Source organism: Vicugna pacos, unplaced genomic scaffold (assembly GCF_048564905.1).
Source record: "Vicugna pacos unplaced genomic scaffold, VicPac4 scaffold_19, whole genome shotgun sequence".
Taxonomy (NCBI): Eukaryota; Metazoa; Chordata; class Mammalia; order Artiodactyla; family Camelidae; genus Vicugna; species Vicugna pacos.
The window spans coordinates 25,651,061-25,754,927 of NW_027328740.1; the positions used below are offsets into that span (position 1 = coordinate 25,651,061).

The 103,867-nt window shown below is 42.8% G+C and overlaps 1 long non-coding RNA gene across 2 annotated transcripts; it reads right to left on the minus strand.

Annotated features, from left to right (window-relative positions):
- Positions 1 to 52,477: 52,477 nt before the first annotated feature.
- On the minus strand, positions 52,478 to 102,946 carry LOC140693351 (uncharacterized). Of its 2 annotated transcripts, XR_012069108.1 has the most exons (6): positions 102,853 to 102,946; positions 100,198 to 100,312; positions 95,168 to 95,252; positions 66,376 to 66,550; positions 66,103 to 66,199; positions 52,478 to 52,710 (listed from the first exon to the last, which is right to left on the minus strand). It is a non-coding gene; the product is annotated as an uncharacterized lncRNA (long non-coding RNA). The 2 variants fall into 2 exon arrangements; XR_012069107.1 differs by lacking the exons at positions 52,478 to 52,710; positions 66,103 to 66,199; positions 66,376 to 66,550 and adding an exon at positions 72,098 to 72,173.
- Between the last annotated feature and the right edge of the window lie 921 nt (positions 102,947 to 103,867).

Genomic DNA, 103,867 nt, shown 5'->3' on the forward strand with positions numbered 1-103,867 from the left:
TCATCCAGCACAAAGGGAACGGGTTGCAGGAGAAACCCTTACTGTGGTTTCTCAGTCTGTTTCCTAGTGCCGGTTTGAAGTGCCTGCCGTTTTCACTGTAAAACCGAGTTGGAGCTTGTACCTCCCCATATATATGTATGGAGTGGAGTTGGCAACTGAAAAGAAACTTTGTGTACCCTTCAAGCTAGGTGAAGGACGGCTTTCACACACACTTATCTCTCAGAACTGAGCATGTGGAGAGACGTTCGTTCATCCAGCACAAAGGGAACGGGTTGCAGGAGAAACCCTTACTCTGGTTTCTCAGTCTGTTTCCTAGTGCCGGTTTGAAGTGCCTGCCGTTTTCACTGTAAAACCGAGTTGGAGGTTGTACCTCCCCATATATATGTATGGAGTGGAGTTGGCAACTGAAAAGCAACTTTGTGTTCCCTTCAAGCTAGGTGAAGGACGGCTTTCACACACACTTATCTCTCAGAACTGAGCATGTGGAGAGACGTTCGTTCATCCAGCACAAAGGGAACGGGTTGCAGGAGAAACCCTTACTCTGGATTCTCAGTCGGTTTCCTAGTGCCGGTTTGAAGTGCCTGCCGTTTTCACTGTAAAACCGAGTTGGAGCTTGTACCTCCCCATATATATTTATGGAGCGGAGTTGGCAACTGAAAAGAAACTTTGTGTTCCCTTCAAGCTAGGTGAAGGACGGCTTTCACACACACTTATCTCTCAGAACTGAGCATGTGGAGAGACGTTCGTTCATCCAGCACAAAGGGAACGGTTTGTAGGAGTAACCCTTACTCTGGATTATCAGTCGGTTTCCTAGTGCCAGTTTGAAGTGCCTGCCGTTTTCACTGTAAAACCGAGTTGGAGCTTGTACCTCCCCATATATATGTATGGAGTGGAGTTGGCAACTGAAAAGAAACTTTGTGTTCCCTTCAAGCTAGGTGAAGGACGGCTTTCACACACACTTATCTCTCAGAACTGAGCATGTGGAGAGACGTTCGTTCATCCAGCACAAAGGGAACGGGTTGCAGGAGAAACCCTTACTCTGGATTCTGGGTCGGTTTCCTAGTGCCGGTTTTAAGTGCCTGCCGTTTTCACTGTAAACCCGAGTTGGAGCTTGTACCTCCCCATATATATGTATGGAGTGGAGTTGGCAACTGAAAAGAAACTTTGTGTTCCCTTCAAGCTAGGTGAAGGACGGCTTTCACACACACTTATCTCTCAGAACTGAGCATGTGGAGAGACGTTCGGTCATCCAGCACAAAGGGACCGGGTTGCAGGAGAAACCCTTACTCTGGTTTCTCAGTCTGTTTCCTAGTGCCGGTTTGAAGTGCCTGCCGTTTTCACTGTAAAACCGAGTTGGAGCTTGTACCTCCCCATATATATGTATAGAGTGGAGTTGGCAAGTGAAAAGAAACTTTGTGTTCCCTTCAAGCTAGGTGAAGGACGGCTTTCACACACACTTATTTCTCAGAACTGAGCATGTGGAGAGACGTTCGTTCATCCAGCACAACGGGAACGGGTTGCAGGTGAAACCCTTACTCTGGTTTCTCAGTCTGTTTCCTAGTGCCGGTTTGAAGTGCCTGCCGTTTTCACTGTAAAACCGAGTTGGAGCTTGTACCTCCCCATATATATGTATGGAGTGGAGTTGGCAACTGAAAAGAAACTTTGTGTTCCCTTCAAGCTAGGTGAAGGACGGCTTTCACACACACTTATCTCTCAGAACTGAGCATGTGGAGAGACGTTCGTTCATCCAGCACAAAGGGAACGGGTTGCAGGAGAAACCCTTACTCTGGTTTCTCAGTCTGTTTCCTAGTGCCGGTTTGAAGTGCCTGCCGTTTTCACTGTAAAACCGAGTTGGAGCTTGTACCTCCCCATATATATGTATGGAGTGGAGTTGGCAACTGAAAAGAAACTTTGTGTTCCCTTCAAGCAAGGTGAAGGACGGCTTTCACACACACTTATCTCTCAGAACTGAGCATGTGGAGAGACGTTCGTTCATCCAGCACAAAGGGAACGGGTTGCAGGAGAAACCCTTACTCTGGATTCTGGGTCGGTTTCCTAGTGCCGGTTTGAAGTGCCTGCCGTTTTCACTGTAAAACCGAGTTGGAGCTTGTACCTCCCCATATATATGTATGGAGTGGAGTTGGCAACTGAAAAGAAACTTTGTGTTCCCTTCAAGCTAGGTGAAGGACGGCTTTCACACACACTTATCTCTCAGAACTGAGCATGTGGAGAGACGTTCGTTCATCCAGCACAAAGGGAACGGGTTGCAGGAGAAACCCTTACTCTGGATTCTGGGTCGGTTTCCTAGTGCCGGTTTTAAGTGCCTGCCGTTTTCACTGTAAAACCGAGTTGGAGCTTGTACCTCCCCATATATATGTATGGAGTGGAGTTGGCAACTGAAAAGAAACTTTGTGTTCCCTTCAAGCTAGGTGAAGGACGGCTTTCACACACACTTATCTCTCAGAACTGAGCATGTGGAGAGACGTTCGTTCATCCAGCACAAAGGGAACGGGTTGCAGGAGAAACCCTTACTCTGGATTCTGGGTCGGTTTCCTAGTGCCGGTTTTAAGTGCCTGCCGTTTTCACTGTAAAACCGAGTTGGAGCTTGTACCTCCCCATATATATGTATGGAGTGGAGTTGGCAACTGAAAAGAAACTTTGTGTTCCCTTCAAGCTAGTTGAAGGACGGCTTTCACACACACTTATCTCTCAGAACTGAGCATGTGGAGAGACGTTCGTTCATCCAGCACAAAGGGAACGGGTTGCAGGAGAAACCCTTACTCTGGTTTCTCAGTCTGTTTCCTAGTGCCGGTTTGAAGTGCCTGCCGTTTTCACTGTAAAACCGAGTTGGAGCTTGTACCTCCCCATATATATGTATGGAGTGGAGTTGGCAACTGAAAAGAAACTTTGTGTTCCCTTCAAGCTAGGTGAAGGACGGCTTTCACACACACTTATCTCTCAGAACTGAGCATGTGGAGAGACGTTCGTTCATCCAGCACAACGGGAACGGGTTGCAGGAGAAACCCTTACTCTGGTTTCTCAGTCTGTTTCCTAGTGCCGGTTTGAAGTGCCTGCCGTTTTCACTGTAAAACCGAGTTGGAGCTTGTACCTCCCCATATATATGTATGGAGTGGAGTTGGCAACTGAAAAGAAACTTTGTGTTCCCTTCAAGCTAGGTGAAGGACGGCTTTCACACACACTTATCTCTCAGAACTGAGCATGTGGAGAGACGTTCGTTCATCCAGCACAAAGGGAGCGGGTTGCAGGAGAAACCCTTACTCTGGTTTCTCAGTCTGTTTCCTAGTGCCGGTTTGAAGTGCCTGCCGTTTTCACTGTAAAAGCGAGTTGGATCTTGTACCTCCCCATATATATGTATGGAGTGGAGTTGGCAACTGAAAAGAAACTTTGTGTTCCCTTCAAGCTAGGTGAAGGACGGCTTTCACACACACTTATCTCTCAGAACTGAGCATGTGGAGAGACGATCGTTCATCCAGCACAAAGGGAACGGGTTGCAGGAGAAACCCTTACTCTGGTTTCTCAGTCTGTTTCCTAGTGCCGGTTTGAAGTGCCTGCCGTTTTCACTGTAAAACCGAGTTGGAACTTGTACCTCCCCATATATATGTATGGAGTGGAGTTTGCAACTGAAAAGAAACTTTGTGTTCCCTTCAAGCTAGGTGAAGGACGGCTTTCACACACACTTATCTCTCAGAACTGAGCATGTGGAGAGACGTTCGTTCATCCAGCACAAAGGGACCGGGTTGCAGGAGAAACCCTTACTCTGGTTTCTCAGTCTGTTTCCTAGTGCCGGTTTGAAGTGCCTGCCGTTTTCACTGTAAAACCGAGTTGGAGCTTGTACCTCCCCATATATATGTATAGAGTGGAGTTAGCAAGTGAAAAGAAACTTTGTGTTCCCTTCAAGCTAGGTGAAGGACGGCTTTCACACACACTTATCTCTCAGAACTGAGCATGTGGAGAGACGTTCGTTCATCCAGCAAAACGGGAACGGGTTGCAGGTGAAACCCTTACTCTGGTTTCTCAGTCTGTTTCCTAGTGCCGGTTTGAAGTGCCTGCCGTTTTCACTGTAAAACCGAGTTGGAGCTTGTACCTCCCCATATATATGTATGGAGTGGAGTTGGCAACTGAAAAGAAAGTTTGTGTTCCCTTCAAGCTAGGTGAAGGACGGCTTTCACACACACTTATCTCTCAGAACTGAGCATGTGGAGAGACGTTCGTTCATCCAGCACAAAGGGAACGGGTTGCAGGAGAAACCCTTACTCTGGATTCTGGGTCGGTTTCCTAGTGTCGGTTTGAAGTGCCTGCCGTTTTCACTGTAAAACCGAGTTGGAGCTTGTACCTCCCCATATATATGTATGGAGTGGAGTTGGCAACTGAAAAGAAACTTTGTGTTCCCTTCAAGCTAGGTGAAGGACGGCTTTCACACACACTTATCTCTCAGAACTGAGCATGTGGAGAGACGTTCGTTCATCCAGCACAAAGGGAACGGGTTGCAGGAGAAACCCTTACTCTGGATTCTGGGTCGGTTTCCTAGTGCCGGTTTTAAGTGCCTGCCGTTTTCACTGTAAACCCGAGTTGGAGCTTGTACCTCCCCATATATATGTATGGAGTGGAGTTGGCAACTGAAAAGAAACTTTGTGTTCCCTTCAAGCTAGGTGAAGGACGACTTTCACACACACTTATCTCTCAGAACTGAGCATGTGGAGAGACGTTCGTTCATCCAGCACAAAGGGACCGGGTTGCAGGAGAAACCCTTACTCTGGTTTCTCAGTCTGTTTCCTAGTGCCGGTTTGAAGTGCCTGCCGTTTTCACTGTAAAACCGAGTTGGAGCTTGTACCTCCCCATATATATGTATAGAGTGGAGTTGGCAAGTGAAAAGAAACTTTGTGTTCCCTTCAAGCTAGGTGAAGGACGGCTTTCACACACACTTATCTCTCAGAACTGAGCATGTGGAGAGACGTTCGTTCATCCAGCACAACGGGAACGGGTTGCAGGTGAAACCCTTACTCTGGTTTCTCAGTCTGTTTCCTAGTGCCGGTTTGAAGTGCCTGCCGTTTTCACTGTAAAACCGAGTTGGAGCTTGTACCTCCCCATATATATGTATGGAGTGGAGTTGGCAACTGAAAAGAAACTTTGTGTTCCCTTCAAGCTAGGTGAAGGACGGCTTTCACACACACTTATCTCTCACAACTGAGCATGTGGAGAGACGTTCGTTCATCCAGCACAAAGGGAACGGGTTGCAGGAGAAACCCTTACTCTGGTTTCTCAGTCTGTTTCCTAGTGCCGGTTTGAAGTGCCTGCCGTTTTCACTGTAAAACCGAGTTGGAGCTTGTACCTCCCCATATATATGTATGGAGTGGAGTTGGCAACTGAAAAGAAACTTTGTGTTCCCTTCAAGCAAGGTGAAGGACGGCTTTCACACACACTTATCTCTCAGAACTGAGCATGTGGAGAGACGTTCGTTCATCCAGCACAAAGGGAACGGGATGCAGGAGAAACCCTTACTCTGGTTTCTCAGTCTGTTTCCTAGTGCCGGTTTGAAGTGCCTGCCGTTTTCACTGTAAAACCGAGTTGGAGCTTGTACCTCCCCATATATATGTATGGAGTGGAGTTGGCAACTGAAAAGAAAGTTTGTGTTCCCTTCAAGCTAGGTGAAGGACGGCTTTCACACACACTTATCTCTCAGAACTGAGCATGTGGAGAGACGTTCGTTCATCCAGCACAAAGGGAACGGGTTGCAGGAGAAACCCTTACTCTGGATTCTGGGTCGGTTTCCTAGTGCCGGTTTTAAGTGCCTGCCGTTTTCACTGTAAAACCGAGTTGGAGCTTGTACCTCCCCATATATATGTATGGAGTGGAGTTGGCAACTGAAAAGAAACTTTGTGTTCCCTTCAAGCTAGTTGAAGGACGGCTTTCACACACACTTATCTCTCAGAACTGAGCATGTGGAGAGACGTTCGTTCATCCAGCACAAAGGGAACGGGTTGCAGGAGAAACCCTTACTCTGGATTCTCAGTCTGTTTCCTAGTGCCGGTTTGAAGTGCCTGCCGTTTTCACTGTAAAACCGAGTTGGAGCTTGTACCTCCCCATATATATGTATGGAGTGGAGTTGGCAACTGAAAAGAAACTTTGTGTTCCCTTCAAGTTAGGTGAAGGACGGCTTTCACACACACTTATCTCTCAGAACTGAGCATGTGGAGAGACGTTCGTTCATCCAGCACAACGGGAACGGGTTGCAGGAGAAACCCTTACTCTGGTTTCTCAGTCTGTTTCCTAGTGCCGGTTTGAAGTGCCTGCCGTTTTCACTGTAAAACCGAGTTGGAGCTTGTACCTCCCCATATATATGTATGGAGTGGAGTTGGCAACTGAAAAGAAACTTTGTGTTCCCTTCAAGCTAGGTGAAGGACGGCTTTCACACACACTTATCTCTCAGAACTGAGCATGTGGAGAGACGTTCGTTCATCCAGCACAAAGGGAACGGGTTGCAGGAGAAACCCTTACTCTGGTTTCTCAGTCTGTTTCCTAGTGCCGGTTTGAAGTGCCTGCCGTTTTCACTGTAAAAGCGAGTTGGATCTTGTACCTCCCCATATATATGTATGGAGTGGAGTTGGCAACTGAAAAGAAACTTTGTGTTCCCTTCAAGCTAGGTGAAGGACGGCTTTCACACACACTTATCTCTCAGAACTGAGCATGTGGAGAGACGATCGTTCATCCAGCACAAAGGGAACGGTTTGCAGGAGAAACCCTTACTCTGGTTTCTCAGTCTGTTTCCTAGTGCCGGTTTGAAGTGCCTGCCGTTTTCACTGTAAAACCGAGTTGGAGCTTGTACCTCCCCATATATATGTATGGAGTGGAGTTGGCAACTGAAAAGAAACTTTGTGTTCCCTTCAAGCTAGGTGAAGGACGGCTTTCACACACACTTATCTCTCAGAACTGAGCATGTGGAGAGACGTTCGTTCATCCAGCACAACGGGAACGGGTTGCAGGAGAAACCCTTACTCTGGTTTCTCAGTCTGTTTCCTAGTGCCGGTTTGAAGTGCCTGCCGTTTTCACTGTAAAACCGAGTTGGAGCTTGTACCTCCCCATATATATGTATGGAGTGGAGTTGGCAACTGAAAAGAAACTTTGTGTTCCCTTCAAGCTAGGTGAAGGACGGCTTTCACACACACTTATCTCTCAGAACTGAGCATGTGGAGAGACGTTCGTTCATCCAGCACAAAGGGAACGGGTTGCAGGAGAAACCCTTACTGTGGTTTCTCAGTCTGTTTCCTAGTGCCGGTTTGAAGTGCCTGCCGTTTTCACTGTAAAACCGAGTTGGAGCTTGTACCACCCCATATATATGTATGGAGTGGAGTTGGCAACTGAAAAGAAACTTTGTGTTCCCTTCAAGCTAGGTGAAGGACGGCTTTCACACACACTTATCTCTCAGAACTGAGCATGTGGAGAGACGTTCGTTCATCCAGCACAAAGGGAACGGGTTGCAGGAGAAACCCTTACTCTGGTTTCTCAGTCTGTTTCCTAGTGCCGGTTTGAAGTGCCTGCCGTTTTCACTGTAAAACCGAGTTGGAGCTTGTACCTCCCCATATATATGTATGGAGTGGAGTTGGCAACTGAAAAGCAACTTTGTGTTCCCTTCAAGCTAGGTGAAGGACGGCTTTCACACACACTTATCTCTCAGAACTGAGCATGTGGAGAGACGTTCGTTCATCCAGCACAAAGGGAACGGGTTGCAGGAGAAACCCTTACTCTGGATTCTCAGTCGGTTTCCTAGTGCCGGTTTGAAGTGCCTGCCGTTTTCACTGTAAAACCGAGTTGGAGCTTGTACCTCCCCATATATATTTATGGAGCGGAGTTGGCAACTGAAAAGAAACTTTGTGTTCCCTTCAAGCTAGGTGAAGGACGGCTTTCACACACACTTATCTCTCAGAACTGAGCATGTGGAGAGACGTTCGTTCATCCAGCACAAAGGGAACGGTTTGTAGGAGTAACCCTTACTCTGGATTATCAGTCGGTTTCCTAGTGCCAGTTTGAAGTGCCTGCCGTTTTCACTGTAAAACCGAGTTGGAGCTTGTACCTCCCCATATATATGTATGGAGTGGAGTTGGCAACTGAAAAGAAACTTTGTGTTCCCTTCAAGCTAGGTGAAGGACGGCTTTCACACACACTTATCTCTCAGAACTGAGCATGTGGAGAGACGTTCGTTCATCCAGCACAAAGGGAACGGGTTGCAGGAGAAACCCTTACTCTGGATTCTGGGTCGGTTTCCTAGTGCCGGTTTTAAGTGCCTGCCGTTTTCACTGTAAACCCGAGTTGGAGCTTGTACCTCCCCATATATATGTATGGAGTGGAGTTGGCAACTGAAAAGAAACTTTGTGTTCCCTTCAAGCTAGGTGAAGGACGGCTTTCACACACACTTATCTCTCAGAACTGAGCATGTGGAGAGACGTTCGTTCATCCAGCACAAAGGGACCGGGTTGCAGGAGAAACCCTTACTCTGGTTTCTCAGTCTGTTTCCTAGTGCCGGTTTGAAGTGCCTGCCGTTTTCACTTTAAAACCGAGTTGGAGCTTGTACCTCCCCATATATATGTATAGAGTGGAGTTGGCAAGTGAAAAGAAACTTTGTGTTCCCTTCAAGCTAGGTGAAGGACGGCTTTCACACACACTTATTTCTCAGAACTGAGCATGTGGAGAGACGTTCGTTCATCCAGCACAACGGGAACGGGTTGCAGGTGAAACCCTTACTCTGGTTTCTCAGTCTGTTTCCTAGTGCCGGTTTGAAGTGCCTGCCGTTTTCACTGTAAAACCGAGTTGGAGCTTGTACCTCCCCATATATATGTATGGAGTGGAGTTGGCAACTGAAAAGAAACTTTGTGTTCCCTTCAAGCTAGGTGAAGGACGGCTTTCACACACACTTATCTCTCAGAACTGAGCATGTGGAGAGACGTTCGTTCATCCAGCACAAAGGGAACGGGTTGCAGGAGAAACCCTTACTCTGGTTTCTCAGTCTGTTTCCTAGTGCCGGTTTGAAGTGCCTGCCGTTTTCACTGTAAAACCGAGTTGGAGCTTGTACCTCCCCATATATATGTATGGAGTGGAGTTGGCAACTGAAAAGAAACTTTGTGTTCCCTTCAAGCAAGGTGAAGGACGGCTTTCACACACACTTATCTCTCAGAACTGAGCATGTGGAGAGACGTTCGTTCATCCAGCACAAAGGGAACGGGTTGCAGGAGAAACCCATACTCTGGATTCTGGGTCGGTTTCCTAGTGCCGGTTTGAAGTGCCTGCCGTTTTCACTGTAAAACCGAGTTGGAGCTTGTACCTCCCCATATATATGTATGGAGTGGAGTTGGCAACTGAAAAGAAACTTTGTGTTCCCTTCAAGCTAGGTGAAGGACGGCTTTCACACACACTTATCTCTCAGAACTGAGCATGTGGAGAGACGTTCGTTCATCCAGCACAAAGGGAACGGGTTGCAGGAGAAACCCTTACTCTGGATTCTGGGTCGGTTTCCTAGTGCCGGTTTTAAGTGCCTGCCGTTTTCACTGTAAACCCGAGTTGGAGCTTGTACCTCCCCATATATATGTATGGAGTGGAGTTGGCAACTGAAAAGAAACTTTGTGTTCCCTTCAAGCTAGGTGAAGGACGGCTTTCACACACACTTATCTCTCAGAACTGAGCATGTGGAGAGACGTTCGTTCATCCAGCACAAAGGGACCGGGTTGCAGGAGAAACCCTTACTCTGGTTTCTCAGTCTGTTTCCTAGTGCCGGTTTGAAGTGCCTGCCGTTTTCACTGTAAAACCGAGTTGGAGCTTGTACCTCCCCATATATATGTATAGAGTGGAGTTGGCAAGTGAAAAGAAACTTTGTGTTCCCTTCAAGCTAGGTGAAGGACGGCTTTCACACACACTTATTTCTCAGAACTGAGCATGTGGAGAGACGTTCGTTCATCCAGCACAACGGGAACGGGTTGCAGGTGAAACCCTTACTCTGGTTTCTCAGTCTGTTTCCTAGTGCCGGTTTGAAGTGCCTGCCGTTTTCACTGTAAAACCGAGTTGGAGCTTGTACCTCCCCATATATATGTATGGAGTGGAGTTGGCAACTGAAAAGAAACTTTGTGTTCCCTTCAAGCTAGGTGAAGGACGGCTTTCACACACACTTATCTCTCAGAACTGAGCATGTGGAGAGACGTTCGTTCATCCAGCACAAAGGGAACGGGTTGCAGGAGAAACCCTTACTCTGGTTTCTCAGTCTGTTTCCTAGTGCCGGTTTGAAGTGCCTGCCGTTTTCACTGTAAAACCGAGTTGGAGCTTGTACCTCCCCATATATATGTATGGAGTGGAGTTGGCAACTGAAAAGAAACTTTGTGTTCCCTTCAAGCAAGGTGAAGGACGGCTTTCACACACACTTATCTCTCAGAACTGAGCATGTGGAGAGACGTTCGTTCATCCAGCACAAAGGGAACGGGTTGCAGGAGAAACCAATACTCTGGATTCTGGGTCGGTTTCCCAGTGCCGGTTTGAAGTGCCTGCCGTTTTCACTGTAAAACCGAGTTGGAGCTTGTACCTCCCCATATATATGTATGGAGTGGAGTTGGCAACTGAAAAGAAACTTTGTGTTCCCTTCAAGCTAGGTGAAGGACGGCTTTCACACACACTTATCTCTCAGAACTGAGCATGTGGAGAGACGTTCGTTCATCCAGCACAAAGGGAACGGGTTGCAGGAGAAACCCTTACTCTGGATTCTGGGTCGGTTTCCTAGTGCCGGTTTTAAGTGCCTGCCGTTTTCACTGTAAAACCGAGTTGGAGCTTGTACCTCCCCATATATATGTATGGAGTGGAGTTGGCAACTGAAAAGAAACTTTGTGTTCCCTTCAAGCTAGTTGAAGGACGGCTTTCACACACACTTATCTCTCAGAACTGAGCATGTGGAGAGACGTTCGTTCATCCAGCACAAAGGGAACGGGTTGCAGGAGAAACCCTTACTCTGGATTCTCAGTCTGTTTCCTAGTGCCGGTTTGAAGTGCCTGCCGTTTTCACTGTAAAACCGAGTTGGAGCTTGTACCTCCCCATATATATGTATGGAGTGGAGTTGGCAACTGAAAAGAAACTTTGTGTTCCCTTCAAGCTAGGTGAAGGACGGCTTTCACACACACTTATCTCTCAGAACTGAGCATGTGGAGAGACGTTCGTTCATCCAGCACAACGGGAACGGGTTGCAGGAGAAACCCTTACTCTGGTTTCTCAGTCTGTTTCCTAGTGCCGGTTTGAAGTGCCTGCCGTTTTCACTGTAAAACCGAGTTGGAGCTTGTACCTCCCCATATATATGTATGGAGTGGAGTTGGCAACTGAAAAGAAACTTTGTGTTCCCTTCAAGCTAGGTGAAGGACGGCTTTCACACACACTTATCTCTCAGAACTGAGCATGTGGAGAGACGTTCGTTCATCCAGCACAAAGGGAGCGGGTTGCAGGAGAAACCCTTACTCTGGTTTCTCAGTCTGTTTCCTAGTGCCGGTTTGAAGTGCCTGCCGTTTTCACTGTAAAAGCGAGTTGGATCTTGTACCTCCCCATATATATGTATGGAGTGGAGTTGGCAACTGAAAAGAAACTTTGTGTTCCCTTCAAGCTAGGTGAAGGACGGCTTTCACACACACTTATCTCTCAGAACTGAGCATGTGGAGAGACGATCGTTCATCCAGCACAAAGGGAACGGTTTGCAGGAGAAACCCTTACTCTGGTTTCTCAGTCTGTTTCCTAGTGCCGGTTTGAAGTGCCTGCCGTTTTCACTGTAAAACCGAGTTGGAGCTTGTACCTCCCCATATATATGTATGGAGTGGAGTTGGCAACTGAAAAGAAACTTTGTGTTCCCTTCAAGCTAGGTGAAGGACGGCTTTCACACACACTTATCTCTCAGAACTGAGCATGTGGAGAGACGTTCGTTCATCCAGCACAAAGGGACCGGGTTGCAGGAGAAACCCTTACTCTGGTTTCTCAGTCTGTTTCCTAGTGCCGGTTTGAAGTGCCTGCCGTTTTCACTGTAAAACCGAGTTGGAGCTTGTACCTCCCCATATATATGTATAGAGTGGAGTTAGCAAGTGAAAAGAAACTTTGTGTTCCCTTCAAGCGAGGTGAAGGACGGCTTTCACACACACTTATCTCTCAGAACTGAGCATGTGGAGAGACGTTCGTTCATCCAGCAAAACGGGAACGGGTTGCAGGTGAAACCCTTACTCTGGTTTCTCAGTCTGTTTCCTAGTGCCGGTTTGAAGTGCCTGCCGTTTTCACTGTAAAACCGAGTTGGAGCTTGTACCTCCCCATATATATGTATGGAGTGGAGTTGGCAACTGAAAAGAAACTTTGTGTTCCCTTCAAGCTAGGGGAAGGACGGCTTTCACACACAATTATCTCTCAGAACTGAGCATGTGGAGAGACGTTCGTTCATCCAGCACAAAGGGAACGGGTTGCAGGAGAAACCCTTACTCTGGTTTCTCAGTCTGTTTCCTAGTGCCGGTTTGAAGTGCCTGCCGTTTTCACTGTAAAACCGAGTTGGAGCTTGTACCTCCCCATATATATGTATGGAGTGGAGTTGGCAACTGAAAAGAAACTTTGTGTTCCCTTCAAGCAAGGTGAAGGACGGCTTTCACACACACTTATCTCTCAGAACTGAGCATGTGGAGAGACGTTCGTTCATCCAGCACAAAGGGAACGGGTTGCAGGAGAAACCCTTACTCTGGATTCTGGGTCGGTTTCCTAGTGCCGGTTTGAAGTGCCTGCCGTTTTCACTGTAAAACCGAGTTGGAGCTTGTACCTCCCCATATATATGTATGGAGTGGAGTTGGCAACTGAAAAGAAACTTTGTGTTCCCTTCAAGCTAGGTGAAGGACGGCTTTCACACACACTTATCTCTCAGAACTGAGCATGTGGAGAGACGTTCGTTCATCCAGCACAAAGGGAACGGGTTGCAGGAGAAACCCTTACTCTGGATTCTCGGTCGGTTTCCTAGTGCCGGTTTGAAGTGCCTGCCGTTTTCACTGTAAAACCGAGTTGGAGCTTGTACCTCCCCATATATATGTATGGAGTGGAGTTGGCAACTGAAAAGAAACTTTGTGTTCCCTTCAAGCTAGGTGAAGGACGGCTTTCACACACACTTATCTCTCAGAACTGAGCATGTGGAGAGACGTTCGTTCATCCAGCACAAAGGGAACGGGTTGCAGGAGAAACCCTTACTCTGGTTTCTCAGTCTGTTTCCTAGTGCCGGTTTGAAGTGCCTGCCGTTTTCACTGTAAAACCGAGTTGGAGCTTGTACCTCCCCATATATATGTATGGAGTGGAGTTGGCAACTGAAAAGAAACTTTGTGTTCCCTTCAAGCAAGGTGAAGGACGGCTTTCACACACACTTATCTCTCAGAACTGAGCATGTGGAGAGACGTTCGTTCATCCAGCACAAAGGGAACGGGTTGCAGGAGAAACCCTTACTCTGGATTCTGGGTCGGTTTCCTAGTGCCGGTTTGAAGTGCCTGCCGTTTTCACTGTAAAACCGAGTTGGAGCTTGTACCTCCCCATATATATGTATGGAGTGGAGTTGGCAACTGAAAAGAAACTTTGTGTTCCCTTCAAGCTAGGTGAAGGACGGCTTTCACACACACTTATCTCTCAGAACTGAGCATGTGGAGAGACGTTCGTTCATCCAGCACAAAGGGAACGGGTTGCAGGAGAAACCCTTACTCTGGATTCTGGGTCGGTTTCCTAGTGCCGGTTTTAAGTGCCTGCCGTTTTCACTGTAAAACCGAGTTGGAGCTTGTACCTCCCCATATATATGTATGGAGTGGAGTTGGCAACTGAAAAGAAACTTTGTGTTCCCTTCAAGCTAGTTGAAGGACGGCTTTCACACACACTTATCTCTCAGAACTGAGCATGTGGAGAGACGTTCGTTCATCCAGCACAAAGGGAACGGGTTGCAGGAGAAACCCTTACTCTGGATTCTCAGTCTGTTTCCTAGTGCCGGTTTGAAGTGCCTGCCGTTTTCACTGTAAAACCGAGTTGGAGCTTGTACCTCCCCATATATATGTATGGAGTGGAGTTGGCAACTGAAAAGAAACTTTGTGTTCCCTTCAAGCTAGGTGAAGGACGGCTTTCACACACACTTATCTCTCAGAACTGAGCATGTGGAGAGACGTTCGTTCATCCAGCACAACGGGAACGGGTTGCAGGAGAAACCCTTACTCTGGTTTCTCAGTCTGTTTCCTAGTGCCGGTTTGAAGTGCCTGCCGTTTTCACTGTAAAACCGAGTTGGAGCTTGTACCTCCCCATATATATGTATGGAGTGGAGTTGGCAACTGAAAAGAAACTTTGTGTTCCCTTCAAGCTAGGTGAAGGACGGCTTTCACACACACTTATCTCTCAGAACTGAGCATGTGGAGAGACGTTCGTTCATCCAGCACAAAGGGAGCGGGTTGCAGGAGAAACCCTTACTCTGGTTTCTCAGTCTGTTTCCTAGTGCCGGTTTGAAGTGCCTGCCGTTTTCACTGTAAAAGCGAGTTGGATCTTGTACCTCCCCATATATATGTATGGAGTGGAGTTGGCAACTGAAAAGAAACTTTGTGTTCCCTTCAAGCTAGGTGAAGGACGGCTTTCACACACACTTATCTCTCAGAACTGAGCATGTGGAGAGACGATCGTTCATCCAGCACAAAGGGAACGGTTTGCAGGAGAAACCCTTACTCTGGTTTCTCAGTCTGTTTCCTAGTGCCGGTTTGAAGTGCCTGCCGTTTTCACTGTAAAACCGAGTTGGAGCTTGTACCTCCCCATATATATGTATGGAGTGGAGTTGGCAACTGAAAAGAAACTTTGTGTTCCCTTCAAGCTAGGTGAAGGACGGCTTTCACACACACTTATCTCTCAGAACTGAGCATGTGGAGAGACGTTCGTTCATCCAGCACAAAGGGACCGGGTTGCAGGAGAAACCCTTACTCTGGTTTCTCAGTCTGTTTCCTAGTGCCGGTTTGAAGTGCCTGCCGTTTTCACTGTAAAACCGAGTTGGAGCTTGTACCTCCCCATATATATGTATAGAGTGGAGTTAGCAAGTGAAAAGAAACTTTGTGTTCCCTTCAAGCTAGGTGAAGGACGGCTTTCACACACACTTATCTCTCAGAACTGAGCATGTGGAGAGACGTTCGTTCATCCAGCAAAACGGGAACGGGTTGCAGGTGAAACCCTTACTCTGGTTTCTCAGTCTGTTTCCTAGTGCCGGTTTGAAGTGCCTGCCGTTTTCACTGTAAAACCGAGTTGGAGCTTGTACCTCCCCATATATATGTATGGAGTGGAGTTGGCAACTGAAAAGAAACTTTGTGTTCCCTTCAAGCTAGGGGAAGGACGGCTTTCACACACAATTATCTCTCAGAACTGAGCATGTGGAGAGACGTTCGTTCATCCAGCACAAAGGGAACGGGTTGCAGGAGAAACCCTTACTCTGGTTTCTCAGTCTGTTTCCTAGTGCCGGTTTGAAGTGCCTGCCGTTTTCACTGTAAAACCGAGTTGGAGCTTGTACCTCCCCATATATATGTATGGAGTGGAGTTGGCAACTGAAAAGAAACTTTGTGTTCCCTTCAAGCAAGGTGAAGGACGGCTTTCACACACACTTATCTCTCAGAACTGAGCATGTGGAGAGACGTTCGTTCATCCAGCACAAAGGGAACGGGTTGCAGGAGAAACCCTTACTCTGGATTCTGGGTCGGTTTCCTAGTGCCGGTTTGAAGTGCCTGCCGTTTTCACTGTAAAACCGTGTTGGAGCTTGTACCTCCCCATATATATGTATGGAGTGGAGTTGGCAACTGAAAAGAAACTTTGTGTTCCCTTCAAGCTAGGTGAAGGACGGCTTTCACACACACTTATCTCTCAGAACTGAGCATGTGGAGAGACGTTCGTTCATCCAGCACAAAGGGAACGGGTTGCAGGAGAAACCCTTACTCTGGATTCTCGGTCGGTTTCCTAGTGCCGGTTTTAAGTGCCTGCCGTTTTCACTGTAAAACCGAGTTGGAGCTTGTACCTCCCCATATATATGTATGGAGTGGAGTTGGCAACTGAAAAGAAACTTTGTGTTCCCTTCAAGCTAGGTGAAGGACGGCTTTCACACACACTTATCTCTCAGAACTGAGCATGTGGAGAGACGTTCGTTCATCCAGCACAAAGGGAACGGGTTGCAGGAGAAACCCTTACTCTGGATTCTCAGTCTGTTTCCTAGTGCCGGTTTGAAGTGCCTGCCGTTTTCACTGTAAAACCGAGTTGGAGCTTGTACCTCCCCATATATATGTATGGAGTGGAGTTGGCAACTGAAAAGAAACTTTGTGTTCCCTTCAAGCTAGGTGAAGGACGGCTTTCACACACACTTATCTCTCAGAACTGAGCATGTGGAGAGACGTTCGTTCATCCAGCACAAAGGGAACGGGTTGGAGGAGAAACCCTTACTCTGGATTATCAGTCGGTTTCCTAGTGCCAGTTTGAAGTGCCTGCCGTTTTCACTGTAAAACCATGTAGGAGATTGTACCTCCCCATATATATGTATGGAGTGGAGTTGGCAACTGAAAAGAAACTTTGTGTTCCCTTCAAGCTAGGTGAAGGACGGCTTTCACACACACTTATCTCTCAGAACTGAGCATGTGGAGAGACGTTCGTTCATCCAGCACAAAGGGAACTGGTTGCAGGAGAAACCTTTACTTTGGTTTCTCAGTCGGTTTTCTAGTGCCGGTATGAAGTGCCTGCCGTTTTCACTGTAAAACCGAGTTGGAGCTTGTACCTCCCCATATATATATATGGAGTGGAGTTGGCAACTGAAAAGAAAGTTTGTGTTCCCTTCAAGCTAGGTGAAGGACGGCTTTCACACACACTTATCTCTCAGAACTGAGCATGTGGAGAGACGTTCGTTCATCCAGCACAAAGGGAACGGGTTGCAGGAGAAACCCTTACTCTGGATTCTGGGTCGGTTTCCTAGTGCCGGGTTTAAGTGCCTGCCGTTTTCACTGTAAACCCGAGTTGGAGCTTGTACCTCCCCATATATATGTATGGAGTGGAGTTGGCAACTGAAAAGAAACTTTGCGTTCCCTTCAAGCTAGGTGAAGGACGGCTTTCACACACACTTATTTCTCAGAACTGAGCATGTGGAGAGACGTTCGTTCATCCAGCACAAAGGGACCGGGTTGCAGGAGAAACCCTTACTCTGGTTTCTCAGTCTGTTTCCTAGTGCCGGTTTGACGTGCCTGCCGTTTTCACTGTAAAACCGAGTTGGAGCTTGTACCTCCCCATATATATGTATGGAGTGGAGTTGGCAACTGAAAAGAAACTTTGTGTTCCCTTCAAGCTAGGTGAAGGACGGCTTTCACACACACTTATCTCTCAGAACTGAGCATGTGGAGAGACGTTCGTTCATCCAGCACAACGGGAACGGGTTGCAGGAGAAACCCTTACTCTGGTTTCTCAGTCTGTTTCCTAGTGCCGGTTTGAAGTGCCTGCCGTTTTCACTGTAAAACCGAGTTGGAGCTTGTACCTCCCCATATATATGTATGGAGTGGAGTTGGCAACTGAAAAGAAACTTTGTGTTCCCTTCAAGCTAGGTGAAGGACGGCTTTCACACACACTTATCTCTCAGAACTGAGCATGTGGAGAGACGTTCGTTCATCCAGCACAAAGGGAACGGGTTGCAGGAGAAACCCTTACTCTGGTTTCTCAGTCTGTTTCCTAGTGCCGGTTTGAAGTGCCTGCCGTTTTCACTGTAAAACCGAGTTGGAGCTTGTACCTCCCCATATATATGTATGGAGTGGAGTTGGCAACTGAAAAGAAACTTTGTGTTCCCTTCAAGCTAGGTGAAGGACGGCTTTCACACACACTTATCTCTCAGAACTGAGCATGTGGAGAGACGTTCGTTCATCCAGCACAAAGGGAACGGGTTGCAGGAGAAACCCTTACTCTGGATTCTGGGTCGGTTTCCTAGTGCCGGTTTTAAGTGCCTGCCGTTTTCACTGTAAACCCGAGTTGGAGCTTGTACCTCCCCATATATATGTATGGAGTGGAGTTGGCAACTGAAAAGCAACTTTGTGTTCCCTTCAAGCTAGGTGAAGGACGGCTTTCACACACACTTATCTCTCAGAACTGAGCATGTGGAGAGACGTTCGTTCATCCAGCACAAAGGGAACGGGTTGCAGGAGAAACCCTTACTCTGGATTCTCAGTCGGTTTCCTAGTGCCGGTTTGAAGTGCCTGCCGTTTTCACTATTAAACCGAGTTGGAGCTTGTACCTCCCCATATATATGTATGGAGCGGAGTTGGCAACTGAAAAGAAACTTTGTGTTCCCTTCAAGCTAGGTGATGGACGGCTTTCACACACACTTATCTCTCAGAACTGAGCATGTGGAGAGACGTTCGTTCATCCAGCACAAATGGAACGGGTTGTAGGAGAAACCCTTACTCTGGATTATCAGTCGGTTTCCTACTGCCAGTTTGAAGTGCCTGCCGTTTTCACTGTAAAACCATGTAGGAGCTTGTACCACCCCATATATATGTATGGAGTGGAGTTGGCAACTGAAAAGAAACTTTGTGTTCCCTTCAAGCTAGGTGAAGGACGGCTTTCACACACACTTATCTCTCAGAACTGAGCATGTGGAGAGACGTTCGTTCATCCAGCACAACGGGAACGGGTTGCAGGAGAAACCCTTACTCTGGTTTCTCAGTCTGTTTCCTAGTGCCGGTTTGAAGTGCCTGCCGTTTTCACTGTAAAACCGAGTTGGAGCTTGTACCTCCCCATATATATGTATGGAGTGGAGTTGGCAACTGAAAAGAAAGTTTGTGTTCCCTTCAAGCTAGGTGAAGGACGGCTTTCACACACACTTATCTCTCAGAACTGAGCATGTGGAGAGACGTTCGTTCATCCAGCACAAAGGGAACGGGTTGCAGGAGAAACCCTTACTCTGGTTTCTCAGTCTGTTTCCTAGTGCCGGTTTGAAGTGCCTGCCGTTTTCACTGTAAAACCGAGTTGGAGCTTGTACCTCCCCATATATATGTATGGAGTGGAGTTGGCAACTGAAAAGAAACTTTGTGTTCCCTTCAAGCTAGGTGAAGGACGGCTTTCACACACACTTATCTCTCAGAACTGAGCATGTGGAGAGACGTTCGTTCATCCAGCACAAAGGGAACGGGTTGCAGGAGAAACCCTTACTCTGGATTCTGGGTCGGTTTCCTAGTGCCGGTTTTAAGTGCCTGCCGTTTTCACTGTAAACCCGAGTTGGAGCTTGTACCTCCCCATATATATGTATGGAGTGGAGTTGGCAACTGAAAAGAAACTTTGTGTTCCCTTCAAGCTAGGTGAAGGACGGCTTTCACACACACTTATCTCTCAGAACTGAGCATGTGGAGAGACGTTCGTTCATCCAGCACAAAGGGACCGGGTTGCAGGAGAAACCCTTACTCTGGTTTCTCAGTCTGTTTCCTAGTGCCGGTTTGAAGTGCCTGCCGTTTTCACTGTAAAACCGAGTTGGAGCTTGTACCTCCCCATATATATGTATAGAGTGGAGTTGGCAAGTGAAAAGAAACTTTGTGTTCCCTTCAAGCTAGGTGAAGGACGGCTTTCACACACACTTATCTCTCAGAACTGAGCATGTGGAGAGACGTTCGTTCATCCAGCACAACGGGAACGGGTTGCAGGAGAAACACTTACTCTGGTTTCTCAGTCTGTTTCCTAGTGCCGGTTTGAAGTGCCTGCCGTTTTCACTGTAAAACCGAGTTGGAGCTTGTACCTCCCCATATATATGTATGGAGTGGAGTTGGCAACTGAAAAGAAACTTTGTGTTCCCTTCAAGCTAGGTGAAGGACGGCTTTCACACACACTTATCTCTCAGAACTGAGCATGTGGAGAGACGTTCGTTCATCCAGCACAAAGGGAACGGGTTGCAGGAGAAACCCTTACTCTGGTTTCTCAGTCTGTTTCCTAGTGCCGGTTTGAAGTGCCTGCCGTTTTCACTGTAAAACCGAGTTGGAGCTTGTACCTCCCCATATATATGTATGGAGTGGAGTTGGCAACTGAAAAGAAACTTTGTGTTCCCTTCAAGCAAGGTGAAGGACGGCTTTCACACACACTTATCTCTCAGAACTGAGCATGTGGAGAGACGTTCGTTCATCCAGCACAAAGGGAACGGGTTGCAGGAGAAACCCTTACTCTGGATTCTGGGTCGGTTTCCTAGTGCCGGTTTGAAGTGCCTGCCGTTTTCACTGTAAAACCGAGTTGGAGCTTGTACCTCCCCATATATATGTATGGAGTGGAGTTGGCAACTGAAAAGAAACTTTGTGTTCCCTTCAAGCTAGGTGAAGGACGGCTTTCACACACACTTATCTCTCAGAACTGAGCATGTGGAGAGACGTTCGTTCATCCAGCACAAAGGGAACGGGTTGCAGGAGAAACCCTTACTCTGGATTCTGGGTCGGTTTCCTAGTGCCGGTTTTAAGTGCCTGCCGTTTTCACTGTAAAACCGAGTTGGAGCTTGTACCTCCCCATATATATGTATGGAGTGGAGTTGGCAACTGAAAAGAAACTTTGTGTTCCCTTCAAGCTAGTTGAAGGACGGCTTTCACACACACTTATCTCTCAGAACTGAGCATGTGGAGAGACGTTCGTTCATCCAGCACAAAGGGAACGGGTTGCAGGAGAAACCCTTACTCTGGATTCTCAGTCTGTTTCCTAGTGCCGGTTTGAAGTGCCTGCCGTTTTCACTGTAAAACCGAGTTGGAGCTTGTACCTCCCCATATATATGTATGGAGTGGAGTTGGCAACTGAAAAGAAACTTTGTGTTCCCTTCAAGCTAGGTGAAGGACGGCTTTCACACACACTTATCTCTCAGAACTGAGCATGTGGAGAGACGTTCGTTCATCCAGCACAACGGGAACGGGTTGCAGGAGAAACCCTTACTCTGGTTTCTCAGTCTGTTTCCTAGTGCCGGTTTGAAGTGCCTGCCGTTTTCACTGTAAAACCGAGTTGGAGCTTGTACCTCCCCATATATATGTATGGAGTGGAGTTGGCAACTGAAAAGAAACTTTGTGTTCCCTTCAAGCTAGGTGAAGGACGGCTTTCACACACACTTATCTCTCAGAACTGAGCATGTGGAGAGACGTTCGTTCATCCAGCACAAAGGGAGCGGGTTGCAGGAGAAACCCTTACTCTGGTTTCTCAGTCTGTTTCCTAGTGCCGGTTTGAAGTGCCTGCCGTTTTCACTGTAAAAGCGAGTTGGATCTTGTACCTCCCCATATATATGTATGGAGTGGAGTTGGCAACTGAAAAGAAACTTTGTGTTCCCTTCAAGCTAGGTGAAGGACGGCTTTCACACACACTTATCTCTCAGAACTGAGCATGTGGAGAGACGATCGTTCATCCAGCACAAAGGGAACGGTTTGCAGGAGAAACCCTTACTCTGGTTTCTCAGTCTGTTTCCTAGTGCCGGTTTGAAGTGCCTGCCGTTTTCACTGTAAAACCGAGTTGGAGCTTGTACCTCCCCATATATATGTATGGAGTGGAGTTGGCAACTGAAAAGAAACTTTGTGTTCCCTTCAAGCTAGGTGAAGGACGGCTTTCACACACACTTATCTCTCAGAACTGAGCATGTGGAGAGACATTCGTTCATCTAGCACGAAGGGACCGGGTTGCAGGAGAAACCCTTACTCTGGATTCTCATTCGGTTTCCTAGTGCCGGTTTGAAGTGCCTGCCGTTTTCACTGTAAAACCGAGTTGGAGCTTGTACCTCCCCATATATATGTATGGAGTGGAGTTGGCAACTGAAAAGAAACTTTGTGTTCCCTTCAAGCTAGGTGAAGGACGGCTTTCACACACACTTATCTCTCAGAACTGAGCATGTGGAGAGACGTTCGTTCATCCAGCACAAAGGGAACGGGTTGCAGGAGAAACCCTTTCTCTGGATTCTCAGTCTGTTTCCTAGTGCCGGTTTGAAGTGCCTGCCGTTTTCACTGTAAAACCGAGTTGGAGCTTGTACCTCCCCATATATATGTATGGAGCGGAGTTGGCAACTGAAAAGAAACTTTGTGTTCCCTTCAAGCTAGGTGAAGGACGGCTTTCACACACACTTATCTCTCAGAACTGAGCATGTGGAGAGACGTTCGTTCATCCAGCACAAAGGGAACGGGTTGGAGGAGAAACCCTTACTCTGGATTATCAGTCGGTTTCCTAGTGCCAGTTTGAAGTGCCTGCCGTTTTCACTGTAAAACCATGTAGGAGATTGTACCTCCCCATATATATGTATGGAGTGGAGTTGGCAACTGAAAAGAAACTTTGTGTTCCCTTCAAGCTAGGTGAAGGACGGCTTTCACACACACTTATCTCTAAGAACTGAGCATGTGGAGAGACGTTCGTTCATCCAGCACAAAGGGAACTGGTTGCAGGAGAAACCTTTACTTTGGTTTCTCAGTCGGTTTTCTAGTGCCGGTATGAAGTGCCTGCCGTTTTCACTGTAAAACCGAGTTGGAGCTTGTACCTCCCCATATATATGTATGGAGTGGAGTTGGCAACTGAAAAGAAAGTTTGTGTTCCCTTCAAGCTAGGTGAAGGACGGCTTTCACACACACTTATCTCTCAGAACTGAGCATGTGGATAGACGTTCTTTCATCCAGCACAAAGGGAACGGGTTGCAGGAGAATCCCTTACTCTGGTTTCTCAGTCTGTTTCCTAGTGCCGGTTTGAAGTGCCTGCCGTTTTCACTGTAAAACCGAGTTGGAGCTTGTACCTCCCCATATATATGTATGGAGTGGAGTTGGCAACTGAAAAGAAACTTTGTGTTCCCTTCAAGCTAGGTGAAGGACGGCTTTCACACACACTTATCTCTCAGAACTGAGCATGTGGAGAGACGTTCGTTCATCCAGCACAAAGGGAACGGGTTGCAGGAGAAACCCTTACTCTGGATTCTGGGTCGGTTTCCTAGTGCCGGTTTTAAGTGCCTGCCGTTTTCACTGTAAACCCGAGTTGGAGCTTGTACCTCCCCATATATATGTATGGAGTGGAGTTGGCAACTGAAAAGAAACTTTGTGTTCCCTTCAAGCTAGGTGAAGGACGGCTTTCACACACACTTATCTCTCAGAACTGAGCATGTGGAGAGACGTTCGTTCATCCAGCACAAAGGGACCGGGTTGCAGGAGAAACCCTTACTCTGGTTTCTCAGTCTGTTTCCTAGTGCCGGTTTGAAGTGCCTGCCGTTTTCACTGTAAAACCGAGTTGGAGCTTGTACCTCCCCATATATATGTATGGAGTGGAGTTGGCAACTGAAAAGAAACTTTGTGTTCCCTTCAAGCTAGGTGAAGGACGGCTTTCACACACACTTATCTCTCAGAACTGAGTATGTGGAGAGACGTTCGTTCATCCAGCACAACGGGAACGGGTTGCAGGAGAAACCCTTACTCTGGTTTCTCAGTCTGTTTCCTAGTGCCGGTTTGAAGTGCCTGCCGTTTTCACTGTAAAACCGAGTTGGAGCTTGTACCTCCGCATATATATGTATGGAGTGGAGTTGGCAACTGAAAAGAAACTTTGTGTTCCCTTCAAGCTAGGTGAAGGACGGCTTTCACACACACTTATCTCTCAGAACTGAGCATGTGGAGAGACGTTCGTTCATCCAGCACAAACGGAACGGGTTGCAGGAGAAACCCTTACTCTGGTTTCTCAGTCTGTTTCCTAGTGCAGGTTTGAAGTGCCTGCCGTTTTCACTGTAAAACCGGGTTGGGGCTTATACCTCCCCATATATATGTATGGAGTGGAGTTGGCAACTGAAAAGAAACTTTGTGTTCCCTTCAAGCTAGGTGAAGCACGGCTTTCACACACACTTATCTCTCAGAACTGAGCATGTGGAGAGACGTTCGTTCATCCAGCACAAAGGGAACGGGTTGCAGGAGAAACCCTTACTCTGGATTCTGGGTCGGTTTCCTAGTGCCGGTTTGAAGTGCCTGCCGTTTTCACTGTAAAACCGAGTTGGAGCTTGTACCTCCCCATATATATGTATGGAGTGGAGTTGACAACTGAAAAGAAACTTTGTGTTCCCTTCAAGCTAGGTGAAGGACGGCTTTCACACACACTTATCTCTCAGAACTGAGCATGTGGAGAGACGTTCGTTCATCCAGCACAAAGGGAACGGGTTGCAGGAGAAACCCTTACTCTGGATTCTGGGTCGGTTTCCTAGTGCCGGTTTTAAGTGCCTGCCGTTTTCACTGTAAACCGAGTTGGAGCTTGTACCTCCCCATATATATGTATGGAGTGGAGTTGGCAACTGAAAAGAAACTTTGTGTTCCCTTCAAGCTAGGTGAAGGGCGGCTTTCACACACACTTATCTCTCAGAACTGAGCATGTGGAGAGACGTTCGTTCATCCAGCACAACGGGAACGGGTTGCAGGAGAAACCCTTACTCTGGTTTCTCAGTCTGTTTCCTAGTGCCGGTTTGAAGTGCCTGCCGTTTTCACTGTAAAACCGAGTTGGAGCTTGTACCTCCCCATATATATGTATGGAGTGGAGTTGGCAACTGAAAAGAAACTTTGTGTTCCCTTCAAGCTAGGTGAAGGACGGCATTCACACACACTTATCTCTCAGAACTGAGCATGTGGAGAGACGTTCGTTCATCCAGCACAAAGGGAACGGTTTGCAGGAGAAACCCTTACTCTGGTTTCTCAGTGTGTTTCCTAGTGCCGGTTTCAAGTGCCTGCCGTTTTCACTGTAAAACCGAGTTGGAGCTTGTACCTCCCCTTATATATGTATGGAGTGGAGTTGGCAACTGAAAAGAAACTTTGTGTTCCCTTCAAGCTAGGTGAAGGACGGCTTTCACACACACTTATCTCTCAGAACTGAGCATGTGGAGAGACGTTCGTTCATCCAGCACAAATGGAACGGGTTGCAGGAGAAACCCTTACTCTGGTTTCTCAGTCTGTTTCCTAGTGCCGGTTTGAAGTGCCTGCCGTTTTCACTGTAAAACCGAGTTGGGGCTTATACCTCCCCATATATATGTATGGAGTGGAGTTGGCAACTGAAAAGAAACTTTGTGTTCCCTTCAAGCAAGGTGAAAGACGGCTTTCACACACACTTATCTCTCAGAACTGAGCATGTGGAGAGACGTTCGTTCATCCAGCACAAAGGGAACGGGTTGCAGGAGAAACCCTTACTCTGGATTCTCAGTCTGTTTCCTAGTGCCGGTTTGAAGTGCCTGCCGTTTTCACTGTAAAACCGAGTTGGAGCTTGTACCTCCCCATATATATGTATGGAGTGGAGTTGGCAACTGAAAAGAAACTTTGTGTTCCCTTCAAGCTAGGTGAAGGACGGCTTTCACACACACTTATCTCTCAGAACTGAGCATGTGGAGAGACGTTCGTTCATCCAGCACAAAGGGAACGGGTTGCAGGAGAAACCCTTACTCTGGATTCTGGGTCGGTTTCCTAGTGCCGGTTTTAAGTGCCTGCCGTTTTCACTGTAAACCCGAGTTGGAGCTTGTACCTCCCCATATATATGTATGGAGTGGAGTTGGCAACTGAAAAGAAACTTTGTGTTCCCTTCAAGCTAGGTGAAGGACGGCTTTCACACACACTTATCTCTCAGAACTGAGCATGTGGAGAGACGTTCGTTCATCCAGCACAAAGGGACCGGGTTGCAGGAGAAACCCTTACTCTGGTTTCTCAGTCTGTTTCCTAGTGCCGGTTTGACGTGCCTGCCGTTTTCACTGTATAACCGAGTTGGAGCTTGTACCTCCCCATATATATGTATGGAGTGGAGTTGGCAAGTGAAAAGAAACTTTGTGTTCCCTTCAAGCAAGGTGAAGGACGGCTTTCACACACACTTATCTCTCAGAACTGAGCATGTGGAGAGACGTTCGTTCATCCAGCACAACGGGAACGGGTTGCAGGAGAAACCCTTACTCTGGTTTCTCAGTCTGTTTCCTAGTGCCGGTTTGAAGTGCCTGCCGTTTTCACTGTAAAACCGAGTTGGAGCTTGTACCTCCCCATATATATGTATGGAGTGGAGTTGGCAACTGAAAAGAAACTTTGTGTTCCCTTCAAGCTAGGTGAAGGACGGCTTTCACACACACTTATCTCTCAGAACTGAGCATGTGGAGAGACGTTCGTTCATCCAGCACAAAGGGAACGGGTTGCAGGAGAAACCCTTACTCTGGTTTCTCAGTCTGTTTCCTAGTGCCGGTTTGAAGTGCCTGCCGTTTTCACTGTAAAACCGAGTTGGAGCTTGTACCTCCCCATATATATGTATGAAGTGGAGTTGGCAACTGAAAAGAAACTTTGTGTTCCCTTCAAGCTAGGTGAAGGACGGCTTTCACACACACTTATCTCTCAGAACTGAGCATGTGGAGAGACGTTCGTTCATCCAGCACAAAGGGAACGGGTTGCAGGAGAAACCCTTACTCTGGTTTCTCAGTCTGTTTCCTAGTGCCGGTTTGAAGTGCCTGCCGTTTTCACTGTAAAACCGGGTAGGGGCTTATACCTCCCCATATATATGTATGGAGTGGAGTTGGCAACTGAAAAGAAACTTTGTGTTCCCTTCAAGCAAGGTGAAGGACGGCTTTCACACACACTTATCTCTCAGAACTGAGCATGTGGAGAGACGTTCGTTCATCCAGCACAAAGGGAACGGGTTGCAGGAGAAACCCTTACTCTGGATTCTGGGTCGGTTTCCTAGTGCCGGTTTGAAGTGCCTGCCGTTTTCACTGTAAAACCGAGTTGGAGCTTGTACCTCCCCATATATATGTATGGAGTGGAGTTGGCAACTGAAAAGAAACTTTGTGTTCCCTTCAAGCTAGGTGAAGGACGGCTTTCACACACACTTATCTCTCAGAACTGAGCATGTGGAGAGACGTTCGTTCATCCAGCACAAAGGGAACGGGTTGCAGGAGAAACCCTTACTCTGGTTTCTCAGTCGGTTTCCTAGTGCCGGTTTGAAGTGCCTGCCGTTTTCACTGTAAAACCGAGTTGGAGCTTGTACCTCCCCATATATATGTATGGAGTGGAGTTGGCAACTGAAAAGAAACTTTGTGTTCCCTTCAAGCTAGGTGAAGGACGGCTTTCACACACACTTATCTCTCAGAACTGAGCATGTGGAGAGACGTTCGTTCATCCAGCACAAAGGGAACGGGTTGCAGGAGAAACCCTTACTCTGGATTCTGGGTCGGTTTCCTAGTGCCGGTTTGAAGTGCCTGCCGTTTTCACTGTAAAACCGAGTTGGAGCTTGTACCTCCCCATATATATGTATGGAGTGGAGTTGGCAACTGAAAAGAAACTTTGTGTTCCCTTCAAGCTAGGTGAAGGACGGCTTTCACACACACTTATCTCTCAGAACTGAGTATGTGGAGAGACGTTCGTTCATCCAGCACAACAGGAACGGGTTGCAGGAGAAACCCTTACTCTGGTTTCTCAGTCTGTTTCCTAGTGCCGGTTTGAAGTGCCTGCCGTTTTCACTGTAAAACCGAGTTGGAGCTTGTACCTCCCCATATATATGTATGGAGTGGAGTTGGCAACTGAAAAGAAACTTTGTGTTCCCTTCAAGCTAGGTGAAGGACGGCTTTCACACACACTTATCTCTCAGAACTGAGCATGTGGAGAGACGTTCGTTCATCCAGCACAAAGGGAACGGGTTGCAGGAGAAACCCTTACTCTGGTTTCTCAGTCTGTTTCCTAGTGCCGGTTTGAAGTGCCTGCCTTTTTCACTGTAAAACCGAGTTGGAGCTTGTACCTCCCCATATATATGTATGGAGTGGAGTTGGCAACTGAAAAGAAACTTTGTGTTCCCTTCAAGCTAGGTGAAGGACGGCTTTCACACACACTTATCTCTCAGAACTGAGCATGTGGAGAGACGTTCGTTCATCCAGCACAAAGGGAACGGGTTGCAGGAGAAACCCTTACTCTGGTTTCTCAGTCGGTTTCCTAGTGCCGGTTTGAAGTGCCTGCCGTTTTCACTGTAAAACCGAGTTGGAGCTTGTACCTCCCCATATATATGTATGGAGTGGAGTTGGCAACTGAAAAGAAACTTTGTGTTCCCTTCAAGCTAGGTGAAGGACGGCTTTCACACACACTTATCTCTCAGAACTGAGCATGTGGAGAGACGTTCGTTCATCCAGCACAAAGGGAACGGGTTGCAGGAGAAACCCTTACTCTGGATTCTGGGTCGGTTTCCTAGTGCCGGTTTGAAGTGCCTGCCGTTTTCACTGTAAAACCGAGTTGGAGCTTGTACCTCCCCATATATATGTATGGAGTGGAGTTGGCAACTGAAAAGAAACTTTGTGTTCCCTTCAAGCTAGGTGAAGGACGGCTTTCACACACACTTATCTCTCAGAACTGAGTATGTGGAGAGACGTTCGTTCATCCAGCACAACAGGAACGGGTTGCAGGAGAAACCCTTACTCTGGTTTCTCAGTCTGTTTCCTAGTGCCGGTTTGAAGTGCCTGCCGTTTTCACTGTAAAACCGAGTTGGAGCTTGTACCTCCCCATATATATGTATGGAGTGGAGTTGGCAACTGAAAAGAAACTTTGTGTTCCCTTCAAGCTAGGTGAAGGACGGCTTTCACACACACTTATCTCTCAGAACTGAGCATGTGGAGAGACGTTCGTTCTTCCAGCACAAAGGGAACGGGTTGCAGGAGAAACCCTTACTCTGGTTTCTCAGTCTGTTTCCTAGTGCCGGTTTGAAGTGCCTGCCTTTTTCACTGTAAAACCGAGTTGGAGCTTGTACCTCCCCATATATATGTATGGAGTGGAGTTGGCAACTGAAAAGAAACTTTGTGTTCCCTTCAAGCTAGGTGAAGGACGGCTTTCACACACACTTATCTCTCAGAACTGAGCATGTGGAGAGACGTTCGTTCATCCAGCACAAAGGGAACGGGTTGCAGGAGAAACCCTTACTCTGGATTCTGGGTCGGTTTCCTAGTGCCGGTTTGAAGTGCCTGCCGTTTTCACTGTAAAACCGAGTTGGAGCTTGTACCTACCCATATATATGTATGGAGTGGAGTTGGCAACTGAAAAGAAACTTTGTGTTCCCTTCAAGCTAGGTGAAGGACGGCTTTCACACACACTTATCTCTCAGAACTGAGCATGTGGAGAGACGTTCGTTCATCCAGCACAAAGGGAACGGTTTGCAGGAGAAACCCTTACTCTGGTTTCTCAGTCTGTTTCCTAGTGCCGGTTTGACGTGCCTGCCGTTTTCAGTGTAAAACCGAGTTGGAGCTTGTACCTCCCCATATATATGTATGGAGTGGAGTTGGCAACTGAAAAGAAACTTTGTGTTCCCTTCAAGCTAGGTGAAGGGCGGCTTTCACACACACTTATCTCTCAGAACTGAGCATGTGGAGAGACGTTCGTTCATCCAGCACAAAGGGAACGGGTTGCAGGAGAAACCCTTACTCTGGATTCTGGGTCGGTTTCCTAGTGCCGGTTTTAAGTGCCTGCCATTTTCACTGTAAAACCGAGTTGGAGCTTGTACCTCCCCATATATATGTATGGAGTGGAGTTGGCAACTGAAAAGAAACTTTGTGTTCCCTTCAAGCTAGGTGAAGGACGGCTTTCACACACACTTATCTCTCAGAACTGAGCATGTGGAGAGACGTTCGTTCATCCAGCACAAAGGGAACGGTTTGCAGGAGAAACCCTTACTCTGGTTTCTCAGTCTGTTTCCTAGTGCCGGTTTGACGTGCCTGCCGTTTTCTGTGTAAAACCGAGTTGGAGCTTGTACCTCCCCATATATATGTATGGAGTGGAGTTGGCAACTGAAAAGAAACTTTGTGTTCCCTTCAAGCTAGGTGAAGGGCGGCTTTCACACACACTTATCTCTCAGAACTGAGCATGTGGAGAGACGTTCGTTCATCCAGCACAACGGGAACGGGTTGCAGGAGAAACCCTTACTCTGGTTTCTCAGTCTGTTTCCTAGTGCCGGTTTGAAGTGCCTGCCGTTTTCACTGTAAAACCGAGTTGGAGCTTGTACCTCCCCATATATATGTATGGACTGGAGTTGGCAACTGAAAAGAAACTTTGTGTTCCCTTCAAGCTAGGTGAAGGACGGCATTCACACACACTTATCTCTCAGAACTGAGCATGTGGAGAGACGTTCGTTCATCCAGCACAAAGGGAACGGATTGCAGGAGAAACCCTTACTCTGGTTTCTCAGTCTGTTTCCTAGTGCCGGTTTGAAGTGCCTGCCGTTTTCACTGTAAAACCGAGTTGGAGCTTGTACCTCCCCTTATATATGTATGGAGTGGAGTTGGCAACTGAAAAGAAACTTTGTGTTCCCTTCAAGCTAGGTGAAGGACGGCTTTCACACACACTTATCTCTCAGAACTGAGCATGTGGAGAGACGTTCGTTCATCCAGCACAAATGGAACGGGTTGCAGGAGAAACCCTTACTCTGGTTTCTCAGTCTGTTTCCTAGTGCCGGTTTGAAGTGCCTGCCGTTTTCACTGTAAAACCGAGTTGGGGCTTATACCTCCCCATATATATGTATGGAGTGGAGTTGGCAACTGAAAAGAAACTTTGTGTTCCCTTCAAGCAAGGTGAAAGACGGCTTTCACACACACTTATCTCTCAGAACTGAGCATGTGGAGAGACGTTCGTTCATCCAGCACAAAGGGAACGGGTTGCAGGAGAAACCCTTACTCTGGATTCTGGGTCGGTTTCCTAGTGCCGGTTTGAAGTGCCTGCCGTTTTCACTGTAAAACCGAGTTGGAGCTTGTACCTCCCCATATATATGTATGGAGTGGAGTTGGCAACTGAAAAGAAACTTTGTGTTCCCTTCAAGCTAGGTGAAGGACGGCTTTCACACACACTTATCTCTCAGAACTGAGCATGTGGAGAGACGTTCGTTCATCCAGCACAAAGGGAGCGGGTTGCAGGAGAAACCCTTACTCTGGTTTCTCAGTCTGTTTCCTAGTGCCGGTTTGAAGTGCCTGCCGTTTTCACTGTAAAACCGAGTTGGAGCTTGTACCTCCCCATATATATGTATGGAGTGGAGTTGGCAACTGAAAAGAAACTTTGTGTTCCCTTCAAGCTAGGTGAAGGACGGCTTTCACACACAATTATCTCTCAGAACTGAGCATGTGGAGAGACGTTCGTTCATCCAGCACAAAGGGAACGGGTTGCAGGAGAAACCCTTACTCTGGATTCTGGGTCGGTTTCCTAGTGCCGGTTTGAAGTGCCTGCCGTTTTCACTGTAAAACCGAGTTGGAGCTTGTACCTCCCCATATATATGTATGGAGTGGAGTTGGCAACTGAAAAGAAACTTTGTGTTCCCTTCAAGCTAGGTGAAGGACGGCTTTCACACACACTTATCTCTCAGAACTGAGCATGTGGAGAGACGTTCGTTCATCCAGCACAAAGGGAACGGTTTGCAGGAGAAACCCTTACTCTGGTTTCTCACTCTGTTTCCTAGTGCCGGTTTGACGTGCCAGCCGTTTTCACTGTAAAACCGAGTTGGAGCTTGTACCTCCCCATATATATGTATGGAGTGGAGTTGGCAACTGAAAAGAAACTTTGTGTTCCCTTCAAGCTAGGTGAAGGACGGCTTTCACACACACTTATCTCTCAGAACTGAGCATGTGGAGAGACGTTCGTTCATCCAGCACAAAGGGAACGGGTTGCAGGAGAAACCCTTACTCTGGTTTCTCAGTCTGTTTCCTAGTGCCGGTTTGAAGTGCCTGCCTTTTTCACTGTAAAACCGAGTTGGAGCTTGTACCTCCCCATATATATGTATGGAGTGGAGTTGGCAACTGAAAAGAAACTTTGTGTTCCCTTCAAGCTAGGTGAAGGGCGGCTTTCACACACACTTATCTCTCAGAACTGAGCATGTGGAGAGACGTTCGTTCATCCAGCACAACGGGAACGGGTTGCAGGAGAAACCCTTACTCTGGTTTCTCAGTCTGTTTCCTAGTGCCGGTTTGAAGTGCCTGCCGTTTTCACTGTAAAACCGAGTTGGAGCTTGTACCTCCCCATATATATGTATGGAGTGGAGTTGGCAACTGAAAAGAAACTTTGTGTTCCCTTCAAGCTAGGTGAAGGACGGCATTCACACACACTTATCTCTCAGAACTGAGCATGTGGAGAGACGTTCGTTCATCCAGCACAAAGGGAACGGGTTGCAGGAGAAACCCTTACTCTGGTTTCTCAGTCTGTTTCCTAGTGCCGGTTTGAAGTGCCTGCCGTTTTCACTGTAAAACCGAGTTGGAGCTTGTACCTCCCCTTATATATGTATGGAGTGGAGTTGGCAACTGAAAAGAAACTTTGTGTTCCCTTCAAGCTAGGTGAAGGACGGCTTTCACACACACTTATCTCTCAGAACTGAGCATGTGGAGAGACGTTCGTTCATCCAGCACAAATGGAACGGGTTGCAGGAGAAACCCTTACTCTGGTTTCTCAGTCTGTTTCCTAGTGCCGGTTTGAAGTGCCTGCCGTTTTCACTGTAAAACCGAGTTGGGGCTTATACCTCCCCATATATATGTATGGAGTGGAGTTGGCAACTGAAAAGAAACTTTGTGTTCCCTTCAAGCAAGGTGAAAGACGGCTTTCACACACACTTATCTCTCAGAACTGAGCATGTGGAGAGACGTTCGTTCATCCAGCACAAAGGGAACGGGTTGCAGGAGAAACCCTTACTCTGGATTCTGGGTCGGTTTCCTAGTGCCGGTTTGAAGTGCCTGCCGTTTTCACTGTAAAACCGAGTTGGAGCTTGTACCTCCCCATATATATGTATGGAGTGGAGTTGGCAACTGAAAAGAAACTTTGTGTTCCCTTCAAGCTAGGTGAAGGACGGCTTTCACACACACTTATCTCTCAGAACTGAGCATGTGGAGAGACGTTCGTTCATCCAGCACAAAGGGAGCGGGTTGCAGGAGAAACCCTTACTCTGGTTTCTCAGTCTGTTTCCTAGTGCCGGTTTGAAGTGCCTGCCGTTTTCACTGTAAAACCGAGTTGGAGCTTGTACCTCCCCATATATATGTATGGAGTGGAGTTGGCAACTGAAAAGAAACTTTGTGTTCCCTTCAAGCTAGGTGAAGGACGGCTTTCACACACAATTATCTCTCAGAACTGAGCATGTGGAGAGACGTTCGTTCATCCAGCACAAAGGGAACGGGTTGCAGGAGAAACCCTTACTCTGGATTCTGGGTCGGTTTCCTAGTGCCGGTTTGAAGTGCCTGCCGTTTTCACTGTAAAACCGAGTTGGAGCTTGTACCTCCCCATATATATGTATGGAGTGGAGTTGGCAACTGAAAAGAAACTTTGTGTTCCCTTCAAGCTAGGTGAAGGACGGCTTTCACACACACTTATCTCTCAGAACTGAGCATGTGGAGAGACGTTCGTTCATCCAGCACAAAGGGAACGGTTTGCAGGAGAAACCCTTACTCTGGTTTCTCAGTCTGTTTCCTAGTGCCGGTTTGACGTGCCAGCCGTTTTCACTGTAAAACCGAGTTGGAGCTTGTACCTCCCCATATATATGTATGGAGTGGAGTTGGCAACTGAAAAGAAACTTTGTGTTCCCTTCAAGCTAGGTGAAGGACGGCTTTCACACACACTTATCTCTCAGAACTGAGCATGTGGAGAGACGTTCGTTCATCCAGCACAAAGGGAACGGGTTGCAGGAGAAACCCTTACTCTGGTTTCTCAGTCTGTTTCCTAGTGCCGGTTTGAAGTGCCTGCCTTTTTCACTGTAAAACCGAGTTGGAGCTTGTACCTCCCCATATATATGTATGGAGTGGAGTTGGCAACTGAAAAGAAACTTTGTGTTCCCTTCAAGCTAGGTGAAGGACGGCTTTCACACACACTTATCTCTCAGAACTGAGCATGTGGAGAGACGTTCGTTCATCCAGCACAAAGGGAACGGGTTGCAGGAGAAACCCTTACTCTGGATTCTGGGTCGGTTTCCTAGTGCCGGTTTGAAGTGCCTGCCGTTTTCACTGTAAAACCGAGTTGGAGCTTGTACCTCCCCATATATATGTATGGAGTGGAGTTGGCAACTGAAAAGAAACTTTGTGTTCCCTTCAAGCTAGGTGAAGGACGGCTTTCACACACACTTATCTCTCAGAACTGAGCATGTGGAGAGACGTTCATTCATCCAGCACAAAGGGAACGGGTTGCAGGAGAAACCCTTACTCTGGATTCTGGGTCGGTTTCCTAGTGCCGGTTTGAAGTGCCTGCCGTTTTCACTGTAAAACCGAGTTGGAGCTTGTACCTCCCCATATATATGTATGGAGTGGAGTTGGCAACTGAAAAGAAACTTTGTGTTCCCTTCAAGCTAGGTGAAGGACGGCTTTCACACACACTTATCTCTCAGAACTGAGCATGTGGAGAGACGTTCGTTCATCCAGCACAAAGGGAACGGTTTGCAGGAGAAACCCTTACTCTGGCTTCTCAGTCTGTTTCCTAGTGCCGGTTTGACGTGCCTGCCGTTTTCAGTGTAAAACCGAGTTGGAGCTTGTACCTCCCCATATATATGTATGGAGTGGAGTTGGCAACTGAAAAGAAACTTTGTGTTCCCTTCAAGCTAGGTGAAGGGCGGCTTTCACACACACTTATCTCTCAGAACTGAGCATGTGGAGAGACGTTCGTTCATCCAGCACAACGGGAACGGGTTGCAGGAGAAACCCTTACTCTGGTTTCTCAGTCTGTTTCCTAGTGCCGGTTTGAAGTGCCTGCCGTTTTCACTGTAAAACCGAGTTGGAGCTTGTACCTCCCCATATATATGTATGGAGTGGAGTTGGCAACTGAAAAGAAACTTTGTGTTCCCTTCAAGCTAGGTGAAGGACGGCATTCACACACACTTATCTCTCAGAACTGAGCATGTGGAGAGACGTTCGTTCATCCAGCACAAAGGGAACGGGTTGCAGGAGAAACCCTTACTCTGGTTTCTCAGTCTGTTTCCTAGTGCCGGTTTGAAGTGCCTGCCGTTTTCACTGTAAAACCGAGTTGGAGCTTGTACCTCCCCTTATATATGTATGGAGTGGAGTTGGCAACTGAAAAGAAACTTTGTGTTCCCTTCAAGCTAGGTGAAGGACGGCTTTCACACACACTTATCTCTCAGAACTGAGCATGTGGAGAGACGTTCGTTCATCCAGCACAAATGGAACGGGTTGCAGGAGAAACCCTTACTCTGGTTTCTCAGTCTGTTTCCTAGTGCCGGTTTGAAGTGCCTGCCGTTTTCACTGTAAAACCGAGTTGGGGCTTATACCTCCCCATATATATGTATGGAGTGGAGTTGGCAACTGAAAAGAAACTTTGTGTTCCCTTCAAGCAAGGTGAAAGACGGCTTTCACACACACTTATCTCTCAGAACTGAGCATGTGGAGAGACGTTCGTTCATCCAGCACAAAGGGAACGGGTTGCAGGAGAAACCCTTACTCTGGATTCTGGGTCGGTTTCCTAGTGCCGGTTTGAAGTGCCTGACGTTTTCACTGTAAAACCGAGTTGGAGCTTGTACCTCCCCATATATATGTATGGAGTGGAGTTGGCAACTGAAAAGAAACTTTGTGTTCCCTTCAAGCTAGGTGAAGGACGGCTTTCACACACACTTATCTCTCAGAACTGAGCATGTGGAGAGACGTTCGTTCATCCAGCACAAAGGGAGCGGGTTGCAGGAGAAACCCTTACTCTGGTTTCTCAGTCTGTTTCCTAGTGCCGGTTTGAAGTGCCTGCCGTTTTCACTGTAAAACCGAGTTGGAGCTTGTACCTCCCCATATATATGTATGGAGTGGAGTTGGCAACTGAAAAGAAACTTTGTGTTCCCTTCAAGCTAGGTGAAGGACGGCTTTCACACACAATTATCTCTCAGAACTGAGCATGTGGAGAGACGTTCGTTCATCCAGCACAAAGGGAACGGGTTGCAGGAGAAACCCTTACTCTGGATTCTGGGTCGGTTTCCTAGTGCCGGTTTGAAGTGCCTGCCGTTTTCACTGTAAAACCGAGTTGGAGCTTGTACCTCCCCATATATATGTATGGAGTGGAGTTGGCAACTGAAAAGAAACTTTGTGTTCCCTTCAAGCTAGGTGAAGGACGGCTTTCACACACACTTATCTCTCAGAACTGAGCATGTGGAGAGACATTCGTTCATCCAGCACAAAGGGAACGGGTTGCAGGAGAAACCCTTACTCTGGATTCTGGGTCGGTTTCCTAGTGCCGGTTTGAAGTGCCTGCCGTTTTCACTGTAAAACCGAGTTGGAGCTTGTACCTCCCCATATATATGTATGGAGTGGAGTTGGCAACTGAAAAGAAACTTTGTGTTCCCTTCAAGCTAGGTGAAGGACGGCTTTCACACACACTTATCTCTCAGAACTGAGCATGTGGAGAGACGTTCGTTCATCCAGCACAAAGGGAACGGTTTGCAGGAGAAACCCTTACTCTGGTTTCTCAGTCTGTTTCCTAGTGCCGGTTTGACGTGCCAGCCGTTTTCACTGTAAAACCGAGTTGGAGCTTGTACCTCCCCATATATATGTATGGAGTGGAGTTGGCAACTGAAAAGAAACTTTGTGTTCCCTTCAACCTAGGTGAAGGACGGCTTTCACACACACTTATCTCTCAGAACTGAGCATGTGGAGAGACGTTCGTTTATCCAGCACAACGGGAACGGGTTGCAGGAGAAACCCTTACTCTGGTTTCTCAGTCTGTTTCCTAGTGCCGGTTTGAAGTGCCTGCCGTTTTCACTGTAAAACCGAGTTGGAGCCTGTACCTCCCCATATATATGTATGGAGTGGAGTTGGCAACTGAAAAGAAACTTTGTGTTCCCTTCAAGCTAGGTGAAGGACGGCTTTCACACACACTTATCTCTCAGAACTGAGCATGTGGAGAGACGTTCGTTCATCCAGCACAAAGGGAACGGGTTGCAGGAGAAACCCTTACTCTGGTTTCTCAGTCTGTTTCCTAGTGCCGGTTTGAAGTGCCTGCCGTTTTCACTGTAAAACCGAGTTGGAGCTTGTACCTCCCCTTATATATGTATGGAGTGGAGTTGGCAACTGAAAAGAAACTTTGTGTTCCCTTCAAGCTAGGTGAAGGACGGCTTTCACACACACTTATCTCTCAGAACTGAGCATGTGGAGAGACGTTCGTTCATCCAGCACAAATGGAACGGGTTGCAGGAGAAACCCTTACTCTGGTTTCTCAGTCTGTTTCCTAGTGCCGGTTTGAAGTGCCTGCCGTTTTCACTGTAAAACCGAGTTGGGGCTTATACCTCCCCATATATATGTATGGAGTGGAGTTGGCAACTGAAAAGAAACTTTGTGTTCCCTTCAAGCAAGGTGAAGGACGGCTTCCACACACACTTATCTCTCAGAACTGAGCATGTGGAGAGACGTTCGTTCATCCAGCACAAAGGGAACGGGTTGCAGGAGAAACCCTTACTCTGGATTCTGGGTCGGTTTCCTAGTGCCGGTTAGAAGTGCCTGCCGTTTTCACTGTAAAACCGAGTTGGAGCTTGTACCTCCCCATATATATGTATGGAGTGGAGTTGGCAACTGAAAAGAAACTTTGTGTTCCCTTCAAGCTAGGTGAAGGACGGCTTTCACACACACTTATCTCTCAGAACTGAGCATGTGGAGAGACGTTCGTTCATCCAGCACAAAGGGAGCGGGTTGCAGGAGAAACCCTTACTCTGGTTTCTCAGTCTGTTTCCTAGTGCCGGTTTGAAGTGCCTGCCGTTTTCACTGTAAAACCGATTTGGAGCTTGTACCTCCCCATATATATGTATGGAGTGGAGTTGGCAACTGAAAAGAAACTTTGTGTTCCCTTCAAGCTAGGTGAAGGACGGCTTTCACACACACTTATCTCTCAGAACTGAGCATGTGGAGAGACGTTCGTTCATCCAGCACAAAGGGAACGGGTTGCAGGAGAAACCCTTACTCTGGTTTCTCAGTCTGTTTCCTAGTGCCGGTTTGAAGTGCCTGCCGTTTTCACTGTAAAACCGAGTTGGAGCTTGTACCTCCCCATATATATGTATGGAGTGGAGTTGGCAACTGAAAAGAAACTTTGTGTTCCCTTCAAGCTAGGTGAAGGACGGCTTTCACACACACTTATCTCTCAGAACTGAGCATGTGGAGAGACGTTCGTTCATCCAGCACAAAGGGAACGGTTTGCAGGAGAAACCCTTACTCTGGTTTCTCAGTCTGTTTCCTAGTGCCGGTTTGAAGTGCCTGCCGTTTTCACTGTAAAACCGAGTTGGAGCTTGTACCTCCCCATATATATGTATGGAGTGGAGTTTGCAACTGAAAAGAAACTTTGTGTTCCCTTCAAGCAAGGTGAAGGACGGCTTTCAAACACACTTATCTCTCAGAACTGAGCATGTGGAGAGACGTTCGTTCATCCAGCACAAAGTGAACGGGTTGCATTTGCAAACTCAACTCCAGAAATATATATGGTTAGGAATAAGCTCCAACGCGGTTTTACAGTGCAAACCGCTGGAACTTCAAACCGGCACTAGGAATTAGACTGAGAAACCAGAGTAAGTGTTTCTCCTTCAACACGTTCCTTTTGGGCTGGTTGAACGAACTACTTTCCACTTGCTCAGTTCTGTAAGATAAGTGTGTGTGAAAGCCGTCCTTCACCTAGCTTGAAGGGAACACAAAGTTTCTTTAATTTGAAATCCCGCTCCATATATATATATGGAGAGGTACAAGCTCCAACTCGGTTTTACAGTTCAAACCGCAGGAACTTTAAACCTGCATCGGGAAACAGACTGAGAAACCATAGTAAGTGTTTTTCCTGCAACCCGTTCCGTTTGTGCTGCATGAACGAACGTCTCTCCACATGCTAAGGTCTGAGAGATATGTGTGTGTGAAATCCGTCCTTCACCCAGCTTGTAGGGAACCCAAAATTTTTTTTCAGTTGCCAACCCCACACCATACATATATATGGGGAAGAATAAGCACCAACTCAGGTTTACAGTGAAATAGGCAGGCACTTCAAACCAGCACAAGGAAACAGACTGACAAACCAGAGTAATTGTCTTTCATGCAAACCGTTCCCTTTGTACTGGATGAACGAACGTCTCTCCACATGCTCAGTTCTGAGAGAGAAGTGTGTGTGAAAGCCATCGATCAACTAGATTTATGGGAACACATAGTTTCTTTTCGTTGCAAATCCCACTCCTTACATATATATGGGGAGGTACAAGCTACAACTCGGTTTTACAGTGAAAACGGCTGGCACATAAAACTGGCACTAAGAAACAGACTGAGAAAAAAGAGTAAGTGTTTCACCTGCAACCCATTCCCTTTGTGCTGGATGAACGAACGTCTTTCCACATGCTCAGTTCTCAGAGATAAGTGTGTGTGAAAGCCGTCCATCAACTAGATTTATGGGAACACAAAATTTCTTTTCGTTGCAAACCCCTCTCCATACATATGTAGGGGAGGAAGAAGCTCCAACTCTGTTTTACAGTGAAAAAACCGGCACTTCAAACCGGCACTAGGAAACAGACTTAGAAAAGTTAGATAAGGTTTCTCCAGCAACACGTTCCCATTGTGCTGGATGGACGAACGTCTCTCCACATACTCAGTTCGGAGAGATAATTGTGTGTGAATGCCGCCCTTCAACTTGCTTGAAGGGAACCCAAAATTTCTTTTAGTTTCAAAACCCAATCTATACACATATGTTTGGATGTACAAGCCCCAACTCGGATTTACAGTGAAAACGGCAGGCAGTTCAAATCGGCACCAGGAAACAGGCTGAGAATCCAGAGAAATTGGTTCTACTGGAAACCATTCCCTTTGTGCTGGATGAACGAACGTCTTTCCACATGCTCAGTTCTGAGAGATAAGTGTGTGTGAAAGCCGTTCTTCACCTAGCTGGAAGGGAACACAAAGTTTCTTTCCAGTTGCCAACTCCTCTCCATAAACATATATGGAGATGTACAAGCTCCAACTCGGGTTTACAGTGAAAACGGCAGGCACTTCAAACCGGCACTAGGAAACAGACTGAGAAACCAGAGTAAGGGTTTCTCCTGCAACCCGTTCACTTTGTGCTGGATGAACGAAGGTCACTCCACATGCTAGGTTCTGAGAGATAATTGTGTGTGAAGCCATCCTTCTACTAGCTTGAAGGGAACACAAAGTTTATTTTCATTTGCAAACCCACTCCATAATTATATATTGGAGGTACAAGCTCCATCTCTGTTTTTCAGTGAAAACGGCAGGCACTTCAAACCGGCACTAGGAAACAGACTGAGAAACCAGAGTAAGTGTTTCTCCTGCAACCCGTTCCCTTCGTGCTAGATGAACGAATGTCTCTCCACATGCTCAGTTCTGAGAGATAAGTGTGTGTGAAAGCCGTCCTTCACCTAGCTTGAAGGGAACACAAAGTTTCTTTTCAGTTGCCAACTCCACTCCATACATATATATGGGGAGGTACAAGCTCCAACTCGGTTTTACAGTGAAAACGGCAGGCACTTCAAACCGGCACTAGGAAACAGACTGAGAAACCAGAGTAAGGGTTTCTCCTGCAAACCGTTCCCTTTGTGCTGGATGAACGAACGTCTCTCCACATGCTCAGTTCTGAGAGATAAGTGTGTGTGAAAGCCGTCCTTCACCTAGCTTGAAGGGAACACAAAGTTTCTTTTCAGTTGCCAACTCCACTCCATACATATATATGGGGAGGTACAAGCTCCAACTCGGTTTTACAGTGAAAACGGCAGGCACTTCAAACCGGCACTAGGAAACAGAATGAGAAACCAGAGTAAGGGTTTCTCCTGCAACCCGCTCCCTTTGTGCTGGATGAACGAACGTCTCTCCACATGCTCAGTTCTGAGAGATAAGTGTGTGTGAAAGTCGTCCTTCACCTAGCTTGAAGGGAACACAAAGTTTCTTTTCAGTTGCCAACTCCACTCCATACATATATATGGGGAGGTACAAGCTCCAACTCGGTTTTACAGTGAAAACGGCAGGCACTTCAAACCCGCACTAGGAAACCGTCCCAGAATCCAGAGTAAGGGTTTCTCCTGCAACCCGTTCCCTTTGTGCTGGATGAACGAACGTCTCTCCACATGCTCAGTTCTGAGAGATAATTGTGTGTGAAAGCCGACCTTCACCTAGCTTGAAGGGAACACAATGTTTCTTTTCAGTAGCAAACTCCAATCCATAAATATATATGGGGAAGTACAAGCTCCAAATGTGTATCACAGTGAAAACGGCAGGCACTTCAAACCGGCACCAGGAAACAGGCTGAGAATCCAGAGTAATTGGTTCTCATGGAAACCATTCCCTTTGTGCTGGATGAAAGAACGTCTCTCCACATGCTGAGTTCTGAGAGACATCTGTGTGTGAAAGTCGTCCTTCAGCTAGCTTGAGTGGAACACAAAGTTTCTTTTCATTTGACAACTCCCATCCATACATATATATGGGGAGGTACAAGCTCCAACTCGTGTTTACAGTGAAAACGGCAGGCATTTCAAACAGGCACTAGGAAACAGACTGAGAAACCAAAGTAATTGTTTCTCCTGCAACCCGTTCCCTTTGTGCTGGATGAACCAACGTCTCTCCACATGCTCATTTCTGAGAGATAAGTGTGTGTGAAACCGTCCTTCACCTAGCTTGAAGGGAACACAAAGTTTCTTTTCAGTTGCAAGCTCCACTTCATACATATATATGGGGAGGTAGAAGCTCCAACTCAGTTTTACAGTGAAAAAAGCAGGCACTTCAAACCGGCACTAGGAAACACACTGAGAAACTAGAGAAAATGTTTCTCTTGCAACCCGTTCCCATTGTGCTGGACGAACGAACGTCTCTCCACATGCTAAATTCCGAGAGATAAGTGTGTGTGAAAGCCGTCCTTCACCTAGCTTGAAGGGAGCACAAAGTTTCTTGTCAGTGGCAAACTCCACTCCAGAAATATATATGGGGAGGTATAAGCTCCAACTCGATTTTACAGTGCAAACCGCAGGCACTTCAAACCGGCACTAGGAATCAGACTGAGAAACCAGAGTAAGTGTTTCTCCTGCAATCCGTTCCCTTTGTGCTGGATGAATTAACGTCTCTCCTCGTGGTCTGTTCTGAGAGATAAGTGTGTGTGAAAGCCTTCCTTCATCTTGCTTGTTTGGATCACAAAGTTTCTTTTTAGATGCATACTCCAATGCATACTTATATATCGGGAGGTTCAAGCTCTAACTGTATTTTACAGTGAAATCTCCAGCAAGTTCAATTTGGCACTGGAAACATACTGGAAAACCAGAGTAATTATTTCTCCTGTAACCCGTTCCCTTGTGCTAGATGAACGAACATCTCTCCACATACTCAATTCTGAGAGATAAGTGTATTTGAAACTCATCCTTCATCCAGCTTGTTGGAAACACAGGGTTTCTTTTCACTATCAATCCCCACTGCATACATATTTATTGCTAGGTAGAATCTCTAACCCTTTTTTACACTGTATATTGCAGGAACTTATAAACGGCATTAGGAAACTGACTGAGAAACCTGAGTATGTGTCTCTCCTGCAACCCTTTCCCTTGGTGCTTGATGAATTAACGTCTATCCACGTGCCCATTTCTGAGAGATAATGTGTGTAGGCGGTCCTTCACCTAGCTTGTTGGGAACGCAATATTCATTTTCAGTTGCAAACTCCACTGCATATCTATTTATGGGGAAGTACATGTTCCAACTCTGGTTTACTGTGAAATGTTCAGGTATTTCTAACTGGCACTAGGAAACAGACTAAGAAACCAGAGTAAGTGTTTCTCCTAACCCATTTCCTTGTTCTTTGAGAGCGAACGTCTCTCCACATGCTCAGTTCTGAGATATAAGTGTGTGTGATAGCTTCCTTCAACTAACTTTTTGGGAATGCAATCTTTCTTTTCAGTTTGAAGCTTCACATTTGGAGAGACTTTTTTTCATCTAGCACAATTGAAACTCGTTTCTGTTAGAAACCTCAACCTGGTTTCTCAGTCTGTTTCCTATTTCCGATTTTAATTTCCTGCGATTTTGAATATAAACATTTTTGTAGCTTATACCTCCCCACATATATTTTTGTAGTGTGGTTTCCAAATGAAAAGAATCTTTGTGTTCCCAAAATGCTTGGTGATTGTTGGTTTTCACACACACTTCTCTGTCATATTTGAGCATGTGTAGTGTCGTTCGTCTATGTATCATTAAGTGAATGTGTGTCAGTTATAACACTTACTCTTGTTTCTCATTATGTTTCCTAGAGCTGCTTATACTTTCCTGCAGTTTTCAGTGTTAAATCGAGTTCGAGCTATTACCTCCCCATATATATGTATATAGTTTTTTTCCAGTAGAAACAACTATGTGTTCCCAACAAGCTAGGTGATCACGGATTTCACAGAAACTTTATTGTCAGAGTTCAGTATGTGAACAGTCGTCCATTCATCTAACCGAAAGTGAATGTGTTGCAGTAGATTCATTTACTCTGTTTTCTCAGTATGTTATTTAGTGTCAACTTGAAGTTCATGCAATTTTCACTGTAAAACCGAGTTGAGCTATTACCCCCCTATTTATGTATGTAGATTGTTTTCCCACTGAATGAAAGTCTGTGTTCCCTTCATGCTATTTTTTTGATGGCTTCCACACCGTCTGAACTCTCAGTACTTAGCAAGTGGAGAGACATTTGTTCATATAGCATAAATAGAGTAGGTGCCACTAGAAACTCATACTCTGGTTTCGCTGTATTTTTAATATTTTCGGTTTGAACTTCATGATGTTTTCACTGTAAAACCTAGTTGGAAAACGTACCTGCCAATGTATATTTATGTAGTGTGTTCCTCACTGTAAACAAACTATGTGATCCCGATAAGATTTTTGATTTTCGGCTTTCACACACATTCAATTTTTGAAACTGACTATATGAGGAGGGATTCGTTCATCTACACTAAACAGAATGGATTGCTGTATATACACTTACTGTGGGGTCTGAGTATGTTTCCTAATTCTGGTTTCAAATTGATGCATTTTTCACTGTAAAACCGAGTTGGAGCTAGTATGATCCCATATATATATATATATATATATACAGTGTAGTTTCCCACTCAATAAAACTTTGTTTTCCCAAAAAGCTAGGTAATTGATGACTTTTACACTGACCTAAATCTCAGAATTTAGCATGTGGAGAGAGTTTGGTTCATCTAACCTAAAGGGAATGGTTTGTAGTAGAAACGCTAACTTGGTTTCTCAGTATGTTTCCTAGTGACGGTTTGAATTTCATGCAGTTTTCACTGTAAAACCGAGTTGGAAATATTACCTCCCCATATATATTTATATGGTGTAGTTTTCCAGTGTAAAGGAAGTGTGTGTTCCAAACAAGATAGTTGGTTGACGGCTTTCACACACTCTTAAATCTCAGAATTGAGCTTGAGTTGTGACGTTTTTTCATCTAACATGAAGGGAATGTGTTGCAGTTGAAACATTTACTCTGGTTTCTCAGTATGTTTCCTATTGCCGTTTTGAAGTTTATACACTTTTCACTTTAGACACGAGTTGGAGCTTGTACCTCCCTATATATATATATATATATATATATATATAGAAAGAGAGTAGTTTCCCACTGGATAGAATGTGTGTGTTCCCAAGTTGCTAAGATGATTGACGGCTTTCACACACAATTAATTCTCAGAATTGAGCATGTGAAGAGACGTTCGTTCTTTTAGCCAAAAGATAATGATTTGCAGTAGAAAGAACTTCCCTGGTTTGTCAGGATGTTTCTTAGTGTCCGTTTAAAGTTCATGTATTTTTCAGTGTAAACCCGAGTTGGAGGTATTACCCCAATACATATATATATATGTAGTGTTGTTCTGCACTCTTTAGAAACTATGTTTTCCCTACAAGCTAAGCTATGTTTTACATATGCACACATTCATCCCTCATAACTGAGCATGTGTAGAGGCTTTCGTTCAATTAGGATAAAGGGAATTGTTTGCTGTTGAAACACTTACACGGGTTTCTCAGTCTGTTTCCTCGTGCCGGTTTGAAGTTCATGCAGTTCTCACCGTAAAACCGTGTTGAGGCTAGTACCTCCCCATATAAAATCATGTCATGTATTTTCCCCATGAAAAAGATTGTGTTTCCCTAACAAGCTAGGTGTTTGATGGCTTTCACACTCACTTACTCTCAGAATTGAGCATGTTAAGATACGTTCTTTCATCTAGCATAAAGAGAAGAGGTAACACTTGAAATAACTACTCTGATTTCTCAGTATGTTTCCTAGTGGCGGTTTGAAATTCATGCAGTTTTCAGTGTAAAAACGACTTGGAGCTATTACCTTCCAATATAGATATATGTAGTGTATTTCCCCACTCAAAGGAAACTATGTTTTCCCTACAAGCTAAGTTATAGTTTACATTCGAACATATTCAACACTCAGAACTGAGCATGTGGAGAGGCATTCTTTCAACTAGCTTAAAGGGAATGATTTGCAGTAGAAACATTTTCTCTGTTTTCTCAGTATGTTTCCTATTTTGGGTTTGAAATTCATGCAGTTTTAACTGTAAAACCGATTTGGAACTAGTACCTCCCCATATATAGGTATTTAGTGTTGTTTCCCACTGAAAAGAATTTGTGTGTTCCCAAAAAGTTAGCTTACTAACGGGTTTTATACTCATTTAACTCTCAGAATTGAGCATGTGTAGAGACATTCATTCATATAGCATAAAGGGAATAGTTAGCAATAGAAACACTTACTCTGGTTTCTCAGTATATTAACTAGTGCCGGTCTGAACTTCATGCATTTTTCACTTTTGAACCGACTTGGAACTAGTACCTCCTCATTTATACGTATGTAGTGTATTTCCCCAATCAAAAGTAACTGTGTGTTCCCTACAAGCTAAGTGATAGATGGCTTTCACACAGAGTTAGCTCTCAGAACTGAGCATGGGGTGAAGCGTTAGTTCATCTAGGATGAAGGGAATGGGTTGCAGTTGAAACACTTATCTGGATTTTCAGTTATGTTTCCTAGTGCCAGTTTGAAGTTCATTCAGTTTTCATTGTAAAATTGACTTCGGGCTAGTACCTCCCCATATATATGTATGTAGTTAGTTCGGCACTCAAAAGAAACTGTGTTCCCTACAAGCTAAGTGACAGATGGTATTCTCTAGCATTAAACTCAGAACAGAGCATGTGGACAGGCTTTCATTCGTCTAGTATAAAGGGAATGGTTTGCCCTAGAAATAATTACTCTTGTTTCTTAGTATGTTTCCTAGTGTCGGTAAATTTGCTGCAGGTTTCACGGTGAAACAGTTGGACCTAGTACCTCTCCATATATATGAATGTATTGTAGTTTTCCACTCAAAAGAATATGTTTGTTTCCAACAAGCTAGTTGACTGTCGGCTTTCACACACACTTAACTCTCAGAATTGAGCATGTGGAGTCTGGTTCGTTCATCTAGCATAAAGGGAATGGGTAGCATAAGAAACACTTACTCTGATTTCTCAGTATATTTCCTTGTGCCGGTTTGAATTTCATGCAGTTTTCACTGTAAAATCGACTTGGAGCTAGTACCTCCCCATATATATGTATGTAGTGTAGTTCCCCAGTCAAAAGAAACTGTCTGTTCCCCACAAGACTAGTGATAGATGATTTTGCACACATTCAACCCTCAGAACTGAGCCTGTGGAAAGACGTTCGTTCATCTAGGATGAAGGGAATGATTTGCCGTAGAAACACTTACTATGGTTTCTCAGTATATTTCCTCGTGCCAGTTTGAATTTCATGCATTTTTCACTGTGAAACAGAGTTGGAGCTAGTACCTCCCCATATATATTTATATAGTGTTATTCCCAACTCAAAAGAAACTGTGTGTTCCCAAAAAGCTAGGTGATTGACGGCTTTCACGCACACTTAAGTCTCAGAATAGAGCATTTTAAGATATGTTCATTCATCTACCATAAAGGGAATGGGTTGCATTAGAAACACTTACTCTGGTTTCTCTGTTTCGTTCCTAGTGCTGGTTTGAATTTCATGCACTTTTCACTGTAAAGTTGACTTGGAAATATTACCTCCCATATATATGTATGTATTGTTTTTCCCCACTCAAAAGAATCTGTGTGTTCCCTACAAGCTAACCGATAGAAGGCTTTTGAACACATTCATCTCTCAGAACTGAGCATGGAGAGAGGCGTTCATTCATCTAGGATGAGGGCAATGGGTTGCAGTAGAAACACTTAGTCTGGTTTCTCATTATTTTTCCAAAGTCCGGTTTGAATTTCATGCAATTTCCTCTGTAAAACCAGGTTGTTGCTAGTATCTCACCATATAGATATTGTGTAGTTTCCAATAGAAAAGAAACTGTGTTTTCCCAACAAGCTAGTTGTTTGATGGCTTTCACACAAATTCAACTCTCAGAATTGAACATGTGTAGAGGCTTTCGTTCATGTAGCAAAAATGGATTTTGTAACTTTAGAAACACTTACTGCGATTTGTACATATGTTTTCTAGTGCCGGTTTAAAGTTCATGCAGTTTTCAGTGTAAAACCATGTTGGAGCTACTACCTATCCATATATATATATGTACTTTAGTTCCACACTCTATAGAAACTGTGTTCACAACAAGATAGGTCATTGACTGATTACACGCACATTCAACTCTCAGAATTGAGCATGTGGAGACGCGTTCATTAATGTAGCATAAAGGGATTGAGGAGCCATAGAAACACTTAATGTGATTTCTCAGTATGCTTCTTAGTGTCAGTTTCAAGTTCATGCACTTTTCTCTGTTAAACCGAGTTGGAGCTAGTACCTCCCCATATATATTTATGTCGTGTGTTTTCCCACTGAAAAGAAACTGTGTGTTCCCAACTAGCTAGGTGATTGACGGCTTTCACACACACTCAGCTGTCAGAATTGAGCATGTGGAGAGGCGTTCATTCATCTAGCATAAGTGGAATTTGAAAGCGATTATAATGACCTATGTTGGTATTAAAACAGTAAAGGGAGCATTATTTAAGAGCCTGTATAGTTATGGTCAGCATACATGACAGAATTTCATTTTCAGCAGATTTCTTTTTTTATGGTTCAGAAAACTTAATTCTTTCCTGTAACTGGATATAGATAGTGAATGTTTTATAGTCTTTTAGCAACTGCTTTAAACTAGAATTGTTACTTTGCTTTTGGTCTTTAAACTAAGGGAATATCCAGAATTCCAGCGGCAGTTCAAATGAAAGGGCCTGAACCTTGCCTATTAATTGTTTTAAGTAGAGTAAGAACAACTGTAGACTAGGGTACTGTGGATAACTGAAGGGCTGCTTGGATATGTTATATGTAAGTTATATTTTCAAAAATTATTTATATCATGAAAATCAATCAACCTTGGTGATCTATTTGGTATAATTTAATCTTTAATAATGTAGATTTTGATAGCCCTCTTATTTATGTAACTTATGAAAACAAGTTGGCTTTATATAACTACTTTTTAAATAAATGATTAAATTTTGGGTTTTTTTTATCATTTGCTTCTTAAAAATAGGATATTAATTACACAATATGTATTTTCCTTCAAGTTCATACTTTTTTCCCTAAACTATCTTGACTTGTTTAGATAAGTTAACCCATAGTCTGATTTATTTTAAACACTCAGAATGTTCTTCTGTCTGTTGCTTTATTAGAGAGCAAGAATTCCTTGTTATTTTTAATAAAATATACTTGCAGGAAACTATACTGGGATTCTTTCATTCACAGAGTCAAGCAATGATTCCTGTTTTGTTAGATCAGCTGTCTAGGCCTCTTAACTTCCAAACGATTACATGGACAAAGTTAAAAACGCCATAAATGATCCACTAAGAAAGTTTATTGTGTTCCTTGATTAAAAGTATAAATATGGGTCAGCCTTAAATTCGGATGTAAAGCTGTTATGAATTACATGAGTCTTCTCCAAAATTCTTTTGTTAAACATTTTTTATTGATTTATAATCATTTTACAATGTTGTGTCTAATTCCAGTGTTCAGCACAATTTTTCAGTCATTCATGGACATATACACACTCATTATCACATTTTTTTCTCTGTGAGTTATCATAACATTTTGTGTATATTTCCCTGCAAAATTCTTTAATTTGGGCTTTAAACCCTCCAATAAAATACTGGTTTGAAGGAAGAAGAAAGTCGAGAATTGATTCAATCCAAATTCTATGGGAATAAACAAAGCTAAATGTTTTAGTCATTTTTTGAAGCGGAACAGATATGTTTTCTGCACCATATGATTTTAATATTATTCATCTGAACATACGGTTTAGACACCATGAGACCACAAGCCAACAAACAAGATGTCAGGTAAAGCAAGAAAAAAAACTGAGGGGACTTTCTACTGCAAAATTTCCCCTAAATCGAACTGTAATAGAGAACAAATCTGACACCACATTGGATCTGTTCCTTTAGTTTGAAGCACTGTGCCCTGTTTTCCAGGCTTAAACTTGCTGGCTCTGCACCTTTTGTAAAACAACGTTGCCTTTAGCCTAAAACCTACAGGAAAGCCTATTCTCGGGGCTCTGACCTTTAATGATGTTAGCACTTCTGCACTTATGCAAGGATGGCAAGTTGCAAAATAGAGAATAACCTTTGTTTTGTTGGAGGTTTAAAGGGACACCACAGCCTGACCCACATGGATGACTGCAAGAACAAAGAATGCCTGCAGCAAGAAGTTTGCACAGCCAACCACACTCCCTCCCCTTTTTAGCTTAAAAGGGGCCTGAATTCTGACTTGGGCAAGATGATTCTCCAGGACATTAGTCCCCCATCTTCTTGGTCTGCCAGCTTTCTGAATAAAGTTACTATACCTTGCTCCAAAACCTTGTCTCCTGATTTATTTTTGTATCACTGTTGTGTAGCGAGCAGAAAAAGTTTGGCCTCGGTAACAGAACCAGCTTTGTCATTCCGTCTGATGTGAAATCTCTCTGGGTGTACACGTGCTTGCCTGGTGGTGGTGGTGGTGGTAGGCAAAAATATTTCACTTCTCCTGATTTCAATAGGCTAAAATTTCCTGCTATTTAAGTCAAATCTAGACTTTTACAGAATCACCTGCAGATGTACTTCTGGAAGCCAGAAAAATTCCAACAATGAAAATAATTCTATTGTCTCCAGACAAGATACTTTTCCTCAAAACTAAGTAGCTGTGAGACACACTTCAGGAGTACAGATTGATGCAGTGTGCTTCATTTCCCATGTTGTTCCAACACAATTTTCCAGTTATATCAAAGTAAATTAAAATTGGTCTTCAACAGCAGATGCTCTGGCATGATACAACAATGTCAATTCCACTTATTTATTGAGCCAGAGCAGCTTTAGAGTAAATGATTTTATACCAAACGCCTGCTTGATGTCCTCTCTTCTCCCTTGTGGCTAATTCCTTCTTCTTTCTTCCTAAAAGTTCTCCTGTTATGGAGTTAGCCCTTACTGTGCACATTCAATTGGGAAGGCACAAATTAAATAAATGAGGGGATGACATGCATATTTAATTCTTATTTATACATAAATACAAGCACAGAGGACCTGTGTCTTGGAAGACGTCACTTCCTAATGTGGGCAAGAGGATGGTCTATAGTTCAATCAAAGATCTAAAAGCAGTTTTCTAGGATATAATAAAGCAATGCCTGAGTTATAAGACAGAACAACCCCTGGATATGAATCAGTGGCACCAACCAGTGGGGGCACATGTGTGCACACACACGCCCATGCACACGGAGCAGCCTTGGAGACACTCCATCTGTGCTGATGGAGCAAAGTCATGCTGGGGAGATGAGGAAAAAGTGCCTAATACAATCAAATCAGGACATCTGAGGAATGTGTAATAGGAGTCAATTGAATTTTCTGCTTTGCTGAAGGTCAAACAAAAACACTTTTAGTTTCAAACGTCATTATTAAAAATGTTCTTAAAGCACAGGAGCCTGTTTTCCTGCCTTGCTTAGTGTCATATGCCATATTAAACATGACAGATTTATGCTTCTCTGACTGTGGAATGGGAAAGGCCTTGCTGTCATATTCTGAATATTAGTCTATGTTTTGCAGCACAGTGGATACTGAAAATGGGGCAAATTGAGTGAATGGGAATGGACATAACCTAGCAGTCATTGACTGTGTGTGATTTGCCAACTTTCTCCAAAAAGTAGGGGTAGCAAGCAAATCAGATAAATTCAGGGATCGTGGGGTGGGGAGTCGGGTGGGCTGACAGCTGGGTGGTCTCAGGTAGCTGTTTTACTGTGTAAAATAGTGACTATGATCCACAGTGACACACTGTCAAATTCTTGTGCCTGTAGCTGTGATACCTGGCCAAGTCTGTGCAGCCAATTTTATCGATGGTGCATAATGAAAATAACTAACCTTCCCTGAGGACCATCTTATGTGACATCCATTCATTGACTCACTGAATTCCCTAAGCACACTTTTTGGTACATAACAGTCTTAAAATATGAAGCAGAGATAAAATGAAGCTCTAAAGTGTTGAAACCTTGCCCGAAATCATGCAGATGGGAAGATGCCATGCCGGGAGCTAAGCTTGGGCCAGACTACAGAACCTGAAGGGCCCAGCAAGTCCCCTCACTCAGGAACCTGGCCCACAGCCACTGCCAGGCCCTGTTCTGTTTCTATGAGTGTTCATGGGAAAGTGCCATGGACTTAGCATAAATATGACTTGATTAAGGAATTCAAACTGGGATAGAATTTTGTTGGGGACTGTAAGCTGGGAGTGAAACTGTCAGTGAAGTAAGGGAGGAAACAGCCCTGGTTGTAAGAACATTTCTAGGGAAGAAGGTTCCCTAATGGGCTGGCATGGGAATCGCTGTGGTTGTGAGCCCCCTGTTGCCCTGTGTGGGAGTGGGCAGGGAAGGAGAAAGACTGTTCAGACTGGTCAAAGTCACTACAGTTTGTAAAGAGCTGAGGTCTGTTCCCTCACAGCTCAGACACATGCAGGACATGAGGATGCTTAGCTAATGACCAACAGTGGGTAGCAAAGCCCAAGAGTGGGGTGGGGAGGAGAGATGGGACCACCTTCTAGAAGAACCTCTGCCCCAGGGTCCAGGAATGTAATGAATGATTGGGGATTCACAAAGGGTTTTTATGGCCTCATCAGGTAGTTCCTACTTTAAAATGATAGTCTGGAATATATGGTAAAATACGGTGGAATGACTGCTCTTATTTTAGTTTCTGCAAACACTTAAATGGATGGATTTCTATCTCCATTATACAAGCACTGCTGGGTAACCTTTAGAGCCATGTGAGGATCAAATGAGTGAGTACTTATTAATACTATTACCATGCTTCTACTAAATTAACACTTCAGCAACAGTATAATGGCCACGCTTCTTAACAACTGCCTCTGTAAGAGCTCTTGTAAGTCACAAATAAAAATTATAAAGAAAATATATTAAAATAATAACAATTACAGTTACAACAAATATGTTGTTTATAGCAATGATAGTGTTAGCATCTCCCTCTCATATTAAACAATACCCAACATTGGACTCCTTAGGAAGCAATGCCAATGCATGTTTGGACTTTTCAAAGTCTTCAGCCCATGAAGCCTTTTTACTCACATTGGTCCACCACAGCCAGAATTGCTGTTCCTTGCATGGTGGGCTGCCACGCTGCAATGTCCTGGGCTTTTTCTGGCACCATGCGTCTATACTGGATAGTCAAGTTTCCACATACCCACTCTGATTTGCAATATATTGTTCTCCAGAGCCAACGGAGGGGCCACTGGAAAGAGGCCACAGATAAGGTGGTGAACCCAAACTGAATACCTGTTAAAGGAATGGACACACAACATGGAGTGGTGGATGGATGGAAGGACAACAACAATTCCTCTACTCCTGTAAAGAGAGAGGGGCAAATGGTGAACTAAATCCCAAAGAGAAAAGACATTCATGGTAATAATATTATTCAACAGTGAAAGAATCCAAACAAAAGGCAAATATAAAATCTCTCGGAAGAAGACTCATTACAAACTGTTTCTTTCACGTATATAACCTTAGTAGGAATAACATACTTAAAAATCTTCAACCAATCATAGTTATTTGCTGGTAATAAACTTGGGAATCTTGAAGCATATTATTCACTCTCAGTGTTGATAATACAATCTTGGAAGATGATTTGTCATTGAGGATTAAGGAAAAGAATACTGTGGTTGTATATAAGAATTTAAAAAGGAATAAGGAATGTACTTTTGGGAAAGCTCTGCATAGAGAATGTTGGAGGAAATGCACTGAAAATAGGCAAGTGAGCAAGCTCCCTTGAGTCTGGGAAGGTGAGTGCAGCACATTCAGAGAGTCTATGAAGTTATTACAAGTCACAGAAAGGTATGCAATTAAAGTGTCTTCCTAAGCAAAATATCCTTCTTCAGGAATTTTTATCTTGATATTTCTATGGTCTGTGTGGTCACAGGAAGTCAAAGTTATGGTGGTGGCTTAGAAGTTCTTTTCTCTCTGTCTGTAATTTACAGGACATTGCTACAGATGGGGCAGCAGAGATCTGCGGTAAGCTGTTCCATGGGGTGGGGGAGCAGTTAGAAATGATAAGGCCAGAGATCTAAAAGACTTTTAGACCCTAACTGGCAGACTTTTAAGTAAACTAGCACAGGTATGTAACTAAGACAGTGGATGAGAGGCAAGTTTGTAGTCCCTTCAGTGTTACTGCTCAGTCAAGGGATAGGGACCACTCTGGCCAGGAATGGCAAGACAGTGGATTGGGTGGATGGGTAGGAGGAGATGACATTTGCTTCTGACCTGAGAGGCAGGGGTGTGTTGCAGAAAAACCGACAGTGCTGGAAAGAAGCCTCATGTCCACAGCCTAAAAGGAGCTGTCATATTCAGGGAGGTCACAGAGAAAGAACCAGAGTTAGTGATGCCACAGGGTCAGCAGCGTGGCAGCAGTGATATCAGTATATGTTTCCATAACCCACCTAACCCTACATGAACACATCTGCCTACAGGGGGCAGGTAAGTAGCAGAAATATGTGGAGTGGGTGCAGCCACTGGCAAATTGGCAAGTGGACATCTTAATGAAATGCACTGCTCACAGTCACCATATTGGAAAGAGGGCCCCACACTGTCAGATCCCTTTCTTAGTCAAGAGAAACTAGAAATTAAGACTTCATTAGCAATCATCCCTCTTCAAACCCAGAAAAGATATCATTTATAATGACAACAAAGGCACAGACTATTCAGAAATAAATTAATGAAAAATGTTAAAATGATTCTGATAAATGACTTAAAAAGAGAAAAAAATGATAATTGAATGAACAGTAGAATGCACCATCCTCTTCAGTTGGCAGACTCAAATTTGGGGGACTTGAACATTTTTTCTCCAAAATAAATTTAGTATCTGAATGCAAATTTAGTTAATAATCCTGAATGGATTTAAGAAAAAATTCTGAAAGGTGATCCTAAATTTCTTCCAGAAATATACACAAATATACAAATAAAATAATGAGGAGGGATGTTTGAATTTGTAATATTAGGGACATTCTGGAAAAGGATAAAATAGGACCAACTGTAGGAGATATTAATCTATGGTCATGGAAACAGTATAGAAATAGTGCACTGAGAGAATGAATGAAATAGAACACATTTCAAGAATAGACGTGGATATTTAAGAGATTTTAGAAATATTATAAAACTGACACTTAAAATCAGTGGATTCAGGTACTGGTGTAATTAGCTAAATCATTAGAAGGCCTGGTACACTGTCCTCAATTTTGACATTAAAATAAATTCCAGAAAATTTTTAATTAAAAATAAAACACTAGAAATAACCCAACATGATTTAATCTGTTCAGATATTCAAGCGAGAAGAACTTTCTAAAAAGCTTTTGGAACAAAGACCAACAAGAGCAAAGGCCTAGCAACTCAGCAAGGCCAGAAACGCCCCCTGTAAAACAAAGCTGACCCTCTCCCAACCCTCTCTCACGGACCTGTATTGCTCTCTGATACTTTCTATACTTTCTTCTTCCCTTTAAAGTCCAGTTTCTTGGAGAAGTGCCTTCGCTGATGACTCCTCCAGGGCTCAGAGCCCTGCATCCCCCACAGCCCCACCACGGCACTGATACAGGAGTTGCACTGCCGGTGGCTGCGTGTTTCAAACCAGTGGGCATTCTCAGCTCCTGTTTATTTGATTACCAGGTAGCTTTTGCCGTGGACAAATATTTTCCTTTCAGTGGAACATTTTCCCCCCTTAATTTTTGTTTTACTTAAATAAATTTTAAAAGCCCAGGCAGAAAAGTGTGTGTGCACATATGCACACACACAGATACACACAGATCTGTTTTTTAAAGGCTACATTAGTGTAGTCCAACTCCGCCTTTTCCTCAGTTTAGACAATTAAAGGTGGGCTTTAGCCCTTGCTTTTATGCCCCACACACCCCCCCTTTCTCACTTCGCTCCCTTTAGTCAGTGTTCAAATTCCTCTTAAGCCAGGTTACAGCCTTCTCTGTGTTGCCTCAAATCGTTTTCTCTCAACTGCACTGCTATTCTTCTTTCTCTTGGTGGACCTCTCTTCTCCCATTTGCCATGTACATGGCCCTTTTCCCCAGGGCCTCGTCTTCAGTCCTCCACCTGGCAGGACTGAATCGCCCCCACGGCCTCACCCACAGCTCCTCTGAGCTCCTGACTGGTGAATCCAGCTTAACAACGGACATCACTCCTTATATGTCCCATAGACACTTCACACTCAAAATGACACACACAGAACCATCTCCTCGAAACCAGCTCCTCTCCTTACACTCCCCTTGCAGATCTGCTCTCCGGATGGGTCACTGGAAAGTCACCTCAGCAGCTCTGCGGCCCGCCGCCCCGGCCCTCCAATCCCCACTGCAGCAGTCACCACTTCTGCCGCCCATGTCTCTCTCTTTCTGCCCACGGCCTCTCAGCAGGCGTGTGCCATTTGTTGTCTGGGTTACCTGCGTTGGTCCCCGAAATATCCTTTCCCCCCAAAATATGGGCCTCTCCCCCTAAAATAGTATCTTCCATTCTGCTGCCAGAATAACCAGATATTCTGCAACATAAACATTATGCAATTCTCTTACTTACAAATAATCCAATATATCCCTGCTTCCTTAAGGATACATTGAAGTCTAAGCACACAAGGCCCATCGTGACAGAGGCCTTGTGCACCTGACATTCCCACCTATGGATCCTTTGTTCTAGCCCTACTTGTTGTTCTTCAGTCTGGCCAAGCCGCTTCATGCTGTGTACACATATATGTCTCCACCTCTCTGCATGAAGTGTCCACTCCCTCTACCACAAAATAGAGAGCTAACGTCCTTTCACCTTTCAAGATTCAGTTCAAATATTTCCAGCTCTAGGAAGTCCAATTTGTGTTCACCTGCTTAGCAATCCATCAACTACTCGCCATGCCTCGCCTAGCCTGGGGAATGCAGACACCAAGTCTTACCTGTTTTGGTCTCCCCAGCAGTTGATACAGTGTTTGGCATAGCAGTGCTCAATGCTTGTTGGTTGGATAAATGAATGAATCAGTAAAGAGATGAGAGGTCTACAATCCCCCCCAGTTACTCAGCTGCCATTTTGGGAAGTTCATTCTGCGGAGTTAAGGAAATGTGAGTGCAGGTGGTGGGCAGACAGAACAGTGGTGAGGGCGTGGGGGAGACAGGCGTGGTCCTGGAGAGCGCAGGATAGGCGTGGGTGGGAGAGCACTGGAGAGAGAGGGAATGGAGGGGGCGGGTGCAAGGAGATGTTGAAGAACAACTGATATTAAATGCAGTAAATTAAATGGAGAACATAATATATGAAGGGGAAATCAAGTTAACAAAGCAAGGGTGGAAAAGGCAGTACCAGAGATGAAGAGCTCTCACTTCATCCCTCACAGCATTTCACTTATGGCACCTGCCCTCTGTGAAGGCAGTGTCAAATTCTTGAGAGACTGGTGTTTGTGCTGTGGGTGCTCTAAGTACAAAACGGTATCTTATGGCTTCCAGATTTTAAGACTGATAGATAATTTCTCTTATGTCCCATGTCTGAGTTCTCAGGCAGCAGGATCATTCGCTGGTGGGGGGAGAGATATTGTGGTTAACAACTCAGGGTTACTCTAATAATCTCAAAGGACAGTGGGGAATTCATGAAAACAAATAAAAGAGAAATTTCACTCAGAAAAAACCATATGTCATATAGAACTTTGTGGGGGCATTGGGGGCAATGTTACCGCCACCTCATCTAACAGTTTTATTTGAGTGTGTTGAAACTCCAAGCTCAAGTCACTTAAACAAGTAGGAGAACCAGGGTCCAGGCTGTGGTGCTCCAGACATGGACGGGAAGATGAAAATCCTGACTACTGCCTCCGACAGGATCAGTCCAGTCGGGGAGTACAATGGACATGGACACGATCACACACCATCAAGACAAGAATCAAGTGCAATTCATGCCTAGACAGGAGAGCAGATAATCTCTAAATAGTGGAGGGGTCCCTGCCAAGGCTTGGCAAGTGTCCTTCCAGGCAGAAAAGCAGAGAAATATAATTCAGGCGAAGGAGACTAAGGTTGGTGGCTGGGTGCAAGGCCTAACGAAGCACAGATGGAGGGCTCCAGGGTCATCTGTCAGTAGCTGTTCCCCTTCAGCAGCTAAGAGGCATAACTAAAAAGGCAGGTGGGGTGTCATTAATGATCATGGGGAAAACTGGGAGGAGGAAATTGAGGTCAGGAGATCACCACCAAAGGCAATTTATTTTAGAGGAACAAAAATAATTCAAAAAGCACTTGGAAATTCTATCTCCCATGAATGAAAAGAACACAAAATAAGTTTCACTCCAGCGTTGAATACAGAATAACAGACTGCCTACTCTCAGAAATGGATTGAATTTTCTAATTCATCAGGGATTATTTAGATAATAGGAAAACGAATAAATCTGAACAATCTCTCTAGAATAGCTGTTACTCCATCCTGTTATGTAGGGTAGAGTTAGGCTGAATTATTTAATTGATATTTTAATGAGACTATAAATTTCTAAAAGCCTTATCAATTTCTCCCAAAAGCGTACAACTTTTCCTTTCATGACATTTATTTGACTTAATTAGAATAACTTTTTTCCAAGGCTTTTTTTGTGTGTGTTAAAATACCTAATGATATGCTGCCCCCAGAATGTTGTTGTTATTATTAATACTGATAATAGCCCCAATAAGACATATTTACAATTATGACTCATTTTGGAATAACAGGTCATTGGTTTAAAGTCCTTTTGAAAATAAGAAGAATAAACGAACATAATTACTACACCAGGGACAGCAGCTGCACCCTTAATGGAACCTGGTCACTAAACACAACAAAAGCAAAGATGAAACTCAAATCAGACACCAGGCCACAAAGCATAGCTGACTGAAGATGCCACAAGATGACCTTTCATTCACCGAGGGAACCAGATGCATTTCTATGTATAATGTATATTGTTAAAAGCAATTATTTTATATATAGAATGTAATTTAGGAAAAAGAAAACTCCATCTGTAGACTTATAAACAGGAAGCACAAAGGGGTGCCTTTGCCAACAAGAACCTGCATGCATAAATGCAAAGCCTACTGACAAAAATCCTTTCCTGTCTCCTAAGCTTAAAAAAAAACTACTTCAAGGCAGTGGTGAGCTGAAAGGGCTCAGATACAAAACGTGCACATCATCAGCCTTCTAGTAGATAAAAGTGCGCCATGCATAATAGAAAAGATAACGTTTCCTATGGAAATCTATTTTGAGATTCAACAATTTAAAGGCAACTGAGAGCTCAAAACCAAGTTCAACCAAAGAGGAACAGAGCCCAAGCAAATGTACAGAAATGGACAAAGTCATTGGAGAAGGAGGGGATCTGTGTTCTACTGATACTCCAGATCAGCAAATTCATCCTGAATTCAAGCCAGTGATGTGACATGATGTCACTCAAGGAATCAGGCAGAAACCATCAGCCAGAAGAAATAGGAACAATATCAAAGGCAGGTGTGAGATGTGGAAGGGGTGACCCTGTGAACCTTGCTGCAATGAGGCAGGATGTGCTTGCGGGCTTTCTGCACAGGCTGGCTGGCTCACATGACTCTATTTAGAAGGATATCAGCCAACAGCTGTGCCACACGGGCTACAGCCTGAGCTGAGTCACATCTAGTAACGGTTCTGAGTTCATCCTTAGACGACATGACCAGAAGGATCTGAGAATCAATGGAGGAGACGTATCTGAATGAGTATTCCATTTCATTCCTTGGCAGTAAATCTTCAGCTTTGTGCAACATAAATATTGACAAAGATACACACAGGCACCCTATTTGAAAGCCTGACTGCATAATTGCATCTAATCGAGAAAAGCGGGCTCCGTTTCAGTATGCTAGGACATTGTTTGGCTCGGTAACCAATGCTTCTGAGACCCAAAGCATACTCTAGTATAACCGACAGCACAGAAATCTCCATTGATGACTTACTCATTTCAGGGTATTCATAAAATAACCCCAGTTTGCCCATGGGATACAGATGGTTTTCCCGTTCCCATCATGGGTTGGTCTGTTCTGCTCCCAAAACTGTGGCATCATTAGATTCATGATCCAGCTGTCAAACAGATCAAATTATAAGGCAGGATATTATCAGACCAAGGTCATAAAGGTATTACTGATATCTCAAGCTGAACACATCATCTTCCCAAGAATTTAATTTCTTGTTTTCAGGATAAATTTCTTTTTATTGCTGCCTCCCTACCCTCAAATATTGTGAAAACTAGTCCTGACTACGTGCCTTGGGTTTACCAAAATTGTAACGACTACTACTATTTATCTCCTACCTCCTTTTCAGGTGTTCATTTTAGCTTTTAGAAGATGCCTTCCCTCATTTGTCTTTTTTACCCCCACTTCTCTCCTATTATCCACCATGGCCTTTCCAGTCTGAAAGTCGTCAGAGAAAATAAGTAAAAGAAAGAAATACAGGTTCTGTGAGCTGGTGATAAGTGCTGTGGAGGAAAATAAAGGAGAGCGAAGAATGTGTGCTAGGGAGGAGTGGGGATGGGGCAGTGACCTTTGAATAAGGCAAAGACTGAAGCAAAGGGGTGGGCAGAGGAGGGGCAGAGGAAACAGTGATCACAGGCCTGGAGGTCCCTCACGCTGGACAGACAGCATGGAGACTGGTGTGGGCCACAGTGAATAGGAAATAAGTGGTGGTTTTGGGGGTGGAGCCTTAGAGGCTGCCGTGAGGATGTGGGCATTTTTCCCTTTGAAGGAATTGCGGAGCCATGGAGGGTCACCGAGCAAAAATGTGATACTCTAATGTTGGATAGAACAGGTCCAAGACCCTAATACAAGCTGAACAAATCAAGGGACAAAGAAGTGACATGCCACCTCAAATTCAGTGCAGAGCTTGAAAGAAACACAGCCTCGACTCCCAGCCCAATGCTCTGACCCCTTCTGGATGCTGTCCCACAGAGCTGTCTCTAAAGTTATGTTTTTTCCTCACTCAGAGGCTTGTGGGCCAACTGAATGCTTCCCCCTTTTCAAATGGCAATTTATCCTGAAAGGAAATCAGAGTTGGCAGTGAAACAAGGCATGGACCTGTAGCCTACAGAGCTGTTGTCCCTGAAAGCAACAGCTGGCGCGTGGTTTACTCGTGGAGTTCAGCAGAAGAGACAGAGCAACAACAGACAACTTAGCATCTGGCTGAGTTTCGGCTGACTGCATTGCACGTTTGGATGTATTTCAAATTTGGACAGTGAGGCGGCTTCACACGAAAGGCAGGTGTATACATCATACATGCCCACACGTCTGTATGCATACACACGTAGACACACACAGAGCATATGATGTGACTTGTAAAGAGCTGCCTCTGCTTGGTTTCCCACGGCCTCTAATTTCAGCATTAACCTTTCACTGGCCATGCTCCCAGGTTTGCTACGAGATTTCTTTGCAATGGAACATGCCCTTCGCTTCACAAACGTTCCCCAATTCTTTCAATGACATTAGGGGAAGAGCAGGGAGCCCTGGGAAATGCTGGGGATATGGACTCGAGATACCCCTGAATCTGAATCCACACTTCATGGCTTATTTGTTATTTAACTTTATTTACATTCAAAATGCAATTGTTGCAGATCTCAGAAGATGATTTACGCTCACTGCTATGGCAGAATGTTGCGGTTAGTAGACTCACCACAGGATCCTCTTATTCAACACGTTCTTCCAATATTTCAGATATTACTGTATCACAAATGCCCATTTCTATATTTTGATATCTGCTTTTCAGTATAATTATCTTTCTTCTTTATTCTCTATATATTATGATTTTAGAACATTTTTCTGAGAAGTGTTCCACAGGCACTTTACATATGATACTTGGATAAAGAGATCCTGGAGATCAAAACCACATTTAAATCCTTCGATAAACTCAGCTGTGTCATATACATGGCTAGGTTTAGTCTGCTTACTTTGTTACTTTGTATAGTAATTTTTGTTTCAAAGAACAAGATCCTTCTGTATAGCACAGGGAACTACACTCAATAACTTTTAATAGCCTTTAGTGGAAAAGTATATGACAAGGAATATATATATATATATGAGCCACTATGCTGTACACCAAGAATTAACACAATATGGTAAACCAACTATACTTTCAACAAAAAAAGTTGAAATAAAATTGAGAGATGAAACTTCCACTGCCCAGACTGCTGTCACGATGAAACGATTCAAAGCAGGCCAGGTATTAGCAACCCCCCTGACACAGCAAAACCCCATGTGGGATCTTCCTTTTGAGCAGCACTGGCTATCCGGCTGTGGCCACCTGTAAATAGGGTTGAAGTCACTTAGACCCTTGGCTTGGGATCACCGTGGCCACAGGGGTGGGGGTCACTGCAGCACCTACGAGAATGACGGGGCCAGCCTCCTGCTGAAGCCGCTCCCCAGGCCACAGCCCGGAGCGCTGCAGGCAGGTCTGAGGTCCGGCCGGGGGCGCGCAGCTCCACAGCCACTCGGAGCCCTGCGGTGCGGGTGGCGCTGGGACTACGCTCGTCCATCACCCTCCCTGGCACCCAGACTCGGGATTCTCCTGGGGGAATTTTTCTCTGCCTCATACTTCCTGTCTCAGCATTTGTGGAATCCGGTCCATGCCACAGGGAAGCAGGGCTTTTACCCTCCGGGACCCAAATCCATCACTGTATGGATCCAGGGTGAAACTTCCATGTTAAATCACCTGGCGCTCCCTTCTTGTGCTGAAATGCCCTCCCCTGTCGATGGCATTAGGTCGTATTAGAAGTCCCGACTTGCTTGTCCTTAGCTAAGACTCTGAGCCTCTTGCTCAGTCTTCCTGAGTGGAACCACTCATCTGTGGCAGAAAAGCTTGGGCTGTCGTCCACCCATCATTGTCCTCGGTCTTTTGGGTTTTCTGTTGGGTTATGGTTCTCGTGCAGGGATATCAATTTGCACATGAGAAGCAACTGTAGACATTTTAGAAAATACAGACACTGGATCCTCCCCCCTCTTCAGCCAAGGCTGGAAGCTTTCTCCCTCTAGCAGGGGTTACACAATCATTTGCTTGGGAATTGACCACACATATTGGCATAATCATAGTAAATTGCCCTTTACTCTGTGCTTGCCACGTGGCATTTTCTACTTCATGTTGTCTTTGTACCTTCATTATCACATTTAATCCCTGCATTATTGATTATCACCATTTCTGTTGAGGACACTCCTACTTGCTAATCTTGAATACAAGTATCTTTGATTCTCTTAATCTATTTCATTCCTGAGTTTCCTGTTCCTGAATTTAAAGAGTGAATTATGGACACATGTAAATAAGATTCTCTTATTATATGTATCTGACTCATCCTCTAACCAAATCATATCTGGAGAAGAGAGATTTTCTCTTTTAAACATTTGTTTTTCTTATTATATAGTAGTGCATACACATAGTGGAAAATGTAGAAAACATATAAAGTAAGAAAATTACAGCCATACATTATCTAAACACCAAAGGACAATGCTATGTCATTTGGGGCATTTAACTATTTTTCTTAATATTTTATCATAAAATTTCCCTAGGAAAGTTGCTTAACCCTGGAATTGTACTAGCCTTTTGTCCAGTACAGAATAACATTCCCAGAAATGACCCCAACATCAAAATAGTATGTGAGGCTGGGAAGGCCACAGGGCACTCAGCTTATTCTCTGAGCCCTACAAAGAATGCTGTTAATTCACTGATTTTACACATTCGATGCCTGTGAGTCACTCACTCACTCAGCTGGCTCGGACTGAGACCTACTTTATACCAGTGCCAATCCAAGTGCTGGGGAGACCCCAGAGGGAGCCTGGATCACGGCATCACTTTCCTTCATTTGCTCCCAGAATCCTACTCAAGAACCCCACATGGGATTGGGGGGGTGGAGGCAGGTGAGATATGGTGAAATTCATTTCATTATGTTCCTTTAGACATATTCAAATAGCATGAAAATAGTAGCTAATTTTGATAAGTTTTCTTTTCCCTTCCTATGTATTTTTGAGAATGGGTATAGTTTTGGTGCAGCAAGAGTAATTGATAGATCTTTGGTATGGTAGGATTTTATATGAAAAATTAAGAAGGAAACTGCACTTATACAAAGAGAAGAGGCAGTGAGGAAAAAACAAGCCACCCTTGAACTTGGCTACAATTCAGAATTCCTGGTTTTCAAAAAAGGGAAACAAAATTCAAAATAAATTCCCTAAATATTTTAGCCCATAGTAGAAATACATGGAGGCAAAGTTCAGCTCACTGGAACCTAGAACAATGTGCTTATTTAAGCGAAGGTATAAACAGACCACAGATACTATAATGCATCCTTTACTTTAAACTAGTTCATGTGAGCAAGTTTCATTTCACATGAATTGCTCAGTACCAGTTTAGGAAATATATCCTCCTTGATTGGTAAAAATAGCTCACAGATAACCAGATTCAACAAAATTTATTGTTAAATAATTTACTTATTTCCTTCAGGAAATGCTTTTGAGTAATCTGAGTTAAGTATTTCCTCTATCTGCTGTATTTCTTTTCACAGAGAAAAGTAGTATTATTTGCACATGACCTACTTTTACTTCTCTGGAAATATCTGACTGTGAGCTCAGGGTACGGATTGTCTACTGCACAGTAGGGAAAAAGAAGATTCATTTCACAGCGAAGATCAGAATCTTTTTTTGAGGGGCGTGGTGAGCTGGGGGACAAGGGAAATGCCTTTGTTTCGAGACAGACCCCAGTAATCCATACTGAAGCTGAAAGATGAAGCCATTATGAAGAAATGTGGAAGGACACACTGACACGCAAAGGTGTTCACTCTGCAAAAACAGAAAGAAAGAAAGAAAGAAAGAAAAAATAATTTAACTGCCCTATAAAGAGAATGGACAGAAACTTGGTAATAAGCTAGAGAGAAGGAAGGTTAGTGAAGGGAGGAGAAACAATGAAAGGGAACTTGGATGCGGTGGGCAGAAGAGCAGGTTTCTGGAGCCTACAATGAAGGATGATAAGAAAAAATAAAGTTTAAAAAAGTTACAAAGTTTAAAATAGTTTAAAAATTAAAAAGCAAAGTTAAAAAAATAAATATTTTTATAGTGGCATGGAAGATTTTAAAATGATGGAGGTTTTTTATTTCAAAATTCAAGTTGTTTGAATTTCTCCCCCATTCTCCAAACAACAGTAAGACCTGCTTGTGTAAGTGGTTTTGGGGGACACCACAGAGAGGGGCGAGCTCTGCAGTTAGGTTGGCCAGGAGCAGAATGCTGGTGTGGAAGGCAAGACAGAAGAGAGTTCAACAGTTTCATGAAAACAGAAACTCAAAGCCAGAAATTATCTTAAAATGGTTAGTGTGGTAGGCAGAAAAATGTTCCCCCCCAATATGTCTATGTCCTTATCCCCAGAACATAGGAAGAGGTCAGATTCCCTGGCAAAGGGGGCCTATGGTTGCAGATGTGGTTAAGGTTGCTAACCAGTCGACTCTAAGAGAGACCAGCTGGATTATAGATTTGGGCCCAGTGTAATCACCAGGGTCGTTAAAGGAGGAAGAAAGAGGCAGAAGAGGGGAGAGAGGAGAGGAGATCTGACCACAGGTTCAGAGTCAGAGGCACACAACCATGCTGACCTTGAGAATGAGAAAAGAGGTCACAGGCCAAGAGACGCAGGTGGTCTCTGGAATCCAGAAAAGTCAGATACAGGTTCCCCTGAGGCCTTCAGAAAGAGCCGTGCCAACACTTTGACTTCAGCAGGCTTCCGCATTCAAGAAAACTACAAGTTTAAATTTGCGTTGTTTAGTAGAGACTTTTTCTTTTCTCTTCCTACTACCATGACGTTTGGGGATACTTGTTACAACAGCAACAGAAAGTGAATAGAGTAAGCTCCTTGAAATGTTCAGAAATTGCAGATAACACTGGACTGTCCACTTTGATGTGGGATTGGGCTTATGTGAAAATCAAAAGGACAGTGTGACCTTTGCTAACATCTGCTTTTCTCATTTTAGGAAGAGAACAGTAAGTCAAAACCTCTGTTGTTATTATTTTAGACAAGTGTCTCTTAAAACTTTATGTAACCCTGTGCCTTAGGACCCTAAGAGAGTCTCTTCTTAGAAGAACATGGATTCAGAGAGATAGTGTCTTACATCTGAGTCCCACAGTGGTCTCTTATTGGCAATGAGAGCTTGGGCATATCAGTTACCCTCTTTAAGCCACAGGATCTTCATTTGCAAAAGGAAGATAAGAATAAGGATTGTTTGGGTGATTAACTTGTACACACACACACACACACACACACATACATATATGTACAACATTTAATACAGTGACTAGCACATACTAGGCACTCAACAAATTCCTGTTATGGATTTTTAAATGCATATATAAAAGGAGGAGAAATTTGCAGGAAATTGTGGGAAAACTAAGTTCATGGCCCCAAAAAGGGCCATCTCTCAATGGGCTCTGATCAGTCAGTCCCCAGTGGTGGGCTAATAAGCAGAGACTATAGCACTTGGGGATTTATGTTAAACATAAAAAGGAAGGTATTTAAACATAATTATTAAACATCAGGTACGTTTATACTTTTGGCTGGATCATCTTATCTGGAGAGATTTAATAAGCAGAGAGTCTCCACTGTTCTAGAGATGGGCATGCAGGAAAATGATGTGGGTGGGTGGGCCATTCTCACCCACCCAAGATCACATGACTGAGTACTCACGGAATTAACACCTCTTGTATGTTATTACAGATGGGCTGTCCTCCCATGATTATTGTCAGCTGTGTCATCAGTTCAAGGAGACATCACATGGGTCACACTGGAATATTAGAAAGAAAATCTCATTTAAATTTTAGATAGCTCTAACATGAAATAAAGTCATTATTTTATGCCTAAAAAAATCTAAGGAGCAGAGAGTAAAGACACTCTGCATTGGGCAACTAAGAGAAAACCTGAAACAGGTTAGATTGTCAGAACACATAGCTGTATTCACACCTCTTCATTTCTGTATTTTTACAGCCAATACACCAGATCTCATGGATAAGTCACAAATCTGCCCTTAAAGAATGTGATGTAGAAACACGTGGAGTAGTAGTTGACAAAATGGAACAAGAACACCTTCATGGCTGGGTTGTTCTCATAGTCAGTCTGGTCCTTGGGAGCTCTGCAGCTAGAATAAAGAAAAGGTAAGTCTGTAAAACTGTGAACGGCTTTGAGACCCTAATCAAAGCCACGGACACATGAGTTAACACATTTAATATGTGTGTGTGTGTGTATATATATATATATACATATATACACACATACACACACACAATTCACACTGTTTTCATACCAGCTGTTTTGAATTTCTTAACATATCCACTATGTTAATTCCAACTGTACACACTGTTGTAAGAGTTTCTCCCACTAAGAAAGTGATATCCCACAAGGCAAAAAAAAAAAAAGTCACCTGTTCCTTAAAATTTATAAGCACAACAGTATCCAATGGGCAAGAACTGTCCTCTGTTAGGTGTAATTTGAAAGAAAGCTACTTCTAAACATCCTGCTAGATAATATTCTCTTGTCTCCCTGAAAGGCAGTAAGGTAGGACTATTGAAGAAGACAAACAAAACACGGGGCAACTTGCTAGAAGCATTTGGGGAACATAAAACGGGTCATCCTCCTAGTTCAGAATTTGAATTGGTCTTAGTATTTTCAGAAGATGACCACTGAGCAGACCACTGGGAGGACCACCCAGCCACATGCAATGTGTTGGAAGCACTTAACTTAGGCCGCTAAGCCGCTGGGTGGGATACAAGCCAGAGAGAAGAAACATTTATTATAGAAGCTGCAGCTGATGAGAATGGAGTTACACTAACAGGAACAGCATGGGGGGAAGACACATAACAGTGTGATTACTTGTCCTCTCCGTAACGCGCAAGCAAATCTGCCACTGGAACCACGACCCTCTTCCACTTATTTGCAATACAGAGACTATTTACTTTCAACAACAGGGTACATTATCTAATGTAATTGAAATTATTATTAAGCACTGACATATTTACACAGAGCTTGGACATTCTAAAGCTTCCTTTGTCCCTTTTACTAATGCAAAAATGGAGCTAATTCACTTCTCATATAGGCTAGAGAAAATAGGTTTGCAGTTGAAGTTAACTAAAGACTGTAATGTACTGCAATTGAAGTGCCTAAAAGATAGTCTCTGTTTTGACCTGGTTCTAAAACTGGTGTAGAAATTATCTCAGCTGCAGGAGGAGCTTACCAGAGTCAGTCATCATGATTGCCACTTTCTCATATATGGCGTTCAGGGTCACCATGATGATAAAACTGATATGGGAAGCAGTGATGGGCGTGGCCCACCTGCACAGTCAGGTACTTTTGGATTGGGTCTGTTCCATTCAGGTTCTTGGGAAGTTTTGCAGGAAATACAATGAACACTGAAAGTCCGTAGACAATGATCCCAATAACTGAAACAATGGTTAACAGGACCTGACAACCCAAGAACCCAGCAGCATGAGACTCACTAATGATCGTATTTTTACACAGAAAACTTGCCCCCAACCCAGCTTAAACAGAAAACATGCATGTGTTGTAAACTTCACATAAACGTGAGAAGTGATATAAATCGCACGTAAATGCCATAAGAGACGTGAATATCAGTCATGTTAAATTTTAGGGGAGGAGGAATGAAAGATGTCAAAAAGAATGAGTGCATCCACTAATGTAACACGCTGGCAGCAGGAGCAGCTGTGTGCAGGGCATAGGGAATATATGGGAACTCCACTTTCTGTGAATTTTTCTGTAAACCTAAAACTGCACTAAAGAAGGAAGCCTGTTAAGTATATTTTAATGGGTGAAAATGGGGTAACTGGTGGCATGATCTTTTGGAGGGAAGTCTGTGATAGCAGAACAAATGAAAGTAGCCCTTCTACATCTGTAGAATTACTTAGGTTATGAACTAGTTGTAACCCATGAAGGGGATATGCTTCCTTTCAAGGGAGAACCTATCACTGATTCAGGGGTCAGCAGGTGCTAGCTGTCGTCTTCATTCTGAATAGGACCAGTGAAGCTGTGGACATGCCCTGAGGGTAATAGTGGGAGTGACAGCAGGTCTCTGCTGATGAAAGCTTCACATGCTTTTCATACTCCTTGAGATCTTGAAATGGCAGGTATTCCTACTCCCTGCATTTGCACAAGATTCATGTCCCTAATCCACAGTAGTTTTGACTGTGTGGACCCAAGGGCAGCGGGGGTGTCTGAAGCAAAATTTGCACGTGGCTAATAGGGTTTCAGTTCCTCACTAGGCAGGTTTTTTTTCTGGCCACTGAAGAATGAACATTAAAGATCCCATTTTTAAACAGTTTTCCTTCCATCTACCTTCTTGGTCATAGTCCAGAAGCATGTACTCAGTGTCCCTGGCTGCTCCTGATGGGTGCCCCAGAGAGAAAGCTACAAAGAATGTTAATTTCAGGACTAAGTGAACCACATCATGTTATTTACAGTAATAGCAGGCGGCTGGCTTGCACCTGCATGGGAGAGCAGAGGGAGTGTTTACAAGCCCCTCCTGGAGCCACACTCCTGCATCTGGATCCCAGCTCTGATGCTAGCTGTGGGGCCTTGTGCAAATTTCTTAACCTCTAGGGGCTTCAATCTCCTCACCCATATAATGGGGAGATAATAATAGCAATTTATAGGACTATTGTGATGAGTCAATTATTTACTAATTGTGAAAACAATTGGAACATTAACCGCAGGCATGTGAAAAACTCTACCTAAGTATAAGCTATGAATATGGTGACCAAAGTCTTAAAAAGGTGTTTTTTCTTAGTTTTTAAGCCATCAGTTTGTAGAGAAAGCATTTTATTTTCTCCTCTACTCTCTTTCATCATCCTTTTCTTCACAGTTAAGTCTTCATGCTTGTGAAAGGAATAACTTTTTGGTGTGTTTGTGATTAAATGTGAAAATTAGTTAAGGCTGAGAAAGATGTATTATAGAAGGTATATTAAGCCTTCCTCTCTTGTACAGCTCATATAGGCCATTTAAATAGTATGCATTTTTTAAAAGTCTGCATAGTAATTTTTTAATTATGTATTAAGTAAACATAATAGTTAAGAATGCGTAAATACTTACTATTGCTTCAGCACACATCTATTTTTCAAAATCCTCACAATCACCCTGTGGGGAAGGTAATATTATATCTCTTTTACAGATGTGGAAATAGAGCCACATGGAGATGTTGCAATTTGCCCCAAATGAAGCAACTATTAAGTGAAAGTACTGAAATACTCAAAGAGCCCAAAGACACACTAACTGTATAGCACTGTCTCCTACATGGTCTGTAAAATCAATTCTAATTCATTTCAGAACTTTTACAAACTTGACACATTTCCATTTTTCTTCCAAGCACTTAATGGGTTCACTATTTCTTAAGAAACAGGAAAGCTTTCCGTTCTCCTTCCTCAAGTTTCTTCTTATTTATCATCTTTTCTGATCATAAATTTAACATTTGCTCATTAAAGAAAATTTGAAAGTACTCAGTAGTGGACAGAACTGCTGTCCTGGATCTGTCCCCAGTCTTAGAAGAGGACCCAGAACTTGCTTTAGGATAAATAACCTCCCTTTTGTTTTTAGTCCTGTGATTTAACCTCGATTGACCCACTCTTTCTGAAGCACCAGAAGTAGATCTCAGTTGGTTTAAGACAAATAATACCCCTCATTGTATTGGCCTTGCACATGATTGGAGAATTGGCAAATAACCCAGGAAGAGCCACTATTATGTGAGGAGATACATGCTGGTGCCCATGTGAAACATAAGCTTCTTCTATCAAGAGAGGAAGCTGCCAAAAGAGACCTGTCTTGGTTTGGATGGATGATCTGGGATGCTGCGTGCCTAGAAGCATCATGCTGAGACATCTTTGGACACAGAATGAAGACAGGACAAAAGCAGCCCTTGACATCATCTGGGCTAGAGTATCTCTCCTTGACTGAAGCCAGACCTCAGACCTGAGGTTTTCATTTACAGGAACCAATAAATCCCATGGATCCCCATTTCTTGGTTGTTGTTTAAACACATTGGAGATTGATTTTGTCACCTACAATCAAAAGACTCCAACTCTGAAAATGAATAAAAAATAAAATAAGAATAATGCTTCAACCTATAGACATAATTCCTTCAGAATGGTGCATTGTTTGTATATTACAAATCATTTTATATATTAATTTAATTCTCCAATCTATCATAAGCGCAACACTTTGACATGTCATAAAATATTTTCATGGACACACTTTTTCATGACTGCATACTATTCTACTTTGTGAAGAGTTGGAAGAATATTTTGGCTGAGATTTTATATATATATATACACATATAAAAGTATGTCTGTGACTTGCATCCATACTGACTTTTCCCTGCCATTTTGAAATAATTCCTGATTAAAAGTTTTTCAAAGCTGAATTAGTGGATTAAAACATATGAATATTTTTGACTCTTGATATCAACTGCCAGACTGCTTTCTAAGAAGGCTTGAGGAGTACACCAGAAATTAACACAGCATTGTAAATCAACCATACTTCACAAAAATTATCCAGTAACCTAGGCATGGGATTGGTGATCACTGGCAATTCATCCTCATAAACAGAGTTGTGTCACTTGAGAAGTGGAAAACTATTTCATTTTGATGTGCACTGAGTGAATTACCATTGAAGTGTGACATCTATTTTTTCTTTTGCGAATGTGTGTTCATCTTCTCTGCCTTCTACGCTTCTGAGATATTTTGATGTTACCTTTGAAGTGATCTGAACTCTCTATGTATTGAAGGAATTAGCCCCTTGTCGGATTTGTAAGCAAATAACATTCTCTGGTGTTTTGTTTAAAATTAGGATGCTCTGATGCATGGAAATCTTTGTATAATTTCCTCTGATACTTACTGTCCATCTAGAGGTTGTATACTCATCCATATTTATTTGTAGTTTTTTTTTCTAATTGTGTTACTTTTTAAATGTTTCTGGAATTTATCACAATATATGGTTCACTGTATGATTTCAATCTTTTCTTTTCCCCCAAGTAGCTAACAAGTGTTTCATTCACTGAATAACCTTTATTTATCTCCCTGATTTGTAATGCCTTCCATCTCTTATATTAAATTATTATTGATATCAGAGCCCATATCTGGACTTCCTGCCTTATTTTATAATCTGGCTATTCTTGAACTAGTAAAACTCTCATTATCTTATTAATTTTTATATTACTAATATGATTTTATTCACAATAAACCCAAATCAATTTTATAACTTCTGATATTTTGGAGATATGATCTTTTAATCTAGAATCATGTGATTAAAGCACCTTTTATATCTTTCAGTAGTTTTTACTTTTATTTTTTGATAGTTCCTACTATCCTTTTGTTAGGCTATTCTTAGACATTTTACCTAGGTTGTTACACTTGGAAAATTTTAGAAATTTAATGCCTCCATCTGGTCTCTTAATCAGACCCTGGAGAATCCTAAACCACTGATCTGATTTGAACAAATGAGGTGAAAAGAATTGGGGGAAGCACTGTGAGCAGAAGAGACTGTGGAACCTCCAGAGCGGCGCCCTGCATTGGCTCAGATGTTCTCTGGAAAAAGTTTCCTCTATGAGACTACATAGTTCCCAGCTTGACTTTCAGTTTTCTCAGCATTTCACATTAGATTTTAAAAGTCTGTGGCAGGTTCTTACCCAGAAAAAGAGCACTTGCGCAAAGGGTTATATGTATACACTTTCCCCAGGTGGTAAAGGGAACACGCTCTTCTTCCTAATTAAAAAAACAAGTTTAGTCAATCAAGGGATTACACCAATGAAATGATATTTCTCCTAACTGGTCAGTAAATCCTAAACATAATATAAAAAAAAAAATTTCAGACATAGCCTCCTTGTTTGTAAATGCATGGGTTTTTTCCTGTTTTTTTTCCTTTTCTTTTCTGTTAACGATGTCAAACACACAACAAAATATGTACAGTGTTCGTTTTAATACTATTTTTTGAAAATGCACATGTGAACAGTAAACTGTTTCCCTGCCATGGTCTGAGCACCTGATGAGGCCAAGATTTAAAGCTCTATTCCTTAGCTTGCCTTTGATTTCAGAAGTGAAGGTAGTGACAGCTTAGGGTCTGTGCAGGACAGAAAGAATCACAGTTGTCTGCAGCTAACTGGTGTCCACTGTGTGTTTCTTGGTTGAGATTTATGTGTTAATTAGCTACAACTATGACGTTTAAGAGTTTCCATTTTAGAGTTTATATTTAGAATTTTTTAAGAGATGAAATCAGCAAGAATCAAGATTTAACTGGATTATAAAACCAGATATAGTATAATAATAGCTGTAACTAAGTACATGGCCCTTCCTCTGTGCCAGGAAGCCTTCCAAGTAGATTCTATACATTACTTCGACCCGTCCTTACCACTGTCATGAAGAAGCAACTCTCTTATTCTTATTTTATAGGAAACTATGGCACAGAGAAGTTAAGTTGTCCAAGATCACTCAGGAAGCAAGCTGCTGTGTTCAAATATGAATTTAGGCAACTTCATTCGCAAGATCTCACTACCACAACGCTGGCCTCTCTAAACAATGGAGCATGCTTTCTCAAGTAAAGTAAAATACTTCAAATAAAAAACTAAAAAAAAATAAGGCAATTTTTTAAATAAGGAAGAATGATAAAGTTAAATGAGTCTTCATCTTCAATTTTTCAACAAGCATGTCCCAATGAAAATTTAAACTTATTAGCTTGCAAAATTAAATTTAAACTTGGCAGTTTAAATGACCAAAAAACTTCTCTTCAGTATTTTTTGTATGCTGCCAATATGATAAGTTTTTGTTTTTCAGGACTCAAAAGCATTATGAACATCTAATTTTGTCTAAGATTCAGCTTTCATCTCTGAATGTACAGTCTTTCACCAACATATGCTTTTACCCCCATCTTCAGTTGTAAACAATGGGAACTATTCATAATGGGGATTATTAGAAGCTTATTACATTGTAAAAGACAAATGTCACTTTCTATTGGTAGCTGAACCTCATTTTTTTCCATTTATAAAAAGAGGAGTTTGACCTGCTCCCTCCATATCTTTTCAGTGCCAACATTCTGTAGATCTGTGATTCAATTTATTAAATCTATATTTGGAGACATTTTCAGATACTCCTAGTAAAAGCATTTTTTTCCCAAGAGTTATTCATTCTCACAACCTACTGTCCTGCTGCTGCTGACTGCAAGCACCATCAGCTCTAAATTATCTCAGCTGATGGAAAGAAGCAATAATACAAATGACTGAAAAATCATCTTTTCATAGCTCTGGAATGTTGATACAAAGATATACAGTTTTATTTTTTTAATTTTGCAGCAGGAGTGGCAGCAATAAATTTACATTTCCAGTTATGTAAAATGACTAGCTCAAACACTGCTCAAACACTGATGGCACCTCAACAAATGTTTCCCTGCTTCTTCTACCCTTTCTCTGACTTTAGGATGAGAGCCATGCTGCTTTGTGCACATCCCAGTAGGAAGGGGGAGCAGTGACCGGGACTTAGTTCAAGACAAAGGGGCACCTAGTCTATGATGAAAAGGAGGCCACAATAATGAAGGCGCATTTAAAAAAATGGGAGTCAACTATAAAAACCAATTTCTCTTTCCTTCTACATCTATGTCATTGCAGCTAATTTATATTTTGCATTTTTTATTGGTGTCATGAAAGGATACAAATCAATGCCTCTTTCCATATACACTTATACCAGTCTTTTTCTTTTCCCCCTTTTTACTGTTATTATGAAGGAAGAACCTCACTTCTCTTCTGTGTCCACCATTCCAGGCAGTGCTCCTTCAACTTGGCTGCACATTAGAATAACCAGAGGAGCTTTAAAAACTTCCCTATGCCAGAATGCGCCCCCAGGCCACTAAGTACAATCAGAGTTTGCAGTGATGGAACCCAGGCACCAACATTTTTTAAGGTCCCCTGGTGATTCCAACACGCAGCCAAGGCTGACAAGTCCAGAAGTAAACAGAATAAAGTGCATCTAAACAGCGCCCGCTTTTCCTGGGTAATCTCATCTATCTCCACGTGGGGACACCTCGCCTCCTATTCTGGCCAGACTTGTTCTTCCTGCTCAACCGTCTCCCATTTGTACTCAAGTTCTGCCTGGCACCGCTTCCAGAACTCCAAAAGTAAGGTGACTAACAGAGAGACAGAACAGCAGAATGTGGATCTTCAGTGATGCCTGATGCTTCAGAAATCTGTACTTAATATTTATTACACTTAACACTTTGGTAAATGGTTAATAAAATCACATTTTATTTATAGGCGATACTAAAGAAAAAAATGAGTTAATACCTTTTGTTTAAGAAAAAAGAAAATGTAGATAATTTATTGAACGTTTGGAAACAGACTAGCTCTCTAGCTCAAGGGAAAGTTATTAACGTGATGGTCAGAGGCAGGTGACTGTGTCTGATGCTAAAGTACCTGCTACCAGCACATTATGCCCACTAAAAACACAAATATCGGGGGGAAGGGTGGGTATAGCTCAGTGATAGAGCACGTGCTAAGCATGTACAAGGTCCTGGGTTCAAGCCCCATTACCTCCATTAAAAAAAAAGTAAAAAAAAAGCACAAGTAACGGTCACAATTTAAAAGCACTGCACGGTTCACCATCCAAGCCTTCTCCTCACATCCCTCTGTCTCTTCTGTCCAAAGGACCTGAGGGTGGGGAAGGGGATGAGAATGCTTTAGTAGCCCCTGCATTTCTATTTTCCACCACCCCAGTCACACAAACTTAAAATAATATTCTTAAATATGGAAAACTGCCATTTTTCTCAATCATCGGTAATGTAATTTTTAGAAATCGTCATTGTGTTTTAAGACTCGTAACTTTAAATAGTAGACAAAAACAACATGAAATGTTAATTGAAAATGTGGCTTCAGGGTGAATCCCCTAAGCCCTTCTTCCCACCAGACTGTTACCCCTAGGCCCCAACTCTAGAGAAATTGCAGAATAACCACTGTGTCCTCCACCATTGTACCTGAGTCTCTACAATGCTCTGAGAATAAAGAGGAAAAAGACACAGTCCCTGCTTCCGGGAGCTCCTAGGTGCAGAGGACTCATTGTGAAATGATGGCTGAGGAGGCGTGTTAAGAGGGCTTGGATAACAGTCAGCAGAGGGTGCTCGGGGCAGGGAGCCGGAACTGTAGCCAAGGCTCTCCCAGAGGAGAGAACCACTGTGGTGAGCTCTGAGATGCCCTAGAATTGATCAGGTGAACTTATAATGTTAAGGCCATTTCTCCCTGGGGAGCTGCACATGCAAAGGAGGGAGGCCAAAGAGAGCCAGGTCCCTTCCAGGAACTGCAAATAGTCTAGAAGCGAGCACAGGGTGTGGGAGGCAGGTGAGGCAACCAGGTGGAGAGATCACAGGGGCACATCACAAAGGACTCTGTGTGCCTCCAAGGTAGAGGAGACATGCAAAGTGATCTAGAAAGAGACAAGATAGAGGCAGGGAGGACTATTGGCAGGTTCATGTGAAGGCCTGCTGAGGCCCTGCCAGGAGGAGAGAGAAGAAAACATTTCAGCAGGTGGACGGATTGGCCACAGGTGTGATGGAAGGGCAGGAAGAGGTCAAAGATGCCGGCCAGCTTTCTGGCTTTGGCAGTGTCTAAATTATAGTGCCATTCCCTGAAATAAGAAGGGCAAGAACCTCCTAGAGGAAAACATAGGCAAAACATTATCTGACATACATTTCAAAAATTTTCTCCTAGAAGAAATAAAAGCAAGAATAAACAAATGGGACCTAATGAAACTTACAAGCTTCTTCAGAGCAAAGGAAACCAGAAATAAAACAAGAAGAAAACCTACGGAATGGGAGAAAATTTTTGCAAGTGAAACCGACAAAGGCTTGATCTCCAAAATATATAAGCAGCTCATACAACTCAATAAGAGAAAAATAAACAACCCAATCCAAAAATGGGCAGAAGACCTAAACAAGCAATTCTCCAAGGAAGACATTCAAATGATCAAAAAGCACATGAAAAAATGCTCAATATCACTAATCATCAGAGAAATGCAAATCAAAACTACAATGAGGTATCACCTCACACCAGTCAGAATGGCCGTCATTCAAAAATCCACAAATGACAAATGCTGGAGAGGCTGTGGGGAAAGGGGGACCCTCCTACACTGCTGGTGGGAATGCAGTTTGGTGCAGCCACTGTGGAAAACAGTGTGGAGATTCCTCAAAAGACTAGGAATAGACTTACCATATGACCCAGGAATTCCGCTCCTGGGCTTGAATCCAGAAGGAAATCTACTTCAGGATGACACCTGCACTCCAATGTTCATAGCAGCACTATTTACAATAGCCAAAACATGGAAACAGCCTAAATGTCCATCAACAGGTGACTGGATAAAGAAGATGTGGTATATTTATACAATGGAATACTACTCAGCCATAAAAACCGACAACATAATGTCATTTGCAGCAACATGGATGCTCCTGGAGAATGTCATTCTAAGTGAAGTAAGCCAGAAAGAGAAAGAAAAATACCATATGAGATCGCTATTATGTGGAATCTAAAAAACAAAAACAAACAAACAAACAAAAACAAAGCATAAATACAGGACAGAAATAGACTCATGGACAGAGAATACAGACTTGTGTTTACCAGGGGGTTAGACGGTGGAAAGGGATAGACTGGGATTTCAAAATTGTAGACTAGATAAACGACATTACACTGTATAGCACAGGGAAATATACACAAAATGTTATGATAAATCACAGAGAAAAATTGTGCCAATGAGTGTGTATATGTCCATGAATGACTGAAAAATTGTGCTGAACACTGGAATTTGACACAACATTGTAAAATGATTATAAATGAATAAAAAATGTTAAAAAAAAAAGAAGGGCAGGAAGAGGGGCAAGTCATGAGAGGAGACAACTGATTCAGTTCTGGCTGAGTTCCTGTGGGCTCCAGGAGAGATGTGCAGTAGGAAAATAAAACTCTAGAAATCGGGAGAAAGTTCTAGGCTGAGCCAAGTAGTTTTACTGTTTCAAGAGGCTAATGGGTGTGAGTGGACAAGCTCACAAGAAGTGTATAGGGATAGCTCTCACCCTCCTGCATATGGGATGCATTTGGGAGCCTTTAAAAAATAGTGCACCACAGCCTGGAGTGGGGCCTTTGTACTGTTTATTATTTTTTAAATACTTCTTTTCTTTTTGTGGGGAGTATTGAGCATTATTTATTTTAATGGAGGTACTGGGAATTGAACCCAGGACCTCTTGCATGCTAAGCACGTGCTCTACCACTGAGCCGTACCCTCCCCACATTTTTTTGTTTTTAGACACTAGCTCTACCGAGCAGTCAGGGTTGAGAATCAACCTGCAGAGAGCAGAGAGCCTTGGGGTTAGAGAACAAGGAGAAGCTGCCCAGAGCCCTGTAGACCCCACCAGGGGCAGCCGGAGACGCAGGGAGCCTCAGAAGTGCTGTGAGGAATGTGAACTCAACACTCCCCAATGGCAAAGATGACAAACATGTTTCAAGCACCCACTTCCCAGCAGTGTTTGTTCTGACTTTACTAGTTTTCCAGTAATACTGAGTGAGAATAGAAATTATCTGGACACAGGGATCAAATTCAAATGCTGATTATGACCATTATTAGCTGCGTGATTACTGATTAAAAGTTACTCGTCTGCCACGTGTAAAACGGGGGACCAAGCACCGTGCTTGTGGGCTGATGTGAGCGTAATGAAATGACATCTATAAAGGCGCTCCTGACTCTCAGAAGTAATTGCTACTATTGTCCCCAACTGGGACACCAAGAAACAGAGGCACAGAAAGCTTCAAACATTTGCCCAAGATGAGGGTTGAGGTCAGGAATCAAGCCAATGACTTCTTGGATCCAGAGCCCAGGATCTTCTTACGAACAACATGGCACTGCCCAGGCTCCCTGCTCCAAAACCAGCCTCCCTTTGGCTCAGTTCCATGGCATCTGCGCTGCACAGATGTCCTCACTGCCTGCCTGCCCTCCCGGTGTCTGACCCCGGCACTCCTCCCTCTGCCCCACATAGCGCTTCCTTGGGCACACCATCGCTCACGAGGCCATTGTTGTGGCTACTCGGATGTTTACACGGAAACGCAGGTGGCAGCCCAGCTTTTTGCTATACATGCTGCTGTCAGTGGAGGCAAAGAGCTCACAGTTGGTGGGGGAGGCCACTTGTGGTCTCCTCCTTGGCTGGAGAGCTGGATGAAATCCAGTTTCCCTTTGCAACTTAGGCATCCAGCATGAGAGATATGTAAGGCCATCTGGCCTCTCAACATAGAAATGATGCCCCTGCAGTCGTTCTTAACATTGTAATCTCCTGGCTCCACCAGGGAGCAGAGGCCATGGCCTGTTGTCCACCAAGTTTTGTTTCCTTGCACGACAGCTACAATGGGGTGAGTTAACACCGGACCAGAAATTCTACAAAGCCCTCGTGTACTATTTCCTGACACTTGCAGGTCACCAAAATACCCCAGATCCTCCAAGTAAACCACTAGTAAGAGGAACTGAGCTGGCTCGTCTCTCAGACCCCTGAGGGCAGGACTGATTTGGCCTCTCCTGCTCTCGGGATGATCCGTTCTCCTTCTGTGTGCCCTTCCCCGAGTGAAAGGGACTGTTCCTTGTTTATGGGCTAGGGAGTATTTGTGGCTGTCTGATCAGAATCTTCAAAAGTAGAGCTCTTGGTGAGAGTGGAAGCATGGCACCCACGTCTCATGAGCTCAGCTACTCAACAGCCTCATCTAGCTAAGACTGTAGCCAAAACCAGGGGTCCATGCTGTTGAGTGTTGGGTCTGGAGAGCAATGCCTTCGCCACTGAGAAGCTGCCCCACCACTTTTGACCTTGTCCCCATTGAGAGGGAGGTGACACATCCATGGGATGAAAGCCACGAGGGCACTAGGTCACTGTGGACCAAGCTGTGACTGGCCGGTCCTGCCCCCCCATGTGACCCATGTTAGCCTCAAGTGCAGAAAATCCCCAAAAAGACCCCTGCTTGAGTGAATGGGTCACATATAAGCCAACTGTTCTCGAGCCGCCTAAGAAGCAACACAGTATATACAGTGAGCCACCCACTCACTGAAGTCCCCAAGGCTCACAGCTCCCTAATGTGACACCAGGTAATCCCAGCAAACAGAAGACCCTTAGTTTATAATTGACTTGAGAATTCTACTACCAACACTGCCTTCCACCTTCCACTTATAAAGTTCTTTCCACTCTGTCCCCTGCTCTGCAATTGTGCAATCAGTCCAGAGCTCCTTCATGAGACAGGAGGGAAGGGGGCAGGGCACAGCCATTAAAAGAATGGCACAGCCATTAGCACCGAGACGGTGGAAAAGTCAACTCCCAGTAGAACTTGAGCTTCAATACACACTCACTGAAATACAGCAGGATGCTAAATGGCACTCCTACAGGTGCCAGGACAGGTTCAAGGCTGACCATGAAAGGTCAAAGGGTGAGTGGTGGCCCAATTTCTGGTAATCGCAACACCTTCCCCAAAGCGGTTGGAATATTCCTCCCACTTATTAGCATATGAAGATACTGAGTGCATAAAAACTAACAACCACACCTCGTGGCTGCTCTCTCTGCTGAGGGAGACAGCCCACACTATGTCTGTGGAGTGTGTATCTACTTTTCTTTAAACTGGAGCACCCAACCCTCACGCCTCATGGCCTTTCTGTTGCCTTCTGAAACAGCCCACTCTGTCTGTGGAGTATATATCTCTCTGAATAAATCTACATTTACTGAATTGTGGCTCTCTCTTGGATTCGTTCCTGTGCAAACCAAGGACCCACACATCACGAGGTGCATCTCAGGGACCCAAATAAGACCTGGGATACGGCCATCCTCTCCCCCACATTTTCCTGTATCATACATTCCTTCCCAAAGGATCTCACCTTGTGCACTCCAAAGTAGACAGCACTCATGTGTCCTGACCTGGATCTGCTTCTGCGTTTATCATTTCTTATGTCCACTAGAACGTCATCTTCATGAGGACAGGGATTTGGTTCTGTTCACAATGAAGCACCAGCACATGACAGGTGCTGGAGAAGTATTAGCTGAATGAATGAGCTGTGGGAAGTCCTGGGAATTCAACCTGGAACTCCTAGCCACTTGGGCCCCAGCTGACTCCAGTTGCTTCCTGCTACTCATGGCTGACCTCTTGCCACCACTCTCTGCTCTGCCATCACCTGAGCCTGGATGAGCTGAGATGAGTACACACCATGGAGAGCATGGTGAATGGTTCACGTTGTTGCAAAACACTCGCCCTCTGACTGCCAGGGGTTACTTAGGATGGACAAACTGAAGGGAGCACCACGTGCACCGCCCTACCCTACAACTCACTTGAAGCACCAGAACTGCAAACATGGGAAGCGCTGGCCCTTTCCAACCTAAGGAGAGGGACTATGGATGAGAAGAGGGTCTCTGTCAACTAACAGTCTCTTTAAAAGCCCAGTCTTAGAAAAGCTCTTTAAAGACACTTTTGGTATCTTCCTTGTGTTTCGGTAATCCCTCTAGATTTTGTCATTTTAATCTATGCATCAGAAATACAGATGCTCTTGAAATCTCTATTGATTTTCAATGAAGAAAATCCTCAATTTCCTTCTCTGCTAGGAAAATTACTGCACTTTATATAAAAAAAAGCAGCTTCCCTTTTCAAACACTTAATTTCACAAGAATCAGTGAAGCAGGACATGAAAATCTCGCTGTGCTTTATCACCTACTGGTGGGCAGGAATGAAATGAATGAGTACTGATCTCATGAGACGGCAAGGCTGGGGCTGTCTTATTCCTGCTACAGATGGAAGGGTCCATATCTGTGAAGGGGAGGAAGGACCAAGGATGAGAAACCAACATTTACTAACCCGTTTCTCTTTTTCAGAGTCTCAGACAAAACACTGTGATTTTATAAACAAAACAAGAACATCTGCACCCTTTTGAAAGCACGTTACAACTTTACTACTACACACGGCACTCTGTCATTGACCTAAAGGCGAATGACAGACAAGAAATTTGCAGGGATCTTATTCTGTGCTCATCCCTTTTGGTCTTTGGAAACTCAGGAAGTTTGCCTCCTCTCCCTGAGTGTCGTTTTTCTCATCTTTCAAATGGGAGTGTAACAGTCATTCATTTGCTCAGTGTCCATTCGACAACAGGAGACGGCTTATGAAAACAATAATAAAAAAAAGCAAAACAGCAATTCTGATCTATGCTTCTTCCTCCTCCTCCCTGAACATGAACTTACAGGCTAAAATGGCATCTTTCACTAAATCCCGAACGTAAGGAGCAGTTCTGATAAGGAAGTCACAGGATTGCAGGTGTAACCGAGAAATGACCCAGTGAAAAAGAATGAGTTGCCAGCAAATCCTCAAAACCCGTAAGGGTGCAAACCCTGGGAGTTACAGCCATGGGTGGGAGTTCCTTAGTTCCCCATTTCACAAAGCCGAGAACTTTGCAGGGCCCATGAAAGACACAGATAGCCCAGTAAAACCACACCATGTTTTGGAGTACACCGGGGCCACATCGCTGCTGACCTGCACTGCTGTGTGTCCCAGATCAAGAGCCCTGGACGGGGGTGACTGTGTTTGAGGCTGGACAAGAACTTCCTGTTCTGTCTCTTTTACTCTCTCTCTTCCTGCAATAAAACAACTGGTAGGACTCTGGTGGGGAGCACTGCACCCACATTCTCTGGGAAAGCACACACCAGACAGCTCTAGCTGATCTGAGAGAGGACTATATATACTCCAAAGTCAGGCAGAAGGCTGCCTGTGGCCTTGGGAATCCAAACTAGCTTGTCCTGTTAATCAGGATATTACACATCTAAAGAAAGTGTGCACCAGATGAAGACGATGCCTTAGACAACATCGGTGGTTATGTCCAGCAGTGTCTAAGGACAAGTCATGCTCTGGTAGACGGGAGCATTTTGGTTGCTTTAAGAGTTTGCTACTGAAGGGCCAGGACATTTCATTGGGACTTGAAACTCCAGACCTCTTTACTCACAAAGGCAGACAAGTTAGGTGAGCCAGGTCAGCCTTTATTCCAACTTCCTAACCAAAATTCTATGAGGTCGAAAATATATTTCTCAGACACTTCTGCAACAAGGGTTCCAGATGTGGCTTTAAAAATGCCCATCAGAGACTGAGATTTGCAAATATTAACTACTATATATAAAAATAGCTAAAAAACTAAATTTCTTCTGTATAGCACAGGGAACAATATTTAATATCTTGTAATAAACTTTAGTAAAAAAATATGAAAAGGAATTCATACATATATATGTGAATATGAAGGACTGGAACATTGCGCTGTACATCAGAAATTGACACATTGTAACTGACTATACTTCAATTAAAAAATATATATATATATTGCCCATCAGCAGCATCTGAGTGTCACTGAAAGCAGAAACCCAGATGAATGGAGGCAGAGGTGGTTGGAGGAGCTACGTTATTTTGCTGGGGTGGATGCAGCCGGCATGGCAGAGATCTAGAAGGAATGCGCACAACAGCCACTCACTATCTGAAAGTGAGTTAGTTTAACAGCTTTCTGAAATCCTCACCGCCCCTCCTGATGAGCCAAGTGTCTGGCGTTTCTCTGGAAATCACTAGGCGCAGCCTGGAACTCAAAGGTAAAAATTAAAAAGTGCAGTCAAGTAGCAAAGAGACTGGCAGGACACGTTGGACAAAAGTAGGTCAGAGTCAACAAGGAATGGGGAGGGGATAGAACGTGTGTTGAGGACCCTGAATTCAGGGGTGGATTGTCTATGTTGAGTATTCTGAGTCAGTATGATTAGATGGATTGGTGTGGACTATGGACTAAAATGGTGGCCATCGTTCAGATAAGTGTGTGATTTGGAGTATATTTATTTGAGGAGGGGTTTTTTTTCCCCTTCAACATTGATCATTTCTAGGGAGCAGAAAAATATTCTGCCACACAACATATAAGTGGAAAAGAGATGCTATGGGATGATGGTGGTATGAAAAATTTCAGTACTGCAGTTTCAAGCTTTCCTTAATGAGATGCACAGCAGTAGGTACTTAAAATAAAATAAGGTACTTATAATAAAGACATCATCATATGTACATATCATTTAAGATACACATATGGTACTATAAGTGGGCCTGAAATGTGTTCTGCATTCTAAAATCCGATGAAATAAAATCAGTAGTTCAATATGCCTGTCGGCTCTAAAAACATGATGTAGCTCATGATCACAGAAAGCAAGATCAGCTAGGAAATTTGAGATTTGTCGTTTCCAGTGTCAAAGTTAATATTTTTTGCTTTACTTAAAAAGCATTTTTTTAATTAGGTCTGTCAGCATCCATTGGTATATGGGGTTCAGTAGATGTGTTCAGATGTTCCAGACAGTGAATCAGAGCAAAGACTGAGGTTTAGACAGTAGTTAAATGCCTCACCCGTGTGATCAGCATCCACAAACTGCTTTACTGAAAATCCTTAAAAGTGAGAACTTCATTAAAGCAACGATAAGTGAGGGGAAAAAATAGCTACAGACTAGTGGAAGTTTTGTAACGTGTAACAATGACAAAAGGCTATTCATGAGCATATTTTTAAAAACCCCTACACTTTAATAAGAAAAACAACAATCTGACAACAGGTTGTACACTGCTGTAGGAGAATCCATGCAGGTGGACTCTTATGTGAATGGGGCTGGAGCTGTAGAATTAGTTAGTCTTGCAAGTAACTCAGTTAAACACAAATGCAAATGGGATACACTTCTAGACTATCTGAGTAAACATCTTGGAAAACTTACTCCTCTATGAAGCAATGACAATGGCTTTGTAAAATTTGTCAAAATTAACCTCTGTAGAACTCTGGAAATTAAACCAACACTTCCAGCAATTCGGGGAGTCTTTATTTGAGAAAAAAAACCCAGCTAAATCTCCATAAAGATAGTGAGTTTTGAGGCATTGTAACTTGATCTACCCCATCCCTGTATCCTCACCTAAATGGTGGCCTTTATAAGCAATAGTCTCACAATCAAGGTAGGGGCAGAAGTGATTTAAAGTTACCCAAAAAATCCGCCCCCAGAGAGCTGTCACTATGTGACCTGTCACAAACTCATGCTGTGCAAACAGCCTGTCCCCAGAGTGTGTGTGGGAAACAATCAGCAGTGAGTATCTAACATTACAACTGCCTGAGGCAGTGGGACCAGTAGAGGCTAACTACGTGCTGACTAGGAAACTTAGAAGGCAAAATTGATTAATGAGACGTTCTGGGGGTGAAGGTAGGGTTAAAAAGCTCCAAAAAATTCTGAGAATTGTAGAAGGCAATATACATGTGTGGCACATGGCAAGGAAAGATCTGAGAAAATCCTAAGCCTTCAACTCTGGCTGAACTTGAGGTTCTGCATAAGCAAGAACTAAAGGATACGGAAGAGCTGCTGACTGCATGCCGGTGCTGAGGGCATCCCTCAGCACGTGGACACACAGCCACCTGGCAACAGCTCAAACGATTGTCTCCAGGCATTGAAAGAAATCACTGTCCAATCATTACTACAGTGATGACAACTAGGCTTTCTTCACACACACTGATCTCATGGTCATGCATGATAAAGAAAACAGACTTTACAGAATTTGTTCAGGAAAGTAACTAAATAAATAGCAGCAGCAGCAATGACAATGAAAGCAATGATAAACCCTGGAGATGAGGAAAATCAGGCTTTCAGATCTGCCACATTGTAATATTTTAAATGTCCAGCTTTCAACAGAAAATTACAAGATGTACAAAGAAACAGAAAAGTTTGGTCATAACAGACGGGGAAAAAGTAGTCAACAGAAACTCCCTGAGGTAGCCCAGACACTGGACTTACTAGACAAAGACATAAATAAGCAATTACACATATGTTCAAAAAACTAACAGAAACCATGCCTAAAGGATTAAATTATGTGCTCATCTCATTGTACAGAGAATAACAATAAATAAAATTTATAATAAAAACCAACTAGAAATTCTAGAGATACAAATATAATGACTAAAATAAAAACTTCAATAAGTGGTTTCTCTGTAGATATGAACTTGTTGAAGAAAAAGTCAGTTAAATTAAAACTACTGAGATTTCCCTGTCTGTGGAACAGAAAGAAAAATGAATGAAAAAAAAATGAACACTGTGTCAGAGATAGGTGGGACACCATCAACAATACCAATACACACATAATGGGAGCGCCAGAAGGAGGGAGAGAAAAAAAGGGGCAGAAAGAATATATAAAGAAATAATGGCTGAAAACTTCCCAAATTTGATGAAAATATTAATTTGTACATCCCAGCAGCTCAACAAACTCCATGTGGTATAAACTTAGAGACATCTAAAATAGGCACATCAGATTCAGTGTGTCAAAAGACAAGAATAAAGTATCTTGACAGCCGAAAGAGAAAAGTGGCTCAACATATAGAAAGGCTCCTCAGTAAGACAGTTGATTTCTCATCAAAAACCATGGAGACCAGAAGGCAGTGGATGGTATCATCAAAGAGATAAAAGGAAAAGACTGTCACCAAGTATTTTATAGCCAGCAAAATGATTCTTTAAAAAAATTAAAGGAGAAATTAAGACACTCCTACAAAAACAAAATCTGAAAGAATCCATTGCTAGCAGGCCTGCCCTACAAGAAATACTAAGGATAGTCCAGCAGGTGTAAATGAAAGGACACTCGCCTGAAAAATAAAGAGCACTACTACATGAGTAAAAAAATAAAACAGTATAAATCGGGCATTACATGTAAATGTTTTGTTCTATTTGATGTAAAGGACAACTGCATAAAACAATACTTATGAAACTGTGTAGATGAGCTTATAAATGTATAAAGGTGCAATTTGTATGAAAATGACAGCATGAGGAGGGGGAGGGAAAAGACTGATACCAAAGCAAAGTTTTTGTGTACTGTTGAAATTAAGTTGGTATTCATGTGAACTAGATTGCTTTAAAACAAGATGTTAATTTTACTCTCCAGGGCAATGGAAGAGAAGGAGGAGGAGGAAGAGTAGGAGGAGGAGAAGAAAAAGATAAAATAAACAAATTAAAATGGCACACTTGAAAATGCTTACTATGTACAAAAATGTGTAGTAATAGAGGAATGGGAAAAAAAAGACATATAGAAAGTAGACAGCAGTTGTAACTTCAATCTGATAAGAAATTACATTAATATAAATGAATTAAACATTCTAATCAAAATACTAAAGGCAGAAATAAATGGAATAGACAATAGATGAACAACAGAGAATAATCAACAAAAGGAATAGTTGGTTCTTTGAAAAGATCAATAAAATTGACAAATTTTATCTAATACTGAAAAAAAAAGAGAGAAGATTCAAATTACTAAAATGAGAAATGAAAGGAAGGATGTCACTACTGCCCTTACAAAAATAACAAGGAATATAAGGGAATACCATGGATAATTATATAGCCAATAAATGAGATAATCTAGATGAAATGGATAAATTCCTAGAAGGACATAAATGACTGAAGCTAATTCAAGGAGAAATAGAAAACTCAAATAATCCTACAGTAAGTAGTGACTGAAATAGCAATCCAAAACATTCACACAAAGAAATGCTAGGCCCGTATGGCTTTACTGGTGAATTCCATCAAGTACTTAAAGATAAAACTAAAACAAAAACAAACAAAAAATGCTTCACAAATTCGTCTGAAAATAAAGAGGTGGGCACACTTCCCAATTCATTCAATGAGACTAGTATCACACTGATACGAAAACCAGACAAAGGCATCACAAGAAAACTAAAGACTATCTCTTATGAATATAAATGCAAAAATCCTCAACAGAATACAAGCAAATCCAAAACAGTAACATATGAAATAGACCACTATTAAGTGGGATGTATCCAGGTATGCAAAGGCAGTACAACATACAAAAGTCAATTCATGTAATACACCATATTAATAGAATAATGGATAAAAACTAGGAATAGAAGAGAACTTCCTCAACTTGACAGAGAACATCTATGAAAAACCTGAAGCAAAGATCATACATAATGCAGAAGCACTGAATTATTCCCTCCCAAAATCAACATTGTACTAGAAGTTCTAGTCAAATCAATCAGACAAAGAAAATAAAGCCTCTAGATTAGAAAGAAAGAAATAAAACTGTTTTAATTCCAGATGGCATGATATTATATATTGAAATCACAAGGAATCCACAAAGTAAAAATAGAGAGAAAAGAAAAAAAAATCCTCTTAGAATTAATAACCCAGTCTGACCAAAATTGTAAGACACAAATGAATATATAAAAATTAATTACATTTCTATTCAACAGCAGTGAATAATCTAAAAATAAAATGAAGGAAACCTTTTCATTTACAATAGCATCAAAAAGAATAAAATAATTAGTAATATTAAGAAAAATATGTGGAATACTGAGAAAAATATCTGAAACATGTATATTGAAAACTAAAATACTAGTGATAGAATTTAAAAATGACCTAAAATAAATGGAAAGCTCTTCTGTGTTCATGGATCAGAAGCCTTATTATTGTTAGGATGGCCATTGTCCTCAAAATGACCTATACATTCAATGCAGCTCTGGCTTTTTGGCAGAAATGAACAAGCTGATCCTAAAACTAATATGGAAATGCAAGATACCCAAAATAGTCAAAACAATCTTGAAAAAGAACAAAGTTTTGAAGTTTCCAAATTCAAAACTCACTAACAAAACTGTGATCCATACAGTGTGATACTTGCAGAAAGGACAGAAAAATAGATTGAGAGAAAAGAACTAAGAGAGCATAAACAAAGTCTTACACACAGCCATATAATTTTTGACAAAGGTGCCATGACAATCCAATGGGGAAAAATAATCTTTACAAAAATGATGCTGGGACACCTGTACATACACCTGAAAAGAAAGAAAACTGAACTTTTATCTTAACACCATTTATGGAAATTAACTCAAAATAAATCACAGACCTGAAACTATAAAACATTTAGAAAATGAACAATGAGAAAATCTTCAGGACTTTGGATTACAAATACTTGTAATATATGACACCAAAAGCACAAACAACAAAAGGAAAAAATCAAGTAAACTGGACTTCAGTAAAATTAAAAACTTCTGTGCTTCAAAGGACTTCATGAAGAAAGTAAGAAGACAATACACAGGATGGATGAAAATATTTCCAAAATTTTCCCTGATAAGGGACTTTTATCCAGAATAGACAAAGAAGACTTAAAACATGACAATACAAAGACAAATATAATTAAAATGGGCAAAGAATTTGAATAGGTGTTTCTCCAAAGAAGACATACGAATGGGAACTAAGCACATAAAAAGATGTTCAACATCAGTAGGCATTAGGGAAACAGAAATCAAAATCACAATGACATACCACTTCATACCAACTAGGATGACAAATATATATGATATATGATATATAAATATGAATCTATAAACCCAGTTATAAAAAGTGTAGTTGAGGATGTGGAGAAACTGGACTCCTCATACATTATTTCTGGAAATATACAATGCTTCAGTCACTTTAAAACTATATTAGCAATTCCTCAAAAATTTAAAAGTAGAATACATCCCAGCAATTCCATTTTTTGATATATCCTGAAGAGAAGTGAAAATGTGTTCACACAAAAACTTGTCCATGAGCATTTACAGCAGAATTATTCATCATCAACTGATGGATGGATAAGCAATGTGGTGTATTTATAACTATGGCATATTATATGAATACAAAAAGGAATTTGGGTATTGATATATGCTACACGATGGATGAGCCTTGACAACGTCACACTAAATGAAAGACGATAATCAAAAAAGGCAGCATACTGTATGGTTCTACTTATATGAAATGCCTACAACTGGCAAACCCATAGAGGCAGAAAGTAGAGTGGTGGCTGTTGAGGGCTAAGGGAAAGGAAGGTTAGGGACTGACTTACTAAAGGGTACTGGTTCCTTTTGGGGGTGATGGCTACACAACCCTGAAATGTACATAAAACCCTAATGCACACTTTCAAAGGCTGCATTTTATGGTATGTGAATTATATCTCCATAAACCTGTTATTCTTGAAGCTGAGCCCACCTATGGAGCAACTGACACAGCACTGACTGTGGCATCCGGACGGGGAGTGACCCACCCGCCCACCGCGAAGGAGAGAAGCACCTGACCCAGTGTTGGAGGGGTGCAATCTTCTTGCCAATGGACACTGTGAGCAGCACAGACGAGGGGGCCAACAGAGCAAGCTGAGTTCATGAAACAGGGCGAAGACACAAAGACCTCTCAATAAAACCATTAAGAGCGTTCAGTCTCTAGGAGAACACATCTTTGTTTTTAAAATCTTTTTATACCTGTTTTATTTTCTATTAGCTTTTTAATCTTTACTTTTTAAACAGTTCTATATGTTTACAATTTTCATTTCATTTTTAATTCTCTTGGATTTGATCTGTTATTGATTATTCACAGGTTTTAAATATTGTGTTTTGATTTTTTTCTTCTTTTTATTAAGGTTTTAAAAAGACATCTCAACTCGATTCCTATTCTTCTTCAACTTGCTCTTCTATTATTGATTATGCACTGTTTTCAAACCTTCTTTTCCTCCATTCTTTTAAAATTCTATTTCTCTCTCTTGTTTTTAAGTTTTATTCCAGCATAGGCCTTAGATAGATAAAGAAATAAACCCCTTTAAGGGCCACAATAGATAACTGATACTCCTTAAGCCACAGTGCCAGAGAGATATGAGCAGTTGAAGAAGCAGAGGAAGTATTCCCAATTAAAAGAGAAAGAGAAATCCCCTGAAAGAACGATCAATGAAATAGATATTAATGGCCTATTAGATCAAGATTTCTAAAAAGAAGTGATCGAATTACTGAAGGAATTAAAAGAGATAGTGTTTAGAGACATAAAATATGTCAAAAACAAAATAGTAGCTATAAAGAAGAGCCAAGTAGAATTGGTAAATTCATTGGCTGAAATGAGATCTGACCTAAAGGCAGTACAACGCAGGCTAGATAATGCAGAGGAACGAATAAGTGACCTAGAAGACAGGACAACAGAAAGCACACAATCAGAACAGTTGAGAGAAAAAAATAAAACACAATGAAAACAATATAAGGAACCTATGGGATAATATAAAGCATGCCAATCTATGCATCATAAGAGTTCCAGAAGGGGAAGAAAGAACAAAGGGGATGGAGAAGGTATTTAAAGAAATCATAACTGAAAAATTCCCAAACATAAAGAAAGAATCAGACACCCAAGTACAGGAGGCTCAGAGGTTCCCAAACAGGAAGAGCCTAAAGAGACTCACACCAAGACAACAAAATCAAGATGGCCAGACTGAAGGATAAAGAAATGATCCTAAAGGCAGCAAGAGAAAAACAAAGAGTGAGTTACAAGAGATGGCTCTCAGCTGATTTCTCTACAGAAACACTACAGGCCAGAAGGGAGTGGAAATATGTATTCAAAGTCCTGAATGAAAAAACAGATGCAGCCTAGGATACTTTCTGCAGCAAGGCTATCCTTTAGAACAGAGGGAGAGGTAATGAATTTCACAGAGAAGAAAAACTAAAAGACTTTAGCAACACTAAACCCATGCTAAAAGAAATATTGTAAGGTACACTCTAAATAAAAAAGAAGCAGGATGATACAGAAATGAGAGCTTATAACTGGAAAGATGATACTACCATGAATTACAAATAGAATAAACATGAAATTGTAAAAGAAGACATCTAAATCATTGAGTGGGAGAGGGAAGCAAGAAAATATAGAGTATCTTTTTTTTCTTCTTTTTTCTTAAATTTTTTGTTCTCGGTAGGATGGGTTTGAGATTACATTACTATCTGTTTAGTACACACAGTCACAGTAATTGGTTAACAGACTTACAAAAAAGTGTAACCACAAGCCAAAAAATTACAAGTGAGTAACAAAAACTAAATACAATCCAAGATAACACAAAGGAAAATTACCATACCACAAAAGGAAGAAGAAAGGAACAAAGAAGAAATATGAAATCAACTGCAAATATAAGTTCAAATAGCAATAAACACTCATTTATCATTAATTACTCTAAATGATAATGGACTAAATGCTCCAGTCAAAAGACAGAGTGGCAGACTGGATAATAAAGCAAGAAACTTCAATAAACTGCATACAAGAGACACACTTTAGGGAGAAGGACACATATAGATTGAGAGTGAATGGACGGAAAAGGATATTCCATGCAAATGGAAACTCCAAAAAAGCAGGTGTAGCAGTTCTGATTTCAGACAAAATAGACTTTAAAACAAGGGCCATAAAGAAAGATAAATAAAGGCATTTTATAATGATTAAAGGAGCAAAACAAGATGAGGATATTATAATCATTAATATATATGCATCCAACATGAGCACCTAAGTACATAAAACAACTACTAACAGAGATAAATGGGGAAATTGATGGGAATACAATCATTGTCAGAAGTTTTAACACCACTTTAACATCACTAGACAGATCTTCCACACAAAAAATAAATAAGGCAACAGAGAAATGAAATGATACATTAGAAAAATTAGATTTAGTGGATATTTTCAGAGCATTACAACCCCCCAAATTAGGATATACATTCTTTTCAAGTGTGCGTGGAACATTTTCTAGGATTCATCATGTACTTGGTCACAAAAGAAGCCTCAAAAATTTTAAGAAGATAGAAATTATCTCAAGCATCTTTACTGACCGCAATGCCATTGAAACTAGAAAACAACTTCAGAGAAACAAAGCATAAAAAAAAGGAAAGCATAGAGATTAAACAACATGGTATTAAAAAAAATGGGTCAATGATGAAATCAAAGTTGAAATTAAGGAATACCTTGAGACAAATGAAAATGAAAACAACCACAAAAAACTTATGGGACAAAGCAAAAGCAGTGCTAAGAGGAAAGTTTAGAGTGATACAGGCCTTCCTCAAAAAAGAAGAACAATATCATAAAAAAAATCTAACCCACCAGTTAAAAGAACTAGAAACTGAAGAGTAAAAACACCCAAAAGTCAGCAGAAGGAAGGAAATAATTAAGATCTGGGAGGAAATAAATAAAATAGAGATTAAAAGTAATAGAGAAAATAATCAATCAAACCAAAAGCAATTTTTTGAAAGAGTAAATAAAATCGAGAACCTCTGGCCAAACTCACAAAGAAGAAAAAAGAGAGAGCACAAATTTGCAAAATAAGAAAGGAAAATGGAGAAATTACAACAAATAACATAGAAATATAGAATATCATATGAGAATATCATGAAAAACTACATAAAAAAGGGATAACCTAGAGGAGATGGACAAGTTTCTGGAAACATACAGTCCACTAAAACTGAATCAAGAAGAAACTGACCACTTGAACAAACCGATCACTAGGAATGAAATCGAATTAACAATAAAAAAAGAATCCCTACAAATAAAATCCAGAACTGGACAGCTTCACCAGGGAATTCTGCCACACATACAAAGAAGTACTCCTACCAGTCCTTCTCAAACTCTTCCAGAAGACTGAAAAGAAGGAATATTCCCAAACTCATTCTATGAAGCCACAATCACCCTGATACCAAAACCAGGCAAAGACACCACCAATAAAGGGAATTACAGACCAATATCACTGATGAACACAGATGCAAAAATGTCCTTACCAAAATACTAGCAAATAGAATTCCACAGCACATAAAAAAGATTATACAACATGCTCAAATGGGGTTCATCTCAGGGACACAAAGGTGGTTTAACATATACAAATCAATCAATGTAATACTTCACATCAACAAGAGAAAGGACTAAAACCACATGATCATCTCAATAGATGCATAAAAGCTTTTGATAAAATTCAACACCCATTTATGATAAAAATTCTCACCAAAGTGGGTATTGAGGGAACATAACTCAACATCATGAAAGCTATATATGACAAACCTACAGCCAGCATAGCACTAAATGGTGAAAACCTCAAAAGCTTCTCACTAAATTCTGGGACAAGACAAGGATGCCACTATCACCACTCCTATTCAACATAGGCTTGGAAGTCCTGACCATAGCAATCAGGCAAGTAAGATAAGTAAAAGGGGTCTAAATTGGAAAAGAAGAGGTAAAAGTGTCACTACATGCAGATGACACGACACTATATATAGAAAACCCTAAAAGGTCCACACCAAAACTACTAGAGCTGATCGAAGAATTTAGCAAGGTAGCAGGTTACAAGATTAATGTTCAAAAATCAGTTGCATTTCTTTACACTAATGATGAATCAACAGAAAAAGGAAGTAAAGAAATAAAACACTTTAAAATAGCACCCAAAGTAATAAAATTTCTAGGAATAAATCTAACCACAGAGGTGAGAGAATTATACACAGAAAACTATAAACCATTGGTGAAGGTAATTGAAGAAGACTTTAAAAAATGGAAAGGTATCCCATGCTCTTGGATTGCAAGAATCAATATTGTTAAAATGGTCACACTGCCCAGGGCAATATACAGATTTAATGCAATCCCTGTAAAATTACTCAAGACATATTTCATAGAACTAGAACAAATCACAATAAAATTTATATGGAACCATCAAAGACATAGAAATTCCAGGGTATTACTGAAGAAAAAAAAGAAAGAGCCTGGAGGAATAACTCTCCCAGACTTCAGACAATACTATAGAGTTACAGTCATCAAGACAGCATGGTATTGGTACAAAAACATACATATAGACCAATGGAACAGAATAGAGAGCCCAGAAATGAACCCACAAACTTTTGGTCAACTAATCTTCGACAAAGGAGGGAAGAATATACAATGGAATAAAGACAGTCTCTTCAGCAAGATAAACATAAGACAAGATACAATAAACCTCCTAGAAGAAAATACAGGCAAAATATCTGACATACATCTCAGAAATGTTCCCTTAGGGCAGTCTACCCAAGCAATAGAAATAAAAGCAAGAATAAACAAATGGGACCTAAAGAAACTTACAAGCTTCTGCACAGCAAAGGACACCATATGTAAAAAAAAGACAACCTACAGAATGGGAGAAAATTTTTGCAAATGAAACTGACAAAGGCTTGATCTCCAGAATATATAAGCAGCTCAAATGACTTAATAAGAAACAACCAAATAAACTAAACCAAAAATGGGCAGAAGACCTAAACAAGCAATTCACCAAGGAAGACATACAAATGATCAATGGGCACATGAAAAAATGCTCAATGTCACTAATTATCAGAGAAATGCAAATCAAAACAACAATGAGGTATCACCTCAAACCAGTCATAATGGCCATCATTCAAAAATCCACAAATGACAAATGCTAGAGAGGCTGTGGAGAAAGGGGAACCTCCTACACTTCTGGTGGGAATGCAGTTTGGTGCAGCCACTGTGGAAAAGAGTATTGAGTTCCCTCAAATGTCTAGGAATAGACTTGCCATATGACCTATGAATCCTGCTCCTGGGCATGTATCCTGAAGGAACCCTACTTCAGGATGACACCTGCATCCCAATGTTCATAGCAGCACTATTTACAGTAGCCAAGACATGGATATAGCCTAAATGTCCATCAGCGGATGACTGGCTAAAGAAGTGGTATATTTATACAATGGAATACTACTCAGCCATATAAACTGACAATATAGGGCCATTTGCAGCAACATGGATGCTCCTGGAGAATGTCATTCTAAGTTAAGTAAGCACGGTAAGAAGGAATAAAGACAAGTTACCCACAGGTACAGTTATTTTGATTAAAATATCCACACAGAAAGCAAGTCACCCTCACGACTGCTGCCAGGAGGAGCATCTGAGTGTAATAGCCCAGCCAAGCAAAGTAGATTCCGAACTTCTCTCCTTAGAATTTCCTGCAGAAAGACAGAAGGAAGTTTCAGAAGACACAAATAATCACTCTGTAGCTTCATCCTCATGTTAATTTATTTTTTCTTTTTTGGGGGGCATAATTAGGTTTATTTATTTGTTTTTAAATGGAGGCATTGGGGATTGAACCCAGGACCTCATGCATGCTAGACATACACTCTACCACTGAGCTATACCCTCCCTCCATCATATTAATTTCTGATTCTAAATCAAGGGGGCTTTAAGTTTAAACCTCCGACTCAATTCACTCTTAAAACATATCCGTTTTCATAGCAGCCCCCAAATTCTACCATGAAATAAGAAGTGTTTTATGTATCATAGAAGTACAGATCACTGGCTCACCTGCTGAAGAGAGATAAATGAGAACAGAGCAAAGGAGGGGATGAGGCCAACTCGAGAGCAGATGCAGGGGATCATCACCACTCACTGGACAGTCTGGCACATTCAACAAATCCCCCCAAAAATCATTCTTAACAGGCTTGACACAAGTGGACATCAACAAGTGGCTCAGTCATCTGCTCCTGCCTTATCTCGGGAAAGTCCCTGGAGCAAATGCATCATAAACCACAGATAATAAGGAAATGGCTGATAATGATAACAACTGCGAGTGCAATGTCTGTCTGACAAAATATTTATAAAACTCATTGACATTGAGGGAATGGGAGAGGGCAGGAGGGATGTGGCTGAGGAAGACATTGCCCTGTATTCTTTGTATCTAGCACGTCTGTTGTTCCTAGGTTTTAAAACCTTTTCTCAGTTAATCTGGAGTAGATGGAACAGGCCAGGGAGGCAAGATTAGAAGAAAGGAGGCAGGGCATGAAGTGGTGCCAGGCTGATCCTAAAAGGGAGACCGACACAGACAGGCAGACACAGAGGGTTTAGGGATGAGGTGGAACAATGAGACAGCAGCTCAGGTGTGTCTTGCTGTTGCTGATCCTTCCCTCAACTGGCTCACTGATGATTCGGCAGTGCTGGGTAAAACCTGTGGATTTCCTCAGCTCTGAGTTCTCTCTGAGGCTTCCGGCTCAGTCTGGAGCTAAGATGAGTTCCGTGGGCTTAGCCTAAGGGGGACTCAGCTCTGAGAATAGCCTGGAATCCTGGAAAACTTCACGCAGGAATCCCTTGGGCTGGACCAGTGCTCATAGAGCTGCTGTGAGACCAGCTCCATCGTCAGAGACATGGGCGTGGACCATTCCATGGGGAAAAGGGCTGAGACTGATGCCAAATCAGATAGGAGCGACAAAGTGTGTTCATTCTTATGTGACTGGGCTTTGTGGCCTGCCTCACTGGTGGCAGGCTTAGGATGGTGTCTGGCAGAGAAAACCCTGGCAATGGGTTTGAGATGTCTTGGACTTTCTTGTTAAGCTTTTTGTAATACATTCTTATCAACTATCCATCCTGAAAATGCCAAATTCAAAACTGAAAGAATGTTAGAAGTTGCCTGCTCTAACTGCCCAATGGTAAACACACCCTGCTACAGTTAGAGAGCTGGTCAGGCAGCCTCTACCTGGATATTTACAGTGACGGGGAGTTCATTACTTCCAAAGGTTACAAGTCGGCAGGAAGGTCAGACAGAATTTTTGAACCTTAAACAGATGTCTGCCTCCTAGTCCTTGCTGAAATGCAAGGAATAATGAGGATCCCTTCAAATGTAGTTTTGCTGATTGTTATCTCTCTCTGCAAAAGCACCCCAATTCTTAACATAAATTTTTCAAAATTCAGCTTTGATTTCTTTTTATCAAACTAATGCCATACATTCAATAAAGAGTCAAACAGTTCTCGAACACCGATTGTAAAAAGGAGCAGTTCCCAACAACTGCCCCATTTCCTGGCCAGAAACAACCACGTTCAGCTCCTACTGCTGACTCTTGGAATACTTACTCCCTTTCTCTGACTAATATCCTTGTAACACAGCCTAATAACTTTTTCAGCTTTATGTATCACCTATTTAACTTTCTATTTTGGAAAATGAGGGTTCAGATCTCTTTCAAACCCCATCTCATCTACATACCCAAACCTTCTTTCTTCCAACCTTTTAATACAGTTACATTATAATTTTCATCAGCTCAGTATCCTTGCTTTACATTATTATTACTCTGTACAGACTATTCAAAGCTGTAGCAATTTGTGCTAGTCTTACCTTTTCTTCCCTACTTTGTTTTCCTGGAGTTAATAATTGTCTTGGTAGTTCATAGCTTAGATTTCTGTGCACTTAACAATTCAACCTCAGACCTTCTCTTAACGAACAACTTTCACAATACTTTCCAATACATTGTCTACAAATTTCATCTCCTTGAATAAATCTCTTCAGATCTCCTTCCACATGGATTAACGACATGCTAGTCTTGTCACAGAGCTCAAGGGGCCACTAGTGGGAAGTAACAAGGGAATACATGGACCAGGAGCAGGGAAAAGATCAACATAATTGCCTTAGCAATACATACTTAAAATAGTGGGAAAATTGTTTTCTTTACAAACACAAACACACACACAAACCCCAAAAGCCCATAAAGAATGATTAAAAAGCGGTCAAACCCATTGCCCTGCCTTCAAATTCTGTATAACACAAAACAAAAATAACAGAAGGAAGATATCAAATAAATATGAATCTCAACTGGGATTGGGTACACTCAGTGGCAGAGTGTGTGCTCAGCATGCATAAGGTCCTAGATTCAATCTTCAGTACCTCCATTAGAAAAAAAAATTAAAAAGAAAAAAAAATTATCAATTTTAAATATTTACATATTAACAAATATCCTCCTTTAAAACTGTGTTCTAAAGGATAACCCGGGTTAAGGAGAAAGTGCCTCTTCGTGACTGATCCTGCTGATAATTGAGGGAGGAAATTAGAGTATGACCACATGAAATAAAATTCCTTATGAAATAATGATCCCGGGTGACAATCATTTTTGGCTGCTGTCATCACAAAAAAGAGAGTCAACTGTAATATTATGTACCTTATGACAGGAGTACAAAACTTCACATAAAAAATATTTTTGCACAAAGTTGAACCTCAATCAGACCAAGCTTTTAGGGGAGGATTAAATCACTTAGCTAAAGCCAATACATAGGATGGAGAAACAAGTCTAACACCATAGGGGAGAATGAAATCAGCCAAACAGGAAATAGAGAAACCCCTCAGCAATTTCAAGGAAAATGAGAAACAGGAAAATTATAGATTAGAACACACTTGAGAGATATGCTAGCTGCAATGTCTGAATCTTGTCTGGATCTTGATTTCAACCCCAAAACTACTTAAAAGTGTATTTTTGTGACAAGCAGGGAATTATTTTGTAACCCTAAAAAAAAGAATATTCCAATTTTATTTGAAAGAGACCTTGTCATTTCACTAATGAAAGGTTAAGCTATGTAGGATTGTCTTCAAAATGACCCCATAGTGGGGGAGGGGAGGAGATGGAGATGAAAGATGCAACAACAGTGACTCTGAGTTTATAATTCTGGAGCTGGGTGACTGATACAGGCAGGCTGGCTGTACTGTTCTCTCTATTTCTGTACATGTTTGAATCTTTCCATAAAATGTGAAACAACAAATAGACTTCAGTGTTTTAAAACCCTCACTTTGAAGGTTAAGAGGTTTGCCCAAGTAGATGGGCAACTGCATGGGGCACTGAGAAAAGAAAGAACAGACACCTGGCTCCAGACCGACCTGGGGCTACCTTGACCCTCCTCTTCTCCTAACCATCCACAGCCAGCCCATAACTGCATCCTGTCAGCCCCACTCCCCAAACGCATTCCTCATTGGCTCCCACCATCTCTCATCTGGCCCAATCCAAGAGCTTCCTACCTGGCCTCCCTGCTTCCTGAGTCCCTGCTATACATTCTCCACATTATCTTTGCAAAATGTGAGTGAGAGAAAATTACTTTAGTGCTTAAGCTATCATGACTGCTTCTCACTGCGCTTAGAGTCTACACTCCTTTCCGTGCTCCTGATGCCCTTCTAAACCTCGCGTCTCATCACTCTCACCAGCGCTGGCTCCAGTATCTCCTCAAACCTGCTGAGCACATTTGTGCCTCAGGGCCAATAGACAAGCTGCCTCTATTCCATGGGTGACTTTTCCCAGATCTTCAAATTCCAGCCTCCTTTTCACCATCTCAGCTCACATGTAACCTACTCAAAGATAACTTTCTTAACTCACTTCCCCCCAAGACTCCCATCTCAACACTGTGTTATTTCTTCATTTCAATCTGACATTGTTTCCTTATTTGCCCGATTATTTTTGTTTTCTCGGTTGTCCTTGGCCTGTATCCCCCCAGCAGCCTTGCCCAAACAGCATAAGCTCCCGGGGAGCAGCCAGCGCTGGTGCTCTGAGAAGACACATGCTGAGCACGACATTACAATCACGTGGTGTAGTGAAACGGTGTCGAACAGCAGATACAGAAAAGCAGTGAGAATTTCTCTCTTATTTTATAATTTAAATGAAATATAACATTTACTCCTATTTAATGAAGAATTTGGTAGGTCTTTTTTCCCAGTTCCTAGGCAGCAACCGCTAAAGCTTCCAAATTTCCCAAGATAGGAGTGTCTATGCTATTCATGGTGGAACCTTGGATGGCTTGTGTTCATGAGATGACTCAGGATGGGGACTGGCCAGCCAGAGACACCAACCATGTGGTTAGAGGAGTGGGGCTTTAAGCTTTGTGACAAGTGAGTGGCCACCAGGAGAGGAAGGGGCTCAAAGTTTAGGGCTAAGGAAAGGTTTGACTTACAGTTAGGGTTTGGATTAGCCATGTCGGTAGTGACCCAATAAATCATGGCTTTGTAATAAAGCCTGCAGTAAAAACTTGGGGCAACGAAGTTCAGAGCTCCTGTGAGCTTCCTGGTTGTTAACACTCTTGGAGGACTGTCACACTCAGATGCCATGAGGACAACCCTGAGCCCTTCCCACTGGAGTGCTCTCCACAACAGCTCACCTGATGAGACCTAAGGGCTGCTGCTTGTCTGTGCTTCGAGGAGGAGCCCATTCCCTGTACAGAAGGCCCTGATCGCTGGGGCAGCTGAAGTCCTCTGATGGAGGTTGAAGTGGCACTGGGAATCAGAAGCAAACAGGTGAGTGTCACTGTCACAAAATGTTCACATGTTCTGTTGATAAAATCTGGTGCTAATACTTCATGGTCATTTGTAAATAAGGGGCCCTCACTTGCCAGGAGGGATGGAGGTACCATATAATTTTTCATAATTCTCACCCAGGATTAATATTAACCCCTTGAGGGTCATTTGCAAACGTGGGTGGAAAGGAACGCTTAGATGTCACAGTCCTGGGACCACCTTGCAGATGCTTAATGTCCTACAACCGGGCCAGTCTTCCACAGCAAAAATCTAGGCCACCCAAGTGCCCAAACTGCTGCAGTGGAGGGACACCTGATGGTCCAGCCCCCTCTTTGGGCACCCAGAGGAACCTGGACTCTGGCAGGTTAGGGGCAGGGTCAATTCTAAAACCCAGGCATTTTTGTCCCCACAATTCAGTAGTTATTTGGTGACAGCAAATGGAATATAAACAACAAAGTAACTTGACATGATGTCATATATTTAGCTTACTCAAGAAACAAAGTTTAAATCCAGTCATTCTCCTTCCCACCTGACCTACTTTCCTTTCTCTTGTACTAGCACCAGATTATTACCCACCCAGCCTTAACAAGGGTCCTGACTCCACTTACCTCCCTCCCAAACACCACATGAGATGATTCCTCAACCTGGATGTGGGACCAGCAATTACAAGAAGCTTTAGTGGAAAAGAACTGGTTATGCACAGATGCCAAATAAACACTGTAGAATCCTGGTGTCCCACATTAGTAATCATGACAGCTGTTTGCAAGTGTCCCCAAAGTTCATTTAAGACTCTCACTGCTAATTTTGCTGGGACATAAATATGAAACATGTGGACTGCTGGGCTGGACTGCTAAGCTGGGTCTCTAATCCAGGAAGCTCAGTGTCTGCTCCCTGCACCCAGCTCCCTGTTCTGTTCATGCATGTGCATCAAGAAGCTGTTTAATGTCCATTTTAATATCTTAAACAGTGCATTTCAATATTGTCTTCATCCACAAATACGTGTACCACACAGTAGTAATGATCAATCTTAGTATTTGCTTTCTTTGGTCTTAGAGAGTCAGATAAACAGATAGCAAAGATAACAAAGTCATAGAGGGCTATAATATAGTATTTCCTTTATTTCAATGACAAGATTTATTTAAAGAGCTTAGATATAACATCCTTGCATTTATGGCATCATTAAGCATCTGAAGCTGTTACATTATAAAAACTTCATTTCTAGCGAGATGTTATCAGTTAGAGAAGCGCTCGTAAATTTGAGGGGTTGCTGTCATCTCAGACGGAGTCCCTAAAAAATGTCAGCAATCTGCAGTATTGCCATCATGACAAGAACCCAGACAGATGAAATTTGGAAAGCCCTGTGGCTTTCTAGTGCACAGACATAAAATGTTATTTCAGAGGGAAAAGCCTGAATTACAGAAAGTGATAAATGAAATGGTCTAACATGCATTTCTCTTTCAAAGAACTAATACGTCTTTTGTCGATAATAACATCTGTCAGTAATTATGAAAAGAGCTGACAGATGCATAGTACTTAATATAAGCCAGGGCTGTTGTATCACTGACACAGATTCATTAATCCCCATAGCATCTCTACGAGGTTGGTACTACAATTATCCCCATTTTATTGGTGAGGAACTTGATAGACACAGAGGGTAAATGACATTTACAAGGTCGACAGCGAGAAACCAACACAGGTGTTCCAGCTTGAGTCTACGCTCTTGGCCACTTCTCTTTTTTTTTTTTTTTTTGGTGGTGGGGAGATAATAAGGTAATTCTGGTGGGGGAGGGGAGGTAATTAGGGTTATATGTCTATTTTAGAGGACGTGATGGGGGCTGAACCCAGGACCTTATGCTTGCTAAGCATGCGCCCCATCACTTGAGCTGTGCCCTCCCCTCTAGAGTCTATGCTCTTAGCTTCTAATCCTCACTGTCCCACATGGTAACTGTGGGGGAAGTACAGTTCGTTCATTCATTCGCTCGTTAAACTCAGCCTTCCCAGTGCCTGAGATTCAGCAGTGAACAAGACAACATGCTTCCTGCCTTAAATGAGCTTGTCGCCTCCTGATATATTATCTTCATTTTACCCAGGAAGAAACAAGGTCAAGAAGATTAGCCTTTTCCTGTTAACACCGGAGGATACATGAGGTGCTTTATTTCAATTCTGCCATTTGACTTACACCATGGGGAGGGAAAGCTGCCTTGCAAATCCTGGAGCTCACAAACCTGTTAATCCTGAATTTTTTTTAACACTGTCCCTTACTTGATACTTGATCTGAGAAAGGATGAAGTAAACCTAAAAATGTTCTAAGAGAGCTTGTGGTTTATACAAGGTAACTAACCAGCCACTGTTTACTATCCTAACAGGAATCTGTAGGCATATTTCTTTTCTTTCTCTTTTTTCCTTTTTATGGGCAGCTTTTAAAAACCAAATCAAACCAACCAAACCAAATCACTGATAATTCAACAGCAGGTTCTAAATCACCCCCAAGACAGCAGCTAAACTCGGTTTAGACTTACAATGCGGTTTCTGGTGGTTGGATTGGAGAATGTATCTCTATGCTGAATATAAAAGTCATTCACGGAGCTCTTCTCAAATAGGGCAAAGAAAAGCTCTTGTTCCGGTTGTTGATACTTTCATCCACTTGGAGGATTTTCATAAAACATCTCAAGTTATCAAAGGCTGAGGACCGGGTTTTCAGATCATTGGGCTTCAGAGGCAATATTATGTGCAGTATCTCAGCGTATGTACAGAACACCTCCCACAGGGGGTGTACTTTTGCAAATACAAGCTTGTCATCCAAAACCTACATTGGGAGAATGAAAACACAAACCGGGAAAGTATTTTCACATTTTTAGTACACAGATTTTTCTTACGTTGCTGGTAGTTAAAGCACTTGTGTAAACACACACATATGTCACACTGGTAAAAGTGAAGATATAATAAAAATAGATTTGCAATCCATCATACATTTTTGCCTTAAAGATAATTTCTTTGTTGAAATTACTGAAAAGTTATTTAAAATCCTTACAGTTCCTTCGTAAAATAACCAATGTTTTAGATGAAGAAAAGCAAACTTGTTAATTTTTAGTCCAAATTAGTAACTAAAAATAGAAACACCAAAATATTCTTTGCAGTGGTATTGTAATGACAATTTTTTAAATTTCTGAAACCTAGGACTATTTACATATCTGTTCAATATAGTGTTAAACAGCCATTAAAAGGGATTTAAAAGATTTATATTTATTGATATGGAATATATAATAAAAGGAGAAAGTAAAAAAATGTGAAATGATAATTTTCCTTTTTGGAAGGGAAAAATATCTTCATTTGAACAAAAAAAGTTTAGAAGGATTTTATGATTCTTTATGTATAATTAAGGTACAGATGATTTTTAATTCCATTGTTCTTTCATTTTCAATTTTGGGGGGAAACTTTTTATAATAAAAAAATCTTTAAAAATGTTCTTGCATAAATACATTAATAGATATATTTATGACTATATTCTCTGGCTATTAAAAAAGATCTCCTAAC